This window comes from Scyliorhinus torazame, chromosome 21, assembly GCF_047496885.1.
Source record: "Scyliorhinus torazame isolate Kashiwa2021f chromosome 21, sScyTor2.1, whole genome shotgun sequence".
In the NCBI taxonomy this organism is placed as follows: Eukaryota; Metazoa; Chordata; class Chondrichthyes; order Carcharhiniformes; family Scyliorhinidae; genus Scyliorhinus; species Scyliorhinus torazame.
The window spans coordinates 38,174,533-38,318,711 of record NC_092727.1 but is presented as its reverse complement, the minus strand read 5'-3'; the positions used below and the strand labels follow the sequence as shown (position 1 = coordinate 38,318,711).

General features: G+C 46.0%; 2 long non-coding RNA genes across 3 annotated transcripts; both read right to left on the bottom strand.

Moving 5' to 3' along the window:
• Positions 1 to 31,663: 31,663 nt before the first annotated feature.
• LOC140397979 (uncharacterized) lies at positions 31,664 to 112,525 on the bottom strand. 2 transcript variants are annotated; one of them, XR_011937367.1, is made up of 3 exons: positions 112,375 to 112,525; positions 99,585 to 99,795; positions 31,664 to 32,923 (listed from the first exon to the last, which is right to left on the bottom strand). It is a non-coding gene; the product is annotated as an uncharacterized lncRNA (long non-coding RNA). The 2 variants fall into 2 exon arrangements; XR_011937368.1 differs by lacking the exon at positions 31,664 to 32,923 and adding an exon at positions 95,772 to 95,962.
• A 24,944-nt stretch (positions 112,526 to 137,469) lies between these two features.
• Positions 137,470 to 138,801, bottom strand: LOC140397977 (uncharacterized). Its single transcript, XR_011937366.1, has 2 exons — positions 138,648 to 138,801; positions 137,470 to 138,496 (listed from the first exon to the last, which is right to left on the bottom strand). It is a non-coding gene; the product is annotated as an uncharacterized lncRNA (long non-coding RNA).
• Positions 138,802 to 144,179: the final 5,378 nt, after the last annotated feature.

The following is a 144,179-nucleotide window of genomic DNA, read 5'->3' as shown; positions in this document are numbered from 1 at the left end:
CTCCGGCCTGGCGCGGGCCACATGTTTACAATTGTTTTTGGCAAACTCTGTTGTTCATTACAATTTATCAATCAAAGTGCTGTTAAAACCCAAGGAAACAATGTGTAACTTTTTGAGGGGTTTCAAACAGTGATGAAGGATCAGAAAAGTTGAAATTCTTACTTATTTCAATGTGGATGAAAGGAAAATTGCAAACGTGTTGTACTTGGATTACCAGAAGGCATTTGCCAGGTGCCACATCACAGGTCATTGTGGAAAATAGGTGCACATGATGGAGGGGGTGACATATACGATTGGCTGGCAAAAACAGAGAGTATGCACAAATGGGTACTTCTCTGATTCGCACAATGTGCCGAGTGGAGTCCCACAGGGTTGTGCTGGGACCTCAACTTTTTACAATTTATGTCAGACTTAGATGAGCGGAGTTGAGGCATGGCAGTTAGATTTGCAGATGACACAAAGATAGATAGGAAAGAATGTTTTGAAGAGGACGTAAAGAGGTTGCAGATGGATTAGGGATAGGAGTGGGCATAAATCTGACAAAAGGAGTAGAAAGTGAAGTTGTTCATTTTAGCAGGAAGAGTAAAAAGACAGGGTATTACTTAAACAGTGAAAGACTGCAGAATTCCAAGGTACAGAGGGATCTATGCATTGTAGTGCATGAGCCACAAAACATTAGTATGCAGGTACAGCAGGTAATTAAGAATACTAATAGAATTCTACCCTTTATTACAAGAGGAATTGAACATAAATTAAGGCGTTGACATAGTGGCATTATCACTGGACTGGTGATAATTCCAGGTGATGCTCTTGGGACCTCAGTTCGAATCCCTCCTTGGCAGATGGTGAAATTTGAGTTCAATAAAAATCTGGAATTAAAAGTCTAATAGTGACAATGTTGTAAAAACCCATCTGGTTCAGTTATGTCCTTCAGGGAACTAAATCTGCTGTCCTTATCTGGTCTGGCCTATATCTGACTCCAACCTCACAGCATCATGGTTGATTCATAAACAGCCATTGAAATGGCGACGCAAGTCACTCTGTTCAAGGGCAATTAGGAATAGCCCAGCAAATGACTCCCACATCCCATGAACGAATAAAAAAAAAAAATCACAGAATACAGGCAGAACAATCCGGCCAGGAGATCGCATGCTGGGAACAAAACCTGTAAGATTGTCCTTCAGTTTAAATGAATGAGAGAAAAATGTCGAGATGATGCTTCATAGTCAAAATACCAAAATTTACTCTTATGTCCCAAAACAATGACTGTGCGTGAAATATGCAATGCCTAATTCCCTTTGCACATGAGGACATATCATGGTGCTTCCTAAGAAAGTAACTGTTGAACACGGATGAGAAAGAGAAGGGAGCTGAAACAATGTTTTTTTAAAAAAAGGCTTTTGGAGAAAATCAGAGAAGGATCAAAGTCAATTGGTTAGTGGAGAATGTTTTAGAGGGCATGCATCCAAGGGAGTCAGCAGTAGGAGGCCTGCTGGATCACAGGACTCAGCTGAGTCTCAGTCAGATGCCGAGCCTCTGGACAAGGTTGTCCCAGAGCTGATGCAGATGGTAGGACACAGCCGTGAGATTCAGGAGGGGATGTCAGCGACATTCCAGCGAATGCATAGCCGATTGAAGGAGTCCTAAAGGCTACCGGCACAGTGGATGATGGCACCTATGTGTGGCACCAAGGCTAACACTGCTAGGGTGGCGACCACAGTTGAAAGCCTGGAGTACGACGAAAGTGTCTTGAGTGGTGGTGCACAAGGCATGGCTCAGTCTATGACGACCATGGCTGAGGGCCTCGACATCATGTCCCAGTCAATGAGGGACATGTCCCAGATGCAGGTGGATATTTCTGAGGCACTGTAGAGCATGGCCCAGTCATTGAGGAGCATCGCTGAGGCTGCATAGACAATGTGGAGCCGCCAGGACTGGCAGAGTCAAATGACACAGAGGGCTCTGAAGCTCACTCTAGCTGCCCTCCGTCCTAATGACACCAGGCCATTATGGGTGGCGTCAGTGAAGAGGAAGTGCTGGAGGCCAGCCCATGGCCAGTCAGCAAGGAGGTGACGGCAGTCTCCAGTTCTTTTGAAACCCCCTCCTGACATTGGCGCATCTCAGGAGCAGTGGGCAGAACAGAGTGGAAGGGCGACGCCAGTGACACTAGTAAGTCAGCAAGTATCCTTCAGATCCAGGCCTTCCAGAGGATATCTGCCAAGGGTATCAAAGGCCACAGGGCACAGAAAGCAGCAGGCTGCTTCCACATCTGGGGCGGAATTCACTGACCCCCCACCGGGTCGGAGAATTGCCGGGGGGCGGTGTGAATCCCGCCCCCGCCGGCCGCCGAATTCTCCGACGGGCCCCCCCCCCGGCGATTCTCTGGCCCGAGATGGGCCGAAGTCCCGCTGCTGTAATGTCGGTCCCGCTGGCGTGAATTAAACCACCTCCGGCGGGACCAGGCGGCATGAGCGGACTCCGGGGTCCTGGGGGGGGACCTCTTTTACTACGTGTCGGCCGTGTAGGTCTCCACGATGGCCGACGCGTAGGTGACCCCCCCTGCGCATGCGCGGGGATGACGCCAGCAGCCGCTGACCCTCCCGCGCATGCGCAGACTTCCGCCGGCCGTCGGAGTGCCTTCGGCCCCACCTGGCGTGGCGCCAAAGGCCTTCCACACCAGCTGGTGGGACGGCAATCACGCCGGTGTGGGCCTAGCCCCTAAAGGTGAGGGCTTGGCCCCTAAAGGTGCGGATTCTCCGCACCTTTGGGGTGGCCTAATGCTGGAGTGGTTCACGCCACTCCATCCCACCGGGACCCCCCGCCCCGCCGGGTAGGGGAGAATCACGCCTCTGATGTGCATCCTGGGAACACACCAAGACATAGCACTAGGCCGTGAAAGATCAAGAAGTGAGAGGATTATGAGGGGCACCGGGGAGGCACTGGCAAATACAGCTGGTTAACTATTATCTAATTAATAATTTCCCACTTTAATTTGCCCCCACCCTCTACACATTAACACGACAGGCATAAATCGAGGGGAAAAAAGAGGTAAAAAGTCATAAGTAAAAGGGAAAAATGAATCTGTGTTAAGATGGTTGTTTCCAGACCCTACCCCTCTTCAAACTTTGATTTCAGTTCGAGGCTTTACTGTAGATTCATTCAGGTCTCTGTAGTTTCAGAAATACAGCACTCACAGCTCTTCTTGAGAAAACATGGAGGAGAGAGAGAGTAGGTCCTTGTCCCTGTGCTTCCAGGAGTCAAACTGAGCTTCTTTCTGATAATCTGATAATCATTCCATTGGGACAGGATCCAATCACTACCAATTACTGGGCAGAGTATGGTATTTTTGCCAATTAATTGGCCACTGGTCAATCAATCGAACCAAGTCTCTGTGGTGCTGAAACGTTTGAAGCTCATGTTCAAACTAGCAGAGTGTTCTCTCCTGTAACTTCTAATTCCTCACTCCTTTCTGCTGCTTGACTAAAAGACACATGTCCATTAATCATCCATGAATCAAAAATGATAATGGCAAAATAAAAGAAAGGGAAATAAGGGAATAAACAGGAAGGACCCTTACACAAGGCCAATTCCTCATTAGCAGCAGTCTTCAGCTTGATGCGAGAGGCTGCTCACAGTCAAAGGGAGCTAAGGTGACCATCAGCACAGAACCAAGAACAGGGCTCTGTCCTGGAAGTGTTTGGTCGGACAGACAGGCAGCAGCTGCAGTTGCACCCGTTATGGGTATCCACAACATTTAAAGATGGCTTGAAGGTCTCACAGATAAATCTTCCCTTACCCACCACCCGCATAACCCCCCCCCCCCCCCCCTCCCCCTTGGGCCAGGGGCGATCCCTGATCTGGAATGCTTCAGCATTCTGAGGAAGCCCAACAACCCTGAGGGGTTCCCCCCGAACACTAGGACCCTTGAGCTACATGCTGGAAAATGGAAATTGTTACTCACCTCCTCAGTTCCCCTCAAAAGCCATTATGCCAGCTTCACGTTTTTAAAAAGGAGTTTTAAACTACACGCACGTGACTTCTAGCTGGGGAGCCGGTTAATTCCCGAAAGGCCGTTGCATTGAGCTTCAGTCCCGCTAATGAGATGCAAATGTTATTCCTGTACCGGTCTTCCCGAACAGGCGCCGGAATGTGGCGACTAGGGGCTTTTCACAGTAACTTCATTGAAGCCTACTTGTGATAATGAGCGATTATTATTATTATTAATATGCTCTCCCTATTTGGGTGTAATCCGGAACTCGCCTTTGGGAGCAGGCCGGTTAGAGAGCAAACTGATTCGCGCCTGGCAGGAATCTGGATTTTGGACTTTCCCACTATTTAACCAGCACGTCCATATTTGCGTCGAGCGCAAAGCGGTGGTTAAATCTCCCCCAAAGTTAACCAGCGGAAATTTCTTTCTCCTCCGTGGCATGTTCTGCAATGGCAGAGGGCGCCATGCTAGTTGCTGACTGTTGTCAACGGGTTTCCTGGTGAATGCAACCTTCGCCGCTGCAAAACCCACGGCAGGGGTACGCCATCGACTGGGCTGTACGATCCTGCCAACCTGAGCAGCCGCCAATTCCCACCCACTGTTTTGGATCGAAATGGTCCCTCTATAGAACTAGGAAACAAAGCTCAAGGATGTTGCCAACAAAGAATTAAGGAACAAGCTGTAAGCCAAGCTCTTAAAATTAGAGTCCGCATCACAACTGAGAGGGAGAGTGAAGTGTTGGTAGGCGGGTGATTTGTTTCCTGAATACCAAGGGCCTTCTGGCACTACTCAGTGCAAACTTCAAATGTGGGAAAATTACATGAGCACCCGAGTTCTATTCATGTTGGCCGTATTATAGGAACTAATATTCCAAGGTAACACGAAGCGGAGGACCTGGGCAATCAACAAAAGATGGGCGAATAGTTCAGAAATTTGAGAGTTATAAAACTTTTTTGAAACCAGACCGGACGACTTGCAAAAAAAGAGAACACATGCTCCAGATTTTATAGACTGACAATGCCTCAGGGCAGCCAGGAGGAGGTAAAATAGCCCGCAGCAATAATCGCTGGCTTCATAATCTTCATACAACATAGGCCAACAGGAATCAGTATATATTAGGGCCAGAAATTAAAACTGATCTGAAATTAATTTCCCTCCAATTGCGCTGGACTAAAAAAGTCAATTGTATTGAATTTGAACTCTATTAAACTTAGATGCTTTTGCTGTGGGAGGATTTGTACACTCGGTGTTTATTAGATTTGTGCATGAACATGTACGTATGAAAGTGTGGAACTATTTGGTGGAAATAAAATTAATTGTAAGGGTTTACTACTCTGATTGTAGCTGTGAATTGGTTTCTTCTCCCTCTACCTCAATGATTTTTGTGCATTTTACTTACAATGTTCTTCTGTTACTTTACCTCTGTTTAAAGGCAATGGCTCCTGCTGGTTACTGTCCAGTGGACACCAGCAGCCATCCCGTATCTGACCACAATGGCCATTGGAAATCAGGTTTGCTTAGTTATCAGCATGCTAACCTCCGAGTCTGGCACACGTTCTGTGGAGCACTGTATTTGAGCACATAATTAAGGCCAACACTTCAGTGTAGTTCTCAGGGAATATTTCTTATCAGAGATGAGATGATAAATCTGTCTGCCTGTGGACTTTGAATAGAGCCTTGGGCTCCTTAAAGAACAGCAGGGAGTTCTCCCGGTGTCCTGCACAATATTCCTCCCACAATCAATATTGACAAAAATAGACCAACTTGTCATTCCCCTCACTGATGTTTGTGAAATCTTCATGTGTGAAAATGGTTGTTTTATTTGGATGTATATCTCTCACTTCAATGCAATATGTGACATTTCAGACTTTGTGACATTTTTGAGAGATATGCTAAAATGTGATATAATTGCAAGTTGTTTCTTAAACCCGTGATAAATGTATACATTAGCTTGTCAAAATTTCATCTGTAATCTTTATTTTTTTCCCTACTGTTAATACCTGGAGGTCAAGTGGCATAGTGGATTGTGTCTCTATCTCTCAGCCACGCTGCATGTTGCACTCCAGGACTTGATTACCAAGGAAGGGGCATTTATAACATGGCCAAACAGGTCATGTTTCAACTTGCAAATCCTTCCAACACACACCAATGGCAGACAGTAAGAACAGGAGATATTCCTGGTCAGGTATGTGATGTAAAGAAGATTGGAGCTTCTATCATTACTATCCTTAGCTCTGGACCGTAACATGCATGTGAAAGTACTTGTTGCCACAGCAACTCAGACCTTTTAGGAGTCCGGTGAGCCGGCATGGATCAGACTGGTGCCAACCGCACGGGGATCAATCCCCGTTTCAGCAATGGCAGCTTCGAGACCTGCCTCCTTCTCCTACCTGTGGTGGAGGTCATGGTGCTGTGCATCGGAATTGCCTTTGGGCAGAGGACTGAAGTAAATAACTCACTGTGAGAGTGTCAAATCAAATCCCACTCTTTTTCAAAATCCACCCCATCCAGCAGGAATTTCTGCATATTCAGGTTGGAATTCCCCAGCCATTGGGATTTTTTGTTCCCACTGGCAGCACCGCCCCACCAGCAGGTTTCCTGGTGGCGTGCGGTGGCTTCAATGGGAAATCCCATTGACAAGCGGGGAGAGTAGAGAATCCAGTGAACGGCGCACCGCTGAGAAGCATATGGTTGGGGGACCGGAGAATCTAGCCCCAGGAGCAAAACTCAAAACGGATTTGCTGCCTTCACCTTCAGATTAAGTTGGAGTATAGAATAAGTACCAAGAATGAATCCATTGGACCAAATGGCCTGCTTCTGGCCTGTGGATATAATGTGCAACTGACTCATGTACCACCTCACTATCACAATAATAACTTCTTAAAAACAAAATGAGCTCTCATTCAATATCTGTGAAATTATATATTGTATAGTTCTGAGCAGCTATTTTGTTGATTGTTTTATGAGAATGTATAAAGATATAAGAATTAAGATCTCATCTGAAATGAAAGGGAGGTCTACAAATGATAGCCAGTGTGGAACAGCCAGTATTTTTAAATTGCCATGCGCCAACTGCTGATGAAAATATTCTCACATTTGTTGACAATGGGTAGAACACAGGCCTTTTGTTTAAAAAATAGAGTTAACTTTTCCAGATCTAAGATAAAATAGATTGGCCCAGTTTGAGACCACCAGAGTTAAATCCCAAGTGGTTTGCTGCTTATTTTTCAAACAGTCGAAAATCGATTAATAGCGTGGGATACTTTACAAATTAAAATTAAAATCGAGCACTGTACTAGAATTGTTCTGAAGTACAAAACGTAGGCAGACCAAAATTCATTTTCTCTCTTTTTTGTGTACCTCACATCTTCCGTCGCATCTCCCTTGAAATTTCAACCCAAGAGTCTCTCATGTGTTTTTCCCTGAGACGCAAGTCTGAGAACACAAGACTGCCAAGTGGGATATTGTTGATTTGAATTTTACTGCCCTTAATAGTTTGTGAGAAATTGTGCTGGAAGATCAGAGTACAGCCGGATCAGTATTTCTAACGTACAGCTTTCCTGTGTTCCCGACTTCAAGTCCAAACTGTTCCTCAACACCTCTGCTTCGATGGGCAATCGGCGGCAACATGTTCGGATTTATCACCAGCAACCCAGCCAAGCTGAAGCAAAATTCACTTGGGTTAAAATGGCCCTTTTCAGCTGGGCTACCAGTGTCATAGAGCAGAGAGTCACGGCTCCTGCCCAAATCCAACCCTTTAACACTGAACACCAATTCAGGGAAAGTGCTAAGCAGAGGAAATTAGCTCCCATCCAAGCCAATGTGCCTGGTACATGCAGATTTGTTCACCGAGGCCGCTGCCCACTCCGTAGCAGATTATGGAGGATACATCAGGGACAGAGGCGGAAATTTAGTGATGGGCTCCTGCTAAGCGAATAATCCTAGCGACAAATGAATATTCAGATGTTCAAAGAAATGATGAATAAATGTTTCTTTTATTTACTGATTTATAAATAGGCAATTATTTTCCTTTATTGCATATGACAAAAAATGAGTATTAGTAATGGATGTGTAATTAGTTTCTTCAGAAATAAATTGTGACATGGGGAGTACATTATTCTCAGTTCACTGTTGCAGTCTATTGCAACTCCAAAGTTGTTTTTGCGACGAACAATATTTGCCAGAATGTTTTACTGAGGTACAGCCAAAACTCACATTCATTAGCCAGGAAGGCATGACTGGATTTTTATGGTTGTTGCATTGTTGGTTGCCTCAGGGTATGGCTTCAACCAAAGGGCTGGCAGTTTTCCATTACCAGCAACTCCACCAGGAGCAATCGCCACTGTTGGGAATGCACCTGTCTCCTGGAAAGAAATTTCCACAGAGAAGGTCGGACGGAAAGTTAAGGCAACGTCGCCAAGGTCTGTCATGGAGGCCCCTGGCGAGGCAAGGTGGTGGCCATGATCTGGAGGCCAGGCTGGAGGAGAACAAGTGTGGTTACATGTGGGGGGGGGGGGGGGGGGGTCGCTGTTGGGCAGGTGGGATTTCCCTGCCACTTATAAAGTACTGGCAGTAGGAGGAAACCCTTAAATGGCCATTAATTCAGAGCTTCAATTGGTATGGTGGTTAAGACACCGGCACCTCCCTGATAAAACACCACCCCTCTCCATCTGCCAGCCTGTTCCCAAGGTGGAACAGTGGAAAATTTCAGCTATTGAATTATCTAATGATTTGCACCAATGTACGTAATGCAGGAATGTCAAAATTTTGTGCTGATATATTTGACTGATCAGAATAGTTCAATTGAGCAATTTTTAATTCAGCAGAGTAAATTGTGGATTATCTCTGTTCCGACCAACAATCAGAGCAATGGTTGGACGGACCTGTGAAAGGGGAGGCATTTTTCCTGGTGGTGGGGAGATGACGGGGCTAATCCATTGTAACCTGATCCCCCATAAGCAATGTGTGAGTGTGAGTGAAACGACCAAAGAAATGCAACCTTAGGAGTCACCTGCTAGCATTAAATTGAAACCTTGATTTATAGGGTGTCAGGAGAGTGAAGGAAGTGCCAGTAATGGACTGAGCTGCACTGAACACTCTCAACTATGGCAACACGTTGGATTGATTATAAGGAACTTGAGGGATTTAAGAATGAATGGAAAATGACATGATTGTCACATTATTAACATGCCATTCTCTTTTGTGCTCTGTTATCTGCAACTGCAATCCTGTCACTGCCACCTTCTTTCTCAATCATGACCACAGGTTATTTGTGAAATGCATAATTTATTTCCTAAATGGAGACATTTAGTTGAAAGGGCAACTGCAAGGTTGCACAGGGAAGATGAGACAAGCCAAGAACTGGTAGTTTGATGGTGCTGAATCTTCGGGTGGAAGATTGGCGTTAGCAGCTCACGGATTTGGAATGCTGGAAAATAAAGGATTGCAAAAGGAGAACATTCTGCGTTCATGGAAACAAAGTGCCAGTCCTGGCAAGATGATTGTTAAAAGTCTTTTATTGCACATTTTTTCCATTGATATTTGGGGCACTCTGGGAGTCGGTTAGTTCAGTTGACTGGACAGCTGGTCCCTGATCCGGACAGCGCGAGTTTAATTCCCGTACCGGGTGGGGTCATTCATGAAGGCTCCGCCTTTTCAACCTCGCCCCTTGTCTGAGATGTGGTGACCCTCAGGTTAAAACACCACAGCTCTCAAATGGGAGAGCAGCCGATCGTCCTCTGGGACTTGAGGACATTTACAGGTTAATGGCAGTGTAGAGGTTCATATGCTCCATCCTAATAAAGCATGATAATGACCTCCAAAAAGTACCGCTGAACTCCAGCATCTTAATTTCCCGCTCCAGCTATTCTGCGGCCTAACTAACTGGAGTTTTTTTTTTACTTCATTCATTGGCTGGGCCAGCATTTATTACCCACCTCTAATTGTCCTTAAATTGAGTGGCCTGCTGGACCATTTCAGTGGGCCTTTCAGGGTCGACCACATTGCTGTGGGGTCTGGTGTCACATATAGGCCAGATCAGGTAAAGATGGCCGATTACCTTCCTTAAAGAACATTAGCGAATCAGATGGGTTTTTACCATGGTCATCGTTAGACTTTTAGTTCCAGACTTTTCTTGAATTCAAATTTCACCATCTGCTGTGGTGGGATTTGAACCTGGGTCCCCTGGTCTCTGGATTACTAGTCCAGTAATAATAGCACTGCGCGACTGCCTCTCCAGTTCAATACCAAGGTCGGGATTCTCCGACCTCCCAGCCACGCGTTTCTCGGTGGCGGGAGGCGGCATGCCATTCGCTGGTGACAGGATTCTCTGATCCTGCAGCTATCAATGGGTACTCCCTTGGCACGAGGGAAACACGGGAAATCCGCGGGCAGGAGTGCACTGCGAGCAGGACCAGAGAATCTCGCTGCCAGTGGCTGGCCGGAGAACTCGAACCCAAATGTCTGAGCTATCCTGAGTGTTGGAGTAGGAACTGTAATGTTACTGGCCACAAGCCATGTCATTCAAATCAATGAAATTAGCATTGAAGGAATCAAATTTGACGAACAAAAGAGCAACAGTCCACTTAGTTGCCTCAATGTTTATGAAGAGTTGGCACTGAATTTTATTTTGCTGATATGGTTACTTGTATGGTGCATTGATTGTTGGAATTCAGATGCCTTTAAATTTGACTCCGTGCGTGGCTGTTGTTAGTGCGCATTTTGAGTGGAGATGAAACTTCAAATGATCTGCTCCTATTTTCTGTGTTTACACGAGCATTAGAGTGTAAAGAGGCATTCATTGTTATTTAATTTTATTTGTTTTAATATTTTCCTGATTATTGTGTTCAAGCAGCAGTGACGGTACATTCATTTTTGAAGTATAGCTTCAGTTCTGCTAAGAAAGATGGATTCCATTAAATTGCAATGCTCAGCTCAGGGGCGAAATTCTCCTACCCTCCCCGCCACATTTCTGCGCCGACCGGCCGGCGGGAGTCTCCGTAACACCGGCCGGTCAATGGGGTTTCCCATTGTGGGGCAGCCCCACGCCATCGGGAAACCCCCGGGCGCCGGCAGAATGGAGACTCCCGCCGGCGGAGAATGACGCCCCAGTTCCTTGAAGGAGCAGTGTCAGGGAAAGTGAAAAATCAGAATCTGGGAAAAGTTCAAGATTACGGGGGAAGGAATAGCTTTGTGTGTCCAACCGCATCTCACATGTTGTTCCCTGCTCATCCCTGGGCCGATGTGAAATCAGTGCCAGGAGTTTCTGCACCCGACATTGGCTATTATTGCACGTGGCTGTACATTGGGGGTGGGATTCTCCAGTCGCCCACTCCAAAATCGCGTTCAGCGATCAGCCAGAGAATACCCATTTCCAACCAAATCGGGGGCAGCGTGCTTTCGCGATGCTCCACCCCCTCCAAAGCGGCGTATCGACGGCCTCAGGATGTAGCCTGAGGCCCATCCCCCGATGCTCTGCCCCCAACTGGCTGAGTTCCCGATAGCGTCGGTCGCATGTTCTATCATCCGTCGGGAACACGCTGCGGCGGCTGCGGACTCAGTCCAGCGCCGCCACAGTCGAGAGAGGGCCGATCCGCGAGGGGAATTTGTCAAGAGGTGGGGGCACTGTTTGGGGGGTGGTTCGGGGCTCGCGAGCCGGTCAAAGGGGGGGGCACTATTTTGCAGGCCGGGTCAGCGAGCGGCCGGCACCATGTTGCACGGTGCACGCATGCCCAAGGACCCGGCAATTCTCCGGCCGTATTGGCAGCTAGAGCCGGGTGCTTTACGTTGGTTGGCTGCTAGCCCCCAGCCAAACGGAGGATCGGTGACTGTTTTACGCCAAATTTCCGGTCGTAAAACGCCACCATTCCCACACTGGGAGATAGAATCGGAGGATCCAGCCCCCTGTCTTTCTGTCACTGACTCAGCTCACTTGTATCACCAGGCTTAGAAACACCATTGAACAATTTCCTCTGCTGACGGAATCCTGCAGCAGAGAAGGAAGCCCATGATGCCAGGACTTGATCTTTGAAAGAGCTATCCTACTCGTCCTGATTTTTATTTTCCCCTTTTTAATTATATTCCCAATTTCCCATTGAAACCATGCTGTTGAATCAGCACTCAGTGGCCTTTTGAGCAATGCCTTCCAGATCATAATAGTTCACTGTGTAAACAAATTTCTCATCTCCTCACAGGTAATTTTAATTATCTTAAATATGTCTCCTCTGGTTGCCAACCTTCCGGCTAGAAGAAATCATTTCTCCTCATTCACTCTATCGAAATCCTTGATATCCTCAATTTTGATGACATAGATGGGCAAATGTTAAAAAAAGAAATCAGGACAAGCACAGGAAATGGTTCATTGTTGAGAAGGAAGATAATGGGACCATTCATTTGTTAAAGTCCTGCCATTCATAAAACACTTTGCATAATCTGAGAACATCCCAAGGTGCTCTGCGGCCAATGAAGTATAGTCACTGTTGTAGTGTGGGAATTTGTTCACTTCAAATGACTCAAGGCGGCCTGCTCTCCGACTGCCAACATGAATCATTTGATGATGATAATTCCAAAGGGTCAGAAAAGATCCATAATGGCATTCAGAAACTGGAGCGACTTTATCTAAATAGGCAAGAGTCTGAATTTGGGGCCCTGCTTCAAAGCCCAGCGAAACGTTGTGAAATTTGACCTTACAATTCCCAAACACAGCCACAAGGTGGCAGGAAGTGTGTGTCTGTTACATAGATTTAAAGAGATCAAAAGAAAAAGCAGCCAAAGTTATTTGCAAGAATTATGGTGCCAATTACGGAAAACACTTCCTTTTATTTATTCTCCTTTCAGCCTGATTTTGTTTTGCAATATTTCTCCATGACGCTTTATGTGTAAACTTCCCAAGTGGACATTATATTGGGGTAAAATGAGCCAGAATCGAAGTAACTTGAACTCTCCCAAAACAGATGAATCTTAATCGAGATTGATCTATTGAGGGTTAGTCTCAAATTGAGAGTTACCGTCCAAACTAATCTCGCCTTGATGCAATTATTTCATTTAATAATGGATAGTGATAAATAACAACTTCCAGTGGTGGAACCACACAATTTGAACTGAATTGTTATTGGGTTATTTTGATATGGGGAAGAGCAGAATGCTTGTGAAAATCAATATGCATCAATGCGCTGGTCAATCTGTGATGGTGTCTTCCCCACATTACGAGGCACATGTATGCAGGCCAATAGGAATTCTCCTCACATTCCAAGCAGTCAGAAATGCAGTCGGGTTTCTTTCTGCTTTTCTTCAACCTTCTTTAAGGGCAGCCTGGTAGCACAGTGGTTAGCACTGTCTTCACAGCGCCAGGGTCCCAGGTTCAATTGCTCACTGGGTCACTGTCTGTGCGGAGTCTGCACGTTCTTCTCGTGTCTGCATGGGTTTCCTCCGGGTGCTCCGGTTTCCCCCCACAGTCCAAAGACATGCAGGTTAGCTGGATTGGCCATGATAAATTCACCTTAGATACCAAAGAGGTTAGGAGGGGTTATTGGGTTACGGGGATAGGGTGGAAGTGAGGGCTTAAGAGGGCCGGTGCAGACTTGATGGGCCAAATGGCCTAATTCTGCACTGTATGTTCTATGTTCTATGTGTCTCAGCCCCCCCCAATCAGAATCTTCCATGCTCAACGTCTCTGTCATCAATGGTTCCATTTCAACTCTTGTCCATGGTGTCCCATGCTACCTTACCAAATCACCACTTTTTCTTTATTCTCTCCCCATTCCTGATGCTAACGTGAAATCAGTGAAGTCAAGAATTGTTCACCATCCCTACCGCATCCCCATACACCTTTTCTCTCGTCTGTTATTGGTTCCCCCAATGTTTGATCCAGCATTTTTGTTTCCTTGTCTGCCTTTCATCCCATCATTTTCTTTGCCTTCTATTTTCCACGGTATGTTTTCTGTAACCTAGCTAGTGGGAGGGTGTAGCTGGAGACCAGGGTGTTTTGCGACTCATCGTCGGACAGCTTATGCGGTGCAGGGGAGTGGCATCGGATCAGACGGCATGGTGGGACCCACCACGGGAGATTTAGTGGCCCAACCAAAAGCCCATTGACATTCGGCGTGGATGGGGGTGGGAAATTCCGTCCAGAGTTTATAGCAACACTGGTGGACCTCTGCTTGGAATTGTGATTAATTATATGCTTAGGGATTGGTGGTGGGCCTGGTGAGGGATTTCCATGGCCGCTTCCTCTCAGAGAATGTTCTTTTGCCTAATGTGATTAGTCATTGCAGTATTAATGTAAGCCTACTTGTGACAATAAAGATTATTATTATAAGGAAACGTTTCACATGATATATTGGGGAAAAAATAGCAGAAGGAGAAGCACACAATAGACAGACAAATGCAGTGCTCACACCATTGAAGAGAGGGACAAGGAATTTGCCTCTCAAGATATATTTGGTCAGCCTACCATTTTGTGACAGGAAGTAAACTTTCAAATGCTTGACTTGCCTTGGCAATCCCGCTTCACATTCTGGGTGCCAGGAATCACTGGTGTACTATGATTAAATAAATCAGGTTTGCTTTTTCGAACATGGAATTCTGACTTTAATTTACAACATTAAATCCCGCCTTCCAAAAGTAAAACACAAATCCGTGGCCTTGATCATGGCCAGCTGTGCCTCTCACCACAGAGTGAGGTGTTTAGCAGCAACTCAAATACCCATGAATCATCCAGCAGCACAAGATTGAGAATAATGTGTTTGTGCGGATCAACAGATGAACAAGATCATCTCCACGGTTACCAGTTAATTGTTGACACAGTATTTTCTCCCAGCAGGTGTAAATTCAACTTATTGTAGCGAGGAATGCAATCGTAGTGCGATGGGCTGTTCTGTTTGGTCTGCCAAATCTTCAATTGCGACTATTTGTAACACTTAGCAAAACACACCTTTTCTCCTCTTGGGACACAAAATGATGCTGTTGGTGCTGGAAACAACTTTGATTGTTGGAAGCGGGTCCGATTTTCATGCTCATCCCCTCAAGCAGGGTGGCAGTGACCCTTCACGATTTTCCTTCGCAATTCTGATCTTAACTGAAGCCTGATTTTAATTTGAATGCTTGTCAGCCATGGCTCGGCATAGTTCGTGCATCCCTGAGCCAGAATGTCAAAGGTCCAAGCCCCCGTTGCAGAGGCTGAAATACATAAATCAAGGCTGACACACAAGTTCAGTACCGAAGAGTGCTACAGCCTCGGAGGTGCCATCTTTTGGATGAGAATTTAAACCAAGGCCCCATCTGCCCATCCCAAATCCCACCACACTCAGTTACCTCAGTGTCTTGGATAATATTTCTCCCTCAACAACATCACTAAAAATAATCTCAATGCTGTACCTTGCTGTACAGCAGGTTTGCCGCTGGGTGAGTTCTTTACAATAATAACTGCATGCCAAAGGTACTCAATCAGCTGTAAGGTGCTTTGAGACATCCTGAGATGGAGAATGGTGCAATCCAAATGCATTTTTTTCCTCAGGGCAAATAACAAGCATGGGTAACAAGGCTTGGCCTTGCTAGGAATGGGAGGAGCATTCCAGTTGGCCTGTGTACACGTGCCTTGTAATGTGGGAAAGGCATCATGTCTACTGTTCATATTTAACCCCACCTTTTTAATATAAATTTAGAGTATCTAATTCTTTTTTTTCCAAATTAAGGGGCAATTTAGTATGGCCAACCCACCTACCCTGCACATCTTTGGGTTGTGGGGGTGAGACCCATGCAGACACAGGGAGAATATGTAAACTCCACAGGGACAGTGACCTGGGGCCGGGATAGAACCTGGGTCCTCGGTGCTGTGAGGCAGCCGTGCTAACCACTGTGCCACCTTGCTGCCCTGATAATTTACCCCTCCTAATGCCTTGTGTGAAATGAGGGGTTGGGGTTCGTCATTAGAGACTCTTTGAAATATTTCTGCACACTCTTGGCTCCAGAAAATTGAAATTGGATGGGCGGGCCATGTCTGTCACATGGATGGCGGCAGAATCCCCATGAGCCCAACTTCCTCAGCGAACTGTCCCAGATTCTGTAAAAGAACCTTGCAAAACTTTGGATTTCGGACCAGCTCACTTGGATAAATATTGTAACTGACTGGCCCATGTGGAAACAAGCACTGAAATTTGGTTTAGTGTAGTTCAAAGACAAGGCCAAACTCGCAATATCGGACGTGCCCAGAGGAAAGCACGTATTCACCTGATCCCCCGTCAGAGGCCTCAGCATGTTACCGGCCCCACGCCGGTGGGATGATGCAAATCAACCATTAAACTAAATTTTAATGTCATTTAACGGGCTCAAAGCCCCCACCCCCGGTTATGTTCCAGCCCCCACAGTGGGAAATCCACTGGGCGGGGATGGTTAAAGATTGTCCAAGCCTGATCCTGAGGCGGTGGACCCAGAGGTGGGTCAAGGGAGTCCGAACATAACTGAGGTGCTGGCCAAACTTCATTGGAAAGTCCTCCTCGCTTCCCCCCCTCCCGCACTGACAGGTAGGGGCATCCTCCCCACCACAGGAATAATGGGATCCCCCTCGCACAGTGCATACGTATGAGGGTGTTCTGACCCACCACCCACTGATACTTGCTGCTGAGAAAATGAGGAAATGAAAGCACTTAGCTCCTTTTGATGTGGTGAGGATGTTATAAACAGTGTGGGCTGGATTCTCCGTTTCTGCGGCTAAGTGCCAGCTTGAACAGAGAATCCGTGGGAGATTTGTGTGAAAATAATTGGCGCAAACCCCTCATCAATTCCGGTACCGGTGAGAGGCTAGCACTGCCGGCGACTAAAACTCCCGCATCCAGTGCCAAAAATGGCCGGAGAATAGCCAGGTTCTGGACTGCCAATGCGCATAGCTGATGACCTGCAGCAGTCACGCCGCACAACATAGTACCGGCCATGCGCGGACCCAACCCACCATCTGCGACCCCACAGTCCACCCCCTAGCCACCCCCCACCAATCCTCTGAGCCCTCGCAGAAGCCATCCCGGCCAGCGGCACGGATCTCAGCCGAGTGTGGTGACACTGGACACAATCCGCAGCCGCCATGCCGGGTTCACTATTTGTGTGAGCACACATGTCCTGCACTGCGGGAACTTGGCCCATTGGGGGTGGAGCATCGCAAGTAGGCCGGCCTATGAGGCGCCATTGGCATTGTGACTGCATGCAGCACGCATCACAATGACGCTATTTCAAAAGGGGCAGAGCAAGCTGACCGGCCTCAAACCTGCGCTGGCCCCCATTTTGCCACGAGCCCATTCTCCATCCGATCGCTGAATATGATTTCGGCATCAGGCAACGGAGAATCACGCTCTGTGGTTAGCATCAATGGAGGGTACTTAAGGTGCCTTCAAGCATGAAGGGAAAGATAAATAGACAAACTCTCTAAGCAGCTGTGTCTGGACCAAATAAATGGCAAATGAAATTTATTGCATTGTGAAACTGAATGGAAGATTTGCATTTCAAAGTGTGTCAAGGGATTTGAAGCCCTTTCATGTACCTGGCTTTCCAGGAAGCCTCTGACTCTTTTCCAGATGTTGGTTTAACCACTTTTTTCTGAGGCAGCAGATGTTAGGGAAGGGTAAGTGAAACGCTGTTCAGTTTTCAGGCAGGGGTGCTGATGGGGATCTCTTTAGGAGGGTCTCTAATGGGGATGTCTCTGATGTGAGTATCGCTGATGAGGAGGCGGTCTCTGATGGGGGGGTTCGGTCACCCGTATGCGTGCTTGCTGTAATGTGATGACCCGTTAATCCCGTGATGTGGGGGTGGGGGGTGGGGGGGGGGGGGGGGAAGGATCCTCAACTAGTCACCAGGAGTGGGGGGGGGGGGGGGCGCAAGCAGGATTTGCATTATGCGGGGGAGGGGCCTCCGCTGGACCACGGTATTGGGCCGCCACTCAAAATGGAGCTCAAATACCAGGATTCCGATGGAATCTGACGAGCTCTCCCACACGCATAAATTAGCATGGTTAAAGGAGAGAGACTTGCAAAACAGGCCCTGCTGCTAGTGCCAGCGGAGACCAGTAGCAATTCTCCAATACCAGGAACAGTTAGACTCCCGAATAGAGAATCTCGACCCTCACCATAGAAGTCAATCAAATTACATATAGCTTGGGCGAGGAGTCTCCCTTGACTTTGTTGTTCTTGTGATTGCCGTGGGCTAACTTTCTTGCAACTAACCCCCATCTTTGGGATGATAGCTCCATTTTACAAAACTATCCTCATTCATAATTAGTGGAAAATGTGCACCAGTTGTCATGGATTAAGTGGTTGCAATGCTGGCTAGCTTTGTTGTTTTCAAAACTGCATCTAATATTTATGTTTAGACAGCCTTTAATATCTTCTTTTTTTCCCCAAAATAAATCTGTAAATCTATGGCGGTCAGAGAGGTTGACATATCTCCCTAAAGCTACTTTCATTGTACTTCAATGGTTTCTATCAACTGCTTGTCAACATTTAGTACCTCCTGGGTTTCATATTGTGCTGAAGAAAATGTGGTCACTCAGCAATTTGCGTGGGACCTTTCTGTAAGTGATTTTTTTTAACCCAATTTATTTTAAAAATAAATTTAGAGTACTCAATTATTTTTTTCCAATGAAGGGCCAATTTAGTGTGGCCAATGCACCTATACTGCACATCTTTGGGTTTGTGGGGTGAGACACACGCAGACATGGGGAAAATATGCAAACTCCACACGGACAGTGACCTGGGACCGGGATCGAATCCAGATCCTCGGCGCCGTGAGGCAGCAGTGCTAAGCACTGCACCACCGTGCCGTGCCTTTTTAACCCAATTTATGATGTCTGGTGTCTTTCCTTTCTTATTTTGCTTGCCGTAGCCAAGATTATACACAGGCAGCAATTTAGCTGCATGCCAAGCCTGCCCCCGGTGCTTTCCACTAAATATGTTGCTGCCAGAAGTAGGACAGTCCTGAGTGATTTGACCATCTCATTATTATTATTGTTTCTGCGTTCCACTTCTGTTACCAGTGGATACAGACTTAAAATCGTTCCTTTCAAAGGCAATTGGATGAACATTTGAAGGAGACAAATTGCAGGGGAAAGAGTTAACGAGGGGGCACCCACCAGATTGCTCTTTGAAAGAGGCAACACTGATCTGCTGTGCATAATGGCCTCCAGCACTGTACTAATCTCTAATTCTACTCAAATTCCTTTTCTGCTTCCCCGTTACCAAGATGGCTACAGATTCTTGTCACTTATGGGAAGCAAAGCAATTGAATCTATTTTAAAATATAAAGTCGATCTCAGTCTCTGAACCTGCAAGTAAAGAATTGATTATTTGCTGATCAATTTAATTTTTTTTTTACAAGCTTTATTTTGTTTAAAATTGATGTGCCTCTCATATAACTCATGTTTTGATTGAAGGAAGTGTGAAATACCGTGCACTGTTCAATCTCATTGAATTTTCTTCCACCGTACACACAGAAGAGCAGATAGAATTTCTATAACCTTTTACACTGGAAAGCAGACACATTCCGAAAGGACATTGGTGCTGGATTCTTCAGTTCCCCAGCTGCGTGTCTCTCGGAGGAGCGCCGTTATCTGGCGGCGGGATTCTCTCTTTCCACCGCTTGTCATTTCCCACTGAAGCACCCCTTGTCGCCCGGGACCCCATGTGGGTGTGGGTATGCTGCCAGCGGGAAAAGTGAATCACAACGACCGCAGAATTCCGGCTAGTAAGTGAGGTTTCATCTGCCTATCTGATGAGCCATTGAGATCCTAACCCATTAAGCATGACGTTTTAATCACACCCAAGCCCTCAGGGCAAGAGCCACACACAAAACCCGAACTGTGTTTGTTTGCTGCACCCTCAGAGACCCAGTGTAAGCAGAACATGCTACCCAGTTATTTAAGATTAATGTTTTCAAGCAAATGGTGGAACCGAGAAAGCCTGATGTATTGTGAACCAAGGTTGTTTTTTAATTAGACTTTCTAAGAAATTAATTACGGCCAGCATGCTTTTGAAGGAACCATGAAATCTCGATGGTGGATATATGACGGCTGCACAGTGTTAAATGCAGTTTATAATTGAGTTGTAGATCTCTTCTTTGCAGCAAGGATGATGTTGGATAAGCACTCCCAGGTGATAGTCTTGGAATGCTTTATTTTCTCTTGTGCCATCTGGATTGCATTAATATGCAGAGCTTGTCTCTCTGTGTGCTTGTGTGCCACTGAAAACATTTTAATATCACATGAATGGCTGAAGGTGTCTCTGGTTTATAAAGGCTTGAGCAAGAAATTGTTAACCCTTTGCAGCCATCTCTTTTGACACGTCCTGCCTCCCCCCACATCCACCCCACCCAAGATAATTAATGGGCTGGATATTTAAGATCCATGATGGAATAACCACGCAACATGCCTTTTGCAGGATTAGGCAATTAGCAATCAGAGGGCATGCCTGCCATCCTATTAAGGTGGGCAGACTCCCAATGTTGGAGTTCAGATAGGAGGCCATTCAGCAGTGAAGGAGCTGCAGCCTGCCACTGCAGTGAAGAGACAGTGTGAGAAAGAAAGGGTGCAACTCAAGATGGAGGCACCCTCTGAACACTTGTAAGTATTTACAAGTAAAAATGGCAACAGTTGCCATTTACTTCCCGAGACCCTCAAATCCCCCAAGCCTCCTCCACCCTTACCACGACTGCCCTACCTTTTCTCAGAATGCCATCCAGCAAAGTGGTCGCTGAATCACTCCTGTATTGTATAATTTCTCTCCAATCCTACTACTAATTATTAAATAGCCTTGCCTTCTGTTTATCGACCTCTCTGCTATAGGAAATAGATTATATTCACTGTATTGTTATATATGTCAATTAAATTTCCCCTCAGCCTCCTTTATTCAAAAGTAAAGAACACTAGCCTGGGGCCGTACAGTGGTTAGCACTGCTGCCTCATAGCGCCAAGGATCCGGGTTTAATTCCAGCTTTGGGTGACTGTGTGGAGTTTGCGCTTTCTCCCCATGCCTGTATGGGTTTCCTTTGGGTGCTCTGGTTTCCTCCCACAGTCCAAAAATGTGCAGGTTAGGTAGGTTGGCCATGCTAAATTGCCTCTTAGTGTCCAAAGATCTGCAAGTTAGGTGGGGCTACAGGCATAGGGTGGGGGAGTGGGCCTAGGTATGGTGTTTTTTCAGAGGGTCAGTGCAGACTCAATGGGCCGAATGACCTCTGTAGTGATCTCTGTATGTGTTAACACATGTTTAGCTAATGTGAAGTTAGTACAGACAGATGATCACTAGATGGCAACACCAACAGTAGCTATATAAGGAGTTTCCCGCTCTTTATTTAGTTAGTGTGTGTGTAGGACAAGACGTGAGCAGATCAGAGTGTAGTGTATTATCATAATTGTTAATTTAATCTAAACTTGTTTATTTGTTTTACTGGTCAAATATTGAAGTGAAAGAACTCACAAGTCTATTATTTTATTACTCAATAAACAGTTTGTCATCATCTAGAAAACTTCGACTATTTCTCATCAGAATTCAATACAACTCGGCAAGACAAAAGTAATATTTATATTACAATTCAGGAATATAACAACCTTCTTCTGCATTGCAGGAATTCTCTGGTTCTCTTGTATGGTTCTATCCAGTCTGTCCTCTTTGTTAAAATTTGCCCTTCCTGGTAACATTCTTGGAAATCTTCTGTGCACTCTCTAGTTTTATCACACCCTATGCAATGCAGTGATCAGAAGTATGTGCTGTGTTCTAGCTACTGTCTGACTAGTGATTTATTCAGTTTGAAAATAACCTTCCTGCTCTTATATGCCAGGCCTTAGACGATAACTGAAGGTGTCCTGTGTGCTTCCTTGATCACCTTTATCTACCTGGCCTGCTCCCCTCAGGAATCTGCAGATAAACACAAGGTCCTGTCGTGTTGGGTGCTCTGCTACATAGACGAACCAACACGGTTGCGGATGGTACAACTCAGTTTCATTACTAACAATAACAACATCTGTAAACTGGTTACTGTGGTTCGTTCATTACCCTCTAACCTGTGGACCTAGCCCTAACACTATCTTGGAGAAGCACTCAGCACATGGTGAATGTCTGAGTGGCTTGCTGTGAGCTCTGTGCCCTGAGCTGTCTCCTGCTGGAATCAGCGGGAAGTGTTGTGTTCCCCGTTTTATAGTGTGTATGCTCTTGCCTGTGATTGGCTGTGATGTTGTGTGTGCATTGATTGGTCTGTTGATCTGTCCATCAGTGTGTATGTATGTTTGCACCATGATGTTTATCTGAATATCATGACACCCCCCCTTTTTTTTACAAGAATATGTGCCTATGTGGTAATAAATATAGATGTTTACTGAGTGCAGCTGAATGTGTGTGTGTGCAATATCTACAACATGTACATGAGGCTAAACTATATACATAGGAAGGTGTCAGGTGCAACATAGCAATGAGGTTGTACCATAAACAAAACACGCGTAAACATTAAGCATCAAAACGAACTCCTGTAACGACAAAAAGAGAAACATATTAACATTGTGGCATAATACGTCAGTGAGTTCAATGTTCAAACAGGGCCGCGGGTCGGGAGGAACTCGATCGCCTGGAGCCACTCGGCCTCGTAGGACCCCTGCCTTGCCGATTCGGCCACGTAGGACCCCTGCCGTGCCGATTCAGCCGCCTGGAATTGGGAGTAGCGGCTAGTCGCACTTTCATGGAGGACGCAAGCTTCGATGGCGGTGGCTAGGGTGAGGCTTTTAATTTTGAGGAGCTGCTGGCGTAGGGTGCCCGAGTGTGTTAGGAAAGATTGAAAGGGCTCATCCTTACCCTGCAGGCGCTGCTGGAAGAGGTACCTCTCGAAACTCTCATTTACCTCGACGCTGAAGTGTTGCTCAAATTTGAGAAGGACCGTCTTGTACTTCGTCTTGTCCTCACCTTCCGCGAACACCAGGGAGTTGTAGATGTGGATGGCGTGTTGCCCTGCCGTGGAGAGGAGGAGGGCAATTTTCCTGGTGTCCGAAGAATTCTCCCTTTCTGTGGCTTCTAGGAAGAACTGGAAGCGCTGTTTAAACAGCTTCCAGTTGACGCCGAGGTTTCCAGCGATTTGGAGCGGCTGCGGCGGGCTGATGGTGTCCATGGCGCAGGATGGCGGATTCCTTAAGATGCGTCGGTAGGTCTCGCAGTTACTGGGTTCTAATCCTGGTACTATGTCGTGTTGGGTGCTCTGCTACATAGACAAACCAACTCAGTTTTATTACTAACAAGAACAACATCTGTAAACTGGTTACTGCGGTTTGTTCATCACCCTCTAACCTGTGGATCTAGCCCTAACACTATCTTGGAGAAGCACTCAGCACATGGTGAATGTCTGAGTGGCACGCTGTGAGCTCAGTGCCTGTCTCCTGCTGGAATCAGCGGGAAGTGTTGTGTGCCCCGTTTTATAGTGTGTATGCTCTTGCCTGTGATTGGCTGTGATGTGTGTGTATTGATTGGTCCGTTGATCTGTCCATCAGTGTGTATGTATGTTTGCACGACGATGTTTATCTGAATATCATGAGAGGTCCCTCTGTTGCTCTGCACTTATCATTTATTATGTATTTCCTTCCCTTGTTTTGTATTATTTCATACTTTTCCGAACTGAATGTGATTTTCCACTTTCCTGCCCATCTGACCAGCCCATTCTGATCTTCTGCAGTTTTCTTCCTCATTATCAATTTTCCAGCAGCTGCAAACTTCTTAATCACACCTCTATATGAAAGTATATATCATTTATATATTCTACAAACAGCAAGTGAAACAGTACTGAGTCCTGTGGAGCATTACTCAAAATAAACTGTAAGACACAAAGACATCCATCCATCACAACGTTTTGCTTTCCGCCACAAAGCTAATTTTGAATCCAAGTTGTGGCTTGTGGTTGGATCCCACAAAGACTTTTAATTATCTAATGAGGATGCTACATAGGACTTTGACAAAAGCCTTGCTAAACTCCATAGACTACAGCAAACACACTACCCTTATCAACCTTTTTTCTTTCTTCTTCAAAAAATTCAATCAAGTTACTCAGACAAGACTTTATTTTCAACAATCCATGCCAATGGGGTTGGTTTAGCACACAGGGCTAAATCACTGGCTTTTAAAGCAGACCAAAGCAGGCCAGCAGCACGGTTCAATTCCCGTACCGGCCTCCCCGCACAGGTGCCATAATGTGGCAACTAGGGGCTTTTCACAGTAACTTCATTGAAGTCACCTGTGACAATAAGCGATTTTCATTTTTTTTCATTTCATTTCCTTGATTAATTCACATTGCACTAATTGGTGATTTATACTATCATAATTTGTGAAAACAGACCTTCACTGTTCATCAAAAAACATGTATTTTATCTCCACACAAAAGTTGCCTTTTTGGTCCTGATTGGCCCTATTCTTTCCTTAGTTATCCTCTTGCTAGTTTAGTTCAGTGGGCTAGACAGCTGGTTTGTGATACAGAACAAGGTCAGCAGTGTGGGTTCAATTCCTGTACCAGCTGATAATTCTTAATTCTCTCACTGTGTACCCGAACAGGCGCTGGAATGTGGTGACTAGGGGCTTTTCACAGTAACTTCATACTTGTGACAATCAAAGGTTATTATTATTTATGTATTTATAGCACATCTTTGGATTTTCCTTGATGTTATGTGCCAATATTATCCATGTCTCCTCTTTACCTAAGTTCAGGTAATCCAATACATATCCCTGATCCAATACCAGATACTCTCTCCCGCTTAAGTCCCTTCCACCTCTCCCAGTGTAATTTGACTATATCCATACCCAGGTGCTTAACTTTAAAGACAAAGGGAAACTCATACCATATTATAGACAATCAATGTCCACCTTTTAATTTAAAGATGTAATTCAACCTGAACACATTGCTGATCTTAACTTGCTGGAGTAGTTTTACTGTCATGGTAATGATATATGAATCCTCTCTTCAATTAGAACATTATAACTCTCACTGTCCTCTATTACCCATTAAGTCAGCAAGTATTTTGTGAAATGAATTTTTTGGGGATGTGGGTGTCGCTGGTTGGGCCAGTATTTATTGCCCATCCCTAGTTGTCCTCAAGGAGGTGGTGGTGAGCTGCCTTCTTTAACTGCTGTAGTCTCTGAGGTGCAGATACACCATCAGTGCTGTTAGGGAGAGAGATTCAGGATTTTGACCCAGCAACAGTGCCAAGTTGGTACTGCCAGGGTGCCAAGGGACACTGTCAGGGTGCCAAGGGGCATTGACAGAGTGCAATGGGCAGTGTGGGCATGACATGGGGCACTGCCAAGTGCAGGGCCTGAGAGGAGGCATGGCCATGAAAGGGGCATAATGAGAGGGTAGGCCTGAATGGAGACCTAAAGGGGGGACCTGAGGAGGTCCTGAAAAGTGAGGGCCTTAAAAGGGGGGCTTTAAAGGGGAGGGGCCTTCGATGACACCATAGTGGGACATCGGTCACTTTGCAGAGGGGGTGGGGCACTGGTGACAGCGATTGCAGGGGGGGGGGGCCTGATGCCTGTGAGTAGAAGAGGGGTGGGGCTTCCTTAGGGGTGTCTGGAGATCGGGGCTTTCGATCTCTGAGGAGGTGATCTGGCTGGTGTCTTTAGGTCCTGCCCATCTCTTTTCTGAAGGTGGGAATCTCCCCTCCAAAAAAATTATGAAATGAGGATGAATTGCAATGGGAATCGTGCCGGAATAGCTGGCGGGATTCTAACCGGTTTCTCCGCCCCAAATGAAACTTAAGACCGGAATTCTCTGGATATTGAGATTCTTTGTTTATGCCTGCAGGGCAACCCCGCCCGGGGTTTCCCGGCAGTGTGGGCCAGTTTCAATGAGAAATCCATTGACAGTGGCGGGAACAGAGAATCCCGCCGCCAACAAATGGCACGTCGCTTCTCGCTGCAGAGAAACACACGGCTGGAGGGACTGGTGAATCCAGCCCGTGGTTTCACCAATGCTGCGTAAAAGTGAAGCTTAACATCCTTATTTTTATGTTCAATTCATAATAAAGGATAGTGTGCTGGATTCTCTAGTTCCTCAGCCGCTGGTTTCTTGGCGGTGTACTGTTTGCTGGCACTGGGGATTTCCCATTGAAGCCACCCCATGCCATTGGCAAACCCAGGGGCAGGGGTGCACTGCCGATGTGAAAAGTGAATCGCAACAGCCGGAGAATTCTGGCCAATATTCAATTAACTTTCTCAATTACTTGCTGTACCTGTAACTTTTCGTTATGCATACCTGGATCTCTCTGCACCTCCGAATTCTGTGGTTGTTCTCCATTCAAATGATACTCTACTTTTTATTCTTCCTGCCAAAGTTAACAACTTCACATTTTACCACATTATACTCCATGTGCCAGACATTTGTCCACTCACTCAACCTATCTATCTAGTCTGCAAACTCCTTATGTCTTCTACACAACATAATTTCCGACCTATCGTTGTGTCATTTGCAAAGCTAACTACCATGTCTTGGCTCCCCTCATCAATGGATGTCCCGTTTTGGCACGTTTAGCAGAGTGTTTCTCGGTGCCTGCAGCGCTCTGCCAAGGCGGCGGCAGTTAGCTTAATTTCCTGCACTGATGAGTTCCTCCCTAGACTCTGGGCCCTCCCAACGTACCTGCTCGGGGGTCCTCGAGCCCCCCTTACCCCACTTCAGAAGGGCCTAATCCATGGCAGTGCCAACCTGACACCTTGGCAGTCCAACCTGGTACTTTGGCAGTGGAACGCTAGGCACTGCCAAAGTACCCAGGTGGCAGTGCCAGGCTGGCAGAGCTACGTTTTCTGGGTGACAGTGGGAGTGCTAGGGTACCACCCTGCCCAGAGCCTGACAATCCAGAGTTCTCTGATGGCCTCCCTCCGCAGCTGATGTTATGTCCGGACCACAACGCCACAGCTGGGTCTCCCTGATGCAGGGGTTTGATTCCGAGCCTTAGGAGACTCCGGTGCAGACATAGTTAAGTGAGATTAACTGTTCACTTAAATATGCAAATTTTGGTCCCACCCTGTGAGGTTGAGACCCAGATCACGGTGTCTCGCGAGATCACAATAGATCTCGCACAACATCCCAAGGATCTTGCGAGATTTAATGGCCCTGTCGAGTTCTGAGGGCATGATGAAGCCACTCGACCCATCCATTGATTTAGGTTGGTGTCATCTGAAGACTTGCCTCATGACTGAAACTGAGCAGTGTGGGCATAATTCAAGTCATTCATCATGTTCATATTAAAACTGCTACCCTTTGTAAAAAAAGTAAAATGAGTGTTGGCTCGTTAAAGTGACTCAGCTACGTATTTGAAAACTGAATATATTTTCAATTAGACTAAGCATGCTCGTAACAGAAAAGATTCAGTTTTAACAAAAACCTTGCATTAAATTCTGTCACATCTGAGGGGTATACACCCTCTTTGAATAACTGCCAATGCCTTTACTCACAAATATTTCAGAATTAATCAAATCGAGTTCTACGCTAGCTCAAAGTCCCAGGCTGCCTTCATACTTCCCCATATTCACCACTCACCCACACACACATATACACACACACATACACACTCAGACACTACACGTACACATTTACATACCCACACACACTCACACAGCACATTCACAACTCACACACACACACTACTTTCACAATTCGCATTCATACACACACACTACATTCACAACTCCCACATACAAGCTCGCTCAAAGCCTCAGGTTGATTTCATATTTTCCCATATTCACCACTCACACACACATACACTCACTCACACACATGCACTTATGCACACTCACGCATACACACAGACACTCACAACTCACTCAGATGCTGACATATTTACATGCACATATACTCACACTCACTACATTCTCACGCACACATACTCTCACACACACATACTGCAGTATCCTTTAACCTTCAGGGAAGAAGATAGTCACAGCAGGTATTAAAACATTGGACAAGTGAAAGATGAACTCTTAACTGGAGTATTATCATCAAACTGCTCATCATCAATCAAATGCATCTAATGTCCAAACCAGACACTGCCAGGTTTTGGGTCATTTATGCAAGATTCAAGCTTGTTTGATGTTTAATTTAGGAGGATAGTGGGGAGCTTTGCGAACTGTGCATTATTAATTTGCAAAGCAGCCTGCATAGGCTAGGAAAGGAATATTGTTGATCATCCCATCTGGCAAAATGCAAATATGCTTATGTGATATTGCATTGCACCTGAAAAATAAATGAATGTTCCAACAACATTAAAATGCAACACTATTTCCCAAATCAGAAATTACTCTTTTTTTTAACATGTTTAAATATTTCTCCTCTATTTGCCTTGGTGACTCCTTGCTGGGAAATGTTTCACTGAGTCCTTTCTGTACTTTGCACAACCAGCCGTTCTCCAGATGTGAACATGTTGCAGGTTGGCTATTTACCTTGAGGAATATCACGGCAGCGTTGGATCCTCTCCCCATGCAACATTAACCCCTGCCCACCATCCAGCATACAACATGGGTGACAGCAGCTAGGACCTGTAACCCTGGCTGATAGGTTCACCTACAAAGTCCAATGGCACCCACACCATTGTTGGCATCCCTATTGCCAAAATCTAGCCAGGATCAACAAACCCAGAACAGTTTCAAAACCAAACATTGTCTGTGTGACTCTAATGGTTTAACAGCTGAGCCATTGGGCAAGGCAGCGATATTTGAGCATCTTTTAAACTAATGAAGGATCATGTCCTGAGGGCAAATAATTTGCTGCTACATTTGCTACATAAGAACAGTGGCAACACTTCAAAGGTAATTCATTTAATGTGAAGCACTTGGGGATGTCCTGAGGATGTGAAAGGCATAAGGAATTATAACTTCAATATATTCCATCCCATGCTTTATACAAAACATGACATGCGTTTGATTCGATTCCAGGCAAGATACCACAATCCTGAGGTCCCAAAGGGAAGCCCCATTTTAACAAGCCCCGCTCCTCCTGGGAGTGCAAGATTACACAAATGACACAAATGTTTCGCGATAAATGCACATGGGCTGGATGATTGGTACAGGCAGATGCACGAGTTAAGAGCAGTTGTTAAGGAAGATGCTGGCCGCAATTTTCCGTCCCCGTTCACGGCTGGGATTTTCTGGGTGGGGCTGAAAGTGAACGGAGTTTTGACTGGAATGCCAAATATTCTGCTCTCACTTGCAATGGGTCCCACCAGACGAGGCTGGAGAATCCTGCCTGGTGTTACCATTTCAATTTTTGTTGCATCCATTGATGATGAGACAACAAAGCTATTTATATTGTACTAACATGAATTCTGGAAAGTTAGTACACGGACAGATCACCGTCATCACTTTAGTATTAACATAACCAATAGGATAACATGACCAAATTAACTTGAGTAGCCAAACTTCTTCCAACCCCAACCCCTCAAAAGAAATACAGTGTGATTGTTGGATTGTCATCTAGTCGTGCAAATCTTCTTTTATCAGGTGAACTAGTTGTGAAAGGAGATGAAGTTGATTAAAAGCTAGCAGAGAGATTGACCTTGTTCGATCGATTGGTTTCCTTGGAACTAATATTTCTGTCAACAAAGGTACCAAGTATAAGTTAAGTTATTTTAAGCAGCAAGGTGAAAACCCGAACTCGGATTAAAATCCTGGAATTCCCTCCCTAACAGCACTGTGGGTGTACCCACATCATGTGGATTACAACAGTTCGGGAAAATGGCTAAATAGGGCAATTAAAGATGGGCAATAAATGTTGGCCTGGCCAGTGACGGCCACATCCCACGAATGAACTTTTAAAAATGTTTGCGCTTTTGTCATATATTTTTAAAATACTAAATTATCCTGCTACCGTTTCTTCAGTTAACTGACATGAACGCCTGCTAGATTCGTCAGAGGTGTCATGACAAAAAAAGATTAATTACATATACCGCCTGTAAGGTTCATGAAATTTGTCGGTGAATTGCTTGCTATTTTTAGAAGTAATATGTGTAAATTATCTGGTGTTAATTTTTTTTTAAATGAATGCCCTGACATTCATTTGAGTAAGTTGAGTTTTTAAATCTGATCTTGTGTCAGCTGCTGTCTTATTTTCTTAATCTGTGAAAATTTAATTTCCAACGCACCAGGTTGCTCCATTGAAGTCCAATTTGAAACGTATTTCCGGTGGACCTGTTTTAGTTGCAATTAGGCCTGACATTAAATTTCTTCTCTCCTATGCCATGTGCATTCTGAGCTCTGATGCTGCAATTGTAACCTCACATTTGATGATGGCACCTCCTGTTATAATCACACTGCCCTTGTTCAGCTGGTACCACTCTTGCCTCTAAGGCAGAAGGTTCAAGTCCCACTCCAGGGACATGAAGGCACACATACAGGCTGGCACTCCGGTACTGAGAGCGTGCCGCACTGTTAGAGGGAGTATATGAGATGTTAAAACATGCTGTTCTCCCAGGTGAACAGAGAGCACAGGTTTAAAGTCATTTACAAAATAAGCAAATTTGATGCGAGGGAACAATGTTTTCACACAACGTGCAGTTGGGGTCTGGAATGCACTGCTTGGAGGCAGGTTCAGTGGAGGCATTTAAGAGGGCATTAGATGATAAACTGAATAGAAACAAGTGTGCAAGAGTACAGTGAAGAGACAGGAGAATGACACTAATTCATAATGCTCATTTGGAGAACTGGTGCAGATACATGCGCCGTATGGCCTTCTCCTGTGCTGTAACACTTCTGTGAATGTGAAAGACCCCAAGATGATACTTTGAAAGGTGACACCCTTTAATCCATGCACTAACATAGAACATAGAATATACAGTGCAGAAGGAGGCTATCCGGCCCATCAAGTCTGCACCGACCCACTTAAGCCCTTACTTCCACCTATCCGCTGAACCCAATAACCCCTCCTAACCTTTTTGGTCACTAAGGGCAATTCATCATGGCCAATCCACCTAACCTGCACGACTTTGGACTGTGGGAGGAAACCGGAGCACCCGGAGTAAACCCACGCAGTCATGGGGAGAATGTGCAGACTCCGCACAGACAGTGACCCAGCGGGGAATCGAACCTGGGACTCTGGCACTGTGAAGCCACAGTACTATCCACTTGTGCTACCGTGCTGTCCTTTGTGCTACCGCGCTGCCCTTATTCAAACATTCAATTTGTTTTCCTCCATCCACTAAAATTATAGAGCAAGCACTTCTTTTTTCCATGAAATATTTAGGTTCATGAGACTGAAAGTGGAAAAGTCACCAGACCCAGATAATGCCTCCCCAAAAGTACCAAAGGAGGTTTGAATGAGACAACTGAAGCACTAATTCTGCAACAAAAAAATCTTTGGAATCAGGAGTTGTGACAAGAGAGGAAACAAACACACACACCTACGAAGATTATGGAGCAGCAAATACAAAATAATAAGGGTCTGGAAAGCTGAAATAAAAACAAATTGCTGGAAATACTCAGCAGGACAGACAGCAACTCTGGAGCAAGAAACAGAGTTAATGGATATGACCTTCCATCAGAACTCATGGAGATTCTAGGATAGTTATTTTTATCATAGTTGTGGCTAAACTTCCAGAATCTGTAATACAGTGAACAATTTGAAAGGTCTAGACTAATCAGGAGCAATCAGCATTGATTTGTGCTTGCCTGAATTAATTTCACATGGATTGAACTGAACAACTCTGCAATGTTTTTAATTGTGTAAATAGTGAAGTAGCACATCGACTGGTTGGCTAACCAACAATAAGAGGACACAGATCAAAGTTATCAATCATCAGGAAAACATGGGCCAGAGCAACTATTAAGTATTGCAACATCAATTCAAAAAGGTATTGGAGACTTCTCTGGGGAATATAAAGAGATTCAAGGTGCCAGGATCACCGCCAATAATTCCAGCTGAAGTCCCCACACCAGCATAGAGTTGATGGGCCAAATGGCCTCTATCACATTTGTAGTTTCCTTGTGTGCTCAGTTGATAGAAGGTTTCAAAAGTATCGATTCATAGTTTAGTTCTTGGAAGTAAACAGGAAATTTGAACAAATGCATCCTACAAAAGCATTATGAATAAGTTACACGTGGAGGCCATTGAAACAAATAGTACAACTCTGTTCAAGGCACAGATGGTTGTATTTCTGGAGAAAGAAGAAATAGTCATGTTACAGAAGAAATGGACGGTGAAATTGAGGTAAACCAGGAAAGGATTCGGGTATTGGGCCTCAAATTAAGGCTTTGGCAGAGATGTAGCACCCTCCACTCTCACTCAGAGGTGTTCAGGCCTTACTCCAGAAACCTCAGTACAAAATCAAGGCTGCCACTTCAAAGGAGTGAGTCGTGCTGAGGGAGTGTTGCAGTGTGTCGAACATAGCCCTGTCTGTGGATCTAAACATTCTCACAACACAAAACAGATTACCTGGCCATTAACCTCAAGCTATTTGAATGACCTCGATGTGTGAAAATTGACTGCTGGATTTCCTTCCATGGAAAATTCAAAAATTACTTACTTGACATATGAAACCGGTTTCTTTCTGTGAATTTGACAACTGCAGATAGATTAAAAAAGCATTTGTGCTCTTTGTAAAAAAAGAAGCTAAGATTCAAACTGTCCTGTAATTCCTATGTTTTCGCCCATAATTCCTGCCTCAAAACATGTGGATGTCAGTGACAGCAGATGCAATGGCCCACACAGTCAAAAAGCCTGCTGGAACTCTGCCTGGTTGAGACACAAACAGGACCTTACCTAAAAGTAAGGTCTCCTTTAACTCAGCATGACTCAGCGACTTCAGGAGAGTAGAGGTAGGATGTGGGAGAGAGAAGTTGCGAGAAAATGGGTTTGTGATTTAGTTCCATTTCAGTCTTGTTGATGTTGATTTATCGGTGCTGAGTTCAGGCTGGCTGGGTTGACAGAATGATGGTGCAGACAGCTTTCGAAATTGTAAACCTGAAAAAAATGAAGAGGTGGATATTTACTAGATCTTAGGCCAGCCTCCTTCAATCACAGAGTAAGCTATTGCTACAGTAGGACCCTCAATGCTCGGATACATTTGCAAACACTGTCCTTATTCTGGGGAACCCATTCAAAATGAGCAATGAATTTACCTTTCATTCTGAATATGCTAAAGTTTTTTTTGCTCTCCTGGTGTGATGCTGCCTTATGTCTGACTGGAACCTTGCAAAGAATGCTCTGTGTGAGCTATATTCCAGATTGATAATAGGAAATTCATTTTCAGACCTGTCAAACTGCAAAGGAACGCTCTTCAAATCCTAGAAACTTGGGTTACAATAATTCTTAACTTGCACCAAATATGCATCACTGATGACGATAGCTACATCAATTGAGCAGCTATAGGCCAGACATGCAGATGGCTCGCTGCATCTATTTCAACTACATCCCTGGAGCTGAGGTCTTTCAGAGAGCCATCACTTCCAACTGTACTTACAGGAAGCAGTGGTAAAATATAGTGTCAAGTTATGCTAAACAAAATAACAGTGACTGAATGCCACACATTTGAAAGTTGGCTAGCAACTTGTGGTGAAGCAGAAATGCCTAATGAATTGCAAATCACTTCAAGTTGCTACCTGACTTGTGCTGCTTCACTGTCAGCTTTGCAAAAATAGAATCTCACCCTTAAGTCCCTCATGATTTTATGAAGTTGCTCCGTTTGCTGATTAATTTCCCATTAAACTTGCCACAGAAAGTTACATCTAGCATTTAATAGGCTAAGTACTGCTTTAACAGCATGATAATTGTTAATGACTGCCACTCAGGCTCTCCTGCCTGATACCTTATAAATGACATTTTTTTAATGTGTTCCTGTCTTTTTTCTCTATTTCCCTCTTGATCCAGTCCTTCTTGCTTCTATTTCTCTCTCTGCACCTGATTCGGTATGGAATTCAGCAAACTGATACATCCTCCTTCTCAAACCTTCCTCTACTTTCTCAATCCTTAAATCTCATTGGTTGGATAAATTTAATGTTGGAGATGGGGAGGCGGAGGCGTGATGGGGGAGGGGTGAGAGAGATGGGGTAGGCGGGAGAGAGATGGGGAGGGATGGAGAGACGGGGGAGAGATGGGGAGGAGGGGAGAGATGGGGAGGAGGGGAGAGATGGGGAGGAGGGGAGAGATGGGGAGGCGGGGAGAGATGGGGAGGCGGGGAGAGATGGGGAGGTGGGGAGAGATGGGGAGGCGGGGAGGGATGGGGAGGCGGGGAGAGATGGGGAGGCGGGGAGAGATGGGGAGGCGGGGAGAGATGGGGAGGCGGGGAGAGATGGGGTGGCGGGGGGGACGGGAAGGCGGGGGAGACGGGGGTGGTGGGAGAGATGGGGAGGTGGGAGAGATGGGGAGGTGGGGGAGGTGGGAGAGATGGGGAGGTGGGGGAGATGGGGGTGGTGGGGGAGATGGGGGTGGTGGGGGAGATGGGGGTGGTGGGGGAGATGGGGGTGGTGGGGGAGATGGGGGTGGTGGGGGAGATGGGGGTGGTGGGGGAGATGGGGGTGGTGGGGGAGATGGGGGTGGTGGGGGAGATGGGGGTGGTGGGGGAGATGGGGGTGGTGGGGGAGATGGGGGTGGTGGGGGAGATGGGGGTGGTGGGGAGATGAGGTGGTGGGGGAGATGGGGTGGTGGGGGAGATGGGGTGGTGGGGGAGATTGGTTGGGGGGAGATGGGGGTGGTGGGGGAGATTGGTTGGGGGGAGATGGGGGTGGTGGGGAGATGGGGAGGCGGGGAGATGGGGTGGCGGGGGAGATGGGGTGGCGGGGGAGATGGGGTGGCGGGGGAGATGGGGGAGATGGGGAGGCCGGGGAGATTGGGAGGCGGGGGTGATGGGGAGGCGGGGGTAATGGGGAGGCGGGGGAGATGGGGAGGCGGGGGAGATGGGGTGGCGGGGGTGATGGGGAGGCGGGGGAGATGGGGAGTTGGGGGAGATGGGGATGATGGGGGAGATGGGTGGGTAGGGGAGATGGGGAGGCGGGGAGATGGGGGTGGTGGGGGAGATGGGGAGGCGGGGGAGAGATGGGGAGGTGGGGGAGAGATGGGGAGGTGGGGGAGATGGGGAGGCGGGGGAGGTGGGGGAGATGGGGAGGCGGGGGAGGTGGGGGAGATGGGAGGTGGGGAGAGATGGGGAGCTGGGGTGATGGGGGAGATGGGGGAGGTGGGGGTGATGGGGGTGGGGAGCTGGGGCGAGCCGAGATACGGGATGGGGGAGATGGGGAGGCGGGGGAGAGATGGGAAGGCGGGGGAGCTGGGGAGATGAGGAGGCGGGGGAGATGGCGAGGCAGGGGAGATGGGGAGGCAGGGGAGATGGGGAGGCAGGGGAGATGGGGAGGCAGGGGAGATGGGGAGGCAGGGGAAATGGGGGTGGTGGATGAGATGATGGAGCAGGCACAGGTGATGGGACGGGGGAGATAATGGGGTGGGGGCAAGAGGGGGGTGGGGCGAGAGGGGGGCAGGGTGAGGGGTGGGGGCGAGAGGGGGACGGTGGTGAGGGGGGGCGGGGGAGATGGGGCTGGGATGGGGGTGGGGTGGACGTGGGGGAGGGGTGGATGTGGGGGCAGGTTAGAGATGGGGCGAGGCGGAGATGGGGGCGGGTGGAGATGAAGAGGGGGGAGATGGGGCGGGAGTGAGATGGGGGTTGGGGAGATGGGTGCGGGGGAGTTGGGTCAGGGGAGAGATTGGGGCGGGGGAGAAACGGAGCAGGGCGAGATGGCGAGGGGGAGATGGGGCGGGGGGAGATGGGGCGGGGGGAGATGGGGCGGGGGGAGATGGGGCAGGGGAAAATGGGGCAGGGGAAAATGGGGCAGGGGGAAAATGGGGGTGGGAGTGGGGGAGATGGGGGCAGGGGGAGATGGGGGCAGGGGAAGATGGGGGCATGGGGAGATGGGGGCATGGGGAGATGGGGCAGGGTGAGATGGGGCAGGGGTAGATGGGGCAGGGGAGATGGGGAGGGAAGATGATGGGGACGGGGGCCAGATGTGGGCGGGGGGGAGCTGGGGCTGAGATGGGGCGGGGTGGAGATGGGGTGGGGTGTAGATGTAGTGGGGTGTAGATGGGGCAGGAGGAGATGGGGTGAGGGGGAGGTGGGGTGAGGGGGAGGTGGGGGTGAAGGGGAGATGTTCAAATGATGGGGTGGAGGAGATGAGAGTGTGGGGGGGTCTGATAGGAGATAGAGGCAGGGGTGTGGGAGATAGGGGCGGGGGAGATAGAGGCGGGGTAGAGATGGAGGCGGGGTAGAGATGGAGGCGGGGAGAGGTGGAGGTGAGGGAGATGTGCATAAGATGGTGTGAAGGAGATAGGGGTGGGGGGTGATGGGGGCAGGGACGGAGATGGGGGCAGAGGTGATTTGGGGTGGGGAGAGATGGGATGGGTTGAGATTGGGGTTGTGAGAGATGGAGGCAAGAAGTGATGTGTAGAAGATGGGGGTGGGGGCGATGGAGGTGTGGGGGGAGGGGTAATGGGGGCTTGTGGGGGCAGCAATGGGAGATGGGGGGATATATGTCAGAGGAGGGATTTTGGGGGTGGGGGAAAATCTGCCCCATGTAGTTTTAGGTTCTGAGTCTCATTTGCAATGTTAGCTGGCTGTGAGTGATCGACTCTAAATTACAGAAGGAAAATAATATTTTCCTTTCTGAGTAATTGGCACAAGATCTAAATCTGACTGGTATTTTCATGCGTGAAATAATTACTCCAAAAACAAGTGCAGAGAGATAGTAGCAAAAGGCAGAAATAAGTGACTGGCAGATCTGGTTTGGTTTTGGAAGCTGGAAACATTTTAGTGAAGTGCACCCTGGTGGTATTTCTTTTTCAAGGAGCAACCCTGCTCTGATTTCAAGAAGGACAAAGTAGTTTAACCTCGGAAGGGGAATAATAGTAAAGAAAGCTTTTTTATATTGTACTCGTCCAAACTACTTACATGCTGTGCTAAGCAACCTTTCAGACAAAAATAATACCTTCTGTCGTAGTGTGCTGCACCCTGGAGGAAGGGGTTAGTCCTCTCATTGCGTGCAGGTTGTTAATCTATCCAGCTCCTAACCTGGCGAGCGGGGAGGAAACGGCGCGTTACCGCCTGCTCGCTTCACCGTGACAACAAATCGGAGTGGAGAGGCAACCAGCAGATCCTCATGCAGCTGCCCTGGAGCCAGAGGATGCGGACCGCCCTCATAGCAACGTTGATTTGAAGTGAACGGTTTTCTCAGCCACTAATTATCTCCCCAGACATTCGACAGTATTAGCTTGATAAGAGTGTCTTTTTCTTTTAAATGTTGTTCAACAAACTGGCGCCCCTGCCTTTTTGCAGTATCGTTGCTCCCTTCTCCAGCACAGAGGCGGGAAGGCACACCACGCAGGTGTATATTTTTTCAGCATGTTGTCAGCTGAAGTCATTTTGTTCCTCTTGTGAGGGCACTTTGCAAAAACATAAAAAAGGCCATTTGTAACTTGCTGTCTTGGTCAGGAAATGCGTTTGGTGAGAAATGCACTAATGCACGCAAGGGCTCTGGATGCTCCTGGAATGCACATCATCTTATTTTCTGCCCGTTTGCACACAAGTCACATTGCATAAATCCCTCAGGAGCTCATAAAGAATGTCACATTCGAAAAATGCCCATCTATGTGGTACAAGTAGCTGCTCACTGGGGGGGGGGGCCTTTAGGAGGAATGTTTTAGCAGCTGTTCTACCTGAGGTTCGTCCAGCAACTCGGTCGATCAGCCATATTGCCAGCGGCCGGAAATACCTGCATTTCTTGATGTGAAATTAACGCCAATGCCAGGGATAGAATATAAAGTTCTGAAATTGAGTTCAGTTAGTAAATGATGCAAAGTTTGAGAGAAAGGCAAATAGGGGACAACATTCATCAAAAAGTCAGCCAGATCAATGCAAAAAGTCAGCCAGATCAATAATAAATCAACCCTGGAAGCTCACACCACCAAAACCGACCATGCCCCAAGGTGGATTATTGCTGAATCACCATGGTACTCTTCCTCTAGTTGCATCCATTTGCAAATCTTTGAACAGCGTTAAACTTCAGCTTTTAAAGATCATAGAATCATAGAATTTATAGTGCAGAAGGAGGCCATTTGGCCCATCGAGTCTGCACCAGCCCTTGGAAAGAGCACCCTACCTAAGCCCCCACCTCCACCTTATCCCCATAGCCCAGTAACCCTACCTAACCTTTTTGGACACAAAGGGCAATTTAACATGACCAATCCACCTAACCTGCACATCTTTGGACTGTGGGAGGAAACCGGAGCACCTGGAGGAAACCCACGCAGACACAGGGAGAACGTGCAGACTCCACACAGACAGTGACCCAGCAGGGAATTAAACCTGGGACCTTGGCGCTGTGAAGCAACTGTGCTAAACACCTTGCTACCGTGCCGCCTTGTAAGGAGAATCATGAGCAGCGTTTAAAATCTTATGATTAAAAAAGAAATAATTTACGAAGAAACTAATTGCTGGCCATTAAAGAAACAAGTCAATGGTTCTGTGAATATTTTTTTACTATCATTTTCAAAATCATTTCAAATCTGGTCACTTCTTAAAACTACTCATGTGACCAATGATTTTCAGCTGTATTAAGAAACCCCTATCTGTTCGCCACTCTGACATATATCAAGGATTATTTGTTAATGTGGGGGGGGGGGGGGGCAGTATGTTCTAAAATATTGACTTTCTGTCAAAGAAAACAGAATCTCAAAGGGAACCTGAAACATGAAAAGCAAAAAATAGATCGAAGGAGTTGATAACACACCCCAGTCCCTGCGGTGCCCACCAAGCCTCAATGGAGCCGGCCAATACCGCGTGCTCCCTTTCCAGGGACCTCACAGCGAATATAGCTGCGGAATAGGGGCAGACAGTCTGGGCGGATGATCCCCTACCCCTTCCCCCCCGCCCCATTCCAAAACTGTGCCCGAATATCAGCAGTGTTGGTCTGAAGTAGAACCAAAAATAAAGTAACAAATATTTCTGAAAACTAAGAAGAAAGCAAACCCTCAGGCAACTTACCAACTCACTGGACCTGAAAGGCTGATTTTATATTTGAGATTTTTTCAAATTTCTCCTTTATAATGAAAAACATGCACATTAGAAAAGTAATTAATTTATTTTGAAGATCGTTTACAATATTGTCTATTTTAAACCAGTCAGATTAGCCAGGGGTCCTGGTTCCAATGATGGTCAAACGATCTTTGCTGGAGGTCACATAGTCATGTGAATCTCTCGGTGTAATCTGCAAAGTCAATTATCCAACCAACAAATAATGCTGAGCCTGGCAGATGCAAATGTCCAGGGCATCACCCTGAACAAAATTAGTGCTTGAACATTGGCCAGATTAAAAATAGTCCTGGTCTGCATGAAGAGAACTTGCATGTTCCTTAGTCGTTCCATGTTCAAACAGAAACACTGGGTCATCTGTTCAAGTTCCTATCGTCAAATGGGTAAGTCCCAACATCTTCTTGTCACCCACATACCCGCTATTTGAAGCCCCTTCACCCCATTGTTTTGTAATCTTGCCCTTCTGTACAGAGCTGGAGACAAAATTGGAAAAAATATATTTTTCACCCAGAATGAAATTGATGGGGCAGCAAGTTTTCTTCATTGTTTTATGCTCTTGCAATTCAGCAAAACATTTTGAAAATGAAGGTTGTAGCTGTAGTGATCTCTGTATATGTATATACATAAAGTGTTAATGTGTAGTCAGTATAGTCAGAAGATCACTAGAGGGCAACACTAACAGGGAGTATAAAGATAAGCTCAATCTGTTTTACCGCTCTCTCTGTGTTGCAGCTAGATAACAGAAGTGTAGTTAGCTCAGAGTGCAAAGTATAATATTCATAGTTAATCAAATTCTATATTGTTTAATTTAACTACTAGTAAAAGTATTGAAGAATCAAACTCACAAATTAATTGATTAGTTACTCAATAAATTATTTCTTATGACTGGACGATTTCGAGTATTCATCATCATCAAAGTGAAGTACAACTCAGCATAAACAAATGAGTAACATATATTACTCCAAGTAATATAACAGTAGCCAGTTCTGCTGCTCGCCTGGGCTGCAATGAAGAGATTTTTGTTTTTTGCTCTGCCAAAGGTCAGCTGGTTTCTTGCAGGATTCTGTCCCTGAAATAGTAAATTGCAGTGTTGAAGAAGTTACACTGGACCAGGAACAAAGAATTCAAGCAAAAATCCACATGTTGCTTTGATATCCGGCGGGTGTATCTTTATTCTAATTCCACTGTAGCTACATCTGCCCAACCTTTTATCTTTGCTACTATCCACATTATAAACACAGTGGAACAGCATACATCTACTGTCGTGTGAGCAGATAATCATTTCTTACACTTTATAAAGACTGTTCATATGCAAAGTCAATTTTTCAACAAAGCAGCTGAAGCGTCTTCACTTCATTAATTGATTTTCCAGCAAGCAGAGCTTCCATACTGGTCAGCACTCTGAATAATAATTAAACTAAAAGTAAATAATGCTATGTTTACTTAACATGAATTGGCCTTGTTGCTTGAAAGTCACACGGCTTCACATCAGTGGCAGAGCTGAATGTCGCATGGTATAGTCCCTCTCATTATAAAACAAATGTTTTATACTACATTTGACCTCGCACCGCTGGTAGTGGAGTTCTCGATGCAGCGGAGAATCCAGCGTCAGGAAAAAAATGGGATCGGCGCTGAGCGCTGACCCATTTCCGGTGCTCCGGTCCCCCGCTGGTGTCTGGATCGCAGTTCAGCCGCAGCGCGTTTTCTGGCAGCTGAGGCGGTTTGGCATTGGCTTCCGGCATGGGGCTGGATTCTCCAGTGGCGGGATCCTCCGTTTCGCCGGCAGCACACACGCCCGTGGATTTCCTGACGGCGTGGGGATGCCCACATTGGGAAACCCTTTTGGCCAGCTGACGGGACAGAGAATCAAGCTGCCAGCGGGGGTACAACGCACCAGGCAATGGGTGTGGCGGGGTGGAGAATCCCACCAATGAGTTTTAGTCCTGCTGAACTCTACAGTAGTTTGCATGGCTCACCTATCCCACCACTAGAGAACCTGTATGGTAGGGTGGGAGGGGGGTTGGGGGGGGGCACCCTTGGGTTGCCCTTGGTGGGTCACGAAGATCCTGTCAGCAGGAAGGAGTGGAAAATCCTGTCCTTAAAGTAACAATGACTGTTAGACTTGCTTGTCCCATGAAGATGGAATGATGAATAAAGACATTTTGAAAGTGATTCATGGCTGGAATCTTGGTGGGCTATCAACATCCTCCATTGTGTGGCTGTGATAGCAGATCTTATTATTTTCAATATTTCTGAGGTTTATTGTGTTATTCTGTGAAGCAGGTTTGTGTCTGGATGTGAACATAATTTAATTAAGCTAGGGACTAGCTGTCTACAAAGTTGAAGACATCAATGCGGTTCAGATATGAAAGACAGCCACATGGCATAAATATGGCCAAGTGAGTTTTCTGCAAGTATATAAACTAGGGGTAGAAATGTTCATTCGGGACTAAAGAAAGTTTGTTGTGCTTTGTTGTTAAATTTCAAAGGGAAGTAAAAAGGAGTTTAAACTTGGAAAAGGCCATAAATAAATAAGGCAGTTTTTAAAATAAATTTAGAGTACCCAATTGATTTTTTTCCAATTAAAGGGCAATTCAGCGTGGCAAATCCACCTACCCTGCTCATCTTTGGGTTGTGGGGATGAAACCCATGCAAACACGAGGAGAATGTGCAAACTCCACACGGACAGTGACCCAGAGCCAGGATTGAACCTGGGACCTCGGTGCCGTGAGGCAGCAATGCTAAATAAGGCAGGTTATGAATTTTATTTTGCACACAAGTGGGGACAGCAGAGATAACATGCAAGATTTTTATATTCTGAGAAAGTAGAGTTTCAAAGGATAAGGACAATGGAAGAAAGGTGAAACAGGTGAGAAAAAAATTACTTAGGGAGAGATGCTAAAACTAATAATAATAATCACTTATTGTCACAAGTGGGCTTCAGTGAAGATACTGTGAAAAGCCCTGGGACAACTGTGGTAGGAGTGGCAATACAACACCTGGAATGCTGCTCTGTGCAGGGAAAAGAACAGTGTTGAGGCAGAGTGAGGCAGTTTTCCTGCCAACTCAGAAAAGTGTCTATTTTTTCAGAAAGTAGGGGTTTTAAAGTTACTTGAATTTCCACAGCAGAGTGAGAGTGAGTGAGAAGCCACGTGACATACCTTCCCTTCAACAAACGTGGGTTTGTCTTGTGATATTACTGGATTTTCTAGATTAAATATCTGTAGACAATTATTGTCTAAAGGGGTATTTATTTGTGAGCCTAAACAAGTAGGAAATCTTTTGGGGGCAATGTTCTATAAGATTAATTTTAACTGTGGAAATATAATCTTATGTATTAAAGTTTTCTTTTGTTAAGAAATATTTCACTTTAGCAATTAGTACCCCCAGAAGTGGTGCTGGAATTTGTGGCTTCTACCTTCAGTCGCAGTACCTTCTCATGATTAAAATACAAAAAATGGGCAGCACGGTGGCGCAGTGGGTTAGCCCTGCCGCCTCATGGCGCCGAGGTCCCATGTTCGATCCCGGCTCTGGGTCACTGTCCGTGTGGAGTTTGCACATTCTCCCCGTGTTTGCGTGGGTTTCACCCCCACAACCCAAAAGATGTACAGGGTAGGTGGATTGGCCACGCTAAATTGCCCCTTAATTGGGAAGAAAAATGAATTGGGTACACTAAATTAAAAAAAAAAAATACAAAAAATAAGAGTTGTGATAAGCTTGCCAAGTTTCTCTTTGGGATTCGGTTTGCACAGCAATTACCCTCCACAAAAACAGAACAGTGGCAAATTGCTCAACCATCAACCTATTGTGTGGACAATGGAAACCGTGATATAATTGTCACATGACAGAAACTGACTTGTGATAGAATAGCCGAGAAATATTTTACTGTAATAGGACTCACCTACTGATTCAGAGGTGAGTCCAGAGTTAATCTGGAACAAGTACCTTCATAAGAACATATTTTGTCCAACGAAGAACAGAAGCCTGTCTCAAAAAAGGACTTGACCACAGCTTTTAACCGGAAAAGTCAGAAACCAGTTATTTCTTGAGGTACCATTTTGATTTCATCAGGGTTTCATTTTTATTCTTCAGTGAACTGAAAGAGAATTTCCAGGCCTGCAATGCCTTCAGTGTTACTTGGAGAACAGAATAATATTGGCTTCCTGTATTATAAGTAATCTCAGTTCATGTTACATCTTTGGAAATCATCCCTTCTTATGTGTGTGCATGCATGAGTTTGTGCATATGTGCATGCATGTGTACATGTACATGTATGTGTGTGTGCATATGTGTGTGCACATACCTTGGATTTTGCGCACCTTCCTTCATTGAGCTGGTTAAGCAACTGGAGTGTAGAATATCACAAGAACTACAAAGCCATGTTTTACCTTAGCGTAAACGTGTGACGTAATTATTCTCTCTCCCCATCAGTGACAGGACACATTTTCCGCTGTTCAACATCGGAAACATCATCATCAAAATTAAAATGTGATTATCAGGCCCCTCTGCTAGAATCATCCATGGCCATCAGTAAATCTATCCAAGGTGGCATGACGACAGAAGAGTGTGAATCATGACAGGTCTCTGAAGGCATGCACCTGGCATTCAGACCTCCCAAGGGTGCACAACTGAGAGCAATGCTCAAGGGTAAGAGGGTCATGTCCTTGCACCCCCTGTCACTGCCCAGGTACTGCCAGGGGCCCGGAGAGGAGAGATTACCTGGGGGGAAGGGGGGCATGGTTTAAGGTAGAACTGATTTGTTTGCTCTGCACTGGGGCAGCACTTCAAATGGTGCTCTGATCCCCCCACTTCTAAGGTTGGGCGAATCAGAAGCTGCCCTGTCAGCAATATGTCCCAGGACCCGTGATTTAAACTTTTTTCTTATTATGCTGCACAAGGCAACGGAGTAAGCCACCATTGCCTTTGGCAGATTCAATGCCTGTATTACTTAGCCCAACATCAGCCTTAGCAGATTTTTTTTTTTTTAAATTTAGAGTACCCAATTCATGTTTTCCAATTTAGTGGCAATTTAGTGTAGCCAATCCACCTAGCCTGCAAATCTTTTGGGTTAAGGGGCGAAACCCACACAAAGACGGGGAGAATGTACAAACTCCACACGGACAGTGACCCAGAGTCGGGATCAAACCTGGGTCCTTGGTGCCATGAGGCAGCAGTGCTAGCCACTGCTCCCACCCTTTGCAGATGTTCGGGGAAATCCCGGCCTGTGTATGTGTGTGAATGAGGAGTGAATGTTTGGTGCTTTTTAAAAAAAGTGTTGTGAGTAATAAACATTTATCATTTCTTGAGGTTTTCTGGCAAACTTAATTCAGTTGTGTGCCTGCTCTGAAAAGTCACAACACTCAAAGTCACCTCTTCTCCAAATTACATCTTTTTGCGGTCAGTCTGGAGGTGAGAAAAAGAAAAATGTATCCCCCATCTCTCTGTCCATAACAATTGCAAGAAAATATTTATATTTTAGAAGACCTGAAGAGACCTTGTATTCTCATTGGGCCATGTTAAACTATTGAGGATCAAATTTTATAATTACTTCTATTCAGCTTTACAAAAGAGCATTTGTATACTTTTCAGAAGTATTACATTAACTGCACAATCTGGGAGAAGTCAGAGAATCTTGTTGTTAAATGTAGCTTTTGTGCTTCTGAATTAGGTCATGTCTGAAACCTAACCTTGAGGCTTTCTTGTATCAGAGCTTTGGGATTATTTCAGTAAAATTACCAACTACCTGTCTTAATATGTGTAAACTGGATGTAGCACATATTGACATGGAAAGAAAAGTGGTTATTAACAAGCTTGACTTGAATCATGTTGGTAATTTAGTCCTTTAGGATTGGTGCACAGGGTGATGTATCCCAATGCAAACCTTGCTGCTGCATAATGTTGATAAGATTAAAAGCTGTCTGTATTTTTCAAATTATTTGGAATTATGTTCAGCTCAGTGTAGCTGAGGCTGTGCTTGTGTCTTCAAGCATTAGAATTGCTGTTGGTTGTATCCTAAGAAAAGATGGTGATGTATATCTTGTAACATGACACAGTGAAGTAGGCATTAACTTCATTTGTAGAGAAAAGACAATTACTGCAGATGTTGGAGCTTTGACAAAGAGTTATCCAAACTCAAGACGTTAGCTCCCTTCTCTCTCCACAGATGCTGTCAGACCTGCTGAGATTGTCCAGTATTTTGTAGTTTTGATGGTACATATACATAAATATATATAAATATTAAATATATACTAATATATATATTTGTGAGATTCTAAATTTTTCAAAATATATTTATTTTCTGTTTTCTTCAAATAAGGAAATGATTTTCTATGAAGAGATAAAAAGAGCATTATTTTCCCTCACAAGCATCAAGCATATGACTATGATGTCTTCTTTGGTGATCACTCATGAATGAGTATGATTGTCCACTTAAGAAACTCTGTGTTACTGCTTATGGGTTCTGTGGGTCCTTGCATGGCTGATGAGCCCGATCCTAGAGCGGCATCTTTGACCGCACCTTTGGCAGGTGTTTCCCGGAGGTGATATTGCTTTCTTAAGCTCCTTTTCTGGGCCTCCTCTTGTCACCGTGTGTCATTGGAAAATTCTGACCTTTTAATCAGGATGCTCCTCCAAGTAGGTCTCTTCCGAGCAAGAGTCTCCCAGGCGTTCACATCTATGTTGCATTTCTTGAGGTAAACTTTCAGGGTATCTTCAAAGCACTTCCTTTGTCTTCTTCTTGTTCGGGAGCTTTCGTTGAGCTGGGCAAAGAGGATTTGCTTTGGCAGTTGGAACTCTGACATCCTAAGCACATGGCTGGCCCCACGTAGTTGGTTTCGGATTATTGGGCCTCAATGCTGGTGCTCTTGGCTCATTCAAGGACGCTGATGTTAGTATGCCTTTCCCCCAAGCTGCTGCAGAGAATCTGTCTCAGATAGCTTTGATGGTACCTCTCTAGACCCTTGCGGTGTCGTCCATTCGTAATCCAAGTGTCTGAGCCAGAGGGCACTAATTGGCAAAAGAAGAAATGGAGACATGAGGAAAAACTTTATCACACAGCGATGGTTAGGGTCTGGAATGCACTGCCTGACAGTGTAATGGGAGCAGGGTCAACTGAAACTTTCAAAGCGGATTTAGCTGATTATCTAACAACAACAAAACTGCAGAGCTGTGTAGAAAAGCTAAGGGAGTGGCACGAGGTGAACTGCTCTGACAGAGGACCAGCACAGACATGATGGGCCAAATGGCCTCCTTCTGAGGTGTAAACTCTGGTTGATTCTACAAAACTGGGATGAAGTGAAGCACCTTTATTAAAATCACTGGAAATAATCTGGTGCACAACAGGAATTTTTCATTTCAGTGAATCTTGACGGAAGGATTCACATATTTTCAAACTCAGACACACAGTCACAAGTAAACTGATGGAGATACCTTAAGTTAATAGTGAAATAGAACTGTTGTCATTGATTCTGCTGGAGTCTTCATGCTGGTTTTGATTGAGCGGAGCAGTTTACAAGGAGTGTTGATTGAAGTGCAGAAAATTATGAAAAGGTGAGTCAGATTTGTTAAGTGATGAGAAACCCAGAACAATGGTCCATGGCTATAAGATTGAAGTTGAGGAAATTATGATGATGAGCTGGATAGACTGTGTTAAGCCGAGGGTTGTGAGGCTGTGAAATACATCAAGGGAGATAGCGATTGACGCAGTCAGCTTTGAAGAACATTTTAAATGGATGGTTGAAGAAAAGGGTGACAAAGGGAAAAGGAAACAGCAAACAAACAGCATTAGGCCTAGTGTCAGCTAGTGTGTGGAGGGGTGTGTGGGGTGAATGTGGTAACCATTGTTGTAAATTAGTTTGGCTTAAAGGCACACTTCCTTGCTCAAATTTATTTGTAATTCATCAATTTGATTACTGAGGCAGGATACATCTGCAGGAAAATCTCTTCCATCAGAAGGAGAGCGAAAATACCCCTTCTGGAGAGCTTTTACCAAATAAATGAAGGTGTTTGACAAGGTAGCATCGATGATTCAAGAACAGCTGGCACATCAGTTGTTAAAAGTGGTGATGAGATTAAAAAGACATTGAAGAGTTATCCAGAATGTAAAGAAGGACTGATACATGAAGCATGCAGATCATTTGGCTGAGATTATTACAATATTACTCTTAGAGAAACGGCTGGATATAACTTGTCACTGTCTCATTTGCTTCGTGATAAGAGAATGACAAAAGGTATCAGTGTAAATGTAATAGTGGTGAAGGGCATCAACAGAAATGAGAATTCTCATTGCATCATCTAATTTTATTGTTCAACCATTAAAATACATGTTTCCTGCAGCAGCAATAAAGTGATCGCCAAGAGTCTTCAATGCATTACAGCTTCGATCTTGAAACACATTTCTGACTAAATGGAAAAATATATTCAAAACGCTTCCTCAATAATATGGTTTAATTAAGACTTTCATGAAATGATAATATATAGACAGGTAAAATATATTTCATTGTTCCTGGTCAACATTGCTCATTTAGTTTTAATGGAAAAGAAAATTGTAGCTCATTATCCTTGGAGCCACAAAGTTAGATTTCAATTTGATCATCGATTTTTGAACAAGTCAAATACAAAGCGAGAACTTGCCACAAATAAAACTGAGTTCCAAGGCTGGATAAGAGCCTCAAAATTAACAAACCCCTAAGGGCTGGATGGTGTATATTCAGTGGTTACAAAGTATTTCACAGAATCACAGAATACTAGAGTGAAGAAGAGGCCCTTCGGCCCATGGAGTCTGCGCTGACGCATGACAGGCCCTGACCTGCCCACCTAATCCCATTTGACAACACTTCGCCGATAGCCTTGAATGCTATGACGTGTCAAGTACTCATCCAGGTACTGGTACATCCAGGCATCCCGCTTCTACCACTCTCCAAGGCAGTGCATTCCAGACCATCACCACTCTCTGGGTAGAAAAGCTTTTCCTCAAAGCCCCCCTTTGGGATGTATGTTTGTCATGTGCTCACAATCCTTGTGTGAGGAACATTGGGACTGTACTCATTATTTGGTGCATCCCAAGTGCAGAGCAGGACTCCCTGGGCTGAATTCCTGCTCCTGAGCTGGGAGGAAGTAGACTCAACCAGTGGATTCTTGGGAGAAATTCAATTTGGGAGAAAGTGCCCTGAATGGTCAGATTATCATCCTGGGGATTGCAAGTGTTAATTGGATTCAGGCCCCGCCGTCCCTGCAAATAGCGCTGAGAAAGCCACAGAGGCTGTTTAAAAGGCCCACCTTGGTGCCCTGAGATTTTTTACTAGTTCTAATAAAAACAATAAAATAAAAAAACAGCCCTCATCCTGACCCCATACACTCTACATGCTTCATTCATGTCAACTCATTCCACCTCATACCCCTCATTCACTCCCAATGGCATCCTATACCTGCCACTCTATACCCACCCCCATGGACCCTCATACCCTCCATGCTAACCTGTCTAATGTCTGTCTATCTAATGCCTATGCCCCTTCATGCTTTCCAATTAATGCCTGTTCATGCCAACACATGGCCCCACTCATCCCTGTACCCCCTTAACCTCCATAGCCCTTTGCCAACTTAGTGCCATATCATGCCAATCTATGACCCCCCCCCCCCACTCATCACCACAACCCTTATTTCCCGATGTCAATTTAGTGTCAATGCTTGCCAACACATGCCCCTCCATTCATGACAATGTACCTAATAGCCACCATTGGTAGACCTCAGGAGCCAAGGTGAGATTAAATAAAATAATATTCTCTATTACTGGATTCACTGTATTAAACAAATAATTGTATTGATAAAATCCCATTAAATGCGTTTAAATCCCATCAAGTATCTATTCCATTATAAAAACAAACATTTGTACTTATGATCCCACATCAAAGACAACACGCAGGATTAATCCTATAATTATGACCCTGATTATGACATCAATCAAGCATTGATTTTTTTCAGTGCAGGCTGCCAGGTTTTTAGTTTTCAAAATTTAAAAGATAGTTTGATAGTTCAAAAGACCTTATCCAACGTTGATGCACATTCATGTCTACTCTTACAATCCCGAAGGGGTACCTGGCTTCTCCAAAAAGTTACTTATCTCTTTAAATAACTCTGGCAAGTTTAGACCTTTCCCTTAATTGTATAAAGCCAATGTTCTTTGTTTCAGAATTCTGAGTGAACAAAATTGCTTCTGTGTGAAGGCAACTTTACTTGTGAATGTGCTGCTGCCTCTGAATTGCAGATGTGTGAAATACATCCCGTCCCCATTTTCAAAGACACGATTGGCAAAAATACTTGGGAGTGGGAGGTTCAGGGATGGGACCTTCAAATCCCAGGGTCCGCCACCATTTTGGCTAAGGTGCAGAGTCCTAACAGTTCAGTGAAAATACAGGTCCATGCATGATACTTTGATTTCTAAGAAAATCTACCAAAACACTTTCTTGTTAAAGTCTAATCCTGAGATTCAAGGTAAAAGCTGAGCATGGATAAAGAATTGGTGCAAGGAAGTACTTGATACTTTTAGGTAGAGAAATGTCAAGGTGATGGGCTGTAATGAGTGGAATACCCCATGCACAGGTGACAAAGCCTGTATTTTATTAGTCTGCTAATGTTCTGGATTCAAAAATTTGCAAATAATTACAAAATGATGAGACAGGAGAGTGCATCAAAATGGCCAGGACCAACAAATACGATTAAATAACATCTAGCAAATGGGTAAACCAGTGTTGAAATGGATTAATTACAGGCAGGTTAATGATATAAAGCATTCATGGAAAATTAGTGTCAATTAGAGAAATAAATAATTGTACATTGAAAAGACCTTAAAGATAATAGTGGATTCAATAATTAACATCAGTTTCATGCCAGGTCAGAATTTATGGTTGATTTTGGTTACAAAACTGTCAGTTATTCTGCATTGATGAAACAAGAAGCTTGCATTTAAATAGCTCCATGCACATCCTCAGGAGATCCAAAAGTACTTCACAACCAGTAAAGTACTTTTGAAGGGCAGCAACTGTTGTAATATATGAAAGCATGGTTGCCAATTTTTGACACAACAATGTCCCACAATCTGCAATGAGATAAATAACTAAAACAACTTTGATTTTAAAATGTTGATTGAGGGATATATGTCATGGAAAGAAACATGGGTATTTTCACTGAACTGTTCGGATTTTGCACCTTAGTCATGTTTTATGTCGCCAGAGAAAATGCATTGGGCCTCAGTTTAACAATTCATCTGAAAGATGGCACCTCCATCAGTACAGTTCTTCCTCAGTGCAGTACTGACTTGTCAGCCCAGATTATACGCTCAAGTCTCTGGAGTGGGCTCAAGTCCACAACCTTCTGATTCAGTGGTGAATGTGCTACCACTCAGCCAAGACTGACACAATGAAATTGTCAATCACAATCAGAGAAGCCATTGAATGTCCAATGTAAAAAGCAGAAAGATTTATGGCAGTAAAGCGTGTGCTCTTAAGGTTGGAGCTCAGGTACATTGTTAGAGCACATTAGAAACTGCTTTCATCCACCTGAGGCCCAGACTGCTTTTGCTTGACTCAGAAAGTGGATGACAAAAATGATAAAAAGGATATTCTCTTCAGCACTGACACCCATCACCTTGATGTGCACAGAAGTCCACTTACATAAAAAAAGTGTGTTTCATCCTTCTGTGGCAACAGAATACTAAACCAACGCGAAATATTATCAATTTTAAAAGTAAGGTGGCTATCGGAATTTCAAGCTTCTGACATCCCAACTATTCCATTTATTGATAGTTTAATGTTTTCTAAAGGCTAAATAACTAATCATTACAATTTTAATGTACAAATCAATGAAATTCTAATCAGTTCCAACATGTGTTTGTTTGCATAATAGCTGAAATTGTAGAATGGGTGTACCATATACAGCCTTTCAATCCTGTAGATGTGCTGAGAGATTTGTGCAATCCAATCCACTTAAGCAGCACGGTAGCACAAGTGGATAGCACTGTGGCTTCACAGTGCCAGGGTCCCAGGTTCAATTCCCCGCTGGGTCACTGCCTGCACGTTCTCCCCGTGTCTGCGTGGATTTCCTCCGGGTGCTCTGGTTTCCTCCCACAGTCCAATGACGTGTCGGTTAGGTGGATTGGCCATGCTAAATTGCCCTTAGTGACCAAAAAGTTTAGGAGGGTCTTATTGGGTTACGGGGATAGGGTGGAAGTGAGGGCTTATGAGGGTCGGTGCAGACTCGATGGGCCGAATGGCCTCCTTCTGCGTTGTATGTTCTAAGTGCGCATTTTTATCGGGTCGTTTATTTTTCAGAATATGTAACTTCTGTTCGGAGAATTAAAATGTTTCAAAATTTGCTTATTACAATAATTCTGGTGGCTCAGCTTCAACAACCAGAACACTCCGCCATTAATTAATAACACCTTTAGTACTACAACAACGCCGTAACTTCCAGTGACATCAGAAGTGATGGAAATGTCACTTGCTGATGACACACCAACATGTTCCAGGTCAACATTTAAAAGGATGCTAGGGAACAAAATAATGAAACCTCAAGAGTCATACTGACAGACAACTGATGGCAAATGGGAAAGAGATTTGCTTTGGGATATTGTGACAAATAATAGTTACAGAGTAACGGAAATGAACTGAAATGGATCACTCAAATGCATTTAGGTTCATGAGCTTTGACCAGAGTCACCAAATTTTGCTTTTCACAAGTTAGCCCTGAATTTGTTAACCAACTAGCTGTGAATTTCCTCACTATTATTGATGTAATAAATTGCCAAGCAACTTACTGTGAGGACAAGATGGTCTAAGCATTGCAAAATACTATGAATTGCAGGACAATTTGAAATGCTATGCCATAAGCCTCACCAAAGATGACAACTCAACCCAAATGTAATGCCAAACACCCTCTTTGATCCAGAATTTCTTCAACCACATTCCTGTACTAAATTAAAATTTTAACTTTCTATTTCTTTACCTTTTGCCTTTCTGTTTGATGATTTTTGTCCCCTCTCTTAATCCGAGCTATCTTTCCCTCTCTACATTCCTCTTTCTGTAGATGATTTGGCTGTATTTGACTATGCCTCTTCACAGTTACTCTTTGTTTCTCAATTTTAATATATAATCGATTAAAGAGATGCACTATCAGTTTCACCATTCCCAGTAGCCCCGTTACACCTGCCAGACCATCATCAACTTGCAGTTTCAGCAAGTTATGGTGCAAAAGGTTTTTGAAGAGAAGAATGCAGGCCACAGCCCGATGGCCTCTAGCCCCACTCCACCAAGGTCTTGGCCAAGGCTCCAACGCTATCCTTTGCACAGGGGGAAAAAAATCTATTCTGTACCTTGTTCATGTCATCCTACTTAAGAGTGCTGAATGTACCATTGAATCCCAAAAAATCAGAAGTGTTTCATTTCAATGCCAAGTCCCTTGTTCTGAATACAGAAAATAGAACAACCTACATAAATGTTTGAGATGACTTGCTATGCAGCAGCAAATAGGAGAACCCATCACATTGCAGATTTCACCAAGAGCACAAAAAATGCTTCTTTTTAAACGTGGCAGGCTTGTTTAGCATTTTATGTTGAAGTTAGTTGTTATATCATTTGTCATAGGGCAAATCTACTCGGCACAGTTTTGATGTGGGATCATAAGTACAAATGTTTGTTTTTATAATGGAATCGATACTTGATGGGATTTAAGTTTAGTGGGAGAGTCTCGAAAAAGGGGACATAGCTAAAAGATAAATGGCCGGTCATTTAAAACTGAGATGCGCAGAAATGTCTTCTCGCAGAGGGTGGTGAATCTCTGGAACTCTCTTCCCCGGAGGTTGGTGGCGGCTGGGTCATTAGAAATATTTAAAGTGGAGGTGGATACATATTTGATTGATCGAGGAATAGAATGCTACGGGGAAATGACACAGAAAAAGAGTTGAGGCCGCATGGTGGGGCAGGCTTGAAGGGCCTTGAGGCCCACTCCTGCTTCTAATTCTTGTGTTGTGTTCATTTCTCACCTTCTGCCCGAACTTTGGTCTTTGTCTTCTTTGTCTTAAAGCTTGACTTCTCTAATGCCCTCTGAACTCATCTTCCTCCTTCAAATATTCAAACACTTCAACTCATCCAAAATGCTCCATCCCTTTTTCTCATTTCCAGAACACATTCTGATCACCACCTCCTCTCAAGGTCCACTGGCTCTCTGTCCTGGTAAGATTCATTTCAAAAATTCATATTCTCAACTCTCTTCATGGCCTTTGCCCATCCACATTTGTGATCTTCTCCTACCTTCTGTATATGCACATACCCAAAACTTCTCTTGAGTGTATACCTCTCCATAACTACTTAGATTCACTTTTAGTAGGAACTTATTCAGAGATTCATCTGCTGTCACCCTGGCATTCCCTAGCCAATTTCATTTTTATTGTCACCTCGTTTGCTGCTTTAAAAAATGGCTTCAAGGTCTTTGTTTGTTGCCCACGTTACCGTTGTTCCTCCTTTCCCGACACTTGTGGTAGGATGGAGGTGAGTACAAAAGTAGGGCAGTGTAAAAACTCTTTAAAATGTCACCTTTTGCAGACGCTTAAATTAGGAACCTTCCAGCTTCTAATCTCGTGTTAACATCAATCCCACCAATGCCATAGAAATGTTCTAAGGATATAAACATGCATTGAATCATATTGGAAGGTAAAAGGAAAAGTGCATTGTTTCATTTTCTGAATTTCTCTGTCAGTTTCTGTTTTAAATTGAAGTGAAAATTAATTCAGTTTCTCTCCCTCGTTTGGGCGAGAGAGTCTCGACCATGTGGGAATTCAAGTATTCGCACTGACCTGTATCCATGTTACTGATGTGAAATCCCATGTAGGTTAAAAGTTTCCATTTACAAAAGCACTGACTGAACAGGCGGATATCAATTGGATTGTATGAAGTGCAGTGTGTTCCTTTGGACAGGCCTTGAGCAAGTCTATTACCTAAACGACTCGCGATGGAAATTCTATTGTTGAGAAAATACAAATGATTCTAAATTAATTAATGCACTGCTCTGTTTATCACTAATGTGATTTTTCTCTCAACAGAATAGCCAATGACTGATTTGTTTACACATGTATAGATCTTAGAAGTCAAAAAGTCCTGATGTCAGAATCGGCATTTGACCTAGGCTAAGCAAGCAAAGTTAATAGGTGTATAGGTCACTTTTCAGTATGCACTATTTTACAGTGGAGACATCACTGCAGTGCAGAGCACTGAATTGTAATTGTGTTGCAATCATTAATCCTTCAGTGTGGATGTCATCGTGCATACGCTACATAAAGCACACTCGTCAAAATCTGTTATAATCGGCAGACCCAAAATGTAATAACATCAAATGCCACGAACAAAATGAATATCCAAGATTGAATGAAAGGCTTTAATCTAGGGGTTAGGGGGCTTTTTAATTTGATGTAGGAACATAATAGCCTGGATTTTCCATTGATAATGACAATGATGCTATCAACCCTTAACTGTTATTGCAGCAAATACAAGTGCCTGCAAACATATATTAAACAGAGAAATTTGCAAGTTGCTCTCATAGATACTGTGCTGCTCCACAGACTGCACTGCAGCAATCCTTGCTGATAGATTCAGCACAGCAAATCATGAAAGTCCAGGAAGGTGCAGAACCTGCACAATGAACACATTAGGAAATGTGAGGGTTGGCTCATTCAGGAATTGGTGAATTTTAATAGAGTACTCATCAACAAATGAACTTCTGTGGCATTGAAAGTTTAATTTTACAAATGTGTAATCTCATTCCTTCAGAATTTAAGTCGTGTTGGAGATTTAAAATTCCATACCTATATTACTTATTTTGTTTCTCTCGCATCATAGAATCATAGGATAGAATCCTTAAAGTGCAGGAGGAGGCCATTCGGCCATCGAGTCTGCACTGACCTTCTGTCGTAGCACCCAACTCTATTCCCATAACCCAATAACCGAACCTAATCTTTTGGATACTAAGGGGCACTTTAGCATGGCCAATCCACCTAACCTGCACATCTTTGGATTGTGGGAGGAAAGTCACCCGAGGCCGGAATTGAACCCAGGACCCTGGCGCTGTGAGGCCGCAGAGCTAACCACTGTGCCACCGTGCCGCCCCATATCTTTGTCTCTTAATTCCATCTTCCTATCCCTATCTTTATTTTGCATTCGGCACATGATTTAAATTTGATTTATACCTCCTAGTTAATGCTTACTGGATTAGAACCTCCGGGGTGCTTTTTCAAAGTGGAATTGGGAACCTGTCCTGGATGAATTTCAGGCCCCAAACCAATGCCTGAACTGAGCAACACTATTTTTCAATGTAAATGGGCTGATCAACCTGAGGCAAGCTCAGCACTCAATTACAGGCACCAAGCATCTTCAGGAGGTGGGAACTGCCTGTCAGGCGAACACCAAAGGACAACAGGCAGCTCATGAAGGACCAGGAAGGTACAGATGGCACAAAATGCCCATGGATGCCAAGTGCAGGGCTCAAGCTGGCATGAATTGACTGCTCAAAGTTCAGATAGGACATCTAAATGGAAATGATCTTCCTTTTACTATGTGCTGACGCCGGCAGCTATGCACTAACATTCACCAGACTATTTGGCCTCGACTGAGAAAAGGATGGAAAATCCCATTCTGTTCTGGACAGGCCTATTAACTAGCTCCATTAGGAGCTTTAAAGGGTCATTAATTGGTGGCAAGCGGATTGCCATTCCCTCTCCCCCTTTGAAAATTGCAAACAGTTCTGGAGGTGGTGGGATATGTGCTGCCCTCCAGGAACACAATTTACAAATCGTCCCCACACCCATTCCCATCCCCACCAGCGTTTGAAAGTCTAGGCATTTGTGTTTCAGTGACAATTCTTCAATCGGATTGGTTGACGAGCCCAGCTGTTTCTTGAGATGCTCACAGATACAGCAGATCTCCTGTTTTTGATCCAGGTGAGGTGCCCAGTGAGAGAATATGACTGCTCAAAAGCCCAGGGGAACTCTGTCGATTAGGTAATCAGTAAGTGTTGTTCCTTTGCCAATGACAGAAATATCCAGCCAAAGTTTGCAAACACGAAAGTGCCTTAACTGACCCATTTTTGACAGATTAACCCCATTATCTGTCTGAGTAACAAATGACCAAATCCTATTCCTTTACATGATTGTCAGTTATTATTATTTGGTTACCTTCTTAAATGCCTGCTTCAGTGTGCTTGCCTGATAGCTTATTCCATGAGCTGGATTCTCCATCGGCGGAATCCTCTGTTTTGCCAGCAGCGCACTCACGCCCGTGGATTTACCGATGGAAATCCCATTGGCCGGCTGCCGGAATGGAGGATCCCACTGTCAGTGGAGGCGCGCCGCACCAGAAAACGGGTATGGAGGGACAGAGAATGCCACCCAAAGACTTATTATCAAAGTCAAACATTTTCCTGGATCAAATTTGTCAATTTCCTTAAATAAAAGCAAATTACTGTGGATTCTGGAAGTCTGAAAAAAAAATGAAATTCAAAGAAGAAAATAGTTCTGGGGGGAAGCGAAGGTGTGAAAGCAGAGTTGGATTAGACCTGGTAGAGGGCACTCACTGTCAGCTGTGCTGCGTGGGAATCCTCGGTTGATAAAAAAAAGAAAGACAGAATGGAAGCATTCATGTGGAAGGTTGCATCATCATTACAGACGTGATGGAGAGAAATGGAAAAGAATGAAAGACACAACTTTTGATCCTTTACTATATCCATTAACACTCTCGTTGGCTGTTGCACCATGCATTATTTTATGATTTACTCTTTCCTACCCTCTCACACAGCTTCCCTTTCGCTCTTCCTGCCCCTCAACCTTTTCAATGGTTTAAAAACAGTTACAACTCTATTTTTCTTCAGTCCTTATGAAAGCTCACCTTTACCTGAAATGTTAACTCTGTTTCTCTCCACTGATCTGTTTGACCCGTTGAGTAATTTCAGCTCTTTTTTTTGTGTTTTCACTGGCCATTCATTTGATTTTCTCCCAAGAAGGCCAACTTCTCTTGCGTTTCCTCACAACTGAATTTCCATATGTCTAGAATTATCTTGGTTCCAAACCCCTTGCAAAGATCAAAAGAACACCAGGGCAGAAGGTGTATTGACTCACTCAATAGCATTGTAGCCCATTCATACATCATTATAGTGAGGACGGTTTTCAATTTATTGTTGACATCAAATAGTACAGTAGTAGTGTTTAGTCCAGTTGAGGGGATCCCTTCTGAGGTGAAAGGGTAGGTATAACGCCTGGGGGGAGAGGGACATGCTTGGCTCGGTTACTGTGCCAACATGGCAGTGCCAACCTGTGCCAAGGGAAAGTGCTATGGGCAGTACCAGGGGTGGGCCCTCTGGGAAACCACATTGGGGGGTGGTTTTCCATTATGCGTAGTGAGGGGGAGAGTGCCAAGGCCATTAAGGGGGGAACCTGCAGGCTTAGGTGGGGGAGGGAGAATAGCAAGTGTGGGGGGGGGAACACTGACAATATTTCCGAGGTAGGGGGGGTGTTGGGATCCACCGGCGATAACCTCCTTTGTCAGGAGGGGGGATATGGGGGAGGGGGGGGTTGGTCTTCAGTTCTGATCAAGGGGAGTTCTTTAAAAATGCCACCCCGATCCCTGTTGAACTGGCCTTGACGGCTCTATCAGGCTTCGCTTCACGAGACTGATGGCAGAAATCCCGCCCAGAGGTTTTTTTTAAACTCAGATCTGAAGTGAAAACTGGGATGTGCAACTGGAGAGTTACAGGGCAATTTTCAGTCTCAGCCTGACACTATGACAAATACTGGACAATCTCAGCAGATCTGACAGCGTCTGTGGAGAGAAAAGGCAGTTAATGTTTTGAGTATGAAAGCTTAGATTCCACCCAGTAACTTCACATATGAAATCACGTTAACATGAGCAACAACAGATTATATAAATTCTGTCCATGATAGGGCCATTCAGCCCTTCAAGCCTATTTTCAATTCATTAAGATCATGTACTGGATTCTCCGTTGGCCCGATCCTCCGCCTCACCGGCACCACACTCACGACCGCAGATTTCCCGATGGCATGATGGTCCCACAATGGAAAACTCCATTGGCCGGCAAGCGGGATGGAGAATCCCGCCCCATGGCTGTACTTCAACATTTAATTACATGCAGACAAACATTATTGTGAGCAACTAACAAACCCACATCTGGATGTTTCCAAAGTTCAGTGAATACAGGTGGAATTGGTTTCTACAGGATAATGATTAGACAGAGAATCAAATCTTTTGCCCATATTTGTATGCTAATTTCACACCAATCACCTGCCAACTTTATCACTGCTAATTTGAAGTGGTAACACGATTTATAAAATAAATGCAATTAAACAGGATGCAGGTCAGACACAATGGGCGAGCCTCCGCACCGGAATCACGATCGGCGAGGGGGCAGAGAATGGGCGCTGACGCCGAAATCCGGCATGACACCGCTCCGGCGAATCGCGTGCACTGTCTATGCGGCGCGGATAGGGGACAATTGACAGAGGCCCCCACGACGATTCTCTGACGAAAACTGGCTGAGTTCCCGACGGCGTGGTTCTAACCATGTTTTGACTGTCGGGAACGGCCAGTGACGACTGCGGAGTCAGTCTGCCGCCACCCTGGTAGGGGTGGGAGGGATCCTTCACCCGGAGGGCCTCACGAACGGCCAGGCTAGCGATCGGGGGCCACCGATCAGCGGGTGTGCATGATCCCGGGGGGGCCTATATTTTCAGGGACCGTCCGCGGTGTCAGTCTGCCATGTTGCCGCCATGCGCATGCACGACTGGAAAGTGCAGGGCCCCGTATCGGCAGCCAGAGCTGCGAGGAGTACTCCGGGGCCCTGCCAGACCCTTTCAGGTAGGAGGCCCGTGTTTTGACGCTGGAGTGGGGACATAGTCCCATTATTGGAGAATCCCGCCCAGTGTAATGGCTCTGAGTAGGAGTAATGGTGCCAGCATTTCTGAAGAGCAGGATTGGTGGTGACAGTTTTAATATCATAATATCAGTGAGAAGTCCGTAAACAAACAGTTTCTGATCAATTATCTTTTGTCCTTCTGCAAATTTTAGCCACAACTGTGGTAACTTAAGGGCTGGATCCACCATTCTCCCCTCCGCGGCGCTGGCAGCAGGTTTCTCTGTTCCCGCCACTTGTCAACCAGATTTCCCATTGAAGACAACACCCCATTACCGGGAAAATGGTGGGGGTGCGCTGCCGGTGGGAACAGAGTATCTCAATGGCCAGAGAATCCAGGCCTAAGTGTAGAAGTAAACTCTTGGATACTTGTTGATTCATCACATCGCAGGCTTCAAGCTTCCACATGGTCTATGATTATTCAGACAAGTATTTGAAAAAGAAGAATGTGAAAGGATATGGACAAAAAGTAAGGACTATGGTTTCGAGCTGTTAGTTCCATGAAGAATTAGGGGCTAAGTAGCCTCTTCCTACGATGTGATATGTCTGATGTTCACTGGGTCTCTGCCTTGCTGACATTGGATATATCATTATGGTTGCTCTGCGTGTGCTCAAGATGGCCTCCATAAGCAAAACTCAGCCAGCAATTAAAATTCGATTTAACCTTTGGGAGGCATTCACTGCAAATCTCCATATTCTCGTCTCGAATTTCCCACCTATTAATTATAACATGCTGGCTTGGGATTACGGCAGGAGGAAACCTTGGCCCATGACAGTAATGTAAGTTAGGCCTATCTGTGCTTTTCATGCTCTAGGGTCTCTACTCTAAACCCCAGTCAATGAGCTTCACAAACTGTGCAGCATCTCCTTTCATCTTAACCTTTGGACGCTGTTGTCTGGATGACCAATTCCAGGCTGCTTTCCATCTTGAACCCACTGCTGTCTCGTACAGTGAATTCCTTCTGCAGTTCTACTCACTGATAAATGGAATCTATTATCCACACTGGGCCACAGATATGCTCTTTTAGAACCTCTTGCCATGCACACCAGCCTCTTCGAATTCTCCGAGGTGATAAGTGTACAATGCTGTTTATTCTGCAGCCCACTTATTTTAGAATAACTCCTAATCAGCTACATGAGTGTGCAGGACATAATGGCCATTGCACTGTTCTGTTGGAGATCTTTCAAAAATAAGTACTGCAGGGTAATTTCCATTTCCCACACCAGCTGTCCTTGTGCCCTTTGTAACACCTGTTTTATACCCAGAGTCAGAAGCAGAATGCACGCCTGAACATTTGGATCCACTAATTGCTGTTCATGAAATTGCCTTGAATTACAAGCAGAGAGTAGGAATAAAAAAATATCCTACCCACCTTCTGCTCTCCTGTATTTAACTGCATAATTCCTACCAGCAGAAAATCTGGCGTTCTCAAAATATTGAATCAACAATGGGGATAATATTGTGACCCTTGCCGAACCCACTTCCTGCAGCAGTCCCTCCTTCTGCTTAAATGTTTAATAGCTTTTACCTGAAATAAGTTGCTTTTTCACAGTGTGACGAGCCACAGCTTCTCGGGCTTTGTAATTCCCTTTCTTATATTAAACAAGATCTCAGACATATCTTATTGACGGGAATCCACTGTCCTGTAACCATCTCACAGGAAGCAAAAGATGGACGAGAATTGAGAGACAGTGGCAACAGCACTGTGCCTCAAATTTGGTGTTGAATTTGCAATTAAAAAGGCATGAATGCACCACCAAGCTCCAAGCACAAAAGGTACAGCATTGGTGGGACTTTTGCCATTCGATGAAAGAACATTCATTAAAAAGATAACTTTTTTTCTAAATTCTAGTAAATTTGCATGTGACACGAAAATCACTGTTTACTGATCTCGCTCACCTCACCCATCCCTTCCCCCTGCCCCCACCCACTGTAGCGCAGTGGGTTAGGCCTGCTACCTCACAGCGCTGGGTTCCAGGTTCGATCCCAGCTCTGGGTCACTATCCATGTGCAGTTTGCACATTCTCCCCGTCTTTGCGTAGGTTTCGCCCTCACAACCCAAAGACGTGCAGGCTAGGTGGATTGGCCACGCTAAATTGCCCCTTAATTGGAAAAAATGAATTGGGTACTCTAAATTTATATTTCTAAAAAATAGAAAGAACCAACAAGGTTGCTCGAAGGATCATCAGGAAGGATGATGAGACAATTTCCCCCCACCTCAACCCTCCATCAAAAACAGCATAAATTCATAAAAACAACAAGGGAAGGAGCATGGAATGTGAGGATAAAATGAACTGGTGAGACGACAGATCAACACTAATATGGAGAATTATCAAGTGCGGCAGTTTGTCAACAAATCACCCTTGCTAGGAAATAAACATGATGATTGTATCATGGATTTTAAATGTTGTACTATTATTGTTCTGAGTATGGTTCGTAGAGATTGTTACCACAACTCTGTTCAATAGCCTGCTAGACTAATTCTCGATGACACAATGGGTCTCAACTCTGCACTGTCAGAAAGACTTACCGCGAGCATTTTCTTAACTGCCTACCTACTGAGCACGCAACTCTGTTCCGCTTCACTTCAACCACGAAGTCAGTGAATTGCAATTGATCTGTGTGATGAGATTTTTGCCAGGTTCATGCAACTGCCCCTTGGCTACTCCAGTGAAGAAAAGTGGTGCAGTGAATGAAGTGGTCAGAGCATGCTCCAAGCCTGCAAATTCGTTGGAACCAAAATAAAAGACAACATCCATTTTATTGAAAAGAAACCCTTTGGATTCTGTAGAGTACAAATGCCGATCATAAGTCATTGCAACAGCTCAATCAGTTAGACTGGATGTATAGTGATACAAGGTGATTTTTTTAAAAACAGGAATCTTATTAACAGCACCCATTTTGAAAACAATTTAATACGACACAAAGCATTATGACTAAGCTTTTGTTGTTTGCTGCTGTCCATCTGAGTGTTCAATACTTAAGCAGGGAGTTATGATATGCAGAGTTATGAAGTTGAGAGTTAATGAGCCTGATAAAATAAGGGAGTTGAATAAACAGTAAAAAAGATATCACTGCAAGCCCAGTGAAATATTGCAGAGAAAAAAGTCTCAGGAAGTTTTAATAACCCAAAGATTACATGCTCCAAATTCAAAGAAATATAATTTTCTAATTGCTGATAACTGTTCTTTGTGTTGCTAAATTCAGGATGGTTGGCATGGTGTTTCACAAAGACCACAAAATAGCTTTGACTTGAACAAAGCTATAAATTTATTACTAATTTGTATTTGACACGTATTCCTAAATAATATACAGTTGATAATTAACATATAATCTATACTCATCTACAACTAATCTTGACACTATTCTAAACTATGAGCTGCTCTTACTCACATTATCTTTGCTTCAGTCTGTACTCTAGCTAACTCCTTCCCCACAAGGCTTAGCATCAATGTCTTATATACGTTTAACTCTAGCTCCATCTAGTGGCTGTTCTAGACCTCGCAGTTCTTACATTTATGATAATACCACAATCATGACATAAGCCCCATTAGTGTTGCTTTCTTCTTCCTCTACTTTGTTCTTCTCTATTTGGATTATTTTTTTAAAACATAAAGCCCTGAACAAAAGCATTCAATGTAGATCTTCCATTCTTTGCTCTTCATTCTTCATTCGCCCTTTCCCTCATCCTCAAAACATTAGTGACCCTGTTTTCCTTACCATTCATCCCAACAATCTCTACATTTTGCAGACTCTCTTTCCACTCACCCCAACACAATCCCACCATCATGAAGATTTCTATCTCCTCCCCTATCAACATCTGAAGGGTTCCTCCTTGATACCCAGGGTCACTCTTCCATCAACTTGCACCAATCCCTCATTTTCTTGAACTCAGCCAAACACTGGACATGCAACATTTCTTCTTTCATTTTCCTCCATACTGTTAGCCAGGGTCCGAAACATCCTTTGTGTGACTTTGGTTGACTTTACTTTCTTCAACCTGTGTACGTTTTGCTGCTCACTTTGTGAACTTCCCTACATTAGGAGAGCCATGTGCAGATTGGGTGATTGCTTTGTTTTTAACACCTCTAATCTGTTCCAAGTGTGAGTCAGAGGTTCCTGCCATGTACCCGCTCAATCCTCCAAACACCCACTGTGACCAATTGTGCCTTTGGTCTTCCACACTGTTCAGCTGAAACCCAATGACCAGTGCCTCATCTTTGAAACAGGGACATCACATTACTGTTGGCCAAAATATTGGCATAAACAACCTGGATCTTAATTACAGCATCAGTTGTCTCTGGCAATAGATGCTTGTATTGTGGGATGAGTCTGTATTTCTGGGGTGCATAAGGTTGATAGATATGGTTGATACTTGCAGTGGGCACATGGTGCCAGATCACTGTTGGTGGAATAATCTTTTTAAAAATTCAACGAGACTCCCAGGTCTTCGAAGCCTGTAGAACCTTCTCAGTTTTTCACATTCCCTCTTCTACCAATCCTCCTTCAACAATTCTCACAGCCTCTGTGTCATATATAACTTGTTTATACAGTTAATTTCTCTCTACTACTTTTCCCTCCTGTTGATACACTGCCTGCTGTCATCTTGTACTCTCCATCAAACACTTTCCAATCATTTTATTCTTTGTGTGTTTCTGGATTTTTTTCTTGGCCTTTCTCTCTTTTCCTTATCTGTAATATTGCCTGGCCTTAAGGAATAATCTTCAGGCCTGACTGCTACCTGTCTTTCCACAGTTGCTGCCTGACATACTGAGTATTTCCACCTTCCTCCATTTTTGTTTTCTTCCATTCTCCCCACCTGGTGTAGTTTCCCTGAGTTACCAGTGGTGTCAGTGTTGACTAGAATACCACAAAACAAGTTGCAAAACATATTTTCATACTTTTAACCAAACAATGGCCTGGATTTTGCAGCAAGGCTATCAGGAGCCAGTGCTATTAAGGAGTAACTGGGACAGCAATTGCTGACACCTCCACATGCACAGTTCAATGTGGAAATCAGGAATTTACTGTCCGAGGTGCCCTGTTCCACCAGATGTTTTGCTCTAACAAGATCACAGTTAGAAGCACAGCATTAAAATATACCAAAACCTGCCATTGCTATATTTGCTCACGAGACATTCACTAGACACATAGGGCAGCACGGTAGCATTGTGCATAGCACAATTGCTTCACAGCTCCAGGGTCCCAGGTTCGATTCCGTCTTGGGTCACCGCCTGTGCGGAGTCTGCACATCCTCCCCGTGTGTGCATGGGTTTCCACCGGGTGCTTCGGTTTCCTCCCACAGCCCAAAGATGTGCAGGTTAGGTGGATTGGCCATGATAAATTGCCCTTAGTGTCAAAAATTGCCCTTGGTGTTGGGTGGGCTTACTGGGTTGTTGGGATAGGGTGGAGGTGTTGACCTTGGTGGGGTGCTCTTTCCAAGAGCCGGTGCAGACTCGATGGGCCGAATGGCCACCTTCTGCACTGTAAATTCTATGATTCTATGAAAAGGTTTGGGCTTGTCAATTTGAGAGTAAGCTAATTTCTAATGGATGCAATGAGCCAATTTTTTAACCTATGCATAGAGGCACATTTCAGTGTGCGAATGGCCATGCTTTGAGCTTGTTTGGAGGAAATCTGATCTTCCTCCATATTACTGACATCTAGCCATTTATCTTTGATTTTATTTGTGGTCCAGGGATGCCGAGTGTGCAAAACGGATACCCACTCCCACTAAGGCCAGGTTTCCCATTTTAAATGGGGTTGAACATTGTATTTCTTCCTGCATTCCATTTTTCTCTGGTCGTACAGGGTTTTAGAAGCGCATTAAGAGAACAATAGGGTTGTCAGGTTGTGAATGAAATGGAAAACCAGATGAGTTGCAACATTGAACCTGTGTTAATACCTGTTGAAATGTATTGAAATGTAGATGTTTTTAATACTGAGATTGAAATCAGGGCTCAGTCCTTTAAAGGTAAAGCGACCCTTACATTCGCCACCAGTGTGTAAACAAACACATGCATTATAGTACTTTTCAAATGGAGAAAGTACCATAATGAATCTCTAAAAACATGTCTCCTGCTACCATGTTTTTGCACTTTGATTTAATTGGACTGGTAGATCTGGTTGTTCAGAAAAACCCTGCTTCTGAAGAAGTGTCTGCTGCCTGCACCTGTTTTCCCTCCATTGATTGACAGACACTCTGCTTTAAAATTGTTCAGTCAGTGGGGCTGGATGTTTTCGTTATGACAGATGTTCTATTATGAATGTTTGGCTGATTTTCAAAAAGGTTGAGCTCAGCAGTTGGCCTTTTATTCCAAGAACTACTAAAACCTCTAGGAGCCTTCATCTTTTATTTGGTTTCTTGCTTGTTACAAAACTAATAGGCACTTAAAGGATTACAATTATTTTCCTCTTAAGATTTTTGGTCCAGTATTAATGATAGTGAGTTTTATTCAGGGTTTTCTTAGATTGTTAAAGCTTCATATTTATTCAATGGTTTTAAAATAGCTTCCATTGTTAATACATGGCTCCTGGCAATTGGACATCGTGTATGCTGGGTGAGTGGCTATGGAGCATACATGGTGAGCATAGAGGTTACATTAGGTGACATGGGGAATGTGACTCAGGCCAATATATTGGTTAATGCTAAGCAGAGTGATCACAGGACCTGGAATCAGGAATGCGAGAACCCTCTGCAAGCCAGCCTTTGATACTGACCTCGCTTTACCCTGACCTCCACCATACAAGCCCCTTGTTGCCATCACTCAGGTGTGCCTCAACCCAAGGCCTTGCATAAGTGCAGTACCTATAGCAGCCACTACCTCCCCAATGGTGCTGCTGAGTACAGAAAAGCTGCTGGCCTCTGTTTGGACCACAGTTTTTGACGGGTGGGCCGTCTGCCCCTGATATCTTTAATCCCGGGTTGAAGGCCTGCTGTTGGCTTTTCAAGAGTCTGCGTGGTACATGATGTGACTGGCCTTCTCAAAAAGATGCGACATGGAGGTCTCACCAGCTTTCCAACCAGCAGGTGAGGCCTCCATCGCCTTCATAAGCTTCCACCCTTTATTTGTCTTTCTGTACATGATTTGACATTGAATTAAATTATCTAACTTAAACTTCCTGCTTTAGGCAGCACGTGTCTCGGTGAGGATTCTTCAGTGTAATTGACTGAGGAGACACCATTGTTAACCTGCTCACATAGGTCCCAGTTTCACTGTGACTAGTTCATGTGCTGACAAGGATCTCTCAGTGCTAAAGACTGCCACTCAAAAATCTGCAAAATGTCTGGCGCAACCTAGGAATGGTGATTGCTGTACCTTTGCCACTGACCACAAAATCCAGCCCATTGTTTTTAATTCTTGGATAAAAATGCTCTTGAAACCGCAAAGAGAATGGCCAATAACATTTCCCACAACCATTACAAATGTTTTTGGCGTTTGGCCTTTGGGCTTTGGCGTTCTTGATCTGACTAATTGTGAATGGTTAGATTTGATTGTTTTCCAGGAATCCACTGAGTAATCTTTCCTTTACACCATGACTGACAATTCTTCGAGACAGTTCTGAACATTCTTTTGCATTATGCAGTTTTCAGAAAATGGGATGACTTGCATTTCATGGAGTCATCTTAGCCTCAGTAACTATTGAAAGAAAGAAGGAGAAATAATGATGATTATAACCTCTTTTTGTTGCATTTTCATTTTTACCACATTGGCTATTACTGTTTAAAAGTGCATACCAATGAGCTCCTCAAGGATCTGGTTTGGAGACACAAGGAGCATGACCATGCAACAGAACTGGATTGTGTGTATGTGAGGTATCAAACTAAGAGTCAAACAAAAACAGAAACGCATTCAAGCATATCCATCAGCATCTGTCATGAGAATATGTGTCAAACTCACACAAGAACAATTAAGGTTGGATATAAATTGAAGTTCCAAAGCTTCCAGAACACCCCATTTCTGGACTTAAAATATTTTCTGTTCTTTAAGATAGGCACTCAACCAACTTCTATTTTTTCTTAATCCACTCACCACAATAAAGCTATTCCAGTTGGTGTCTATATTTTGGTCAGGTTTTTGGGGGTTTGAGCAACAGTGATGTAACCATCTTAACGATTGTCATAAAAATGGTTACCAGTGCGCATGCGGTGAATGAGCCACCAATGGCAGAGTATGTCAGAGATATGTGGTGTTCTTTGTGTTGCTAATTTCAGGATGGTTGGCGTAGTGTTCACAAAGACCACAAATAGCTTTTAAATTGAACATAGCTATAAATTTATTAACACTGCTTAATTGGATTTGACACTTACTCCTATATAATACAGTTGACAATTAACATATATTCTACACTCATCTATTACTAATTTCTACTATTACATTAACTATGATATGCTCTCATTCACACTATCTTTCCTTCAGTCTGTACTCTAGCTTTCTCCTCAACCTCTCACCCCCAAGGTTTAGCATCAATGCGTTAATTTGTTGCACATCTAACTCCTCTAGTGGTTGATTGAGACATTATATTAACCCTTGCAGTTCTTTCCATTGATGATATTGTCACAAGGACCCACAAGGGACCCATGCAATTTTTGAAGTCCTGTAGGATTAACATATGGTTGCTGAGCTACCGACATCAAATGGGCCACCAATGGGTAATTCCCTGTTCTGGAGGCAGAAAAGCAAATGATATAGTCTTTTATCAAGTACCTGCAGCTAAGGGGAGTTGTATTTTTTATTGTGAACAAAGAGAAACAGCACAATGTGCTACATGTGTTCAGAGTTTACAGCAGCAAATACAGAAACATTCAAACCAATTCAGGTGGACAAACCCTCAAATGGCTGCCAAAAATGTCTTCAGAAGCTTCATTACTTCACACGGATGTAGTTAGATTTCCCTTTCATCTCATTCCAAATGGTAGTCTCCTGACTTGAACCAACCATGGTCAGGTGAGACAAGGACCAGGTTTAAGCTCTACCACTGAGCCTCTATTCATGTAAAACTTGCAATTGGAATGGGCATTAAAACAGTGTGAAATAAATATGATGAACATTTGCTTTACTTTGAATCTATTGTGGTTTTGAGCACACAGGAGGTGGTCACAAGATAGTTCCTAGTTCAGGGGTCAGCAACTTTATTTTTAACTAAAGAGACCTTTCGGAAAAAACAAAACTCCTAAAATAAATATGCAGAGAGGGGTAAAATGAAATTTCAACATTTCTTAACCAAATACAAAGGGGAGGCAGTGGTATTAGCATTGGACTAGTAATGCAGAGATCCAGAGTGGTGCTCTGGGACCCTGGGTTCGAACCCCGCCATGGTAGATGATGAAATTTGAATTCAATATAAATCCGGAATTAAGGGTCTGAAGGGTGACCATGAAACAATTGTCGTAAATGATAATAATAATAATCACTTATTGTCACAGGTAGGCTTCAATAAAGTTACTGTGAAAAGCCCCTAGCCGCCACATTCCGGTGCCTGTTCGGGGAGGCCGGTACGGGAATTGAACACCCATCTGGTTCAGTGATGCCCTTTATGGAAGGAAACCGTTCATCCTTACCTGTTCTGGCCTACACGTGACTCCAGATCCACAGGGATGGGCAATGAATGCTGGCCCAGCCAGCGGCGCCACATCCCTTGAACAAATCAAAAAACATTTAGTAAAGAGGAGCCTCTTCTGTACTGTATGACTCAATGACATGGCAAATTGCCACCTGTCTCTGGTGGTCCTGCCGTGGTTTGTCCCTTCCCACGCCAGGTGGATGCAGCGACCCATTCAAACAACCAATTTCTTCGACGGGACCGTAATATCACTCTGGGTGCGTGGGGAGGCGTAAAATCTTGCATATATAATAAAATAAATAGACATACTGAATTCTAGTGTCAATATAAGAAGGCATCAACTTTAGAATAGATCTCACTTTGAATTGTCATATTGTTACACCTTTCTTTTAAACTCTATCTAAAGTATATGATCAGATGCTTAGACTAACCTGTCATTGCCACAATAAAAATACGGCTCTTCCTTGACTTAATTTTTTTAAGCTTATTTCATGCTAATGCAACCCACTAGGTTGAGAATTGCAAAGAAGATGTGAAATAGCTGCATGCACCTCCCGCACCAGAGGTTGCGAACTCTTGCTGCACGAATGCATGTAAGCTGGGCATGCACAAAAGAAACTGAAATACTTTCAAATTCATATGACTTGACTATCAGTCCTGAAAAACAAATGATAGTAAATCGATGATTTCAAGAATGCAGATTTGTTTTTTTGTCAATCATTTTCACCCCAGAAAAATAAGGGATGAGCCCTCATATTCAAAACACTTTACTGGCTCATGTCTGCCCCAACTCAGCAACCTTGAAAATGATTTTCTGCTTGAGGGTTCTGATGTGTTGGGTGTTCTGGATCACAAACAGGTCACCAACACTGGAAGTGGTGCAACTCTATTTTATTATAAGGTTAACTATATTAACATTCTTGAACTGTGGGTAAATGCAATACCAGCTTTTACTGTTGACCCTTGCCTCGTCCTAACCAGGTGATGCACTCAGCACATGGTGAATGTCTGTGTTGCAGGCTGTGAGCTCTGTGCTCCGAGCTGGCTGCTACTAGAATGAGCGGGAACTCTTCTGTCCCCTGTCTTTATAGTGCGTGTGCTCTCACTGGTGATTGGCTGCGGTGTTGTGTATGCTGATTGGTCCCACTGCATGTCCAACAGTGTGTGTGTGTGTCTGCACCATAATATACTGGTGTATATTATGACATCCCCCTTTTATATAAAGAACATGTGCCTGCGTGACAATAAATATCGTGTAGTGAATGTACCTGACTACGTGTGTGCGTGTTATTTACGTGACTATGTACATGAGGCTAATCTATTTCCATGGGAAGGTGCCTGGTGCAGAGAAAAAGGGTGTCACACAAACAACGACATGAACATTATATACAAACTACTGGAACGATGAAACAGGATAACAGAACAGATCAAAGATTCCAACATTGTAAAACTCATAAGTCAAGTCTCTGAGGTGGGCGACGAATTCTGGTTGACCGCCTCAAGGGCGGGTAAGGAGCCACCGGCTGAGAAACGGGCTGGGCCACGGCAGAGTGAGGAGGATGCAGAGTATTCGGAATCTCCACATAGTCCAGTTTGGGGACAACAGGAGGGCGTGGCACCGGTGGAGGATCACGTAGCGAGCGTGGAACGAGACGAAGGGCACGCCGATTGCGGCGGCGAATGGAACCATCTGGCAGATGAACCAGGAACGAGCGAGGAGACACCTGCCGAAGAACCACAGCAGTTGCAGACCAGCCACCCTCCGGAAGATGAATGCGGACGTTGTCATCCGGTGCCTGAGCAGGGGGGTCAGTCGCCCGAGCGTCATGCGCCACCTTGTGTTGTGCACGAGACTGTTGCATCCGCTGAAGGACCGGAATGTGGTCGAGGTCTGGGATGTGAATGGACGGCACCGTGGTCCTCAGGGTGCGAGCCATGAGCAGCTGGACTGGCGACAGGCCCGTGGAGAGTGGAGCCAAACGATAGGCCAGCAAGGCGAGGTAGAAGTCAGATCCTGCATCGGCAGCCTTGCAGAGGAGCCGTATGACGATGTGGATGCCCTTTTCCGCTTTGCCATTGGATTGGGGGTGCAGGGGACTGGATGTTACATGCACAAAGTTGTACCTGCTGGCAAAGTTAGACCATTCCTGGCTCGCGAAGCAGGGGCCATTGTCCGACATCACAGTGAGTGGGATGCCGTGACGAGCAAAGGTCTCCTTGCAGGCACGGATGACCGCCGATGATGTGATGTCGTGCAGGCATACGACCTCCGGGTAGTTCGAAAAATAGTCTACAATCAGAACATAGTCCCTGCCGAGCGCATGGAACAGATCAACGCCTACCTTAGACCAAGGGGACGTGACCAACTCATGGAGCTGTAGGGTCTCACGTGGTTGGGCTGGCTGGAACCGCTCACAGGTGGGGCAGTTGAGCACTGTGTTGGCGATGTACTCATTGATGCCGGGCCAGTACACAGCCTCTCGGGCCCTCCGTCGGCACTTCTCCACGCCAAGATGGCCCTTGTGTAGCTGTTCCAAAACAAGCTGGTGCATGCTGTGCGGGATCACGATGCGGTCCAGCTTCAGGAGGACACCATCGACTACTGCCAGATCATCTCTGATGTTGTAGAACTGCGGGCATTGGCCCTTGAGCCACCCGTCCGTCATGTGGCGCATGACACGCTGTAGTAGGGGGTCAGTCGCAGTCTCGCGGCGAATGTGGATAAGGCGTTCATCCGTGGCTGGCAGATTGGAGGCCGTGAAGGCAACATGGGTGTCAACCTGGCAGACAAACCCCTCTGGGTCACACGGGGTGTTGACTGCCCTGGACAGAGCGTCAGCTATGATCAGGTCCTTGCCCGGGGTGTACAGGAGCTGGAAATCGTACCGCTGGAGATTAAGCAGAATGCGCTGGAGGCGAAGGGTCATATCATTCAGGTCTTTTTGTATAATGTTGACCAGCGGGCGATGGTCGGTCTCGACAGGGAATTGGGGGAGGCCGTACACGTAATCATGAAATTTGTCGACCCCTGTCAACAGGCCCAGGCACTCCTTTTCGATCTGCGCGTAGCGCTGTTCCGTGGGGGTCATGGCACGTGACGCATATGCAACGGGGGCCCATGATGAGGCCTCATCGCGTTGCAGGAGCACCGCCCCAATGCCAGATTGGCTGGCATCAGTTGAAATTTTTGTTTCCTTCGTGGGATCAAAAATTACCAATACCGGGGCTGTGGCAAGCTCCTCCCATTCGGCTCGTGGGCGGGAAGCCATTGGTAGTCTGTCGTCTTCCTGACCAGGTTCCGGAGAGCTGTGATATGGGTGGTGAGGTTGGAGATGAACTTCCCCAGGAGGTTGACCATGCCCAAAAATCGGAGGACCGCCTTCTTATCCACTGGCTTCTGCATGGCCGTGATGGCTGCCACCTTGTCCGCATCCGGCCGCACACCCAACCGGGAGATGTGGTCCCCGAGGAACTTGAGTTCCGTCTGGCTGAAGGAACATTTGGCTCTGTTGAGGCGAAGGCCTTGGTCCCGTATTAGTTTGAAAACGCACTGGAGGCGACTGATGTACTCCTGCGGGGTGGTCGATCAAATGATGATGTCGTCAACACAGACGCACACACACTCAATGCCCTCCATCATTTGCTCCATGATCCGGTGGAATACTTCTGATGCCTATATAATCCCAAACGACATCCTGTTGTAGCAGTATCTGGCAAATGGGGTATTGAAGGTACACAGATTTCTGCTGGACCTGTCTAGTTGAATTTGCCAGAATCCTTTTGAGGTGTCAAGTTTGGTGAAGTTGTTGGCCCGAGCCATCTCGCACGTGATCTCCTCGCGCTTGGGGATAGGGTAATGCTCCCTCATTATGTTGCAATTCAGATCCTTTGGGTCAATGCAGATCCGGAGCTCGCCAGAAGGCTTCTTTACAAACACCATGGAACTGACCCAGTCGGTTGGTTCCGTCACTCTGGAGATCACTCCTTGGTCCTGGAGGTTCTGCAGCTGCTGCTTGAGGCGGTCCTTGAGGGGTGCTGGGACTCTGTGAGGTGCATGAACCACAGGCGTGGCGTGTTGTTTGAGCAGGATTTTGTAAGTGTATGGAAGCGTGCCCATGCCTTCGAAAACGTTGCGGTGCTGGTCGATGATGGCATTGAGTTGCGCCCTGAAGTCCGCATCCTGGAAGGCAGACGTGTCCTCTGGAGAGAGAGTGTACCCGTTGAACAAGGTTTAGGAGTTTTCTGCCTGTGCGCCTAGCAGAGAGTCCTTCGAGGAGCCCACAATCTCGAAGGGAAGGATGGCTTTTTGCGAGTTGTGCGTCACTTCGAGTTGGCATGAACCGGTAGCAGGAATGACGTTGCCATTGTAGTCCACTAGTTGGCAGGTCGACGGAAGAATGGTTGGTTTAACCCCAAGGGTCTGAAAGTCTGACCACGCCATGAGATTGGCGGAAGCACCAGTGTCCAGGTGGAATCGTATCTGGGATCGGTTGACCATCAGGGTGGCACACCACTCGTCGTCTGGATCAATGCTGTGCACTGACAGCGGCTGGTGGTTTAGATTCGGGGACAGCCTGTTCTTTGTTATAACAGTGACTCGAAAAGGCTCCCTTGTGTCCTCGGTGTTACTGATCTGCGGGAAGTCGGAATCGGACTCGGTGAACGTGGGTTGAATTGCCCGAACATTCCTGTGAGGCTGGCTGAAGCGATGCGAATTGGCAGGCTGATTAGCTCGACAGCAGGCAGCATGGTGGCCAAGTCTGCCACATCGTAGGCATTGTCGCGATTTTGCAGGACATTGCCGCTTTAAATGGGCGGAGCCACAGTTGCCGCACGTCATGACGTCAGTACGCTCGTTGCGCCACGCGCATGCGCGGTGCGGTCCTGTGTGGTGCGCGCCTGCGCATCACATTCCCCCACATCACCGTCCCCTCATTTGGCGCGTACAAGCACGGGAGGCTGCGAAAAGCACGTGAAATGACCACCCTCATCCAGGCTGCAGCCTTGGAGGTGTTCAATTGTTTGGACCCGTTCCGCCTCGTGGTGACCTTGCCGTGCCATTTCAGCCACCTGTATGTGGGAGTACCGGCTGGTGGCATTTTCATGCAGGACACAGGTCTCGAAGGCAGTCGCTAGGGTGAGTTGCTTAATTTTGAGGAGCTGCTGACGCAGGGGGTCCGACAGAACACCAAATTCGATCTGGTCGCGTATCATGGAGTCGGAGGTGGGCCCGTAGCCGCAGGACTGTGCAAGGATGCGGAGGTGTGTTAAAAAGGATTGGAAAGGCTTGTCCTTACCCTTCAAGCGCTGCTGGAACAGGTATCTCTCGAAGCTTTCATTGATCTCTATGCTGAAGTGGGTATTGAATTTGCAGAGAACCGTCTTGTACTTTGTCTTGTCCTCGTCATCTGCGAATGTGAGGGAGTTGAAGATGTAGATGGCATGTTGCCCGGCTGTGGAGAGGAGCAGAGCAATCTTCCTGGTATCTGAGGCGTGCTCCCTGTCCGTGGTTTCGAGGAAGAGCTGGAAGCACTGTTTAAAAATCTTCCAATTGAGCCCGTGATTGCCGGCGATGCGGAGCGGCGGTGGCGGGTTGATGTTCTCCATACTTCAGGATGCCGGAATGCTGATTAGTTGCAGGTGAGTCTCAGAAGTGCTAGTATGCAACCACTCCTTGTACCATGATGTGTTGGGTGTTCTGGATCACAAACAGGTCACCAACACTGGAAGTGGTGCAACTCTATTTTATTATAAGGTTAACTATAACATACTTGAACTGTGGGTAAATGCAATACCAGCTTTTATTGTTGGCCCTTGCCTAGTCCTAACCAGGTGATGCACTCAGCACATGGTGAATATCTGTGTTGCAGGCTGTGAGCTCTGTGCTCCGAGCTGGCTGCTACTAGAATGAGCGGGAACTCTCCTGTCCCCTGTATTTATAGTGCGTGTGCTCCCACTCGTGATTGGCTGCAGTGTTGTGTATGCTGATTGGTCCCACTGCATGTCCATAAGTGTGTGTGTGTGTGTGTCTGCACCATAATATACTGGTGTATATTATGACAGTTTCCATTCAGGGGGAAAAACAGGAATCAGAATTTACTTTAACACACAGCTAACATAATCACTTGTGGAACTATGGTCACCTGAAAAGCCGCCCGATCCTTTGTCAGTTGGCTGTAATGTAATCTTCTCAACAAGAATTTGAATGCAGTGTGAACCAGGTCCCAAGGGCACACATCCATAGTACAAACCACCAAATACTGCTGCATTAATTGGCAGCAATTTGTCAGTCTCACTCAGTGCAGCTGCCAGAATAACTGTAGCGGGAAACAAATGAAAATGTCACCGGTGCAAAGGTGGATTCGGTTGAGAGGTTGGAATCATTGTTGGATAGAATTCAGTGAGCTTCACTCCTCAGCTAGTTCAGGCATTTTACCTCTGCTGGAAACCTTTGGCCCATGTACAGAAAGATACATGGGCAAAATGCAGTTGCTAATTGCCTAAAGTTGAGCAATGCAATTACAAGACCATCTTATATGCTTTGAAGTAATTTCAATAAAGTGCCTTTAGTGGAGTAAAATGTCCCAAGGTGTTGCATACAAGTGCAATCAGACAAAACCCAAAGAAGATATTAAGACAGGTGGCCAAAAGGAAGGCCAAATGCTGAGTGAAAACCCCACCAATTATTTTTAATTCTTTATCTGCAATATTGAAGATGGCAACCAGCATTCTTATATGAAAAGGTGAGGAGAGAATTATGCTAGTATAGTCATAGATGGTTTAAAAGCAGCTAGTTCCTAATTTATCAAAATATTTTTCCATCCTCCACGAAACAGCACTAATAGCATAAAAGCAGGGAGCAATTGTATAGATTAGTTTGAACCCAGTAATTATTCCCCAATCTAATTTTTTTATGCTGGTACATTCATAACATTATCAGTCTTACCCAGAGGGAACAATATCTAGTGATGATAATATGTATTCAGCCATTCTGACAAGGGATAATGACCTTGTCAATGATGTTTGGGCACTTACTGAATTAAAAAGAGGTACATTTCCCTTAATAGATACAGAATTTTGTAATGGAGGCAATAACATTAAACAGAGACTTTAAAAGGACATAGTTCTGAGATGATTACAGCTTGTGTCCAGATTTATTACACTGTAACAAACGTAGCCTGAGACAGCTTAAACATTTGAAGAGTTAGTTTTGCCAAGCGACATGAGTAAGTCTACAACAGATAGATAATTACCCCTAGAAATAGCACCGTTTGCTCCTTTTTATTGTTTATTTGACAGCTATCCTTAATTACAGGGCTCTTCTGTGCTTTTAAGATACTCCACATTGGGAGTTGAACAAAGTAAAGCCCTCTATTAGGCTGTGAATAAACGGTGTCACTGACTCCAGCAATGGCTATACTGTATGGGAAACCCTATCCGTTAAACAACCCAAGAACAGTATTTCTCAAGTGCTTTTCATCTGAACAAACATTGCAAGCTGCTTTGTTCCTTCATTCTACTGAAGTTGCTGCAAAGCATTTTGAATAATGAGAACATTAACCCAGCAAAACATTAGGAGGCAGAGTACTGGTAGTAACCTAGCAAAGCTGGTTTAGTACAGTGGGCTAAACAGCTGGCTTGTAATGCAGAACAATGCCAGCAGCACGGGTTCAATTCCCGTACCGGTCTTCCGGAACAGACACTGGAATGTGGTGACTCGGGGCTTTTCACAGTAACTTCACTGAAGCCTACTTGTGGCAATAAGCAATTGTTATGGGGCAGCACAGTAGCATAGTGGTTAGCACAGTTGCTTCACAGCTCCCGGGTCCCAGGTTCGATTCCCCGCTGGGTCACTGGCTGTGCGGAGTCTGCACGTTCTCCCCGTGTCTGTGTGGCTTTCCTTCAGGTGCTCCGGTTTCCTCCCACAGTCCAAAGACGTGCAGGTTAGGTGGATTGGCCATGATAAATTGCCCTTAGTGTCCAAAAAGGTTAGGAGGGTTTAGGGGGATAGGGAGGAAGTGAGGGCTTAAGTGGGTCGGTACAGACTCAATGGGCCGAATGGCCTTCTTCTCCGCTATGTTCTATGAGGCAGAGTACTGGTAGTGAGCATAAACCCAGTGGGAAGTGCTATTCATATTGCTTTCTGGCTATTGTGCGGTAGCTACAGGGTCACTGGGGCACCAAGAAAATGAAATGAAAATCGCTTATTGTCACAAGTAGGTTTCAAACGAAGTTACTGTGAAAAGCCCCTAGTCGCCACATTCCGGCGCCTGTTCGGGGAGGCTGGTACGGGAATTGAACTGTGCTGCTAGCCTGCCTTGGTCTGCTTTCAAAGCTAGAGATTTAGCCCTGTGCTAAACAGCCCCTCTTTTCCTCCCAAGAGGAGGAAAAGTGAACGGGAAAAATAATGTATTCAGAAAATTGGTTCAAGTCTCAAATAAAGCCACACATTTGAGATAAACCAAGGGTGAGAAGCCGGAATCATTTATCGAGATGCCTTTATAATTTAAAATTTTTTTATAGTCATGAATCTTCTGCTTCAGAATGTAACCAGGATGATTGCTTCAACAGCCGGTGGTAATAGTAGTATCCAACATGGCTGAAGTCTAGCAGTTTAAACCGATAGAATTATTGAACAGATAAATAGGATTGTAGTTCACAGGCATATTGGAAACTGTAAGTCTCCATTGGTTAACAACTTAGGCTGTTGAAAACCATTACTGTATTCACTAAGCTTGACAACTTGTTCCTTGGCAATGGAAAATGGATTTTATTTCAGTTTGTATCTGATTTTATACAGTTTATTCATGCTGATGTTCTCCTTCAAGAACCAAAAGTTTACACCCATTGACAGGGGTTGTACAAAGCTTCTGTAGAGAGGGAAGGCTGATACAGTTGAATTAAAACAACTATGCAGATTGTTTTGCACTGTGGTGAAACATATTGGGCACGATCGAATGGCCTCATAGCACCCGACTCAGTGACACGGCGAGGCCATTAAATCTTGCAAGAGGCCTCTCGCACGATTTGCGATGCTCGGAATACCTCGTGAGATCTGACGAGATCTCTCAAGGTGGCATGATCTGGATCTTGCCCCCACTGGGCCTGATCCAGATTTACATATTTAAGTGAGCCGTTAGTTCACTTAAATATGTTTGTGCCGGAGTCTCCCAAGACCTGGGAATTAACACTTATGCAAGGAGACTTCGCCATGGTGCTGTTTAGTACTGATCTACATCAACATAGACCAGGCGTGATAGCACCTGGGGGGGTTTTCCAGGCCATTGGAGCCCTCGGGTGGTCAGGCTCTGAGCAGGGTGGTATCCTGGCACTCCCACTGCCATCCATGCATCGTGCCATTGTAAGACTGTCACCTCAGCACTGCCACCTGGGCACCCAATGGCTCATTTAAATTACCGGTTGTCGGATTCACCTGGTGCCCAGGACTCAATCGCCGTGCCTATGGGATCTTACGAGGGTGCCATTTAGTACATGTTCACGCAAATGTGGATATGGCATAATGACACCTGGGAGAGCCTTAGAAGCCATTAGTGACCCCCAGGTGGTCGGGGGCAAGGGAGGGTGGTACCCTGGCACTCCTCCAGGCACCATGGGCACCTTGGCAGTCCCAGTCTGGCACAATGGTAGTACCCAGGTTCTAAGTTGGCACTGCTAGGGGCCAGGAACAGGGGGGGGGGCCTTGCAAGTTGGAGAGGGGGTGAGGGGGGGGGGAGGATTCTCAGGGGCCTCAACAGGGTTGCTGGGTGGGTAGGGGTTGATAAAGGCATGGGGAGGGGGGGGGAAATCGGTGCTGCTCATCAAAATGGTGCCCCGATCTCTGTGATAAGCCGTTCCTGCTTGCGAGATCAACTGGCCGAGAAACACCCTGCCAAACGCACCCGAAAGCGCACTTTAACATTTGTCCGCTGAATCTTGACCATCTTATTCATAGCAGTTCATTTATTTTGTGCGAAGAATGGTGCCACCTCGAAGTTGCTGTCAACAAGTTTCAGCAAGAGTTCTATCAGCTATTAATAGAAATTATATTCCAATGTTTGCTCTTTCTAAAGTTAGACGGGTAGGTTATTCTTCCAACGTTACATTCTTCACTGTCAGATCCATCAAGGGGCTGCACTTGTGGCAACACAGACCAATTATTCTTCATTTAACAATGACCTTTTCATCCATCTGGTTGGTTGATCCCAAGTCACATGCAACTGCAGTCATTTTGACAAATAGGCACACGGAAGGCTTAATACCTACATATGGCGTTGCACACGGGGAGTCAGGCCATACACGGTCTTCAGGTCAAGTAGCATTAGAGGACAGAAGATAATTGGACCAGCGTTCTCAGACACAATCCAAATCTAACTGAAAAAAATATATTAAAATGCTGTCCCTGTTTTTAAATAATACTTTGCATTTGATATTTATTTATAGTTAAATGGTAACACTTGGGGCAGTTTGGAAACAGTTTAGAATTATGAACGTTCCTCCAACCATGCAGTCTGAACAATAAAGAGATGTAAAAGAGTGTTGTCACGGCATCACTGCCATTTAGAAATGACAAAGTTTATATTGACGTTAAGGCACAAAAATTTATAATGTGCATAATAGACATAAAAATGTGTCGCTAGTAAGTGCATACAGGCCGATGTTTTCAATAAACACTTTGGTATGGGCCGGGATCTTCCTGCCCCACCAAGGTCTATGGCATTTTGTATGGCTCATCTGCCCCGCCGCCGGGGAAACCTCCATGTGGGTGGGGCGATACTGGGAGGTCCCTGAGGCAGGAAGGGCTGGAAAATCTTTTCCTTTGTTTGCATTGCTATGGGCGGACTTTTCTGGGTTTTTTTCTCTAAGTGCTGGCTGAGGCAAGAATAGCGATGTGCCGTACGCTGGCTGCTTTTCCCGTCATATTTTCCAGCACTTGGAATAAAGAAAACTGGAAGGGTGTTCCACGCTGGCAGAATGGCCCACCCAACCAGCAATGCCAGCTTTCCAGAGGTCAGAGCCCACTTTTTATAGGGCACCCAAATCTCCTGCACTAAAAATTAAAACAGAATGGGACTAAAGGCTGACAATCCCCATTGGACCGCATGACATGAAATCTAGGGTCTTAAAAAAAGTGGGTGTAGAAACGATGGATAGATTAGTTCTAATCTTCCAAAATTCTCCAGATTCCAGAAAAGTCGCAGTAATAATAATAATAATAGTCTCCACAAGGCCCACCGGGATACACTGATTGATCTTCCTGTGGGACTTGTGCAATATGAGTTTCCCCACTAGTGGGAAGAGGCGTGTCCAGCTGGGGCTCATAGCAACCCAGTGTAAAGGCCGGCCTGGAGAGGGGCCGGCATGTTGGTTGTCCCAAGCGGCGGTACTGTGTAAACAGTTTGCTGCCTTCGGCAGACTTTTTGTGATCGTGAATATATCAACGTTCACCTCATTACTCAGCTTCCTGGGTCTTAATAATTGGAAAACTGCAAATGTAACACCACTATTTGAGAAAGGCAATTGAGGGGCAGCACAGTGTCACAGTAGTTATCATTGCTGCCTCACTGTGCCGAGGACCCGGGTTCGATCCCGGTCACTGTCCTTGTGGAGTTTGCTCATTCTCCCTGTGTCTGCCTTGGTCTCACCCCCACAACCCAAAGATGTGCAGGGTAGGTGGATTGGCCACGCTAAGATGCCCCTTAATTGGAAAAGAAAATTGGGTACTCTAAAATTTAAAAAAAAGAGAATGGCATTTGAGGGAGGCAAAAAGCGGGAAACTACAGGCCAGTTAGTCTAACTTCTGTCATTGGGAAAATGCCATCATGTATCATGAAGGAGGAATTAGTATGATATTTAGAAAATGATAATGTGATAGGGCAGATTCAGAATGATTTCAATAAAGGGAAATCTTGTTTGTCAAATTTATTGGAGTCTTTTGAGGGTGTAGCAAGCAGGGTGCTCACAGGCAAATATCAAGAGGAGTAACTGAAAGCTTGGTCAAAAACGTGGCTTTTGAAGAAGGTACCTGAGGAAGAGAGGAAGGTGGACTGCTACAGAGGTTTAGGGAGGGAGTTCCAGAGTTTTCGGGCAAGACGACACAAGATATGGTGATCAAAGGTCGACAAAGTGAATGACGATGCAAAGATGGCCACAGTTGGAGGGCTGCAGAGATGGATGCGATTACAGAGATGGGGTGGAATGAGTCTATAGTGGCAACTGAACACAAGCATAAGAATTTCAAAATTGAAGTGTTGATGTATCTGTGCCAAAGTAGATCAGCAAACAGAGGGATTATTGGTGAGCAGAACTTAGTGTGGGTTAGGATCCGAAGAACAGAAGATTTGGTAACTTCAGGTTTATGGAGGATAGAAGATGGGAGGTTAATAACGAGAGTATTTGAATAGTTGAATCTGGAAGAGACAAAAATGTGGATGCAGGTATCAGAAGTGATTGGCTGTTGCAGAGGCTGTTCATGAGGCCACATGGTGAATTCAAGGACATGATTGGTTGACACTCCATTGTTGTCTGGTGGTGAAATTTTCATCATGTACGTTCTAGTAACATGCAAATGGTCACATCAAATAAATGATGGAAAATTTGAGTCAAATGCACACACATCCTTTGAACAACCTGTTGGTACATACAGTGTATGCCTGCCTGTCTTCATCACCATGTATCATACATTTTCTTCAATCAATGTATGGATGAAAGATCAACCGCGATTCTCCGTTCCAACGGCAGAGTGTCGGCGCCGGCGCCAAAACGGGAGTGTTTCACTCCGCGGTCGGCGCCCGTTCCGGGATCCCATTCTGCGGCGTACAAGGGGGCCAGCAAGGGTGCGGCGAGAAGCACGGGAGCGCGGCCTCAGAGCAGTGTTGGAGACATGGCGCCACGTAATCGACGCGGTGCCGCGGTGCACATAAGGCGATGTGAGCGCATAGGCTGCCAATGGAGCAACATGGCACCACGCTGAGCAGCGCCCCGGTTCACCGACCAAGACCTGGAGACGCTCCTGGACGCCCTCGAGGAGAGGCGAGGGCGTCTGTACCCTGGACCCAGCCAGAGGGTCCCACCCAATGTGGCCCGGCATCTGTGGAGGGAAATGGGCTCGGCCGTCAGTGCCATCGCGTTCACACCCAGGGCTGGCGAGCAGTGCCGCAAAAATCTCAATGACCTACTGAGGGCAGCCAGGTTGAATATCCAGTAATGTGCCCATGGCACCAACCCCCCCTACCCCCCACATGTGTAACACCCACTTCCTCCCCAGGGGGACGGTATAACGTGCCTAGCAGGGCGGAGCTATCATACATTCTAACCAATAGAAAGCATACAGTTTCCACCAATGGTGCTTTGGCCTATCAGGTACCGTAATACCTATAATACCACACTCCCACGCCAACCCGCCCCCAGCCATACGCCAGGGCCAGTGTCTGGGCCGCGGGCAAGATCCACCCAGTTGGAGGGTCTTGCTGTGACCATGAGTCAGACATTGTTGAATGATGTATGGCTCGGAGCCCATCGCACGGTGGGCTGTCATCATCCACCATGCCTTGTACCAGACCCGCTTACACCATCAACCGTTTGCCCCCATCCCATTGTGCCACAGGTGAATATGTCATAGAGGGGTCATATGCATGCGTGTGATGTGGTGGTGGGGGAGGTGAGGGTGGCCGGTGGTGGGGGAGGTGAAGGTGGTCGGTGGTGGGGGAGGAGGATCCGAACTCTACTGTCTGTGCCCATGCCCATCACTGCTGACCCCCACTGTGGTCGCTGAAATGTGCACCTACCAGCGACACCCATGCCTGCTGACCCAGCTGGCGGAGCTGGGCAGCCTCCTGTTGCCGTCCATCCCCCATGTCCCATGCATCTGCTTCCCCCTCGCCATCCCCCTCATCTGTAAAAGAGTTCCCCTCATACTGACCGTCCTCCTCCTCCTCCTCCAGCACATCGCCCCTCTGCTGAGCTATGTTGTGCAGGACGCAGCAGACCATGACGATACGGCTGACCCTTTCCGACGGGTATTGGAGAGCCCCCCAGAGCGGTCCAGGCACCTGAACTGCATCTTCAGCAGCCCAAAGTACCTCTCGACCACACTCCTGGCCGCTGCATGGGCATCATTGTAGCGGTGCTCCACGTCGGTCTGTGGCCTTCGGATAGGCGTCATCAGCCACGACCGCAACGGATAACCCCTGTCGCCCAGCAACCAGCCCCGCAGGCGGGGGGGGGAGGTGTCCGTCAAACATGGCGGGGGTGAACGATTGAGAGAGTATAAAGGAGTCATGCACACTGTCAGGGTGCCTGGCGCAGACGTGCAGGATCAGCATCCTGTGGTCACAGACCACCTGCACGTTCATTGAATGTGTACCTTCCTGGTCAGGCACATGACCCTTCCCTCTGACGTGGGCCGCATGGCGATGGGCACTCCATCGATTGCCCCCTGCACCATGGGTATCCAGGCAACAGTGGCGAAACCCGCTCTGTGGGCATCCTGGTGGGCGTGGTCCACAGGGAACTGTATGTACCGGTCTGCGATGTCGTACAGCATGTCAGTGACAGCCCGGATGCACCTGTGCACCGATGGCTGGGAGATGCCAGACAGATCCCACTCGGTGACTGGAACGACCCCGTCGCAAAGAAGTTGAGGGCGACCATCATCTTGACGGCCACCGGGAGGGCATGTCCACCCCCGATCCCACGTGGTGCCAGGCGTGCCATCAGGTGGCAGATGTGGGCCACGGTCTCCCGGCTCAGCCGGAGTCTCCTCCTGCATGCCCTGTCCGGGAGATCCTCGAAGGACATGCGGGGCCGACACACACATTGTCGCTCGGACTCCTCCGTGGCCGTGGTACACCCTCCTCCTCTTCTTCGTTATCCTCCTGCTGTGGCTCCCACACGGCGTGGTGCCCCTCCTGCGCCACTCAGGCATGCGGCCCTGCAGCCTGGCCTCCTTGCACGTGCCCCACTGCGGCCCACTGCTATACTGCTGGCTCCACCACCTCCCTGTCACGCCCGTGCTCCAGCTCCCACTGGGCCTCATGCAGGGCAGCAGCCCTCGCCACGGCGGCCAAAAATGCTGGAAGATGGCTAAACATTGTACTATCTGTAGGCGGTGGGAGTAGATAGGGTTTCAGCATTGGTATACACCCCTCCACAACCAGGTGCCATGGGCTACATGGCTGGCCCGGTTGCCAGCACGCGCCCCACCCCTGCCCCCTCGGTGCCATGAGACCTGTCGGCCGTCCCCTCTGCCAGGGCCACCGGCTGGTGGCAGTGCCCGCACCGGGGGGCTCCCATGTGTGCCGCCCTGGACATACCCACTGGTGGGTGCCGCCAGTTTGGTGGGGGGGTGCGGGTGTCTGGCACACGTCAGGGTGGCCGGACCTCCTGCGCTGCGAAGCGAATGGGTTGGGTGGACAGCCGCGTGTCCGCCTTCATGGGGTCTGGCCGTTGGATCCGCCCTGTCATGGCTGGCCGTGGCCGCCCACATCCGTTTTCGCCCCCACCACTCCTTCCCCACCCCCACCCGGATGTGTGGGCCCCCCCCAACACCCCTGGATGTGTGGGACCCCCCCCCCAACACCCCCAGATGTGTGGGACCCCTCCCACCCCCATCCCCTGATGTGTGGGCCACACCACACCCCAATCCCCACCCCCCGATGTGTGGGCTACCCCCCCACCCCCACCCCACTCCCGGATATGTGGGCCCCCTCTCCCAACACCCCGGATGTGTAGGACCCCCCCCCCCCAACCCCCACCCCCGGATGTGTGGGCTACCCCTCACCCCCACTCCCGGATATGTGGGCCCCCTCTCCCAACACCCCTGGATGTGTGCCCCCCCACCCCAACCCCCGGATCTGTGGGCCCCCCCACCCCACCTCCCCCACACCGCCTGCAGACATGGCCGTGCCGCTACCCCTCCCGGGCTCCCCACCCCCAACACCGTCAACCGCCACCCCACCCCCCTGCCCCCGGGGTCCGCTCCACGCCGTCACCCACCTCCTTCCGCAGCATCAGCCAGCACGACTGGCTGATGCTGCTTTTTAGCATATTAGAACGGCACCGGCGTGACATCCGGTCACACCGGTGGGACTTCGGCCCATCCGGCCCGGAGAATCCCTGCTCCAGCGGAGAATCGCCGCTGCGACCATTTTCGGCGATTCTCCGAGCGGCCGGGCACCATGCGCGGGCGCTTGTTTTGCCATGCATCGGAGAATGGCGTCCCGGCGTCGGAGTGGCATCGCGCGATATGCACGGCGCCGATTCTCCGACCCGGCGGGAGGTTGGAGAATTCCGCCCAATTGTTGAAAGTTATTTTTAGTCCATTTTGCGTATTTAAACATGGTGATTCAAAAGTTGAAAAACTATGTGCTTTCTTCATTCTGCCATGGGACATGGGCGTCGCTTGATAGGCCAACATTTTTCTTGCCTATCTGTCGTTGTCCTGTAAAGATGATGGTGAGCCGCTTTCTTGAACTACTGCAGTTCATGTGATGAAGGCACACCTACAGTGCTGTTGCGGAGGGTGTTCCAGGATTTTGGCTCACTGACAGCGAAGGAGCAGCGATATATTGCCAAGTCAGGATGGTGAGTGGCTTGGATGGGAATTTCCAGGCAGTGTTGTTCCTGTGCATCTGCTGCTCTTGTTCCTCCAGATGGTAGAAGTTGCAGGTTTGGAAGGTGCGGTCAAAGGAGCATTGGCGAGTTACTGCTGTGTATCTTCTAGGTTGCACACAATGCTGTCACTGTGTGTCACTGGTGGAGGGAGCGAATGCTGAAGGTGGTAGATAGATTGCCAATCAAGTGGGCTGCTTTGTCCTGGATGTTTTCAAACTTCTTGGAGCTGCACTCATCCAAGCAAGTGGAGAGCATTCCATCACAATTCTCACTTGTGCCTTGTAGATGTTGGACATGCTTTGGGAAGTCAGGAGGTGAATTCCTGCCCACAACATTCCTAGCATCTGACCTGCTTTTGTAGCCTCTGTATTATATGGATGGTCTAGTTCAGCTTTTGGCCAATGGTAACGCCCCCGGACATTGATAGTGGATGATTCAGTGATCGTAATGCCATTGAATGTCAAGGGGAGGTAGTTGGATTCTCACTTGTTGGAGATGATCATTGCCTGGGACTTGTGTGGTATGAATATAACTTGTCACTTGTCAGCCCAAGCCTGAATGTTGTCCTGGTCTTGCTGCATGTGGCCATGGACAGCTTCAACATCTGGAGAGGCAGGAATGATGCTGGACATTGTGCAATCATCATCAGTGAACATCCCCACTTCTGACATTATGATGGAAGGAAAGTAATTGATGAAGCAACTGAAGATGGTTGGGCCTAGGTCATTACCCTGAGGAACTCCTGAAGTGATGCCCTTGGAATGAGACGATTGACCTCCAACAACCACAACCTTCCTCTTTTGTCCTAGGTATGACTCAACCAGCGGAGAGTTTCCCCCCTGATTTACATTGACTCCAGTTTTGCAAAGCTCCCTCGGCCAAATGCTGCCTTGATGTCAAGGGCAATCACCCTCACCTCTGGAGTTCAGCTCTTTTACCTATGTTTGATCTAAACCTGTAATGAGGCTAGGAGCTGCACTGGAACAGGTTGGCTAAGGTCGAGTCTAGTTCTGGAGCATAAATACTATTGCAGGCATGTTGTCTGGGCCCATAGCCTTTGCAGCATCCAGTGACATCAGTAGTTTCTTGATGTCACACGGAGTGAATTGAATTGGCATCTATGATGCTGGAGATCTCAGGATGATTCGAGAAGGATCATCCACTCAGCACTTCTGGCGGGAGAATGTTGCAACCACCTTATCATTTACACTGGTGTGCTGGCAAGAATCCTTCATGATTGAATATGCCGGATATTTGCAGAGCATCCTCCTCCAGTTAGCTGTTTAATTGGCCACCACCAATCATGACTTGCTGTAGCAGGACAGCGGAGCTTAGAATATTCTTGGATCACTTTATTCTGTCAATCAGAGTCATAGTCATACAGCACAGACTCGCATCTGCACCAGTCAAAAATAACCACCTAATCATTCTAATCCCATTTTCCAGCACTTGGCCTTGTATGCCCTGGGATCACAAGTGCACATCTAAATACTTTAAAAAAAAATTAGAGTCCCCAATTCATTATTTCTTATTAAGGGGCAATTTAGCGTGGCCAATCCACCTACCCTGCACATCTTTGGGTTGTGGGGGCAAAACCCACACAAACACGGGGAGAATGTGCAAACTCCACAAGGACAGTGACCCATGGCCGGGATCGAACCTGGGACCTTGGCGCGTATGGCAGCAGTGCTAACCACTGCACCACCGTGCTGTCCTTTAAATACTTCTTAAATGTTATGAGGATCTCGGCCTCCTTCATTCTTTCACCAGAGAATTCCAAACTCCCACCACCCTCTGGATAAAAATAGGTTTTCCTCACATCCCCTCTATACTCCTGCCCTTTACCTTAAATCTATGCCCCCTGGTCATTCATCCCTCCACTAAGGGGAAACGTTTCTTCCTGTCTTCTCTGCCAGTGCCCCTCATAATTTTCTACATTTCAATCATGTCCCCCCTCAGTCTCCTCTGCTCCAAGAAAAACAATCCAAGGCTATCAAATCTGTCTTCGACACTCTGTGGCCCAGGGAACATCCTGGTACCAATGCTATCACATCCCTCCTGTAATGTGGATTCAAGAACTGCAGACAATACTCTAGCTGTGGCCTAACCAACATTTTATATAATTCCAGCATAGCCCCCCTGCTCTTAAATTCTTGGACAAGAAAGGCAAGTATAAACACATGCTGCTTTTGCTGTTCTGCATGCAAGTAGTCCTATTTTCTTTTATCCTTTCATGGGATGTGGATATCACTGGCAAGTTCAGCATTTGCTGCCTGTTCCTAATTTCCCTTGAGCTGACTGGCTCAATGGACCATTTTAGAAATCCGGGAAGAGTCAACCACATTACTGTGAATCTGGAATCACACATAGGCTAGACAAGGTAAGAACTTATTTTTTACAACAATCAGCAATAGACTTTTAATTCCAGATTTTTATTGAATGCAAATTTCACCATCTACCATGGTGGGAATCAAACTCAGGTCCCCAGAGCAATGAACTATGTCTCTGAATTGCCAGTCGAGTGACAATATCACAACGTCATCACCTACTCAGATTGACACCTCATTTTTAGTTATGCCTCGTGCTGGTCCTGGCATGTCCTCCTGCACTCTTGAACCAGGATGGATCCCCCGACTTAATAGTAACTGTGGAGTGAGGAATCTGTCGAGCCTTGTGGTTACTGATTGTGGTTGCTGCTGATGGTCCACGGCACCTCATGGATACCCAGTCTTGAATTGCTAGATCTGTTCGAAGTCTATCCCATTTAGCATGGCGGTAGTGCCTAGTGCCACACCACATGATGGAGGATATCCTCAATGGGAAGATGAGATCTCTTTACAAGGAATGTGCGGTGGTCACTCCTATCAATACTGTCATGGGCAGATGCATCTGTAACAGGTAAATTGGTGAGGATGAGGTCAAGTTGGTACACTTTTGTTGGTACACTCACTTGTCAGTCTTGCAGCAATGTCCTTTAGGGACTCAGCTTGTAATGGTGCTACCGAGCCACTCTTGATGATGGACTTTGAATTTCCCCACCCATAGCACATTCTGTGTTATGCCAATTCTTGGTGCTTCCCCCAAGTGGTGTTCAACATGGAGGGGTGCTGAATCATCAGCTGAGGGAGGACAGTATGTGATAATCAGCAGGAGGTTGCCTTGCCCATGTTGGGCCTGGTTCCATGAGATTTCTTGGAGCCCAGTGTCCATGTTGAGAGCTCCCAGGGCAACTCCTTCCTGATTGGATACCACTGTGCGGCCAGATTTGCGAGGCTTGCCCTATCGGTGAAGTGGGGTATATCTAGAGATGGTGCTAATAGTGTCTGGGACATGGGACGCGATTCTCCGACCTCCCCACCGGGTCGGAGAATTGCCGGGGGCTGGCGTGAATCCCGCCCCCGCCGTGTCCCGAATTCTCCGCCACCAGAGATTCGGTGGGGGCGGGAATTGCGCCGGTCGGCGGGAATCGTGCCAGTCGGCAGGCCCACCCTCGGCGATTCTCCGGCCCGCGATGGGCCGAAGTCCAGCCACTGTCAACCCTCGCCCGCCGGCGTGGATTAAACTTCCTTTTGCATGGCGGAACAAGGCAGCGCGGGCAGGCTCCGGGGTCCTGGGAGGGGGGCATGGGCCAATCTGGCCCCGGGGGATGCCCCCACGGTGGCCTGGCCCGTGATCGGGGCCCACCGATCCGCGGGCAGCCTGTGCCGTGGGGCACTCTTTTTCTTCCGCCTTCGCCATGGCCTTCACTATGGCGGAGGCGGAGAGACCCCCTCTCCTGCACATGCGCGGGGATGCCGTGAGCGGCTGCTGATGCTCCCGCGCATGCGGCGCCCGGCGAAGACCTTTCGGCGCCGGCTGGCATGGCGCCAAAGGCCTATCCCGCCAGCCGGCGGAGCGGAAACCACTCCGGCGCGGGCCTAGCCCCTCAAGGTGAGGGCTTGGCCCCTAAAGGTGCGGAAAATTCCGTACCTTTGGGGCGGCCCGATGCCGGAGTGGTTCCCGCCACTCCATTAAGCCCGACCCCCCGCCTCGCCGGGTAGGGGAGAATCCCGCCCATGGTCTGTAATTCATGTCAATTTAGTAACTTCACAATTCCATTCAGTGATTATCATGCCAAGCAAATTCAAATATTATACCAGGGTGTGTTGACCTCTAGAAAACTCTCCCAGAAATATTTGAGCGAACTTCAGTTAGAGGAAAGATTTGACCAAAGAAGCCACGAAAGCCTCCAAAAATATGTATAAATTTGTTTTTTACATGTATTAAAGATTGTTATGTGCTTTTTATATGCAGAATTATAGAGCCAGATTCTCATATCGGAGAGGGGAATTGGGAGCAGCACTAAACCCACTGTCTCGAGACTGCCAGCAAGTGAGATGTTCAGGGATCCAGACCCTGGAGGTGGGGTTTGCAGCTGGGCAGGAATGGACGTGGACAAGTCCAGAGCGAACAGTTTAAAAGGCCCAACTTCACTCCAAAAAAGCCTTGGCACAGTGTTTCCGAGTTAATCAGTGGCTCACCCATGTATAGATGAATCTCTGACCATTTTAAATCCCCTGCCATTTTATACCCTAACACACCCTCAGCCTACCCCCTTAAACTCACACAGATATAACTCGTCCTACAGTGCTTCATTATGGTATAAAGGAGGAAAAAACATTTTGCTTACCTTTTGAACTCTTCCTGCTTCTGGCCCATAGCGTTCCATGCAGCTGGTGTGAAACACAACAACTGCAAAAATACGGCTGCCTCCTTGAAATTTTGAGAAACCTTCCTGGGGTAGGCTCTAAATGAGCAACGCTGTCACTTGTTTCCTTTATGGGATGGGTGTGTTCCAGAGCCTTATTCTTCCCTCCACCGCTGCGAAAATGGGCCAGCGGTAAGAATGGAGCCGGGACCTTCCCATCTGTTTACAATTCTGACTCCATTTTGTCCCAACTGGGAGCATGGAAATCAGCGCACGGCCTTGGATGGCTGAAAATCTGTACGTGTAGCGTTACAATAAACATGGAAGACTCAATCATTTGACAGAGTTGGATGAAGCGACTCTTCATAATGTCTAATATGGTGTATTGGTCGAATTGTCACAGTTACTGAAAGTTTCCATTTGCCCTTTTAACCTACTGAATTACAGAAAATTGATAATCTACTATCTTTGACATACCTCCTTGTTGAAGATTACAAATGACTTGAGCGAGCCATTGCATCGAATAAATGCAACAGTTGGTTCAGGATAATGAAGAAAAAGAAACACAATCCTCGTGAAGGTGACGAACCATAGCGACCATTCGCACGTGCAATCTCTTGGAACAAAATATGTTTGAGGCAGTAAATATCTATGAAATGCATGGGCGACACATTCTCCCTCATTATGTAAAATCAAGGGTGCCAGGGCACCTGACATGAATAAAGAGAAGGAGCTTAATGTTGTTAATTCCAAAGTCAGCTTTTATTTCCTTGATACAGCTCCCAGGGGCTGACGAGTGTCAGTTGATGAATTGACTACAGGGCGCTAAAATATGATCTCTGAAGTCCAGCTATGCTTCCATTCAGAGGTGAAATTACTCTCCAAGCTATACTTCCTCTGCAAGTTAAATGAGCAGTGCAGGGAGCATTATGATTAATGGCATAATAACGGATGGTGTGTAATACGGGGAGATCAATTAAATTCTTAACCCAGCTGCTTCACTATGGCCGACCCCTCTTCCTTATCTGGCACACACTGCAGTGAAGTCGTGCTACACTCGTTAGTCTGTTGAAATTTCTGCAGGTAATCTGTATTCATTAATTTTTCAAGATTGACATTAGTGCAGCTGAAAACATTTTAATTAATGTTTACAAGCCTCTTCATTACAGTTTCTACAGCATTAGCTCTTTACAGGCAGACAGAAATTACAGTAGATTATTATAAATTGCACTTTTCCAATATGAAAGGCTCTTTGAAACCTGTTTACATTTTTTTTCACAAATCCAGTACTTAGGAAATTACCAAAAAAAATCCATAGAGTACATTTTTCTTTCACAAACTGAAGCCTAATTACTTACTTTTCATAAAATTCTCCATTTATCAAGAAGCTTGCATCAAGCAATTTTTGCACTCTTTGTGTCACAAGTGGCTCTTCTCATATTTTAGTCATAGAATTCCTACAGTGCAGAAGGAGGCCAGTCGGCCCATCGAACCTGCACTGAAGAGAGAGCACCCTATCAAGGCCATCCTCCGCCCTATCCCCTTCGTAACCCATGCACCAACTATAACCCCACCCAACCTGCACATCTTTGGACATTAAGGGGCAATTTAGCATGGCCAATTCACATAGCCTGCACATCTTTGGGTTGTGGGAAGAAATTGGTGCACTCGGAGAAAACCCGCGCAGACATTGGGAGAAGGCGCAAACTCCACACAGACTGTCACCCAAGGCCAGAATTGAACCCTGGGGCGAGATTCTCCGACCCCCCGCCGGGTCGGAGAATCGCCGGGGGCTGGCGTGAATCCCGCCCCCACCGGTTGCCGACTTCTCCGGCACCTTTATTCGGCGGGGGCGGGGGCGGGAATCGCGGCGCGCGGTTGGCGGGCCACCCCCCGCGATTCTCCGGCCCGGATGGGCCGAAATCCCACCGCTAAAATGCCTGTCCAACCGGCGTACATTAAACCACCTACCTTACCGGCGGGACAAGGCGGCGCGGGCGGGCTCCAGGGTCCTGGGGGGGGCGCGGGGCGATCTGGCCCGGGGGGGTGCCCCCACGGTGGCCTAGCCCGCGATCGGGGCCCACCGATCCGCGGGCGGGCCTGTGCCGTGGGGGCACTCTTTCCCTTCCGCCTTCGCCACGGTCTCCACCATGGCGGAGGTGGAAAAGACTCCCTCCACTGCGCATGCGCGGGAATGCCGTCAGCGGCCGCTGACGCTCCCGCGCATGCACCGCCCGCAGATGTAATTTCTGCGCCAGCTGACGGGGCACCAAAGGCCTTTTCCGCCAGCTGGCGGGCGGAAATTCGTCCGGCGCGGGCCTAGCCCCTTAAGGTTGGGGCTCGGCCCCCAAAGATGCGGAGCATTCCGCACCTTTGGGGCGGCGCGATGCCCGACTGATTTGCGCCGTTTTGGGCGCCAGTCGGCGGACATCGCGCCGTTTCCGGAGAATTTCGCCCCAGGTCCTTGGCCCTGTGAGGAATATAGGAACATAGGAATTAGGAGCAATTCAGCCCTTTGAGCCTGTTCCTCAATTCAATCAGATCATGGCTGATATCTTCCTGGTCTCAAATCCACCTCCCCACCTGTTTCATGTATCCCTTTCACCCATATTTTAATAAATCAACAATATATCTATCTTCTTCTTGAAATTATTTCGTGACTCCAATGCCACTGCACTGTGGAGCAGCAAGTTTCACAAATTTATCACCCTCTGTGAGAAGTAGGTCCTACTCATCTGGTTTCAAAATCTACCGTCCCTCAACCTATATGCGTAACCTCTTGTGCGAACCACTGTGCCGCCCATGAGACTTTAACATCTGACTAACCCTGAATGGTACCACAGGAGATCCGATTGGGTTTCTTTCAGTGATGAATCCAGACCCGCAAAACCATGGGCCCTATCTTCTTGCAATGCGATGGAAGAAGCCAGACTTAATACTTAGTTGGCTCTTTTAATGCTTTTATTTATCTATTGCTACAAATCTTGAATGGAAATATTGGTATTACTGGACTCTGAACAAATGGGTTTTCGGGAATCATATTTTATCATATAAAACCTTGATATTATAAGAACACTGGGTTTAGGTATCCCAGTAAATATATATCAAGGAACCAGATGAATCCTGAACCATATTCACCATGGTCAGGAGGTGTCCGGTTTCCAGCCCAGTTTAGATTTGGGCATGAATGGTAGTTTCATCAAGCCCTATTGATTACCCAATTGGATTGAATGTCAATTAACCTCGTCAATGCTTAATTAGGAGATCCTCAAACTGTTGCATGAACGAATTAGCCCTTTCTGGTCACACTATCAAAGAAGGCAAACGGCATGTCATGAATTCACAACTACTGCTTGTAATTCACAAGTATCGTTACTTAAATTTAAACATTGCGTACACAAACAAGTAACATACCTAAATACTTTTGGAGAGGGTTACCTGGCAATTTGCAAAATGAATAATCAAAGTTGTAGTTCAGTAGTGTCACCATTATTCAGCTTTACTGGGTGTCTGATGTTTAAAATATAGTAACACATTATTAATATTAGGTAGTCAGTTTAGTAGATAGATTACAGGTGGTTCTAAATTTTCCCAGCTCTTCTGGTCAGTATTGGAATGGGGAGGCACATGCTCCTGGCTTCTGTTTAAACTGCCAGCTTACCTTTTTCTGTAGCAGGATTTGTCCCCTCCAGCCCGAGTCCCAATATGAATCCAGTGACAGAGTTGAGAGGCCTGGTGGTGAAGGATAACTACAGAGGTACCTCGTCCTCTTCTTGGGCAACATTCTCTGTCTTGCGATGCCGCAAACCGTGATTGGGCAGAGAATCAGGCATCCAGCCAAAATCGAGGATCGCGTCCGGTGCCAATTCGGGCGCCATGCTCCAGTCCCTCGCTGGTGGCGATAATGAGGTTAGCGCCCCACAACGGCGCCATGCGAAACCGGCATTTGCATGCATTTAAGTGTGATTAGCCGTTTGGAAACAGTATGCCCCGCCCTTCCGCGATGCTCCGCTCCTCTCAGGCAGAAGTATCGCGAGCGAGAATTACTACAATATTTACAAACATGGGGCGTCATTCTCCGACCCCCCCAGCGGGTCGGAGAATGGCCGTTGGCCGCCGTGAATCCCGCCCCCGCCGGTTGCCGAAGTCTCCGGTACCGGATATTCGGCGGGGGCGGGAATCGGGCCACGCCGGTTGGCGGGCCCCCCCGCTGGATTCTCCGGCCCGGATGGGCCGAAGTCCCGCCGATAAATTGTCTGTCCCGCCGGTGTGGATTAAACCACCTTTTGAACGGCAGGACAAGGCGGCGCGGGCGGGCTCCGGGGTCCTGGGGGGGCGCGGGGTGATCTGACCCCGGGGGGTGCCCCCACGGTGGCCAGGCCCGCGATCGGGGCCCACCGATCCGCGGGCGGGCCTGTGCCATGGGGGCACTCTTTCCCTTCCGCCTCCGTCACGGTCTCCACCATGGCGGAGGCGGAAGAGACTCTCCCCACTGCGCATGCGCGGGAAACTGTCAGCGGCCGCTGATGCTCCCACGCATGCGCCGCCCCGACATATCATTTCCGCGCCAGCTGGCGGGGCAACAAAGGCCGTTTCCGCCAGCTGGCGGGGAGGAAATCCCTCCGGCGCCGTCCGAGTCCCTCAATGTTGGGGCTCGGCCCCCAAAGATGCGGAGCATTCCGCACCTTTGGGGCGGCGTGATGCCCGTCTGATTGGCGCCGCTTTGGGCGCCAGTCTGCGGACATCGCGCCGTTTGGGGAGAATTCCGCCCACAGGAAGCTAAGAAAATACTGAAAAAACATTGAAAACAGGTGGGCTTGCGGGGGAATGACTGCCTATGCCGGGGGAAGTAGTGGGCACTGACTCAGTGCCAAGTCTGTGGATTTTATGTGTCACTCTTGGGATCGGGTTGTCTGGCTTCAGTCCTTATTTTAAATGCACCCATTGGTGCTACTTACAGGCTCCTAGCTGCTCAAACTGTTGAGTACTGCTCAAAACACCTCTGGTCCTTTGGGAGCCCGCCCAGGTTGCCTCTCTGGACACCCTCATACCCCAGCTATATTATCAAGGGTCAAGCTCAAACAGGAGCCATCAGATGGTGGCACTCCTCAGAAGCACTACCCCATTACAGAGGAATCAGGGGATCAGCAGAGCTCACGCCAATGAGAGGACACCTGAACTGAGGTTTAAGGGACCCTCCTTGGTTCTCTGCCCCTCTCAGGGCAGAGGACCCACCAGTGACCCCCATCCCTTCAGATCACCAGCTGTCCCCTCTTGGTGAGACTGGCAGCGCTGACTGCCTCTGCCACCACCTTCCAGACAGTGTTTAGGAGGGCAGGCTTGAGCCATAGTATTCCACACTCTTATCGAAACACGCTCTCTTTGGGGATCATGCTGAATTATGGAAAGGATAAAACTGGCAATCAGAATGTTTAAGTCCCCACATAAGCTCCATTCTTCTGAGCATGTCAGGACTTCCACAGTGACCCAGGGCATATCAGTAGCTTAAGTTGCGTAATTTGCTGCTCCTCTTATTGGAAGATTCAGGCCAAATTATTTCTGGTGGTTATTTGAGCTTGATTAATTTTTTTTTAAGTTTAATTCGTATTTTGACAAGGTCTTATTTCATGCATTCATTAAAGAAGCGCATGATCTGTTGAAATGTTGAGCTGTACATGACCAATTAGTCCTCATTAACAATTAAAAATTTTATTCAAAGACTTTTAAGAACACAAATACAACTCCTTCGATGCTGCTAATGGGTTACATTGTGCAGCGTGGTCCTTGGTTTTACATCTGGTTTACAAAAGAAACTCGCTCTCGTTATCCATGTTCTTACAAGGCTTAATGGTTTCCCCAATGCTTTGGTTTCAAAATTTTGTTTGTTTCCACGTCCATCCACGACCTCACCTCATCCTAAATCAGTGATCTCTTCTATCAAATATCGCCATTCTCACTCAGTGGACGTCACGTTGCACAGTGGTGCACAGTGGTTAGCAGTGTTGCCTCACGGCGCCGAGGACCCAGGTTCGATCCCGGACCCGGGTCACTGTTCGTGTGGCGTTTGCACATTCCCCTCCCCCGCGTCTGCATGGATCTCACTCCTACAACCTAAAATGTACAGGATAGGTTGATTGGCCACACTAAATTGCCCCTTAATAGAAAATATTTTTTCAAAATTGAAACGTCGTTCAAACCCCCTCTTTGACCATGGCCAGAATTCTCCAGTCATTGCGATTCAAACACCCCGCCAGCAGCCGCAGTCCCGCCAGTGGGCTTCGCAGCAGCGTGGGATGGTAACAATAGGAATTACCATTGACAGTTGGCGGGAAGATAGAATCTCGCTACCAGCAAACTGTACGCAGCCGAGAACCACGTGGCTGGCGGACCGGAGAATTCTGTATGCCTTCAAATCCCCATCCTGGCCTGACCTTTCCTCAAGCTCTACTTTGCTTTCCTCTTCAATGCAAAGTGCTCTTTTTGACATCTTTCCGCACACAGGGAACGCTACATAACTGAGAAATGGTTGTCGAAAGAGGCTCAACGTGAAGGAAAGCAGAATAACAAAAAGGTGCAGTCAAGACAAGCAACTTAATAACTTAATATAATGCAAAGATGAAAAACAGGAGTAAGAGAGAATGAGTAGTGTAAAACTGGATTGACTATAACCGCAATTTACGGATATATTATAAATAAGAGGCTCAATCCAGTGTTAGCTGAGATAGTGATAGAGTTGCAAAGGCCAGTCCGAGGATACCAAGACTGGGGAATAGAAAAATTGGCTGGGGCTTCTGTTCTTCATCTCATGTTAGGTTAAAAGAGGATTGCCCTCATCTGTGACGCTGCCTGGTGGTTCAGTATTCTGCAACATCACCATTGGCACTCACGTGGAAAATGGCACTGGCATGCAACACCAGAGACGTGCTGATAGTGGTGGAATTTCTCCACAGTGTGATTGACAGCACCTTCACAAGAGGAGTGCACAAAATGGAGCAACAATGAGTGGTAGGGCTGGTTTAGCACAGAGGGCTAAGACAGCTGGCTTGTAATGCAGAACAAGACCAGCAGCGCGGGTTCAATTCCCGAACAGGCACCGGAATGTGGCAACTCGGGGCTTTTCACAGTAACTTCATTGAAGCCTACTTGTGACAATAAGTGATTATTATTAATAATGAGTAACCAAGCGAGAAATGTATGCAAAGGTGTATCAATAAGATTGCCTCAAGAGCAAATGTGCCGACTTGAAACCTTTGTTCCCCTTCCCCAATTTTGCCAGAAAAGGTAAAAGAATTTACAGACTGGATTCATAAAGGTTTGTTGAGTCACCAAATCTAAATTGGATTATTTCTCTACTTAGGAGAGGAATGTTTATGTCAAAGGCAGGAGATCTGAAGCGATAAACAATCTGTGTTGTAGACCTGGACCATTCCTTATCTAACAGTGGCAAGCCCTGTCACACAATGAGTAAAAACAATGTTCTGCATCACAAGCTGCATTATCATCAGTCACCTTACTGCCCGCGACAAAGCACGCACAAATTGGTCTTTTTTTATTGCTTGAAAGAGCCATTAAAATTCTGCCCCACCTTTCCCCTGCACCAGCCCTTTAAATGCCCGTTTTATCTGAGCTTGACAAAAACCTTTCAACTATATAATGTGCCACAAAAGTGCTTTGTTAATGAAGGGAGGTTATCATGTGATTCAAGCATGGCAATTTTCTTTTCTTCCTTGAGTGAAATAAGTCAAAACATCTTTTCAGAGATGTCAGAATTGCCACACATGTAGACAACTCTTTCTAATCTGCTGTGCCATACTTCCCAGCAATGCCAATAAAATCGTTTACAGAAATAGTACTGCAGAATTTGTTGTGACTAATCTGGTAATTGTTGCCTGTGATTGGAATTCCAAAACTTTGTGCTTGTGGCGATATTAAGCCAAACATAAAATAACCCTATCGGACAAAATGTTAGGCTTCTAATTAATAGATTCAGTGTTTTGTGGAATAGTTGTTTTAAAAAATGGAACATGCAACCCTTGAGAGAGAAGTATTGCTTAAAGAAGTTGTTATGGGCCAGGGTTCAGAGAACCCCAAAGTGTATCATGGAGTTCCCCTGACCCACAACTTTTAATAGATTGTGGTATGGGGAGCACACGGCCCACTCAACAGGAGTGATACAACAGAAATGGAAAAGTATTTTTTAAAGCAAAACAATGTTTATTCTATGAACTCAAGTTAACCTTTTCAAAACATACAGTGAACATCTTAGCAACCATTAATTCAAATACAACCCCCAAAGAAGACAACACTTAGTAATCCTTTAAGCTTTCCTTTTAACACCCATAAGACTTAAAACACCTTTCAACAGAAGCACATTAGGTTTACATTCACTACTGAGAACATTTACAATTCTGAATTCACCAAATGATCAAGAGATAGGGCGGAATTCTGTGACCCCCCCCGCCGGGTTGGCGAATCGCCGGGGGGCGGTGTGAATCCCGCCCCCGCCGGCTGCCGAATTCTCCGGCGCCAGGGATTTGGCGGGGGCGGGAATCCCGCCACGCCGGTGGGGGCCGTTTGCAGCGGCCCCCCCGACGATTCTACGGCCCGCGATGGGCCGAGTGGCCGCCCGTTTTCCGCCGGTCCCGCCGGCATAAATTACAACAGGTACTTACCGGCGGGACCTGGCTCCACTGATGGCCTCCAGGATCCTTGGGGGAGCGCGGGGGGTTCTGGCCCCGGGAGGTGCCTCCACGATCGGGGCCCACCGATCCGCGGGCGGGCCTGTGCCGTGGGGGCACTCTATTCCTCCGCGCCGGCCGCTGTGGTCCTCCGTGGTGGCCGACGCGGAGATGAACCCCCCTGCGCATGCGCTGGGATGACGCCAGCATACGCTGGTGCTCCCGCGCATGTGGCAACTCGCGCCGGTGTGCGGAGGCCCTTTGGCGCTGGTTGGCGTGGCGCCAAGCCCCTTTCGCGCTGGCCAGCGCCGCGCAAACCACTCCGGGGTCGGCCTAGCCCCTGAAGGTGCGAAGGATTCCGCACCTTCGGGGCGGCCCGACGCTGGAGTGGTTCACGCCACTCCTTCACGCCGGACTTGCCCGCCCCGCCGGTTTTCGCAGAATCCCGCCCATAGTCCTTTGGCAGAGAGAACTGCAGTAAACCTGCTTGGTCTGGCTTCAGCTTCAACCCTGAAAACGTAACTAAAACACACCCTGCAGCCTGCTCAAAAACGAAAGTAAAAAGCTGACAGACAGCCCAGCTCCACCCACACTCTGACATCACTGATAATACCCATTTCGTAAAGGTACATTTCTTAAACACCCATTTCCCAAAGGTACTCTCACATGACAAGGTCTAGGATAAGATAATATAAGGGCTGTAAAGTAATGAACACCTGGTTAAATATAAACAGCCTGAAACGGCATTGAACAGTGACTTTGGCATGTTCAAGAGGTACTAATGTTGAAATATGATGGAGATCTGAACTCCCAGAAGCCCTTAGTCCATGTATTTATTTTTACATGATGTGTGTAAGAATGTGTCGCCAGGTAAATCTTGAGGATCAATCTTATATAGAATCTTCTCCATTCTGAAGGAATCCATTTTGTATTACTTTTTATGCCACTGGCCTTACCTAACTCTTGTAGGCCACCAAAGCAATTCCCCATGATTGAACCACTTACTTCACTCAAGTACCCTTTAAACAGTTGAACAATTCAACACACTTAAGTACCTTGCAACAGTTGTTGTGGACCCTTGGACTTAAATGGTAGCCAAGCAATTCAAAAGGGGACAACCAGTCCTCTGTGTTACTGAATCAATTTGGCTGGAATTCTCCGGCCATTGGAATCCTCTGTTCCCATCGGCAGCACAGCGCAACCAGTGTGTTTCTCGACGGCATGGCGTGGCTTCAATGGGAGATCCATTTGTGGTGATATGCATCACTGTAAATACACAAGTGTTTAATGTAAATACACTATGACTAAGTAAACACTAGAGGGAGCACCAGAGACGTCATGACATGCAGACATACAGCTAATGAACACATAGAATAGGACACAACCAATGGGCAGTCAAGACACCCAGAGGTGACACTACCACAAGGGGGCATTACACATATATAAGGACAGGGCACACATGCTCTGTCTCTTTGCACAGGCAACACTTAGAGAGAAGGACAGGGGCAGATCAGAAGCATCACACCCACCACGTGGCTTAGAGCAGACTGGTTAGTTAGACTGAGTTACTATAGCAAGGTTAGCAGGAGAGTCGAGCTCATAGAGAACTGTGCTAATGGTTCAATAAATCACATTGAACTTACTTCAAAGTCTGGAGTATCTTTTGGTCGAAGCTGTATCGAGTTGCAGCCTGTGTTATCCCAGAGTACATAACACAACACAATTAACAACCGCCAGGAGTAGAGAATCCCGCTGCCAGCAAACAGCATGCCACCGAGAAACATGCGGCTGGGGGACTGGAGAATCTAGTCCACTGTCTATATTCACATTATGTGGATTGGCTCTTCTCACCAGCCCATAACTTTAGAAACAAACCAACAAAAGCAACACTTCTACAGCAAGATCAATTGAATAGGGTTTTTGATTGTGGCACACACTTCACTGTAATTAGAATTAAAAGCTGCCTGCTCTAAACTAATCTTAGGTATTTAATGATTGTTGAAATATTTTTTCAAAATATTTTTTTTCCTGATTTTCTGTGGCGGGTTTTGAGGCAGCGGAGGTGGCCCGCTGTTAGCTAATCCCACCCCTGTATGTTTCTGATTTTATGGGACCACACCACTGGGAAACCTGTCGTGGGGTTTCACAATTGGCAAGATGAGAAAATCCCACCGGCAAGAACAGCTGGAAAAATCCGGCCAGTAACTAAATTTTGGTGGCGTACTGAACTGATGATAAAATCCCATGGAACCAGATTTTGGCTGAGGGAGCGAGTCTCAGGTGGCGAGTATGTTTCCGGGTTGTGAATCCCTGCCCCTGATGGGAAGCAGGCAAAGCGTCCAATTTTTGTGGAAGTGAGCGTTCATTATAGAATAGAATAGAATCCCTACAGTGCAGAAGGAAGCCAGTTGGCCCATTGAGACGGCACCAAACCTCTGAAAGAACACTCTAACCAAGCCCAGGCACTTACCCTATTCCCGTAACCCCACCTAACCTGCACATCAGTGGACAGTAAGGGGAAATTTAGCATGGCCAGGTGAGGACTTAGTGGCTGGGCGGGAATAGAGGTGGGACAGCAGCGAAGCGGGTCAGTGGACTAGATTCTGGCCCAACTCAGTAGTCTTCGCTGGTAATTTTTTTTCAAAAGCAAAAGAATCTGAATCTTCAAATTAGCCAGGGCAAATGGAGAGCTGGGACTGGATAGGGGAATATTAATGTTAGTAAAATGTTATGGTTGTGCAATAAGTTTTCTTCGAAGTTTGCACTTTTTCTCAATCAAACAAAATTTTTTCCGTGCTGCTGACCCTGTTCCCAACAGGCTAGAACTGTTCAGCTTGACACACCTAATGGCCATTGTTAATACACTAGAAGGCAAGCTTGTAAGGTTCAGCTTTATCGCCTAAAATGTGCCCAATTAATGGTGGGTTGAGGGAAATTTCACTTCCCTACCCTCCCCACAATCTCCTCCTGCCCATGTGAAAATGAACAAGATTGGGAACAGAGGTGGCGCATCGTGATGCGCGATGTCTGCGCCATTTTCTTCATGGTTACGCACCTTCATGCCAAACTGATTAGCTTAGGGTTCGGGCCTGTTACTAAATATCACTGAAAGGTGTATAGACCAATGAGCAGAATTTTACAGCCCCTCCTGTTGGTGGGATATTATGGTCCTGCCAAAGTTGCTGGACTTTTGAATGGCTCACCGCATTTTATGGCCCTGTCGGGGTGGGGGTGGGGCCCAGTATTTTGCAAGACTTGTAAAAGTTACAAGCTTCCAAGATTAGAGTGATTGACTGATTATTCCAATTTTTCTATTCCAAATTTAAATATAAACCCTTGGATAAATTACCAGAAAAGGCAATTTTAAAAAGGCATTAAGTATACATTGGAGTTCTGAAACTCTTGCAGGGAAATGTAGATGTATACCCTTTCTCCTCCTAGTTTCTGGAGGCATTTCTCCAGGTTGAGGTACGAGGAAGGGTGTAAGTATTAGTATTATTGCCTGACTGGTTGTAATGTGGCTCAGATGTCCACACTGGGTGGAAAGAAATCACTCCTTGTGATTTTCCCCTCGGCGGCCAGTTAATGTTGAGTGAGTGGGCTTGCCATCCAATTAAGAATGGTGGTGGCCAATCAGAGACTCCCCCCTGCCAGCTTGAAAGGTACAGCAGGTTGCAATGGAGGGTAAGTAAGCAAGAGCGTGCTTAAAAATGAAGGCATTCTCCCGACAACTTTTTAAAATTTAAGCTAAGAAATCGGTTTTGCAGCTAGGTCAATACGGTAGAAGATAGGGATAGCAGGGGTGTTTCAATAATGTTCTCTGTTTAAATTTTCTCCGTTTAAATTTGGAATGGCTTGTCAATCACTCTAATCCTGGAATCATATAATTTTAAAAAAAACTTTGAACCTGTCCTGGTCCAATCCCATCCCAGCAAAGCCTTATTTCTAGCTATGAAGGTAGAAGGTGATCTTCCTTTCTTTTTGTACACGCAAGACTTATAATTAAATTAAAAGCTTCATGAATCTGTGGCTGAACAAAAAGTTAGTTTTGGCAAAATTGGAAGTAAGTACCCAGGAGAGAAAGGTCAGACTGGAGGAAGAGGATTTGAATGGATTGCTGGAATTTCTAATTTACGATAATCATCTGGATATCAAAACCAATTGTAAGCTTGTCAAAGGTGTCAGTGAATTAAAATGAGGCGAGTAGCAGAGACAAGAGATCTAAAAAGAATTGCAGAAAGATTTAATTTTTTTAATGCATTGGACAAACAAATACCTTGTAAGTAGGCAATAAATGGTGCTGAATATCCTTGAGAAAATTAGAGAATTAGAACTCAAGTTTTAGATATCTCAGCATCTAAATATTGCAACAAAGCAATTAGAACAAAAATAATGTCATGGTGCGTTCTGATATATATCTAGGATCATCGAAAAGGAGGACTTGTATTTGAATTTATATAGTGCCTTTCACAAACATGGGGGGGCGGGATTCTCCGCCGGCGGGATACTCCATTTTGCTGGCAGCCCGGGGGCTTCCTAACGGCATGCGGCTGCCCCACAATGGGAAACCCCATTGACCGGCCGGCGTAACGGAGAATCCCACCGGTGGGCTGAGGCAGAAATGTGGTGCAGCGGGGTGGAGCATCCCACCGGGGATGTCCCAAAGCGTTTTAAAGGTAATGAAGTACTTTTTAAATGAAGTCACTCTCAGAAACATTTGTTTGCGTACAAATATGCAGAGGTTATTTCACAGCAATGTTATGTATTCTTTGCACAATATTTGATATATCACTTGCTCAGTTCTGTTCTTGGTTATTACAAAGATACATGCAGTGAGCATAGAGTGAAGCAGCCAGAGTGACCCCAGCGTAAAAGCAATGAGGAAAGATGAGACAAGCTCACGCTTAGTAAACCAGAAAGAAAATAGTTCTCATTAGGCTTTCATAAATATTAAATGATATAGATATGGGATAACAAGAATATTGCTTCAGAAATCCAGGACAAAGGCCATACATTTATATTAGTGAAAAATAAATAATTTAAAACTGATTTCAGGAGTTTTGTCATTAAGAGTGATAAGCGTTTCAAGTAATCAGTCAGGCCGAATACCAGAGACACAAACATGGGCATCATTAAAATGCAGTTGGATGTAACAATAAGAGAGCTGGGATTCTAGAGGAATGGACAAAATTACCTCTTTCTGTATTTTCTTATGTCATCACACCATTGGCTCAAGTGGTGGAATTAGTTTTATTCAGCTTTTGTGTTTTCATTACAATGTTAACCATTCAAAGGAAACACACAGGGCAGAATTAAATATTGTTGTTTTTGTCGAGGAGATGCACTGAATACTGAGAAAAATGGGTCAGAGCATGATCCTTTCACAGTTGTGAATGGCATTGATAGGTCTGAACAGTCACCAGATTTGATTTGCAGACAAGGTGTAAATCAAAATACATTACACAAAGATGAGCAGCTAAAGGCGGTTTGTTTGGGTCACTTCAATTTGGGTGTTGGCGAAGAGCTCTTTGTTTATGCCTCCGACATATTTTTAATAATTCGAGAGATCATGGCTTGCATTTCCAACAATTGACAGAAAGCAAGAGCGTAGGTTTTTTGATCAATCTTCATCAAAGACACCTGAAGAGCAATTACAGATTTGGAGTGGGTGTGATTTAATTTAGTGAGCATAAGATCATCGAATTTGCCACAAATACTTGGGTTTGGAGAGGTTCCAAACTGAATATTATTAGTCAGGTGTCAGCTTTTGCAAGAGGGAAGACATTTTTTCTTTTTTGCTTGCTGTGTTTCTGTTTCATTCCTCCCCTTATCCCACTCCACCCCTTCCACCCGATTAAACCTAAAGCCAATCTACTGTTTCTTTGAGAATCACAAATAACTTCAGCAGCATTCAGTCCATCACTCCACAGTCATTCAAAATTCCAAATTATGAAAAGCAAATGGAATGCATCATCACCTACTCAAAGTATGGCAAGAAAGATTTACTTGCATTTGGTTGATGGAATAATTCTTCCTCATCTATCTCCTCTTTTATGGACTAATCATGCCGTACAAAAGCAAGAGGAAACACTTCAAAGACACTCTCAAAGCCTCCTTGAAAAAATGCAACATCCCCACTGACACCTGGGAATCTCTGGCCCAAGACCATCCAAAATGGAGGAAAAACATCCAGGAAGGAGCCGAGCACTTCGAGTTTCATCACCGAGAGCAAACTGCGTCAACAGTGAAAGGAACTCGTGGCAACCAGGGCACCCCACCCAGCCCTTCCTCCGACTACCGTCTGCCCCACCTTTGACAAAGATTGTAGATGGCATATTGAACTTTTTCATCACCTGAGAACTGGGGCAGGATTCTTCGTCCCGCCGCACCAGTTTTCTGGTGCGGCACGCCCCCGCTGGCGGTGGGATTTGCCATCCCGTCAGCCGGCAAATGGGATTTCTCATTGTGGGCAGCCCCATGCCGTTGGAAAATCCCCAGGCAAGGGTGCGCTGCCGGCGCAACAGAGAATCCCGACAGCAGAGAATCCAGCCCCTCATCTTTAGATTGGAAGCAAGTCATTCTCGACTTGTAGGGGCTGGCTAAGAAGAACAATAGCAAGGCCATTCAGACCATTGTACCGTTACAGCTCTTTGATGCAGGCCCACAAAATAATGAGTGGTCAAGTCGTGCGGATATAGATGTTCCATGCCTCTGTGCTTTGTGACACTTTGCAGTAAGAAACCAGAGCGTTTGTTTTCTAAGCTGGAGGAAAGCTTGCCTGTGGCTATTTGATTCAGGGATATTTTCAGATCCGATCATGGATGCATTACGTATTTGTCCATTCTTAGCTTTTGTTCAACAAAGTAATTGATTGGCCAAAGCAGCATTTTCAGAGGGTGAAGTAACTGGTAACACCTGGCTGATGAAATCGATTCACGGAGTGATAGGTGCAATATATGTAAAATATCTTCAATGAGAAATGCCCTCTGTATCCTTGTTAAGTGCAGGACTTCGGTTGAAATTAGCTGAATCAAGGTAATGTTTGCTTTTGTGCCTTTTGAATGCATTTTTGCCATCGATTTGAGATAAAATTGAAGTAGGTTGGGATACAGATAAAATTTGCAAAGTCCTGAAAAATTCGGCACCATTATCAATATTAATATAATAATGTGGTTTTATTAGGAAATTAATATGTTCCTGGTCTAAGATACATCGGCAGCAAACAAGTGTATTCAAAACGCAATTCTGGAGACAAAATGGTCCAAAAAGACTCATTTTGTCCTACTCTTGTTGCAACTTTAAACAGTAAAGACCTATTTACCAATAGGATCTACCTGGTTTACACACGACCTACAGTGCCAGATCTCTGCAGGGGTACACCAATTGCCATTCTGCAGTGTGTGGACATCCCAACAGGGCGACATTACTCTATAAGTCTATATATACTCGACTAATAAGGCGAACAGGAGGAGATTCCACACACTTCATTGGATCACGTTGTGTCTGAATTAATTGTATAAAACCTGGCCCTCAGCTGATGGCCTTTCAATTACAGCAGCACACGGCTTGCTCAGCTAGAACTGTGGAGAAAAGTGAGCTCCAGCAGATGACAAGTTTTAGTGTCAACACACAGGGTAAGCAGGGGAGAATTGAAGCACAGTGAGGAGCTCCTGATTTTCACTGTTAAATGTTTCCTGTGTACCTGCAATGAACAAATAAACTTTTCAGATCAGCAATGGTCATATTTACTTCTTGTATCATGCTGATTTAGGCATTTATAGGAATTAAAACAATGCTGTTAATAGATTATTTGGATTATATTTCATATTGAAGTAACTTATTTTATTTGGAAGTGCTGAAATTTGATACAGTGTGTCAAGGTGACTGAGTACTTCTTGTTATGTTTTAAAACACTGTGCTTTCTTTTTCGATAACTCCTCTGGCCAGATATTGAGTCAGTCCCAAAACTATCCACTTTCTATATGAGCCGTGCCAAAAGCCACCTGGGCCATTCTGACTGAAATAATGAAATTCCTGAAAATCTGATAAGTGTAGTAATCAAACTGCAAAACCTGATATAGAAGCCTGTCCAATTTCAGATTTCACTTTTTCTCCCGTACTGTGACTTAAAATTATTGTTTTTTAAAAGAAACTAATCAACATTGACTGCATTTCCTTTGAATATTGTTACATCATTGATGCTGCTGGGCTTCTTTGATGATTGAAATCCGAGATAACACATTCTTTGTTGTTGTGTTCTGTTAATATTTATATCATCTGAAAAATGTTTCATTATCTGTAATCTTATTCTGACCCAGATCGACTGCTGAAGGCATGTTTTCATTGCTGTATTTTATTGGAGTGGTGACATAAATCCTCAAAGTCTACAAAAGCTAAGTTCTTAAGGAAAAACATTTCCTGTCTGAAAAGATTTTATCATTAGAAGGTACATAACTTATAAACCTGAAGGTTACAAGTGATATCTTGGAAGTTTGTACTTAGAGTTCCAATATATTTTGAATGCACAGTTTTGACCTTGTGACTGATTTTGGTCAAGGTGATTAAATAATTCAGATGGATGATTTGTGTATAAATTGGCAGGTAACACAAGTTACCCCAGCAATGACTTGGTCTCATTGGAGAATTGACAATTTATTGTGTCATTACAAAGCAATGAGAGTGAGATGTTAGCGCTCATTCAGGTGCATGAACCCCTGAAACATCAAGTAGTCAACAACAATAACTGATGATCATCCGAACCATTGCCACATGGGGAAGCAGTGGTGTAGTGGTATGGACACCGGACTAATAATCCAGAGACCCAAGGTAATGCTCTAGGGACCTGAGTTCAAATCCTGCCGGGGCAGATGGTGAAATTTGAATTCAATAAAAATGTGGAATTAAAAAGTCTAATGATAACCGTGAAACCATGTCGATTGTTGCTAAAACCCATTTGGTGCACTAATGTTCTTCAGATAAGGAAATGTGTAATCCTTACCTGAGCTGGCTGACATGTGACTCCAGACGCACAGCAATGTGGTTGACTCTTTAAATGCCCCCAAGGCTGGGCAATAAATGCTCACCCAGCCAGCGGCTCCCACGACCCATGAACGAATTTTTTTAAATCTATAAAAGTCTTTATGTAACATTAATTTGGTGCTCATTTGGTTACAGGAGACCTGTACTGATTCTAACACTGCAAAACATAAAATACTGCTGGAAGGCAATTTCTTTTAAATGTATTTTCCTATTCAAGGCAAGTTTCCAACTTATCAATTTCTATGAATAATTTTCATATTCTGATTTTAAATGTGATCAGATTTACAGTGTAAGTTGCAGGATTTCTTTTTTTATTTTAGAGTACCCAATTCTTTTTTTCCCAATTCAGGGGCAATTTAGCATGGACAATCCACATAGCCTGCACATCTTTGGGTTGTGGGGGTGAGACCCATGCAAATATGGGGAGAATGTGCAAACTCCACATGGACAGTAACCCAGGGCTGGGTCCTCAGCACCGTGCGGCAGCATTGCTAACCACCGCACATCATGCTGCCCCGTAAGTTGTAGGAATTAGTCGGAATCTAGAATGAGACAATAATCATGCTGAGCAAAATCTACATGCTCACAATGTTTCTTTACCGCTGTAATTTGTAATGAAGGATGTCTTTAACTACCAAACGCAATTTTGAATTTTAATGGTACTTTAACAATGAATGTAAGGTCAAGATGCGTTTAAGAGATTGACAATGGAATAAGATTATGGGTGTGATTCAACTAATTGGGAACAAAGTCCCACAGCGAGTGCATTTAGCCGTGTGCTTCTCGGTGCTCACAGTACGGAGAAACACATGGCTATACAATGTAACTCACGTTGTATAAGGGGCCTTAGCAGGGAACACACGGCCGAGGCTGCACATATCACCGTTTTATACTCTGTGGAGCTCCACTTGCCGGAACTCCTCAGTGTGGCAAGGGATCGGAACGCCATTTTTAAATGGCGTCCCAATCTCCGAGGCCCCCAACGTGACCCCTGACCCCCCTCCCCCCTCCTCCCCCTCCCCATGCACTCACATAATATCCAAGCAGGGCACACCCGGCCCAGTCACCTGCACGCAGAAAATGCCAGCTTGGTACCTTGGTAGTGCCAACCTGGCACCCTGGCAGTGCCCAAGCCAGCTGGCAGTGCCAGATGGACACCTTGGCAGTGCCAGTTTGGTACCCAGGTGGCATTGCCAGACTGGCACTTCCAAAGCACCAGGCTGGCACTGCCAAAATGCCCAGATAGCACCAGCAGTGCCAGGGCATCACCATGCCCAAATGGAATGCAGCTGGGGGCCTTCAATCCCCTGGGATACTCCCACGATTGCCGTTCTATCTGATCCCCATTTGTGGACCAACAGCGCTCCTCCGAGGTCAAGGGGATAAATCCCAAACCTCGGGAATCTGCACATTAAAGTGAGACTAACTGTCTCGCTTTCATATGCAGTATTGCCAAAAAGTGATCCTGCCCATTATGGCGGGATTTACATCACAGCGTCTCACGAGATCATGTTAGATCTCGCGTGGCGTTGCGAGCCGTGTAAATCCTAGGAGTAGAGTCTCCCAGCTTCTATCGGCCATGCTGCGCTGCGGCAAGCTGCTTTTCAGGTGCTGCTTAGTGCCTTATATTGCACAAGCGGGCTTGGAAAGGACTGGGAGATAAATAAAGCACAATATGTTAGACATGTTCTTCAGTTAGGTTTCTACTCCCAATCCTAGAAGTAGAGAATTATGTCACCACTCTCGGGGACTCACCCATTCAGTCCTCCGTTATAATCATAAGACATTGATTATTAGTTGCAATATTTGCAGCACTTCTTCAATTAATAATAATAATAACAATCTTTATTGTCACAAGTAGGCTTACATGAACACTGCAATGAAGTTACTGTGAAAATGCCCTAGTCGCCACATACCAGGAGTACACAGAGGGAGAATTCAGAATGTCCAAATTACCAAACAGCACGTCTTTTGGGACTTGTGGGAGGAAACCCACGCAGACACGGGGAGAACGTGCAGACTCCGCACTGACAGTGACCCAAACTGGGAATCGAACCTGTGAAGCCATAGTGATAACCACTGTACTATAACGCTGCCCCCATGTTATTGTTATGAACTGAAAGGATCACTGAATGCATGAGGAAGAGCACACAGAAAATGTTGGCCCTTTTTAACAGTGCAAAATATTCAATAGGCAGCTAGCAGTGTCTGCTAGTCATACTCTGTGTTTCTTGACCTATTGTGCACATTGAAAATATTGGCCTAGGATTTGCAGTGGTAATGATGGCAAAAATGTATAGCAACCCTGGGAGTCTGCGTATGTGCAGAATAATGTGAAAATCCAGAACTTGCTGTCAGTGAATGTACATTTTTTCCAGAGAAGGAATTGAAGAGATCTCCCAAAATCCAATTCCTAAGTGATCAGTGAATTGACAAGAACTTCCAATTCTACGTTATGAGTCACAATGCAAAAATCATTGAAGAAGTGATATCTTGTCGAATGAGTACAATTGGGTTTTTAACTGTGTGCTAATTTCATGATTATTAATGAAGACACTCTCTGGCACTAAAAAGTTAATTTTGTATTTGTGGAATGTCACATTTCTGAAAAAAGATACATTTCATATTTTTAAAACAGTATTTTTTCAAGTTTGCTCATGATCTTGTCATCTATGTTAGTCCAATCATAGTTATTTATTTCCCAAATTGAACATTTTAATGAAAAATGATGCAAAGTTGGTATTTGTTTTTACCTCCTGCTTTCCTGGCTGTGAGAATACATCAGTGTGATTGCTTACTCTGCTTGCTGACATCACTGTTTGTGAATGCTTGGTGATGACCTTGACTTGGCCCTGATTTAAGCTGCCATCAGGAATGGAGAGAACTGCAAAACATAGAATTCTAGGTCTTGGTGGGCACCTTTCTTCAAAATCAGTGGCAAGTACCATTGCTGGTCACTAACTGCAAAATCCATTGTCCATTGTGGTTGGGAATAAAAACACTCTCTGTGAACTAGACTATGGGCAGCACCTCCTATGCACAGGAAATAGAGTTGAAAAAACACACTGGGTATGGCTTTACATAAAATATGTTGCCCATATTTTGTAGTCAGCAATGACTGAACAGCATTATTGCACTTACACTTGCCTAAAGAATTTCAATGGGATTTTGTACCAGAGCTTGGAGTGATGAGCAACCCATTTTAATGCAGTGTCCTCCACAGGGCTTCCTGGGTCTGCATGAATAGGGCAAGCAACTATGTATCTCCTCAACCAATTAGGTTGAAGAACCCTAACTGAGATATACAGAGTCTGTACCAACTGTCAAGGAAGTGTCAGAATTCTACCTTAATATGAAGTATAGAAAATGAAATGAAAAGAAAGAAAGAGGGGATTAAGTGAGAGAAAAATAAAAGAGAAAGAGAACTAACAAAGAACAATACAGCACAGGAACAGGTCCTTCGGCCCGCCAAGCCTAGAGAACCTAGTGGAGTGGTGCAGCGGCAACAATCTCTCCCTCAATGCCAGCAAAACTAAAGAGCTGGTCATTGACTTCAGGAAGCAAAGTACTGTACACACCCCTGTCAGTATCAATTGGGCCGAGGTGGAGATGGTTAGAAGTTTCAAATTCCTAGGGATGCACATCTCCAAACATCTGTCCTGGTCCACCCACGTCGACGCTACCACCAAGAAAGCACAACAGCAACTATACTTCCTCAGGAAACTAAAGAAATTCGGCATGTCCACATTAACCCTGACCAACTTTTACAGATGCATCATAGAAAGCATCCTATCTGGCTGCATCACAGCCTGGTATGGCAACTGCTTGGCCCAGGACCGCAAGAAACTTCAGAGAGTCGCGAACACTGCCCAGTCCATCACACAAACCTGCCTCCCATCCATTGACACCATTTACACCTCCCGTTGCCTGGGGAAAGCGGGCAGCATGATCAAAGACCCCTCCCACCCGGCTTACTCATTCTTCCAACTTCTTCCATTGGGCAGGAGATACGGAAGTCTGAGAACATGCACGAACAGACTCAAAAACAGCTTCTTCCCCGCTGTTACCAGACTCATAAATGACCCTCTTATGAACTGACTTCATTAACACTACATCCTTTATTCTTCATCCGATGCCGGTGCTTATGTAGTTGCATTGTGTACCTTGTGTTGCCCTATTATGTATTTTATTTTATTCCCTTTCCTTCCCCTGTACTTAATGATCTGTTGAGCTGCTCACAGAAAAATACTTTTCACTGTACCTCGGTACACGTGACAATAAACAAATCCAATCCAAGCCTGTACCGGTCATGTTACCAACCTTTGCCAAAACCCTCAGCACGTCCTTGTGCCATATCCCTCTATACCCATCCTATCCATGTGTTTGTCAAGATGCCTTTTGAATGTGATTAATGTATCTGCTTCCACAACCTCCCCTGGCAATGTGTTTCATGCACTCACCACCCTCTGCGTAAATAACCTGCCTTGCACATCTCCTCTGGACCTTGCCCCACGGACCTTAATCCTATGCCCCCTGGTGACTGACCCCTCCAGCCTGGTAAAGAGTGCCTGCCCATCCCTCTATCAATGCCCCTCATAATCTTGTAGACCTCCATCAGGTCACACCTCAACCTCTCTCTAATGAAAACAGCCCGAGTCCATTCAGCTTCTCCACATAGATAAAAAGGAAAGCAAAATGTCTTCAATATTTTGAATCTCAAGCAATAATTAAAAGCTGAAGGAATGAGATCCCAAACAGTACATTTTCAATGCCAGTGAGATTTATTTCGCTGTAATAAAGACTTACCACCCTGTCGAGAATGAATTCACCTCACTTGTTTCCAATGAATTTCACAAATATCTGACGGATAATAACAAATGCATGTTGCTGCATAACATTTGAATGCCGAATCTCTCAGGGTGATGCTGGTGTAGCAAAGCTTCTAGTGGGCCAAGGATTCTTGGAAGTAACTGCTTGATTTATTCATTTCATCAGCAGGCAGAGCTGTGTTTAACAATGTCACAAACTTTGGTTTAAAGACAAGATGAATGTTTCATCTGGTGAGGGTTAATATTCAACTCCCGCACCCTGGTATTAAAATTCCTCCTTGTAATGATACCAAGTCAAGTGATCAATTTAAAACGTATTTTTGGACATAGGAAATCATGGGCAATAGAGCCATTTGGAACTGACCTTTGCTACAGATGAAATGAATAAATCAAGCAGTATCTGTCCAAGAATCCTTGGCCCTCCAAAAGCTCTGCTCTTCACTCTGGTGATTCCTCGATTCCATTTGGGACCAGATCAGATTTAAATCATTTTGCAGCCTAGAAATAAAATCGGAGGTCACTGCAGTTTGTACGCCGACTGCATTGTTCACGTATGCATGGAGTATCATTTTGACAGGTGAAATCATTTCAGTTGAGTTGCACACAAATAAATAAAACCTTGAAGACCACCAAATATCTAGTGCTCAGGGCTTTGGAGTAATTCCTTGGGGCTTTCAAATATAGAGTCATGGCTGTCTTTGGTTGCTTTTTGCTAATGTTACTTTTGTTACACAAATTTATGCCTGAATTTATGGATGTTTAGCTTAAACTTAGTTTGGAACCATCATTTGGAGAGCAACAGCTCATGCCAATTAGGTGTAAAGCCTTAACCAGTGGAAATTACCATAATAACATTTTTAAGAAGATCTTGTTTGACATGGGACTCAATTCATAAATGAAGACATAACACGGGAGCCCATTGCTGGAGCAAAAGGTTGTGGGGGGTGTGGGCGGGGAGGAAGTGGTAAGTCAGTGACCCTATTTTCACTTGTGATCAAATCAGATTTGAATCATGTTGATCCAGACAGAAAGTGATCACTGTAGGCTTTATACAGTGCAATCAGAGTCTGCAGAACCTGCTTAGGTGTACTAAAGGGCAGGAGAGCAGCAAGGATTTGAAATTCAAAGTTGTTTTCCGATGATTCTGAAGCATTACTGCAAACACCTGTATGGTGGTGTTTTTTTGTTGTTGGTATTTTCTGCTTCTGACAATACTCCAGCATCCAGATCGTTTTCTTATAAGAATAATGTTTTCTGGGTTCTTTCACACATCAGAATGAAGTACACCAGACTGAGAGGCTCCAAACTATTAATCACCAGGCGTGATGAATGCCTCTCTGAGTGTTTGCGCCCTATAAACAATTTAGCAAGATTTGAGAAACGCTTTACCCTTCAATTTTTGTCAGCTTCAGCAGTAAAAGTAATGACTTTTTTCTCCTTCGGTTTAATTTCCTTTGTGGGGATGTCATTGATGATCTGTTCTTATTGTTCAGAGAAAGATTCACTGATATCATATTCAATTTGTACATTCAAAATTTCACACGATACAGGAGACGATAGGCGGGATTTACCAACCAGCCCGCCGTGTGTTTTTTGGCGATGGAGGTGACCCGCCAGCAGGATCTACTGACCCTGGCATTATCAACAGGATTTCCCGGTGACAATACCCCTCATCGCCAGGAAACATGTGCGTCGGCTTGCGAATTTCCCACCGGAATGAACTCCCATTAAATATCGCTCGATATATGCAGACATTGGGCGGGATTCCCCCACACTGCTGCACGTTTTGCGATGATTGAGATTGGCTGGCGGCGGTATCTTCCAGTCCCGTCATGGTCACTGGGGTTTCCTATTGTTCGCACCCTCCATCACTAGGGAACTCACAGCCGGGGTGAAAGTGTGGAAGTGGCAGTTGCCATCAGCAGGACTGGAAGGTGCTGCCAACAGGAATGGCCAGAAAATACCATCCACCATATATTGTCTTAAGTTTCTATTCATTCACTAAATTTGTTCGAGGATTATGTCCATTTCTTTTGGGAAAAAAAGCATAGGGCTGGATTCTCCGATTTTGAGGCTATGACCCACACCGGCATGGGAACAGTGGTGTTTTACGGCAGAATAATGGAGTAAAATGGCCACCAATCCTCTGTTTGGCTGGGGGCTAGCTTCAAGGCAGCGTAGAGCACCCGGCTCTAGCTGGAGAATTTCCGGGTCCATGGCCGTGCAAGCACACGGCGCCAGCCTGCAGCGGCCGCGCCATGCAACATGGCTCTGGCCGCTCTCGGACCCGGCCTGTGAAATAGTGCCCCCCCTTTGGCCGGGTTGCGCGCCCCGGACCACCCCCAACAGTGCCCCCAGCACCTGGCAAAGTTCCCCCTGCCCGCAGATCGGCCCTCCCCCGAATGCGGTGGTGCTGGCCTGAGTCCGCAGCCACCACACCGAGTTCCCGATGCATGAGGCCACATGCGTTCGACGCCGTCGGCAACTCGGCCAGTCGGGGGCGAAGCATTGGGGGGCGGGCCTCAGGCAATGTCCTGAGGCCGTTGGTATGCCGCACAGCGTACCCGGAGAGTACGCTGCTTTGGAGGGGACGGGGCGTCGCGAAAGTGGCGCCGTCCCCGATTTGTTCATGAACGGGGATTCTCTGGCCGATCGCCGAATGCGAATCCGGTTACCGGAGAACCCCACCCATAGCCTTTCTTTTTAATATCAACTGAAATTGCAACTTGGTGCCCTCAATGTGTCAGGGTGCTTACTTGTGGTATATGGATATATGGCAGTTACGTGTGTTTTCTGAAACAGTAAAGAGGGGGAGTTCTAGGTGGGTGTGGATAGAATGAAGCACAAAGTACAATACAGCACGGGAACAGGCCTTTCAGCCCTCCAAGCCTGCGCCAATCACGTGTCCTATCTAGACCAACCGCTTGTATCCTTCTATCCCCCGTCTGTTCATGTGCTTATCCAGATAAGTCTTAAAGGTCGCTAACGTATCTGCCTCAATCAGCTCTAACCTGACTTTGCTGGAAGATTATGTTCCATCATTCACAGAACTGACACAATCTCGGTATGCCTACTTCACCTTGCGGCATGAACACCATCTGAAAAGCGAATCTTATAACACTGGTCTCTCGCCAGCCAACAATCGAATGCCTCTGAGAAAGGTTCTCTCATTGACTTTGGGACTCTGGAACTCACATGAACCAATATTCACATTTTCTGTGGTCCTTGTTGTGTAAACCTCCTTTTCTCTATCCTTGCCTTTCCTGTGTGAGTGTGGTGTGGGACATGGCTAATACTCCTTTCCATGAGTTTTGAATGTGTGAATGTGGGAGTGGGATGTTGCTCATACTCCTTTTCATGAGTTTTGAATGTGTGATATAAACTAACCTTGTGAGTTAATCCTAACTCAAGTTTGCTGTATGATGATTGGTAAAATTGGATCACACAAAAACCGAGGGGTTGGGAAAGTACGCCACCGCTTAGTCTTTAAAAAACGAAGTCAAAACACCTTCTTTCCATGGTCGCGTTCAGTTTCTGCTCGGCGATTCTGCGTTGTCGCGCAACAATGCAGAATCGCCATGCAGAATCACCGAGCAGAAACTGATAGCCAAGTTCCGCACGCATGAGTACGGTCTTAACCGGGACCTTGGATTTATGTCTCATTACATTCACAATTCACACCTCTTTAACCTGTGATTATCCCTCTCTCCAGTCGCACCGTCTGGACCTGTAAAGATTTAATTACCTGCAAAGACTCGCATTCAAAGTATCATCTTGCATCATTGACTCTGTCCATATACGTGTTTGTGGAACCCACCTCTTCACTCACCTGATGTAGGAGCTGCACTCCAAAAACTAGTGATTCCAAACAAACCTGTTGGACTTTAACCTGGTGTTGTAAGACTTCTTACTGTGCCCACGCTAGTTCAACGCCGGCATCTCCACATTATGGTCAGGTTGGAAGAGGAAAGCAGTGCTGTCCTGTCTGGAACAGCACGTTTTCATGCACGTTACAGCCAATGAGTATGTTTGATGTTTGACATGCAGGTACTATTGGAATGTAGGAAACATGGGAGCCACAACGGCCCAACAAACAACAATGTGACAACAAACTCATAATTTGTTTTGATTTGTTGGCTGAGGGATAAAGTTGGCCAGATACAACTCCTATAATCTGTGAAATATTGCCATGGAATTTTGTATGTCCACTTGAGAAAGAAGATTTGGCCTCAGTCCAACATCTCTTCTGAATGATGGTGCTTCTGACAGTGCAGCCTTCCCTCAGTACTGCAATGGAGTGTTAGCTTAGATTTTGTGTTCAAGTCTCTGAAAGTGAGACTTGAACCAACAAAAACTGATTCAGATTTAAGAGAATGTTACCAACTGGACCACAACTGATGCCAATCAGTAAAGCAGTGCCTCACATTTCTTTTATCATTGTTGAGGAAGGGCTTAAGCCAAGTGTTGATTTATGCCTCAGAGCTAGGCAGAGTTGATACACTGCAGGTTATAGGTTATACGTGCAGGAAGAGTTTAATTCAATGCTTTGAAATGTGTGCTCTCATGCTTACCTGCTGTTTAGTTTATTTTCCTCAGTGACCTCGTCCAGTTTTAAGTGGTTATACACAGTAAGCAGTCAACAGTCAACAGACACCCATGATCAAACATTGAACAATTGGAGACTACCCTCGGCTTGCTTTCTTGCACATGATCAAGAAAGTGAAGTATGATCCTATTGTAAAAAAGGTTTGGATTTCCAGAAATTGACAGCATCTTCTGAAGGCCACAATCCTGAAGTTTCTGTCAGTTAATCCTGCATCTCCAGCAGGTACGCTGTCGAGGTTCCCCCAGAAGGCAATCAATTAGAAATCATTGAACTGTGGTGAGAACTTTCACTCTTATGCTCTTAGTCTTGGAAAATCCTTTGAAAAATGTATACCTGGTTGAATTTTGGTTTGATTTGATTTATTACTGTCACATGTATTAGTATACAGTGAAAAGTATTGTTTCTTGCATGCTGTACAAACAATGCATACTGTACATAGGGAGGGAAGGAGAGACTGCAGAATACAATGTTACAGCTACAGCAAGGTGTCGAGAAAAGATCAACTTAATACGAGATATGTCCATTCAAAAGTCTGATGGCAGTAGGGAAGAAGCTGTTCTTGAGTCGGTTGGTACCTCAAAGTTTGGTATCTTGTTCCTGATGGAAGAAGGTGGAAGAGAGTATGTCCGGGGTGCGTGGGGTCCTTAATTATGCTGGCTGTCTTTCTGAGGCAGCGGGAATTATAGATAGAGTCAATGGACGGGAGGCTGGTTTGTGTGATGGACTGGGCTACATTCACAACCTTTTGTAGTTTCCTGCGGTCTTGGGCAGAGCAGGCTCCATACCAAGCTGTGGTACAACCAGAAAGAATGCTTTCTATGGTGCATCTGTAGAGGTTGGTGAGGGCCGTATCTGACATGCCAAATTTCCTTAGTCTTCTGAGAAAGTAGAGTCATTGGTGGGCTTTCTTAACTATAATGTCGGCATGGCGACAGGCTGTTGGTGATCTGTACAACTAAAAACTTGAAGCTTTTGACCCTTTCTACTTCGTTCCCATTGATGTAGACAGGGGCATGTTCTCCACTACACTTCCTGAAGTCGATGACAATCTCCTTCATTTTGTTGACATTGAAGGAGAGATTATTGTCGTCGCACCAGTTCACCAGATTCTCTATCTCATTCCTGTACTCTGTCTCGGCATTGTTTGAAATCCGACCCACTACGGTGGTGTCATCAGCAAATTTGAAAATCGAGTTGGAGGGGAATTTGGCCACACAGTCATAGGTGTATAAGGAGTATAGTAGGGGCTGAGGACACAGCCTTGTGGGGCACCGGTGTTGAGGATGATTGTGGAGGAGGTGTTGTTGCCTATCTTTACTGATTGTGGCCTGTGAATGAAGTGTAACTAGGTTTTTGGCAGCTCACTAAGTTCATAGTTACAGCTAAACAACCTCACTAACCTTAAAAGAGTAATAGTATACTTGATGAATATCAAATTTCACAATTATGATGAGCAATTCTACATTTTTATGTGTTTTTGCTGCTACCTTCATCTCATGTGTATTCCCAATTGTTTTATTTTGTTGACTGTAAACATTTAAAATGAAAAGTGAAGATACTCAGTGGCTCTTACTTTCTGACGTGCTGCCTGTAAGAATACTTCAGCCCGATTGGCTGCTTACCCTGCTTGATGACATGTCTGCTGCTGGATGCCTGACGATTCCTTTGACTTGGACCAGAAACAAAGTAACGTCGGTAAAGAAGACGTTCACGCCACAGAGATCTTTGTCGGTAGCTTTTTTTTTAGGTCAATGGCAAGCAGCAGTGCTTTGCTGCTGACAGGAAAATCCAGCCTATTGACTACAGCGTATCTCTGCAAATGATATTGCCTAAGCCGGGCCTTCCTGTTAAGACCAGGAACATAAAAGCGGACACAAATGCATGTAAAGTGCTTTTAATTTTTTTTTTTAAATCTGCCAGACTACGCGTAGCAAAGTTACACACGCCACTCTTGCTGACTGTGAAAAATTCTCTTCTATCATGTTATTCACAATAGTTGCAGGGATGTTCGTGTTTCTTCTCAGGGAATCTGTACTTGAGTCTCTCTGTGCCTCCACTAAGCAGTTGAGTGAATTCTGTGAGACATTTTGCCCTGGCTGTCCTTGACTGCCCCTGACAATATATGTAATATCCAAAAACTAAAGCCTGACATGGAATTACCTCCTCCGAATAGTATTAAGCAAGTATAGTCTTTTGGTATTAAAACTGCTGAATAAAGAGATAATGAAACGGGTTTAAAGAAGTACCTTAACAAGATCCAATGTTGATGTGGACTGTTTTGTTTTGTTTTGTGACAGTCATAGATAAGGATTGATCCACCGATAAGATTCTACTGTTGGAGTGTTTCGATTATTTAGTCGTTCCAGGCTGTAATATTAGTGCAATTTGATACTTGATTAGATCACATTTCACTTGATCAGCCAATTATTTGTGAGCTGAAGTTACAATATCATCTCTGAATGTGACCTCTTCTCAGTATTTTTTACCCAAGTATTTAATATATTCGGCTGCATACCACTCCCCCTAGAGCTTTCTCTGCATTTTGACTTCATGGACGGGATTCTCCGACCCCCCGCCGGGTTGGAGAATCGCCGGGAGCTGGCGTGAATCCAGCCCCCACCGGTTGCACGGATATTCGGCAGGGGCGGGAATCGCGCCGCGCCGGTCGGCGGGCCCCCCCCCGACGATTCTTTGGCCCGCGATGGGCCGCAGTCCCGCTGCTGTCATGCCTGTCCCGCCGGCAAGAATCAAACCACCTCTCTTACCGGTGGGACTAGGCGGCGCGGGCGGGCTCCGGGGTCCTGGGGGCGGGGCGATCTGGCCCCGGGGGGTGTCCCCACGGTGGCCTGGCCCGCGATCGGGGCCCACTGATCCGCGGGCGGGCCTGTGCCGGGGGCCAATCTTTTCCCTCCGCCTTGGCCAAAGCCTCCGCGTTGGCCGACGCGTAAGAGACACCCCCGCCACGCGCATGCGCGGGGAATGACGTCAGCGGCAGCTGATGCTCCCGCGTATGCGTGGACTTCCGCCGGCCGGCAAAGTACTTTCGGCTCCAGCTGGCGTGGCACCAAATGCCCTCCACGCCAGCCGGTGGAGCAGAAACCACTCCGGCGCGGGCCTAGCCCCTCAAGGTTAGTGCTTGGCCCCTTCTCCGCACCTTTGGGGCGGCCCGACACCGGCGTGGTTCCTGCCACTCCATCCCGCTGGGATCCCCTGCCCCGCCGGGTAGGGGAGAATCCTGGCCCATGTTCCCATTTAAGACTAAAGTTAAAAAGCAGTTGTGCCGTTGGTAGTGATGTCAGTGGCACAACTGTCATCACTCTATGGCGATGTTGGACACTTCTCGTACCCCCTCTCTCTTCCTCGGTGGCCATGGTACCTGTTTCCCAATTTTTAAAACCATTAGTGAAATTCGCCGGCAGTAATTCCTCCTGGAGGAAGCAGGGCATCGCGGAGGCCCCGGAGAATACCGGGTCAGGCCTGCCAACTGGCGGAGTAGAGTGCACTGTCACCACTGTTGAGGCACAGGAGCATGGCATTCTGTTGAGTGCCAGGCGACGGCCACAATTTTCACCTCACGTGCCATTCTCCGCCCAATCGCATTTCCAGATTCCGGCATCGGCCTTTAATACTGTCCCTTCCTCCTGGGAGGCTCTGATTTATCTGTGATAAGGAAATGTCAGTTGCAAACAGTCCTGTTTTGCCTGCGGCCAAGTTAACCCATTGATTTTTTAAAAAACCCATTAAAATGGGCTCTTTTGAACTTCCCTGAAGAGACACACAAATGGATTTCTCTCCTTCAGCGATTCCTGGATGCAGAGTAATTCTCCCTTTTCTATATTCCAGCCAGGTGTCTGAAGTAGTTTAACACAAAGAAAAGTTAGAATGTAGAAGTGCGACCATACGGGGAGTTTGAACAAATGTAACTGAAAGGGGAACTTGGATCAGTACATGAGGGAGAAAGGAATAATTGGATATACTATTAGGGTTAGGGGAAGGAAGGGCAGGAGGGTGCATATGTGGAACAGAAATACCAGTATTGCACTAAGACAAAAGCAAATTACTGTGGATGCTGGAATCTGGACTACTAGTATTACACTGTTGGGCCAAATGGCCAGTCATAGCACTGTAATTTATGTATAATTCCTTGCTCTCAGATAAACAGCTCTGAATGAGACTGTCAATCTGCTTTGAATTTTTGGTTATTTCGCTTATCTCAAATTTATTATCTATCTCAACTATTATCTTATCGTTCAAAATATTTTAATATAAGGAACTTTGCATTATCTCACAAAAATATCTTTATATTGGGCCTTTATAATCCATTGAGAATTTTGCTCACAGACTCTTCAGTTATTTGTAAATTTTGGAACTGGGATATTTCAGCCAAATTATCTGGATTGTTTTTGTCAGGGCCATAATTAGAGTATAAGTCTATCATTACTAATGAAACTTTTTCTTCCAAGATTTTATTTCACTGCATCCTACTGTTAATATTCTATTCTTGTAACTGTTACAAGTAACATCTACTTAATGCATGCTCTCAAAAACCATTATTCTGCAGTGGACTTGAATGGTGTTACTTAAAAAAAAGTTTTGCCATTGATGTGGAAAAATCTGCAGTGATTTCTCATCATCTACAGTCGCCAGCCGTGCTTAAATACTTAAATGACCAAAACCAGAAATATTTATTTATTTCTTCAGCATAATTTAAAGCCCCTTCCTTTCCAATGTTTTGTTTGCATGGTGGCGGCAAGGATTCGGAGGTCAAAGGGTTCGATAGCTTAGAACTGAGTCAGACCATCTAAGCAGTCGGTTTATTTCCCCAACCTCTTACTGCCAGTTCCTGTCACGTCTTAAGCTATGGCAAAAAGGATATGGCATTTCTGACATGTATTTAGTCACAGTTGTCCACAATTATACTGTCCCTGCCTGTCATACTTACATAGAAATTCTGACAAGGAACGGATTGCTAAATTTGCACCAGGTTTGTGCAGTGTCCTTGGCGAAATTGTTCCAGAGAAAAGTAAAAAGATTTTTCCAGTAAATAGATTTTTAAACACAAGCAGAGTGCATTTAAATACTGTTGCTAAGAGATCACCGGTCTGATTCTAACCTATGTTGTCACCTCAATTTTTGATATATCTGACAGCTGATTCTATTATTTAAAACTGCCAACAACTAATTGTGCCTGCGAGGCTTCATGGTTTTCTTTCAATTTTGGCCAATGTTGCCCACATTGAAATTGGATTTGACGTGTGTGTTGGTTATGTTGATCCATGGTGTTATTTCCTGAGGGGAGTTTAGTGGAAATATTTGTACCCAATGCAATTAAGCATTGTCTATGTTCATGGGTTCTTTATGTGGGGGATGGGCAAGAAACAAATATGGAATCCAAATTGGGATCAATTCAGATCTAATGGAGAACAAACAGGGAACGTGATTTACCGACGTCATCGTGCCCAACTTGGTGGCCCGACGAGGCCATTGAATCTCGTGAGATTCAACCGAACCTCGCGAGACGTCATGAGCTGGATCTCGGCTCCGCTGGACAAGATCCAGATCAGCATATTTAAATGAACCATTAGGTTTGTTTAAATATGCATGCGCCAGGTTCTCCCGGCACTCGGGAACTAACGGCCTCCCCAGCGAGGCTTCGACTGGGTGCCATTTAGTACAAGCACCTGGGGGATTTCCCAGGCCATTGGAGACCCATGGGTAATCGGGGACAGGGCAGGGTGGCACCCTGGCTCTCCCTCTGACACCGGGCATCTTGGCACTGCAACATGGGCACTCTGGCCAAGGCCAAAAGAAGGCAAAGTGCCGTTGAATAGCGGGGTCTTTCTCAGCATGCAGTGCTGAAAAACATGCCACTCAATGCACCTGAAACCAGACATAGAATCGTTTTGGTTGAATCATGCCCAGGAATTCTGTCCAGATCATACAATTCAAGACATGCTCATCCATTTTAAGAAAGATTATTTTAATGGTTAAGAAGATGCCAGAGAGGGCGGCACGGTGGTGCGGAGGTGAGCACTGCTGCCTCATGGTGCCAAGGACTAGGTTCGATCCTGGCCCCGGGTTACAGTCTGTGTGATGTTTGCACATTCTCCCCGTGTCTGCATGGGTCTCACCCCCCACATCCCAAAGATGTGCAGGGCAGGTGGATTGGCCACACTAAATTGCCCCTTAATTGGAAAAAAAAACAATTGCGTACATTAAATTTTTTAAAAGATGCCAGAGTACGTCAACAGTCTAACTGGGAATCCGGTTCCCTGCTTAGAGTTCAAGGTAGAAGCAAGCATCTCAGATTATTGTTGCAACCATGGATACATTGATGTCAACATCATTTTGGTGTTAACAAAATAACCACAGAATGCTGAAACCTTGGAAAGCAGCCCGAGAAACCTTGTTGGAAAAATGAAGCACACTGGAGACAGGTTATGTTGACCGTACCTGGTGCACAGTCCCTGTTGCTGACTCGTGCGTTTGAACGCAGAGAGGCCAGCAGTGGGAGTTATGGAAATGCTGTTTTCCCTTCAGGAAAAGGAATTAAAGCTTCAAGTCAGATCCTTTCTTTATGGAGTGAGTTCAACAGCAGACAACATTGTCTTAAGGCACAGTGTGCAGGAGTCCACCGTGGACTTTGACTCCATTATTAAAACCTTTGATTCTTATTTTAGCCCAATGCAAAATTTAGTAATCGAACCAAGATATTTGAACCAGCTTTCACAACAACCCTGGGGAATCAATTGAATTATTCCTAACCCAGCTATATTGCCTAGTTAGTTCTTGCAAGTATGGGATGCAGAAGGATAAGCTAATCCATGATTGCATGGTCATTGATGACGGAAACAATTCTCCAACTTGCTGCAGACCAAAACTGATCAGATGCCCCGATATACAAAGCAGGTCGAGCTGAGACATTTAATTTGGGAAGACTCCAAGGCTTCAGATCACTCCACTGTTGGATAGGCCCCTGGGCCACAGAAGCTGCGGCAGAATCTTTAGCATTTCTGAAGTAGCATGATTCTGGTACAGCAGAATCATCCTGGAGGATGATCATCTCAGTGCGGAACATGAAGCCGTCTTGTCTCCATATTCTCAGCAATTCTTCCCATTGTCTGTGGTGAAACAAACTTGTACTGAGAGCAGTGTGACTCCCAGGCCAGTACCTTCAGAGACTTGATGGCACTTCCAAAATGTCATTGGGAAATCATCTCAGCTTCTCTTCCTGGCAGTCTTACAGGAAGTTGATTGTTTTTCCCTTCATCTCAAAGTTTATTGAAATCTCAGATCTGTAGTGTCTTTTCAGCCTTTGATGCAGCAAAGCACTTACCTCTCTTTGATGTAGTCAATATTTCACCACTTAGAATCACTGATCCATGAAGGGAGATGAATGGAACAAGGCTGCAGCTTGTTTGTGGAAGCTGTCAATCACAGCCCACTGCTAGAAAGTTATGAATGGCTTGCAGCTAATGGAGCTACGGGGTTGAAACGCAGGTCACAACTGTTCTCCTTCGAGGAATGGACACATGGAGCTTCCAGGTAAGTGTCCTAGCTGTAATCTTTTTCACTGTCCCTGTCTGGACGGGGAATCGGAGCATCACATTCGAATTGGCACTGGCCGACGACAGGCGCCAAACCCGATTTTGGGCCCAGATACTGAGGTCGGTCAATGGAGAATCCAGCTCTATGTTCTCCTGCTGGAGCTGTATTGTATCTGATTTGCACAAATCAGGAAGTGATAACAAATTTTTATCTATGCAAATGTTTACATGGCGAGATTTGCGACCAGGATCTTTTGGGCCACCCCTCCCTCCCAGTAATAAAGAAACCCTGCAGAGAGGCAGCCGAAATAAAGTGACCCCCCACAGACACCCTAAATAAAGAGACTCCCCACAGACACCCCAGAAGAGAAACCCCTGTCAGGAAGCTAGACGCAATCCAGAGAGAGGCAGTGAAGAGAATCACTGCTTTAAAACTCACCTGGGCAATAAACCTGCTGGCAGAGGAAGCAGCACCTGTCAATTCCTGGAAAAAGAAAACCAATCAGCTGGGTTTAAATTCTCTCAGATTTTTGATCTGCAGGACATTCATTCAGTTCTCTTTGATATTGATTTCACTAGCCTGTGATTGACAGCTTTCGTGCACACCCAGCTGTCAACACTGTTCCATTCATCTCAGGGCTAAAGGGATCAAGGGATATGGGAGGAAGGCGGGATCAGGGTATGGAACTCGATGATCAGCCATGATAATAATGAATGGCTGAGCAGGCTCCAAGGACAGAATGGCCCCACCCTGCTTTTATTTTCTATGTATTTCCCTTCATGCTTGAGTAACTTTTAAGTGGATAGCTGTGAAAAAATGTTTATAACATCAAGCTTTGATTGACAGCTGTGTTTTCTGATAGTTTCATAGCTGACCACTTCAAAGTCACTCAAACGTGAAGGGAGATGAATTTAATGCACTTAACTCTCTTTATTTAGGGGTTCTCTGTGGGGATGTCTCTATTTAGGGGTCTCTGTGGTGAGTATCTTTATTTAGGGGGTCTCTGATGGGGGTCTCTTCAATTAGGTAGTCTCTGTTACAGGTGTCTCTTTAATTAAGGTACCTGTGGTGCGGGGTGGGGGAATCTGGTAGAGGTGGGGTGGGCAGGTCTTGCGTTGTGAGGGAGGGTGGCTCTCCGATGGACTTTCGGGTTAACTCCCTTAAAGAGTTACCCACTTGGCCCACCGCAAGATCCACAACGTCAGGTACACGCTTGTCAGGACCAGCACCAATTCTCACTCACGTGATTTCCGGCCCAGAGGACCAGAGAATATGGTACGCAACACATTGGACAGTGGCCCGCTAGCGCAGGGCGTGAACTACGAACCTGACACCAGCGAGGGGCTGGAGCATAGCCTGTTTTTTCCCAACGCTGGATTCACCGCCGCATCGGGAATTCTGCTACCGGCAGCACACAGCGGTGAATCCAGCCCCTTGTCTTTTGTTGATTTCCAACATGCGCTGGAAAGTTTATGTTTAAAAAAAAGTTATCTGTCTCTCCCGGGATTATAACAATTTACTGTTCTGTGACAGGATTCTACAACATGTGCAGCAGCCACCTAATATTTGTGTTTGCATTGGTTAAAAAAAAACCTTCCCTTTTTTTGATAGTATAGTCAGGAAGTCAAAGGTTGGAAAAGTGTGGAGAAGAATCTATTGTCCTCCTAATTTGTGGTGAATTTATATTACTGCTGGGAAAGCACTAGCAAGGCCTAAATCCCCAGCAAGGGAGAGTCTTAGCCTAAGATGTAGGCATCCCTGTTTGACATTGATGTGCAGTAGAAGCATTTGGACAATTCAGCAAGTTTCACCCATCAGCTGTAGACATGCACCTATAGGAAAATATTCACGTTGAGGGTCAAGATTTACATACAACTATTCAGTAACACAAGTGGGTGCAAAACAAAGAATTGAATCTATCTTCAGACACAGGGGGCGGAATTCTCCCCCCCGCCACGCTACCCCGGCACCCGCACACGATTTTCCCACACCACCCCCCCCAAACCAGCGCCGCGGGAATCACGCCTGGCCGCTCGGAGAATCGCCGCTCGCCGTTTGCAAAAGGCGAGCGGCGATTCTCCGGCCTGGATGGGCCGAGCCGCCGCCGCAACACGACAGGTTCCCGCCGGCACCGTCCACACCTGGTCGCTGCTGGCGGGAACTTCGCGGGAACGCTTGGTGGGTGGCCTGTGGGGGGCGGGGGGGAGGGGGAAGGGCGGTTCCTGCACCAGGGGGACCTCTGATGGGGTCTGGCCCGCGATCGGTACCCACCGATCGGCGGGCCAGCCTCTCGAAAGGAGGACCTCCTTTCCTCTGCCGCCCGGGAAGATCCATCCGCCACCTTCTTGCGGGGCAGCCTCAGGGAGGGCGGCAACCGCGCATGCGCGGGTGACGTCATTTACGTGACGCCGGCCGCGTCATTGATGCAGCGCCACTTTTTACATGGCTCCAAGGCCCAGCGCGCGTAAAATACGCGACGCCGCTCCTAGCCTCCCGGGGGCGGGAGAATAGGAGGCTGGGAGCGGGCTCCGATGCCGGAGTGAAACACTCCGGTTTTCACTCCGGCGTCGGGACTTTGTCTCCATTTTGGAGAATCGCACCCAGGGTGCCAGCACCATAGTAGTACAATACTGCAAACAGTACTGACCCACAAATAACCATGTCTGGTGCCCAGGCTGATTGACTGAACTTTATTGTTAGATGCTGGAATGTTTTTGATAACAAACGCGCAATATACGTTGTCAGTGAATGAAATAGGAGAGTGATAGCTTTTATAAAATCCAATAGCAGTCTCATGTTGTGTTTGAATGAAATATTCTATTTATTTTAGCAGAAAAGTCTGTCGTCTTTTCACATCAGATTCAGAGTGTAAACGGGAACTCATGCGTACAAAATGAGCTTTGAAGTTAAAGACCACCTGCCTTTCCACTCAGCACGGTAGCAATGTGATGGGCAGCACTGTAGCATTGTAACGGGCAGCATGGTAGCATTGTGACGGGCAGCACGGTAGCATTGTGAATAGCACAATTGCTTCACAGCTCCAGGGTCCCAGGTTCGATTCCGGCTTGGGTCACTGTCTGTGCGGAGTCTGCACATCCTCCCCGTGTGTGCGTGGGTTTCCTCCGGGTGCTCCGGTTTCCTCCCACAGTCCAAAGATGTGCAGGTTAGGTGGATTGGCCAGGATAAATTGCCCTTAGTGTTGGGTGGGGTTACTGGGTTATGGGGATAGGGTGAAGGTGTTGACCTTGGGTAGGGTGCTCTTTCCAAGAGCTGCTGCAGACTCGATGGGCCGAATGGCCTCCTTCTGCACTGTAAATTCTATGAAATAGTATCATGAAATGTGTGTGTGTGCTTTTTTAAAGTTTCTCTACTGTTGATTAAATCACTTCAGATATTGTACACAGTGGGGTAGGCCGGGGTTGTGGATGCTGGGTAATTACAAGATAAGTTGAAAAGTACTCGGCAGAGAAATGAATCATGGGATATGGGTTGTCGTGAAAAACAATGCTGTGTTTGTTGGGATATTGCAGAGAGGGAATGTATCTCCATTTTCTCATTATAAACAATAAAACCAGGACACCAACCTCAGGAGACTGGTCTGCATTTTCCGCCGTCAGTGGTAGGGTTCTTGATGTGGCTGAGGATTGGGTGTTGCTCACCCGTTTGCGATGCACCGCCCACCCCAGTGCTAGCGGCGGGATTGAGGTTCAGGGTCTTAATGACCCATTTGCATCCACTTAGCAGGCCGGACACCATATTCTCTGGGCCTACTTGATTTTCTGGTTCCCTAATCTAGGAATCACGTGGACAGGGATTACTACTGGTATTTCCCAGAGTGGCCCTGGCATGGTGGACCTCACAGTGGGCCAAGGGGGTAACCCCTTAAGGGAGTTGCACCCAAATTCCATCCAAGGGCCAACCTATCCCCCACAAAGCCAGACCTGCCCACCCTCACCAAACCACCTCCCCACGCCTCCCCAGAGACCCCTTGAATAAAGAGGCCACCCCGAGAGACCACTAAATAAAGAGACCTCACTCAGAGACATCCGAAATAGAGGGACCCCCAGAGAGACTCCTTAAATAGGGGGACCCTTACAGAGAATCCCTAAGGAGGAGGATCCCCAAAGTAGACCCCCTAAATAGAGGGGCATCCCCAGAAACCCCCAGAATAGGGGGACCTCAACAGCCACCCAGAATTGAATCCCTCTGTCAAGAAGCCTCCAGATGCCAGTCAGGAAGCCACCCTGAAAAGAGAAACCCATTAGGAAGACCCCCAGAAAAGAGAGACCTGTCAGAAAGCCCCCTCCCCACCCCTCCCAGAAAAGAGACCCCTGTCTGGAAACTAAGAGAAGTCCAGCCAGAGGCAGTGAAAATAATTCCTGTTAGAACATTCACCTGGGAATACACCTGCTGGTTCAGCAGAGGAAGCGCCACGTGTCAATTCCTGGAAAGAGCAAGTGTCACCTGGTTTAAACCGCTCAGATCCTTGAGCTGCAAACCATTCATTAATTTCCTTTTGTGTTCTGTGGTTGACAGCTTTCACACACACACAGCTGTGAGCCTTGCTTCAGTCATCTTTTCATGGTTCAAGTGCTCTGACCACAAAGTTTACAAACATCAACCACTGCAAGAGAGTTAAGTGCTGTCAGTTTGCAGCTGAGCACTTCAAAATCACTCAAGTGTGAAGGGGGTGATTGGAATGCACTTAACCCCGTAGCTTTTGCAGTAAATTCTAAGGTTAATACTGCAGCGGAGATTTACTTGGAGAGTACCGAGGTTGAGGATTTTAGGTTTCAGGAAGGACTCAAGTTTCCATTGTTTTCTTTGGAGCAGAGGGTGTGGGGGGAAGTTACCTTATTAAAGGTAATTAAGAAGAAACCATTTACATTGGCAGAATGATCAGTAACGAGAGGACACAGACTTATGTTACAAGAACCAGCATGGATATAAGAAGCAATATCTCTATGTAGGTTGCTGTTATTATCTGAAAGTTACTGAAAGGGTGCCGTGAACTTAAAAAGGAAAATAAAATGCAGGGTTATTGGGAAAGGGTTGGGAGTTGAGGCTGTTGCAACGACACTTTTAAAGATTATGCACAGGCTAGACATGCAAGAGGGCTTGCTTCTTTGTTGCATGAATTGTGTGAATTTTAGTCCTGCCATCAGCCCCCCCCCCCCCCCTACCCCCCACCCCCTGTCATGATATGTGTGTGGAGATGCCAGCGTTGGACTGGAGTGAGCACAGTATGAAGTCTTACAACACCAGGTTAAAGTCCAACAGGTTTGTTTCGATGTCGCTAGCTTTCGGAGCGCTGCTCCTTCCTCAGGTGAATGAAGAGGTCTGTTCCAGAAACACATATATAGACAAATTCAAAGATGCCAAACAATGCTAGGAATGCGAGCATTAGCAGGTGATTAAATCTTTACAGATCCAGAGATGGGGTAACCCCAGGTTAAAGAGGTGTGAATTGTACCAAGCCAGGACAGTTGGTAGGATTTCGCAGGCCAGATGGTGGGGGATGAATGTAATGTGACATGAATCCCAGGTCCCGGTTGAGGCCGCACTCATGTGTGCGGAACTTGACTATAAGTTTCTGCTCGGCGATTCTGCGTTGTTGCGGATCCTGAAGGCCGCCTTGGAGAACGCTTACCCGGAGATCAGAGGCTGAATGCCCTTGACTGCTGAAGTGTTCCCCGACTGGAAGGGAACATTCCTGCCTGGTGATTGTTGCGCGATGTCCGTTCATGTGATATGTGGACACATACATAATGATATACAGACAAGCAGCTAATGGACACAGAGAACAGGACATGACCAATAAGCAGGCAGGACACTCGTAGGTGGGATCTGACTATAAAAGACACGAGGCACTCACACTCCGCCTCTTTCCACGGATGAACATCCAGAGAGTCAGTCAAGGGTGTTGTTACAATCTCACACCTCCAGCACGTGGCTAAGAGCTAGTCTGGTTCAGTCAGACAGAGTAACCACACTGAAGTTAGCAGAGAGTCGAACTCACAGAGAACATGCTAACTGTGCTATTAGTTCAAAAAACCTGATTGAACTAACTTCAAGATCTGGAGTATCTTTCTGATCTGAGCTGCATCCAGTTGCAGCCAGTGTTAGACCAGTTTATCTAACAGGACACCCCCCACCCCCAATCACTATCAGTATTAATACTTAATTGAGTTTAGTTGCTGCTGTCATCACCTTTACAGCACATCCCATTGAGTTTGTGTGTCTGGGCAGTTCATACTGAGAACACACTTACTACTACTTTCAACCTTTACCATGGTTGGTATTCTTGCGTCCTCTACTCTGTTTTCCAACTAACCCATCATGCATAATATATCATGTTGTAACTCTTAAACATGCCTCAATAATCTCTCTCGGTTGAAATCCAATTCTTAACAGTTTAATTATTAAATAAGTTTGTTTTAAACCGAAATATGTTCAGTGCGCCTTCCTCAAAAGGTAATGCTTGTCAGATATTGTTAGTGAATGAAATAATGCTTACGTGAACACACATTTCCTGAGAAATGCTACATTAGTGGGCTCCAGAGTTCTGGATTCTGTGATCACTCCATCTTGGGTGTTTGTAATGTTGAGTTATTATGTGAACTGCTGCTGATTCTTGCTACTGGACAGCACCACGCATATTTGCTGGAGTCCAATGCAATCTAGACACAGCTACAGAGAGGGAAACTGATAGTGTGAAGCAAAGTAAAGTGCCAGTCAGTTGTGACAGAAGCTAAAGAATTTGTAAATTGGAAAATATTGGACGTGAAATTGGACTTCAGCAAGAGCTCAAAACAGGCAATAATAAACCGTCATGGCACTTAACGTTACAGATTATGGAAAAGACGTGGGAAGTGGGACCAATTAAGGACCACAGCCGGGTTGTCTACACTGTCATCCCAACAGGAGGGTGGAGGTAATCGCTGCTGAGGCTGCAAGGAGAATGAGATGACACCTCCACCTTGAGGCACCTTCACCTGGGAGATAGAATTGTTTTCCCCCTGCCTGAGCCAGGCAAGCAGGCCCTGATCGTATAATCATAGATTCATAGAAACCCCACAGTGCAGAACGAGGCCATTCGGCCTTCGAGTCTGCACTGACCCTCCAAAAAGCAGCCTACCGAGGCCCCACCCGCCCCCATAACCCCACCTAGCCGTTCGATACTAAGTATATAAAATGGCCAATCCACCTAATCTGCACATCTTTGACTGTGGGAGGAAACCGGAGCACCCGGCGGAAACCCACTCAGGCACCAAGAGAATGTGCAAACTTCACACAAACAATTACCCAGAATCGAACCCGGGTACCTGGCGCTGTGAGACAGCAGTGTTGGCCACTTTTCCACCCTGCCAATGTATGGAGGATTAACCCCTCAGTAGTGAAATTGCTCCATGCAGCTGATAGGCTCCCCGTGTGGCAGAGGACCAGTCCACTAGTGACAAATGCCAGTGGTTCAGGCATATGCCCCTTAATTGGCTTTTAATTGGCTAAATCGATCCTCCTCTTCAGGTTGGTGGGCAGCAGAGCCATTGTTGTTCCCGTTGCTGGGTCTGGGACTGAAAGGGGGATCTAACTGAAACGTATAAAATTCCGACATGGCTGGGACAGATGAGATGCAAGGATTATGTTTTCTTTGGCCGGGCGGGAGGGTCAAGAACAAAGGCTTACACAGTCTCAGGATACAGGGTAGGTCATTTAGGACTGCGATGAGGAGCAACGTCTTTACTCCGAGAGTGGTAGACCTGTGGAATTCTCGACCACAGAAGGCTGTGGAGCACAATTCACTGAATATACTTCGGAAAGAAATACATTTTTAGATCCTACATGTGTCAAGGGGTATGGTTAGAGTGTGGGAGCATGGTGTTGAGATAGAGGATCAGTCATGATCATATTGAATGGTTGAGCAGGCTCAAGGGGCCAAATATTCCTATTTTCCATTTTCTTATCGTTTTCCCCCATCACCTCCTAGTCTTCCACCTGGGGGTAGGCAAAACCACACTAAGAAAATGCATCCTTTTCAAAAATGGGACGATGATTGACTTTTGAGAATTTTATGCAGCTGCCAGTGAACATTTCCATCCCCAGTGTTATGATGATGAGCCTCCGTAAGATAGAGTGCCATTTTATATACTTAAATTCATTCACAGGAAGTGCCTGAGCTTGGTCGCGGTGTTGTGGGCAGGTACTGAGCAGATGCCTCTGGAAGAGATCAGAGAGCTGGTCACTCCTTGATTTCTTTCATCATTTGGTACCTAGCTGAAGACTGCCATTTGGGGAGAGGCTTGAACTCAAATTGCCTGCTGTCCTTCAAGCAGTCCAATTCTGCATCTTCTCACAACACCCAGATGGCAAAATGACAGAGTCCTCACATGGAAAAGCGGCGCAAAGGTAAGCATAGCCTCCCCGGTTGGGGGGGGGGGGTGGCCGAGTAATGCCCGAGCACTGCCCCATGGTACAGTGCCAATCCATGCCAAGGGTCAATGCAAGTGGGCAGTTTAGGGTTGAGCCCTAGGGGGACCTGTTGTCCCATTTTGTATGGTGGCGGGAAGAACACGAGGCCATTGTGGGGGTAACTTGCAGGCACTGGGGGGAGCGGGCAGTGAGTGGGTGGGGAGAGGAAATGCCAGCAACACCTCTAGGTGGGGGGTGGGTGTTGACCTTCACCTGATCGGCGCACCCTTTAATGGTGGTGCCCTTATCTCTGTGGAGCTAGCCTTTCTGGCTCAATCAGACCCCGCCCTGCCAGACTGATGGCGAGCACCAGGTCCACTCATTTTTTTACTTGAGAAGATTAAAGATCGGCATTGAAAACTGGTCTGTGCAGCTGAAGAGCCGTATGTCAGTTTTTAATCAAAACCTGACATATGGTGAGATTCCAACCCACATCTCTAGTACTAAAGAAGTAGGTTTCTGTGAGAAGTATAGTCAAGTGCCTAATTCAGATATAATTGTTAATGTTGGAGTCACTGAACATCAAATTCATGTATTATTTCATCCATGGTTGCTTTTGGATGGCACTTCAGTTGCAAACGAAAGGTGCACTTCCCAGAGAGAGCTTCTGTCATCCAAAATCCAGAAGGACCTGCACTTGGCAATGGTGACCTCCAACAGATCAGAATTGTTCCAATTTGGATGACTCTGGTGTTTTGCCACAGAATACTAAGCTTGAAATTTTGAGAGCTCTTATAAATTATTTGAAGGCTTTGAAGAGTACGAGTGATGTTCTTCACTAAAATATTCAGTACCCATGTAGAACACAATGAAAAGAAAAAGCTTTGCATAGAGGTTTAAACAGAATGTGGTTGTACTTTAAGAAGAAAATGGCGTTCTTACATTCAGCAAATTGCAATAAGTGTCACAAGTGTCCAGTTCCTGGACCAAACAAGGGCAGTAGGTGATTTATCAACACAAACATACCCTCTGCATTGTTTTCCTAATACACTAATGCTTTACTTCTTGCCGTGAAAATGAGTGAAACATGGAGATTAACCGAAGCAAGGTCAAGTGACCCTACTTCCTCTTTTCTTGTGCTGTGTTGAAGCAGAATTTGACAGGTGTGTGAGTTTCGTACTCATCTTATTTATTGCAAATTTATAATCACATTTCCCCACACTCACCTATGTAATTATAAAAATGTTACCTGTTCATCTTGACCTTTGAATTTGCTTTTTATTTAGGCATTTCATATATAATATTAAAGGGCCAGAAGGTCTTTAGACTGTAATGAGTCTCCTCTGCACTGGTGGCAGATTTGGGTCACCAAATGGGTCTGGCCAATCTTAACGCAATCCCTCAGGGACACAAAATATGACACAGACCTATCTGATTTACTCCCAATTGGACAGATCTGAAATCTAACCAGCCCTGACTACAGACTCTTCTGAAGGAAAAATGAGAATTCAGAGAAGCGGTCAGAACTATTGCTGTGAGATTTATAAATAACATTTAAGCTTTGTGAGCTTTCAATTCTAAGGATGGCCTTTAAGGGTGAGATTTTGGGCTGCACGGTGGCACAGTGGGTTAGCCCTGCAGCCTCATGGCGCCGAGGTCTCAGGTTCAATCCCGGCTCTGGGTCACTGTCCGTGTGGAGTTTACACATTCTCCCTGGTTTTGTGAGGATTCCGCCCCCACAACTGAAAAGATGTGCAGGCTAGGTGAATTGGCCACGCTAAATTGCCCCTTAATTGGAAAAATGAATTGGGTACTCTAAATTTGGGGAAAAAAGGGTGAGCTTTTCTGCCACCCCCATCCCCCCATTCCCCCTCATCGTGTTGTCCAGCAACGCAGGTGGTTCACCATTGGCCACCAATGAGATAATCCGGTGCTGCTGATGTCTATGTCATTTTATGTGGCTCGCCCGTCGTGTCGCTGGGTAATGTGGCGCACCTGGGGGGGTGGGTGAGGGGAGAGGCCTTTGGCAGGACCAAAAGAACCAGCCGACTGTTGCTTGCATTCCATATTGCTTGGCAAGTGAATGGATGCATAAAATGATATAGCCTAGGGCAGCACGGTGGCACAGTGGTTAACACTGCTGTCTCACGGCGCCGAGGACCCAGGTTCGATCCTGGCCCCGGGTCACTGTCCGTGCGGAGTTTGCACATTCTCCCCATGCTTGCGTGGGTCTCACTCTCACAAAGCAAAAGATGTGCAGAGTAGGTGAATTGGCCATGCTAAATTGCCCCTTAATTGGAAAAAAATTATTGGGTACTCTAACTTTTTTTTTTAATTATATCGCCTCGGGTTTCTGTTCTTGGGGCAAATGGTGAAGCTTGTGCAAACTTGTACTCATTATGAGGACTATGGTTTTCCCTCAAGTTTCTGTTCAAACACATTTGCCTGGCATAAATAAGCAAACATGAATTAGCCAACACAACAGATACAAGAAAAATCTTTCAGTTGCTGGAATTCTGAAGAAGGGCTCAAAACATAACTCTCGTTCTCTCTCCACTGATTTTGCCGGACCTGTTGAGTTTATCCAGCATTTTCTGTTTTTATTTCAGTCCAATCACACAATGTTTTACAACATAATTCTTTTTGTTTTAAATTCATGATACAATTAAGAGTGGTAACCCGGTCAGGCTTTATTAATCAAGCTGAAAATAGGTTTATCACGAAAAAGAAGCGTTTTTAATCAGTCAAGCCTATCACCTTTGAGTAATGACATTTCATTTCCTAGAAATGACTTTAAAAAAAAACTAGAGACCATTTGCAAGTTAAATTTTTGGTTTAAAAAAATCAGGACTTTTTAAAACAATGGCTCAGTTGGTAGCACTCTCGCCACTGAATCACAACGCTCCCAGTTCAAGTACCACTCCGGGGCTTGAGTGAAAAATTCAAGGTCAATGCCACAGTACAGTACTGGGTGGGTGCTGTACTGTTAGAGGTGTCATCTTTTGGTTGAGCCATTAAACTGAGGCCGCATTTTCCTGCAAGGGTGGATGTAAAAGATCGCTTGCCGCTATACTGAAGAAGAACAGGAGAGTTATCATCAGTGACTTGGCCAACTTACATTCCTCATTCGGCAGCACACAAACAGATTATCTGGTCATTCGCACATTGATGTTTTTGGGAGCTTGTTGTGCATCAATTGACTGTTGTGTTTCCTAAGTTACAATAGTGACTGTAGTGATCTCTGTCTATCAATATCCATGATCAATGCATATAAAAGTAGTACAGTCAATTCAACACTAAGGGCGGGATTCTCCGCCGGCAGGATTCTCCATTTTGCCGGCGCCCAGGGGTTTCCCGACAGCATGGGGCTGCCCCACAATGGGAAATCGCATTGACCGGTTGGCGTAACGGAGAATCCTGCCGGAGGGTTGGCGCAGAAATGTGGCGCAGTGGGGCGGAGAATCCAGCCTGAGATGTCTCACTATCAGATGGTATAAGAAGGATTTTACCACTCTTTCTGAGAGAGTGTGCTTCAGGAGAGTGAACAGACAAGGGGCGGGATTCTCCCCCACCCGGAGGCGCGGGCTGTACTGGCGCGAGGCGTGGCCTGAACCACTCCAGCGTCGGGCCGCCCAGAAGGTGCGGAATCCTCCGCACCTTCATGGGCTAGATCGGCGCCGGCGGGGTTGGCGCCGTGCCAGCCGGCATCAAAGGGCTTGGCGCCGTGCCAACTGGCGCCAAAGGGCCTCTGCCAGCCGGAGCGAGTTGGCGCATGCGTGGGAGCGCCAGCGTGTGCTGGCGTCATCCCAGCGCATGCGCTGGGGGGTTCTTCTCCGCGCCGGCCATGGTGGCGCGTTACAGCGGCCAGCGCGGAGGGAAAGAGTGCCCCCACGGCACAAGCCCGCCCGCGGATCAGTGGGCCCCGATCACGGGCCAGGCCACCGTGAGGGGCCCCCCGTGGCCAGATCTCCCCGCGCCACCCCCGAGGACCCCGCAGGTCACCCGTAGAGCCAGGTCCCGCCGGTACGGACCTGGTGTATTTTACGCCGGCGGGACCCACCGAAAACGGGCGGCCATTCGGCCCACTGCGGGCTGGAGAATCGCCGGGGAGGCCGCTGCCAGCAGCCCCTGGCCGGCGCAATTCCCGCCCCCGCCGAAAAACCGTCGTTGGAGAATCCAGCAGCCGCCGGCGGGGCAGGATTCACGCCGCCCCCCCCACCGATTCTCTGGCCAGGCGGGGGGGGGGGGGGGAAATCCCGCCCAAGACATAGAATAGCTAGAGAGAGAGAAGCTATAAGTTATTTCATTATTACATTGTATAGTTACTTAATTATTTTTACTGTATTCTATTTCTTTTACTAGTTGAGTATTGAGTACAAAGGCCTCACAAATATCATTTATATTACTCAGTAAATTAGTTCATCTTTACAAGAAGACTATTGTTCATTTCATCAACTCGGCTGGTTCAAAGAGTAATATATATATTAAGTAAGGTAAGATAACAGTGACTACACATCGAAAGTACTTTATTGGTTGCAAGACACTTTGAGACATCGAGTGGTTGTGAAAAGTGGCATATAAATACAGTTCTTTCTTGTAGTTCCATTATTTAACATGTCCATTTGTGCCTCAAGGAAAACGTTTGGTTCAAGAACGCCCTCAAAGGCAAACAGACACACTTCACAGTAACATGCAATGGTGATTAACTTGATCTGGGGTTGTGAACAATTTTGAGGATGAAAATGACTTTTAGTACAATGTTATTTAAACCAGTGCAAAGGTTTGAAATTAAAGTTCCTTGCTCTTTTATGCTTGTCTAGCTGATTGCTGCCAAATTGTACTAATTGCCGCTTGATGGAACCTCTTGATTGCTGTGTCTTTTTTGAACATACAGAATTGTGGAAAACGGGAGCTGGCGGTGCATCCCATCTTTTGTTGTGTAGTACATAGATAGCTATACATCATTATTCCCTGATGGAGATGGGGGTTTGCGGGGGGGGGGGGGGGGGCGGTGCGATATGTCAACCCTGCTAACCTTCAGCTTCATGAATATCTGAATCAAACTGAAGTCTGGAGGGAAAAAGAAAGAATAGAGAGTGTTGCTAAGACTGTGCAAATGCAGCTTAACCCAGCATTGATCTTATCTTAAGACTGACCTAAGACTGATCCATCCTGGCGTTGGGTATGATGTTCCATTTTAAGATGGTCGTGACTTGTACATTCATCAAAGGTTGAGATTCTTTTTAAATGAGCAATCTCTACGCTAAAGATTCAGAATACGTTGTCTCCCCAACAATTGCGTTTAAACCTTGCTTAACTGACTACCCATAAATGTTTCAAGAAAATTTGTAACAGTGAAAACTGAAATAAAAGTAGAACAGCTGGCAGTGTGTAGCTGGACGACCAAGGTCAATGATTCAGTCAGGCACCTTCATTAGAATTCAGATCCTGTTGGACCAGAAGGGTCTTCAATTTTGATTCACTTGCTCTACTATTTTCTAGCGTTTTCTTCAGTTATTCCTCCTCTTGCTGCCATCTGGTATATACACAAATGCAATATATTAAAATTTAATTCCGACTTTGTGTTATTGAATGAAGGTTGAATGAATTGTTCGGTAAGAAATGAACTCAAGAGATTTATTAACTCATGAACGAACGGCATACACGGCTTATTCAAATTGACTGACCTTATAGTTCAGTTTATTACCTCTGCCCTGAAGTGGGATCAAAGCATTGATATCCACAGATAAACCTGTTTACAGATGTAAGATGTAATATATACTGACTGCAATGTTTCCCAGCAATGAACTGTCGACTGTCGCTTGATAACCTTGCAGTGGCTCCATCAGTATTCCTGATTGTTCAGTGTGGACCTCATTATACATCAACCATGTGGAGCATCCTGCCAATGTTGGTGATTAAACTCCTGACCTGCTTCCAAAAATAAACTGAGAACAGAATGCTACACTACACACTGCTGTTTATGCCAGGGATTTCCCAGCTTTGATCCCTGGTCTGTGCAAAGTTATTTCATTTCAGCCAACACAGCAATAACGGAGGAAAATTCCATCAAAATCTCCTGGGCGATGGGGGAGAAACATAGAGTAGCAGACTTTCTGCTCTTGCTGACTCTTATCTTTGCAGCAAGGTGTGCACATGTGTCCAAAGAATAAAGCCCTCAAAGCAGAACTGGTGAAAATAGACCATACGTCTCGTCGGCTGCGAGAGCAGCAGAGTCTTCAGCCACAGGTTGATCCTGGTATCCGTGGTTTGACACATCATCCAAATCTGATCACCAGAGAGTAGACAATGATGACGCATCAAGTTTCCTATATCAAACAAAGGCCCAGATCTCCCGATCCCTTGAGGATGAACTACTGGACCCCTTGGGGAGTCCCAACACTAGGACTCTGTGGGAATTGTCCGGGAAGTTTAAATTTCCAATGGGAAATTCCCCTGTGGCCTGGACCCTTTGAAAATGTTTCAAACTCTGAGTAAGAGTCAAGGACTTCTGACAGTTGCAACTTATCTGGATATGTCACCTAGGAAATTGTGGACAGGAAATAAATCTAGTCGAACACCTGGGTACAACTAGACACCAAACACTCAAAATCACCATCACCGCACCGCAACCCCTGCCCCCCCCCTCCCCCAGTCATCATTCCCCCCCCCCACATCCCATCCCATCTCCCGACTACCCACCCAACCTGACCTGATTAGCTCCCCTGCCCCCTCCCCCCCCCCCCCCCACCACCACCGAGCCTGACAAGCCCTCAGCCCAACCTCACTGATCCACCTTCTGCTCACCCACCTGTCACCTTACCCACCGCACCTCTGTAGTGCAGTGGTACCTGGACTGTGCAAGAATGCCAGAGAAATTCCAACAGCAGTATCTCTGTCATATCCTCAGAATCAATGGAAGGACTGTGGAACAAATGCCAATGTCTTTCTTGAATCCAGGTCCACAAGGGTCCAGGTACAACCTCTGCAATGTCACCTTCAATTTACTGGACCCCGGGACCAATGGCCAAAAAACGTATTCCCTGCCAGCTTCTCTTTCTGAATTCTCAAATGGCCAGTGTTCCAGAGGAGGACAAAAAAAACACTTCACAGACACTCTGAAGCTCTCCATGGAGTGTGGGGAGGGGACTCCAGTCTAAAAATGTGTTTCCTGATCCAAACCCATGCCCAATCCACTGCAACCTGATTTAACTAAGGCTGGAAGGTTGGGCAAGCATCCAACCCTCTCCAAGGAAAAGGGTTAGAAATGTAAATCTGATAATGATGCTGTGAGTCCCGTTGTCATTCAGATTTTCAACTTTCCTGAGCAAGGACATGATAGATTCTGGATGTTGGTGCCTTCTTAACTACCTCCTGGATGCAAGTCGCCATGGTAGTACAGTGGTTAGCGCAGTTGCTTCACAGCTCCAGGGTCCCAGGTTCGATTCCCGGTTTGGTCACTGTCTGTGCGGAGTCTGCACGTTCTCTTTGTGTCTGTGTGGATTTCCTCCGGGTGCTCCGGGTTCCTCCCACAGTCCAAAGATGTGCAGGTTAGGTGGATTGGCTGTGCTAAATTGCCCTTAGTGTCCACAAAGGTTAGGTTGGGTTACTGGATTATGGGCATATTGTGGAGGTGTGGGCCTTGTGCTCTTTCCAAGGGTAGGTGCAGACTTGATAGGCTGAATGGCCTCCTTCGCACTGTAAATTCTATGATAGGCTATGAGGTCTCTGCCTAAAAATCCTCCAAAATCTGGTAGCATGGCCTCTCCTCCCCCACCATGAGGTTGGCCCACCCCCCCATCCCCGAACCCTCTGCCTTCCCTCTCCTCCCATCCCCCCTGCCATCTTCCCTCCTCCCAACTAGTTGGCCTCTGATCCCACACACAACCAAGCAACCAACGCCCTCCCCCCCCTCTTCACCCCATCTCTTCCCACCACGTTAATGGTGTCCGAAGTGCAATTTCCCCTTCTCTCCCCCACAAGGGATTCTCCCCCACACCTCCCCTCTCCTCCCACCACCCATACCCCCAATCCTCTCGTGGCCCAATTCTCTGGGGAACTAATCTGATGCGACTCCACAGCATGCAGGGGAATTCTGAAATTCAGATTTTCCAAGACTTTGAGACACAGCCACTCCTCAGGGGCTCAAATAAATAAATATTCCCTGCACTGCCCCCAGCCCCCACCCCCCAAATCCTGTGAGTAGGCTGTTAAAGTTCAGCTCATGCCTATAAACTATTGAAGTGCGAAATGTGTTGTTTATGACGTCAAGTACCCTTCAAGTTTACTATTTTGTAATCATTTACGCTTGTGAGCTGATCCCAGGTTGATAACTGAGTCCAAAATGATGAATTTAGTTCAAGGCGCTATTATAGCATTTGAGTAGCGATGGCATTCTTAAAATTCACTTGAGAGCTCAACTTAATACCATCAGTGAAATTAAGAGGTGAAATTTGTTCAATTATAATGTTATTGTGAAGGTCAACAATGAGCACAGAACTGTAAAATTTTGCTTTCAATGTGCTTGGACACCAGGAAATTTCATTCAAGACCAGTTGGTCCCTTTCTGTACGTTCTCTGCTTGATCACACAATCTTACTTTCTGCACATGAAGTTGGGCCATTTGTCTTTCTAGTGTAAAACAGCTGAGGTCATAATGGATGATCCGTCGTTGAATATTAACTGCTCGATGCCACAATAGTAGCTGTAGTGTTAGGGTTCTGATGACTGCTGCAGTATGTTATATGCCAGAATAGTCAACACACAGCCAGCTGAAAAACTTGGCTGCACCAATGCTTTAATCAACTCAAGGACCCCCATTCCAAAAATAAAAGCCGTCGAAAGTGTTGATTATAACAACCATGCAGCAGGCAGCAAGGCAACTCTTGAACTGTGGTACTTCATGTGATTATCTATCAAAGATTAACACACTCTTCTTTACGAGCGACTTGCCACCATTGAACAGTTTCTGGTGCTCTTTTTTTTTTTAAAAGGTTTTTGGCTTGAGTGAACAAACAGTCACACAATGTGACTGATGCAGCATTTGGTTGACTCAGTCAGTATTCTCTGGTTAGGTAAGCCCCAAATTCCACGGCCCAGCATACAATATTAGCATTTTCCCATGAAATAAACAGCAATCTCATCTAAATATATTTGCCTAATAAATAATTTGCCATAATTATGGTTATGACCATATGGAACAATATTACAACAAATACAAATTAAATGACAACATTTGTGGAAATAAAATCTAAAATTGTTTAAATATTGGTTCTTGCTGTTAGGGTCCCTTTTAAAATAACATTAAAAATGATAGATATCAAGGCGGCACGGTGGCGCAGTGGTTAGCACTGCTGCCTCACGGCGCTGAGGACCGGGGTTCGATTCTGGCCCCGGGTCACTGTCCGTGTGGGGTTTGGCAATGCTTTATTGAGACTGAAATTATATTAGTGGGAATAACCCGGTGCTTTTCTATCCACAACTGCATTTGATCTTTTTTGCTTTTGGAAACCTGACTTGGGAAGTAAACAGCAACTCAAAGTGGCATCAGTTAGATTGTCCCATTATATTAAATTAGACTCGGGGATTAGAATGGTATCTCATGCCAGATGATAATTGGTTTTGCAGGTCACATGTATGATTGATGAGATTATACTGAATAAAGTGGTAGATAATATGAATATTGCAGATGCTGGAAATATGAAATAAAAGTGGAAAATGCTTAATTTCTCGCATTTTCTGATAGAATCATAGAATTTACAGTGCAGAAGGAGGCCATTCGGCCCATCTAGTCTGCACCGGCCCTTGGAAAGGGCTCCCTACCCAAGCCCACACATCCACCCTATCCCCATAACCCAATAATCCCACCCAACCTTTTTGGACACTAAGGGTAATTTAGCAAGGCCAATCCACCTAACCTGCACATCTTTGGACAGTGGGAGGAAACTGGAGCACCCAGGGGAAACCCATGCACACATGGGGAGAACGTGCAGACTCCGCATAGACAGTGACCCAAGCCGGAATCGAACCTGAGACTCTGGAGCTGTGAAGCAACTGTGCTAACCACTGTGATACTGTGCTGCCCGTGATAAATAGCATAACTTTTATTTTTAGAAATCAGATCTTGGAATTCTTGAGGTTCAAAGTGGATATCAGTCTGACTGCCGCACATAATTATATTGCATTATTTTCACCTGGTTATCTTCAGCTGTTTTATCTGAACATTACAAAATTATTTAAATTTGCTTTCTTGTCATTATCCCCACATACATTTCAACACTCAGACACTAATGTTATACATGGCTTATTTAAACCTCCCTTGTCCTCTATGATGTGTAATTTTGTAATACAGAAACACCCACTCTCTTTCAATGAAAGGCATAATGTAGACATTTTCCGGATTCTAAAACATACCCTTAATTTTGTTCAATACATGGGTGGGTTGCTGCCCTGACCTGAAACCGATCTATTTTCTGCTCCCATTTATTTTTGTTCCTGGTATTAGTCTTCAGGTTCTGATTTATATTTTCATATTTAAGGAGAGCAATGAAGAGGTGTGCATTGCTAAATGTGCATGGATTGTTACTTCTCCTGATTTGGCTGCACCGAAAAATAATTTGATCAGATGAAGGTTGGCATTAAAGTAGAGAAAATGTCAACAAATGAATTCAATCAACTTACTTACCTCCATATTTCTTTCTTTGCTCCCTCCTCTCTTCTTTTTCTTTCCCCTCTCTCACACACACATTTTTTCTCCTTCCCTCCCTCTCACATGCACACATAGAACCATAGAATTCCTACAGTGTAGAAGGAGGCTGTTTGGCCCATCAAGTGTCTGCCGACCCTCTGAAAGAGCACCCGACCTAGACCCGCTCCCCGTAACCCCACCTAAACTACACATTCTTGGGCGCTAAGGGGTAATTTAGCATGGCCAATCCACCTAACCTGCACATCTTTGGACTGTGGGATGAAACTGGAGACACGGGGAGAATGTGTGAACTCCACACAGACAGTCACCCAAGGCCGGAATTGAACCCACATCCCTAGCGCTGTAAGGCTGCAGTGCTAATCATTGTGCCACCGTGTTGTTCCTCTGCTGAACTGTTCTTTCATATTCATAACTAATCCAGCACTCTCACACACATATAGAACCCCACTGAATCGCTACAATTCAGAAAGAGGCACATACATGCAAACGTGTTTCTGCTCAGTGAGGCAGT